Here is a 142708-nt window from a genome sequence, read left to right as displayed (position 1 = left end):
ATGGGACATGACCCCCAGAGGTGTGAATCCCCCTGGCAACATGGGAAATGACTCCTGGGGATGAGCCTGGACCCAACACTGTGGGATTGAGAAAATCTTCTTGACCAAAAGGGGGAAGAGCGATGAAACCAAATAAGGTTCCAGTGGCTGAGAGATTTCAAATGGAGTCGAGAGGTCACTCTGGAGGGTTTTCTTATGCTCTATATAGATGTTACTTCTCAGTTTTTGGTGTGCTGGAATGGTTAGAGGAATATACCAGAACTGCAACCCAGTGAACTTGATTCTTGAAGATGATTGTATAACTATGTAGATTGCACAGTGTGACTGTGTGATTGTGAAAATCTTGTGGCTCACACTCCCTTTATCCAGTGTATGGACAGATGAGTGGGAAAATGGGACCAAAAATTATGTGGAGAGTAGGGGGGTGTGCCAGTTTGAATGTATTATGTCCTCCAAAACACCACTATCTTTGATGTGATCTTGTGTAGGCAGACATTTTAGTGTTGATTTGATTGTAATTCTTTGAGTGTTTCCATGGAGATGTGACCCACCCAACTGTAGGTGAAAACTCTGGATAATTTCCATGGAGGTGTGGCCCCGCCCATTCAGCTGTGGGCCTTGATGAGTTTACTGGAGCACTATATAAGCTCAGACAGAAGGAGCAAGCTTGCTACCGCCAAGAAGGACACTTTGAAGAACACACGGAAGCTGAGAGTGTAGCTGCAGATGAGAGACAGTTTGAAGACGGCCGTTGAAAGCAGACTTTTGCTCCGGAGAAGCTAAGAGAGGACAAACACCCCAAGAGCAACCGAGAGTGACATTTTGAAGAGGTGCTGTGGCCTAGAGAGGAACGTCCTGGGAGAAAGCCATTTTGAAACCAGAACTTTGGAGCAGACGCCAGCCACGTGCCTTCCCAGCTAACAGAGGTTTTCTGGACACCCTTGACCATCCTCCAGTGAAGGAACCCGATTGCTGATGTGTTACCTTGGACACTTTATGGCCTTCAGATTGTAACTTTGTAACCAAATAAACCCCTTTTATAAAAGCCAATCCATTTCTGGTGTTTTGCATTCTGGCAGCATTAGCAAACTGAAACAGGTGGGGATGGAGGGGGTGGAACAATTTGGGTGTTCTTTTTTGCTTTTATTTTTATTTTGGAGTGAGGAAAAGGTACAAAAATTGATTCTGGTGTTGAACGCACAACTGTATGATGGTGCTGTGAATAATTGTACACTGTGGATGGCTGTAGGGTGTGTGAATGTATCTCAATAAAACTGTATTAAAAAAAAGTAAAAGAACAGTGAGGGGGAGGGGGAATGGGATGTTCTGGATGTTCTTTTAATTTTAATTCTAATTTTAATTCTATTTTTTGGAGTAATGAAAATGTTCAAAGATTGATTGTGGTGATGAATGCACAACTATATGATGATACTGTGAACAAGTGATTGTACACTTTGGAGGGTTATATGTTTTGTGACTATATCTCAATAAAATTGCATTAAAAAATATTAATTCCTGTTGACCCAGGTGATAGTCCTCTTCTGATATCCTTTTCCTTCTCCCATCTCACCATCCTGAAAACAGCGAAGTGGTGTTGCCATTGTGGTCAAGAATTCTGTTGTGTGATTAGGTCATTTGGTACAGTGCTCTAGTGGAGTCAGATTTGCATTGGGTGTTCAGAAATTTCAGTTAGCAAAGTGCCAGATAACACACTTTCCTGTATATGGATAATTTATCGGACAGGTCAGTCAAGATCTCTTACAATTTAATAATCTGTAATGCTCCATTCTGCAAAGAATTTTCATAACTGTTAGGACTTAAAAATGAGGCAGTAAGATTTTTTTATTAGCTTCATAAATACGCATATCCCCTCTAGTAGTCTGGCCAAAATACAGGTTTGGTTATTGATATTCATTTATAGCTGGTAATTTTCCACTTTTCTCTAACCACTATAATTTTTACACTATCACTGAAGTGCCTGCCCAGCACTGTGTATTAAAGACAGTCTCTCACAAACACTAGAAAAAGGACTGCCATCATTTTGGGTGCAATATTAATGGGGAAAAACATGAGTTTATTCTTTCTTTTGTAGGAACATTGCAAGTTTGTTTTTTCTTGGATCCATTGTCACCTAAAATTCAACTGGTAACTTATTCTATTCTTACTTCTCTTTATTTCCATTTCTATAATTCCTTTATCTCCACTGATGTTTTATGATAGTTTACTAAGACAAATTTAACCAATCATGATTTATTTCCTAGAGTATTTGAACAATGTATGTATGACATAGAACCCAATCTTATAATTAAATATGTAATCTGGGCACAAAAAAAGGGATAAAGTTTAGTTAGTCAAGTGGAAAGTATGACAGATAGCTCAAGACATAGAAAATAGGAGATAAAGATAAGAAAATTAAAGAATTTAGAGGTCCAACATCATTTTAATAGGATGTTTAGAGAGAAAGAAAAAAAACAAAACAGAGGGGTAGAAATTATTAAAGTAATAATTTGAAAATGTATCAGAAATAAAATAAATGAGTTTTCAAAGTGAAGGACCCACAAAATGTCAAGCAAAATGTGCGAGCAAAGATCCACATCAATTCACGTGGTTGGAAAATTTTAGAAGCTGGAGAACAAAGAGGAAACTTTTGATGGTTAAGTGCATGTGTCAACTTGGGTAGATTTTGATGTCTAGTTGTTTGGTTAAGCAAGCACTGGCCTGATTTTTACGGAGGGTATTTCTATTTTGAGAAAATGTAAGAGAGCTATGTTATCTTCCATATTAGGAAGTTGATAGATAATATCTAAAGCCAAAAATTGAAAATAAAATTGTAGACTTTCAGTTGACCAAGATGAATAGCTTCAGAGTGTCAGGCTCCCTCAAAATTTTGAACAACCAGGAAAAACTGGAAAGCCATGTTCCTCAAAACTCCAGAAAACAGTTAAAGGGTAGTAACTTGCAAATACATGGAAACCACATTCCGATAAGGGTTTAATATCTAGAATATATAAAGAAACCCCACAACTCAACAACAAAAAGACAAAGAACTCATTTTTTTTTAAATGGGCAAAAATCTTGAATAGATATTTCTCTATAGAAGACATACAAATGGCTAATAAACACAAGAAAAGATGCCCAACATCATTAGCCATTAGGGAAATGCAAATCAAAACCATGAGATTCCATTTCACAGACATTAAAATGCTACTATTAATAAAAACAGAAAATATTAAATGTTGAAGAGTATGTAGAGAAATAAGGACAGTAGTTCATTGCTGGTGAGAATCTGAATAAGGTGCAGCCATTGTAGAAAACATTTTGGCAGTTCCTCAGTTATGTGTAGATTTACCATAAGACTTGGCAATTCCACTTCTTGATGTATACTGAAAAGAATTAAAAGCAGGGACTCGGATATTTGGACACTGATGTTCACAGTAGCATTATTCACAATTGCCAAAGGATGGATTCAACCAAAGTGTCCATCAACAGAAGAATGGATTAACAAAATGTGGCATATACATACATGTAATATTTTTCAGCCATAAAAATGAATGAAGTTCTGATAAATGCAACAACATAGATGAACCTTGAGGGCATAATATTGAGTGAAATAAACCAGATGCAAAATGACAAATATTGTATGAGCTCACTGATGGGAAATAATTAGAGGAGGCAAACTCATAGAGTCAGAAAGTAGAATATAGTTTAGCAGGGGCCATGGTGGGGATATGGAATGGGGTATTAATAATGCTTACTTGGTGCAGAGTTTCTATTGGGGGTAATGAAAAAGTTTTGGTAATAGATGGTGGTGGTGGTAGCACAACATTGTGAATGTAATTAACTTCATCTAACTGTATTATCAAATGTGGTTAAAAGGGGAAATTTTAGGTTGTATATATGTTACTAAAATAAAAAATTTGTTAAAAACTATAGGAATTTGTAATACAAAGAGTGGACTCTAATGTAAGCTCTGGACTTCAGTTAGTGAGCATAATTATAATAATATTATCTCATCAATTGCAACAAAAGTAGCACACTAATGCAAAATGTTAATAATAGGGAAAAGTGTGTGTGTGAAGGAGATATATGAGAATGCTGTATTTTCTGCATGGCTTTTCTGTAACCTATAACTTCTCTAATAAAAAATTTAAATTTTAAATATATTATTGAAAAATAGGAAGCTAAATAACAGAGGAAACAGCTAAAAGACTTAAAAGCCATTTCAAGAGGCTGCTTTCTGAAATGGGAATCACAGTTGGAAAGGGAAGGAGAAAGAGACTATTAGTTTTCATTTAAAGCTTTATAGAACTGTTTGACCATTTAAACAATTTACATGGATAACTTTGATGCTATATACCAAAGTTAAATTTAAGTTTAAAAAAATTACAAAATATATTAGCTACAACTCATTGGTATATATATATATATATGAGCTCTAGTCTATTCATAATCCCCATTATCAAATACTTCAATCCAATAACTTCCTGATTCATGTGTGGTTCTGCTTTAAGTCAGGGGATGAACATCTTAATATCTTACGGACTCTACTAGTTTCTGGGATGTCTGGCACAACATAAGCTCCTGATAAACTTATTAAACTAATGAATTAAAGGTTGTTTTAGAAATAATTGTCATTCAGATATGTGATTTCTAACTATTTAAATGCACAGAAATGCAGAATTATGTTTGGCAGGAATATAAATACTAAGGCAAGGATCCTGCTTGTCTTGTTTTCTGCTGTGTCCCATTAGTCTAGCACACCACCCAACATGCAAATAGCTCTAAGTAGATCTCTGTAAAATGAACGTGTCATATGATAGCTCAATAATTCAGAATCAACATCGTTCTCATGATCTCACAACTGCAGTTTCAGCACCAGAGGGAAAGCAGGTTACCAAGGACGAGGATTTCGACCCAGAAGCTGGGGCTACACAGACACGCCTCTCTTCCTAAGGCATGACATGAAGGGTTCCTGGGATCCCTTATTCCCAGAATGTGCAATTTAGGCTTACTGACCAAAATGGTTACATCTCCCAGAGGAGCTCAGCAGGCAGCTCTGACCTGCTCCGTAGGACTGCCAAAGCATTATTTCCTTTCAATTGCTTTCTGAAGCCATGACAAGTCCTAGTTTATTCCTCTTCAGCTGCCTGAGAACTTGCTGCGAGTAGCCTCCTGGAGCGGGAATTCTGCACTGCTTTATCCTGCTAAATTGTGGCCATCAGGACGGCCTGGCCGCATACAGTCTGTTTCAGGTCCAGCCATGCCTCGGGCTACGGCAGCTCTGTCCCCCACCCCCACATACCTTGTTGCTGCACTTGGGTTGATTTCCCCCCCCGGCTTATGATTTTAATTATGATCATTATTATCATTGTGCCTCTTGAAAAGGACAGGATCTCACAATAATTAAAATAGCTTCTTGCATTGCCTGTATTATAGAGCTTGTCTTGTCATTTTCCAGGCACATTTGAGCTCAGTGGTGGTTCCCAGAATGCCAATGGCCTTGCCTCAGCAAAATTGTAAAGAAAGAATAGCTTAATTAGAAGTGACTCTAAAATTTATATGAAAATGCAAAGCATCCAGAGTAGCCAAGACACAATACGCGCAATTTTTATAAAACTTCATAATTAAGACAGTGTGGCACTGGCATAAAGATAGACACATAGGTTGATGGAACAAGACAGAATGAAGAAAAAGACCTATACATACACAGACTTCTGATTTACACAAAGGCACCACTATAATTCACTGTAATTTAGGAAGAAAAGATAGGAATTTTCAATAGCTATTACTGACCTAATTGGATATCCATTTGGGGGGAATTGAAACTTGGCCCTTACCTTATAACATATACAAAAGTTACTGAGACATGGATCATAGATTTTAAAGTACAAAAGGAAAAAAATAAAGCTTCTAGAAGGAAACAGAATAATATATGAATTTGGGACAGGAAAACTTCTCAAGCAGGACACACAAAAAAGCACTAATCATGAAACAAAAGATTGATAAATTTCATGAAAATTAAGATCTTCTATTGATCAAAAGATACTGGTAGGGCAGAGAAAAGACAAGACACAGACTAAGAGAAAATATTTTGGAATATATATATATATATATATATATATATATATCTGACAAAGGACTTGTATTTAGAATATATTAAGAACTCCTACAAATCAATAATAAAAGACAGAAAACTAAAATTAAATAATGAGCAAAAAAAACTTGAATAGGAACTTCACAAGTAGAACTCCAAATGATCAAATAAGCATACAGAAAAAAAAATGGACTTCATTTGTCATTAGGGAAATACAAATTAAAACCAGATACATCATTTGGTATCTGGTTAGATATATCATTAGCCCCCCACCAAAATGGCTAAAATTTAAAAAACAGATAATAGCAGATGTTGACAATATGAAACAACTGAAACCCTCATATGTTGCTAAGGGATGTTTAAATTGTAGAACCAATTGTAATCACTCAATTCAACAAACTTTTTCTAAAAGTGTAAATTACTGTTAGTTTAATATGTTCTTTCTGGGTTGCTTGCATTTTAAACAGCAATTCCTAGAGACACTCTTTTCACACAAAGAAATAAATTTCTAGTTAATCTTTAATTAACGGTGACCCTACCCAAGGCTGTAGGTGGAGACTTTATTTGTCTCTCTCAGATCACATTATGGAGGAGTAAAGTGTGATACCTAGACCACATCAGCTTCAGTAAGACCAAAATTATAGACATATGAAGAACCAGGTAGCTCCAGAATAATCTTTTAAACATCCTTACAATAAAGAAATTAGGCATTCTACAGAATAGGGAGCTAGAAATAGCCTTTCTTCCAATGCTACTCCAGTCCTGCTCAATTATATCTCTCATAACAGTTAACATTTTAACATTATATCCACATTTTTTCTCTTTAAGGAGCCTCTGAACTCCATAAAACAAATCTGAATCAAGTAAACCTGGGTGGCGGAGAAAAGAACAGAAATGCTTTGAACCAAGTTCCACAGGGAAGACCTTTATCTTTTGCCTGAATTCATCAGCTTTGACATGGGATAGTCCCAGCTTGACTCCAAGGTCTGTACTACTAGCTCATCTTTGTGGCAATTAGTTATGCTCTCACAGCCTCAGTTTCTCACCTGTAAAACAGTGATTGCAACTGCATGATGGCAGGGTAGGAAGATTGAATGAGCTGACATGTGCAAAGCAGGTAGGACAGAGCCTGGCACATGGGAGATGTTCAGCAAAACCTCACTTCTCTCCTTTGATTAAGACTACTTGAATACCACACTCTACATTTTCCCTCCTCACTTCACTGGATTACTTACATCTCAGGGAACTAGGAGATTTCCTTCGATAAGAGACCACCCCATGGTGAGGAGTGGAGGGGACAAAAAGACTTCCAAGAATTAGAAACACTCAGTGGACTCATTAGAACTAAGATGGAAATAGACCTTGACATTTCTTTTGATGTCTTGATCATTAATGTTCTTAAATGCATTATCCTCCCTGGAGTATTTGCATTTTACATAAAGATTCCAGAAGATAATACAAAGGTATTAGTCTCCAATTGAATTTTAATCAATCATGTGATTCTCTTCCCTTAACCTGCCCCAGAAAATACCTGCCTTTGTGCAACACAGACAAACTCCGCTGGGGATTGTCCACAGAATTCACGTTCTCTAGCTTCTTGACTCAGAATCTGCTCCTTCAAACAAGGATGGAATGTGGTAACATCATTCCTACAAGGACAACAAAGATTAGATGAAAGGAACACAGTGCCGAGACTGCTTGGAGCCTTGTGAAAATGAGACTGCTATGTTTTTTTATGGATGAGAATATAAAAATCATTCTCTGTGAAAATGCATCTACCTTTAGGTGCATTAGCCCTACCTACCACAGGGTGAATCCGGTCAGAGTTAAGTGCCTTTCCAAGGAGTGAAAGCGCTGAGATTTGCTGATCACATCTAGGATATGGCAGATTTTTAAATGCTGGCCTTGTGCTTTTATATCATAATAAATAATATCTCCCTTCTGTCTCCCTGGATGACTACTGGAGGGTAAACAGCTGTTTAAATGAACCAATGTTATAACCGTCTGCCATTCATGGATCCTAATATTCTTTCCCCAAGATAAACTAAACTCCCAATTCTCAGGGTTATATTTGCACCACAGAGCCAGTATTTTCTCTTCGTCATAAGAAAGCAGGACTGTTTCTTATTCATTAATGTATGCTGTTTCATGGAAACCTCGTGTAGAATAGTGTTGACTACCTGCTGATACAAATGCTGTCGCCTTATAGTAAAACAGCAAGTTAAAGATGCACACTCTCCCTTTACAAAATGATTACTAACATGATGGTTTAATAATTTGCATTTTAAAATTTGCTGTACAACAGGAACTATGTGGTAGTAACAAAAAAGAATTATGGAGACCCTTGACATTCTTAAGAAATACGACCTGAGATATTTACAAATTCCCCAAATCAGATTCCATTCTAGCATAGAATTTCTCCTATAAAATGCAGTCGTGTCACTAAAATTTTTTAATTGACCCCTTGAGACCTTAATAATTCTATAAATAGATGACTGGAGTCATTTATAAAGCTAATGATGTAAATTCTGTCTGGAAAATTTGTTGGAACAGTTTGTGAATTGCCTTTTCTATTTCCTTCTAGAACACATGGTAAAAGCATTCGTAGCATGGATTGGAGCCACTGCCAAAGTGGCATTCCCACTCCCTAATTTACTCCAAGCTCCAATTTTTCTTTTATTAGTATCACCTATTTATTAGGATTCTTAACTTTTTCTTCACTTGCAGGCCAACACTTCTCACTGGTTGGTTTTAGTTGTTTTGCTTTTGGTGTTGATTTCTTCATTTAGTAGGGCCATGTCCCATAAGATCCAGGACCTTTATTGCTTTACAAAAGGTGCAGGGATGAGAAGGTAAGCTAAGAACCGTAAAGCCAGGCAGAACGAGGGTACTTGGCATTGGAGAGACTCCACTCCAGAGAAATGACTCACTCCTGCAAACCAGCCTCCTCACAGCAGGGAGAATTCAAATGTGCACCTTGGCAAAAATACACATTATTACTTTAGGTAGGCCATTGGAGTTACTTAGCAAAAGTCACAACTGCAGGCGTTAATTCTCTAGCGGCCAATGGTCTTATCACAATTTTCTTAAATTCTAATATAATTTGTAACTATACAGTCTTTTGGAGAGAGGGAAAAAGTGAGGGGGACTAAATTAGAGAGCCTTATTGTGAGTAAGAAATGGGGTACATGCTTTATGCTGTAGAGACATGAAGTCACTGAATTCTCCCAGCAACTTTATGAGGTAGATATATTATTCTCATTTTTACAAGAAACTAGACTTTGGAGAAGATTTAAACTTTTCCAGAATTGCACAACTAGTAATTGGCTGGGAAATAATGCCAAGCCAGCAGGTTATTTTCATGGGAACCTTCCTACTCAAAATGTCCTCAGACCACAGCATTAGTTTCAGTGAGAAGGTGGCTGGAAATGCAGCCTTTCTGAGGAGCGTAAACCAGTTTATAGATATGTATAGATCGAGGTCTATCAAATCTTAGAACTGCTCTAGAAAAGGATGTGTAACAGAGAACCCAAGGCACAGAGGGACTAAAATGCTCAACGGAGTTGGAGTCATTGTTTAATTAAAAAGGTTATCTAGGCTTTGAATCTGTTGGATTCTTTTGAGAACTTATATCCCACGCTTGGATGGCTTTAGATTCTCTGCCTCCAAACATACTCCTTTCCCATTCCTTCTATCCCAATGAATGGTATCACCCAACTGCTCAGGCCAAACCTGGGGCACCATCCATTATTCTCTTCCCTTGTCCCATGTGCAATCCTTCACAATTTCTTTTGAGTTCACTTCCAAAATAAATACCAAAGGTCAATCACATCTTCACCAGCAGTACCTTAATCCAAAATACCCCCGTATCTCTCCTGGGCTATTGCAAAAATAAAAACTAATTGTTCTCTAATTTCTACTCTTCCACTCCTACAATTCATCCACCACATAGAACTCAAAGGGATCTTTATAATTACCAGCTGCTTAATACCTGCTCATAATTCCTTATTATAGTTAAAACAAAGTTTAAACTCCATAAGCTCACCACTCTTTCTACCAGCCTCTTTCTCATTTACCATGCTCAAGTTACATTGACCTTGTTTCTTCTCCTGGAACATGTCAAGCTCAGAGTCTTCGCACTTTCCTGTGTCAGCAATGCTACTTCCCCAGATCTTTTTGTGCCTCTTTCTCATCATTCCCATTTCAGCTCAAATATCAACTCCTCAGATGATCTGCTGTTGACCATCTTAACTAGGGCAGCCCCTCCTGATATTCTATTCCATTACTCTTTTACTTTTCTCATCATAACACTGTTGCAGTTTGGGTTTCCCAGGAACCAGACACTTAGGTGGAGTTTGGCACATAGGAATTTGTCAGAGTTGCTCCTGATCAACACCTATGGAAGGGAAGTGACAGAAGAGCGTTGGGTAAAGTCTCAACAAAGGACTCAGCCTACACCATAGCAAGTTCTGAGGCTAGAATGGCCCTTCCGAAATATCCTCAGCTGCATCAAGGACAGGACTTTTTACCCCCATGTCAACCAGTTACTGCCCCAAGGAAGCACATCAGTGCTCTTCAATCAAGGCAATTTCCAAGAGGCTGACAGCTAAAGCAATAACCCAGCCACTGGGGGCATAAGTCTTTTCTTACTAGGTGTTTTAATTTCCTAGGCTGCTCAAGCAAATACCATGAAATGGATCAGGTTAAATAATGGGAATTTATTTGCTTATGGTTTTGAGGCTAAAAGAAAGTCCAAATCAAAGCATCATCAAGGTGATGCTTTCTCCCCAAAGACTGTGGCATTCTGGGGCTGACTGCTGGTGATTCTTGTCCTTAGCTATATACTGTCATATAGCAATGTACATGGCTGCTTTTTCAGGCCTCTCTGTCCTCTTCTGGGTTTTGTTGATTTCAGCTTCTTACTCCTTGTGTCTTTCTCTCTATGTCTCTGAATTTCACCCCCCTTATAAAGGACTCCAGTAATAAGATTAAGATCCATCCTGATTTAGGTGGGCCACACTTTCTTAACTGAAGTAGCCTCATCAACAGTTTCAATTTATAATGGGTCCACACCCACAGGAATGGGTTAAATTTAAGAACATGCTTTTCTGGAGTACATACAGCTTCAAACCACCCCACTAGGGGAATCTGGGTAGCACATAACAGAGCAACACTGAGTCCATCGTTTTGATCCACAGCTTTGTATAAATTCTGGAAGCAGCTTTGCTAGGATTATGGTGAACCTCTTTCTCAGGCAAAACTTAATAAAATTATTGGAATCAAATACACTCCTAGCCTAAGCAGCCAGTCTTGGGATCACATCTGAAACTCATTGTCTTCCTCCTTGTGCCAGTTTGGACATATTATGTCCCCACACACAAAAAAAAACCATATTCTTTAATGCAATCTTGTGGGGGCAGACATATTAGTATTGATTAGGTTGGAAACTTTTGATTGTTTCCATGGAGATGTGACTCACCCAACTGTGGATAATACCTTTGACTGGATTATTCTCATGGAGGTGTTACTCTGCCTATTCAGGGTGGGTCTTGGTTAAATCACTGGAGTCCTTTAAAAAGAGCACAGACTCAGACACTTGCTAACACTGACGCTTAGATGTGCTTGGAGATAGGACAGAAGGACATTTAGCTAAGAGATGAAGCCCAGAGTTTGCCCCTGGATATGTTAAGACAGGACCCCCAGGCACTTAGAGGGAAACATTCTGGGAGAAAGAACCAAGAGCTGAGAGAGGAGCTGGAACACAACCCAGGATGAGCAGATGCCAGCCACGTGCCCTCCCAGCTAACAGATTTCCCGGACACCATCGGCCATCCTTCAGTGAAGGATCTTGTTGATGCCTTAGTTTGGACACTTTTATTGCCTTAGAATTGTAAATTTGTAACGTAATAAATCTCCTTTTTAAAAGCCAATCCATTTCTGGTATTTTGCTAATGGCAGCTTTAGCAAACCGGAACACTCCTCTACCATCCATTCTATATCACCTTCCCCTCACCTAGCTCCTCTGCAGGCCTAAGTGTCTTAACTGCTGGTGTGACCCAAGACTGCCATCCCTGAGAAGTCTGAGCCCCTGGTCACCATGTCTTTCTCTGACTATGGCTGATGCGTTTACTACTGTGAAAACTGGGCAAAGGGATACAAAGAAACACCTAAGTTAATCACCTGGGAGCCAACTATATTCTTCCTTGCCCTCATTTTGTAACAGCAGCCTGACCTTTTCCTGATGCTGGGATGTGACTCCTCTTCTTGCCTGCTGGTTTCTTGGCACAAGGAGCTCAAGGTGCCCAGGAGTCAGCTGTAGCTTAGAGTTTAAGAGGATTTTTGCTGTGTCCTTTGGTGGAAGCATTCCTACTTTGGAGACAAGGGCTTCTAGACCCACAGAATCCAGAGTTACAAGGAGAAGAAAAATTCCCCAAGCAGGTAACTGGGAGTGATGGTAAGCAGGGGCACTCTTGCCTCCACCCCTTGATTCCTGGACCCATAAAGTCTACCTTCCAGAGACACAGCACCATATAAATTTCATCGACTTAAAGTATGTACTGCACCATGGTTGATGGCTCCCCATCCTTGTAAGTTATAACCTCAAAGCTGTGTCTTGAATGTACTATCCCATCTCTCTGCCAGGCTGATAGCCTCTGGTGTTGCAGTGTGTGATCTGGCCAGTGGATCCCAAGGTCATGTACCCACCTTGCTCCCTCTTTGCTTTAAAGTATGTCCCTAACTCTGATGCTGTGTATGAGGGATCCCAAGCCCATGGACCAAATAGTGGTACGAACTGAAGCCCTGTGGGAAGAAAAGGCCAAACCCAAACCCAGAATGTATTTCTAAGCTTGTTGAACCACTATGGCTTCTAGGTCTAATGTGCTCAACTTGCCACCAAGTAACCAGTTGGTATCTTTGAGGGTTGGGGCTATGTTGGGGCCTCAGCAGTGGTATCCCTGCTGGCACATTGGACTTCTGTTGGGTCCATGCATAGCCTGCATCCCTACCACCAGTGATGGAGTCTTTATTGCTAACTAGGTAGCAGGTAATCCAGATCCCAAATCATAAATCAGTGTCTGTTTCTTGGTTCCCTGCTGCTACTAATTGCTGCTGATTAGCGCTCCCAAAATGCAGGCTGAAACAGAGATTAGCAAGCAGGAATTTTATTTGGGAGTGTTCTTGGTTCCTTACCTGTGAGAGGAAAGGAAACAGGACTGGGCAAAGAGAGATGCTGGGCTGTAGGGGCTGAGAGACATTCTCCTTGAGGGCTTCAGCTGACCCTACAGAAAGCTGGAATGGACCTTCAAATTGGCCAAGTTGGGGTGGGGCCATCCATCCTTTATACCTCTATGTTGACCAGTTCTTGGGTATGGACTATTCAAAAAGGGAAATAGGCAAGGGAACGCTCTTCAGCTAAGGTAATTCCCAAAGGGAGCTGAGAGTTGAGAGCCATCTATCGGCAACAATCCCAGCAGGCAGGGAAAATAAGAACTTCAGACTTGAAGGGGTATCTGGGAAAGTCATCACAGAGTTCATTATAAGCATGTCATCATCGGAAATAATTTTACTTTAAGAAAATTTTCTCTCATTTATTAAATATCTCCCCCAACTAACACTAACCATCATGAGGAAAGATACTTTGTTTACCCAGTTCTCAACAAATTTTTGCTGAATTTTGAATAAATGAATGTTTAAAACTGATTATAACCTCGATTAAAACAACCAAAGATAATCTATAGAATATTATTTGTGGGAGCAATTTCACTGTAAGATTGGGTTTTTTGTTTGCTTGCTTTTCATTTACTTTTTATTTTCTTTCCTTTCCTTTTCTTTCTTTCCTTCTTCTCCTCTTCCCCCTCCCACCTCCCCCAGGTCCACCCACTCTTCCTTCTTCTCTTTTTCTCTTTCTTTTGTAATTCAAAATCAGGACATAAGGGTCTAGAGAAGTCATCACCAGGTATTTCAGATATTTCAAGGTCATTCATTTTTTGGATGCTATCTGGAGAACAGGAGATATTTGAAAAGGAAACGAAAAGAATAGAATCTTGGGAATAAGTTTGCCCACTGTTGGAGGAATTAATATTTAGAGGTAGTGGTGTGAAGAGAAGTACATGTAAGATGAGGAAAAGTAAGTTGACTTGGAGTATTTGGGCATGCACCTATGTGGCAGAAACTTGCGGGAGCTAGTTACTTCCAGCAGCCCCTGTGGTGGGGACTGACCACAACCATCCAGAGACAACACCAAAGCCCTCAGCTTTGTGAGGTGGGAGCGGGTACAGGGCTGTCACCAGACAGGGCCCACTCAGGGTAAGTTCTTCCTTCAGGGACAATATTGCCAGTACAAACTGGCAACCCTCTTAGGGACACCACTAGCTTTAGAATCTGATGGATGAGTGAAAAAAGTCAGATTTTAGTGACTGGGGTTTCTAGAGTGGTGCAGACACAAAGGGCTGTGGTTCCGGGCAGCTAGGGCTCAACATATTTAAAATTTATGGAAGATTCTGGGCCTCGGTTGACATTTATTCTGTTTTTACTCCAAGGCCAAATTTCATTTTAAAGAAAGCAAAAGGAAAACATTATATTCTTTAAGCTCATTTATTTAGTTATGTGCATTTGCCAATTAGATGACAAACCAACTTATTACCAAAAACAAGTGGAACTGAGGTTAATGTTCAACTATGGTAACCAAAAGAAAACCTCATATAAATATAATTAATGTTTTATGTAGATAACTATCTCTATATACTTTTGTACATTACATTTATAGATATACAAGGATATATCAGATGCCAGCTGATTTCCAGATAGTGGAGTTTGTAGCAACCTACTGAAAATAATACTCATCAAAAGCATTTTTTTTAAACTTGTTTGCTAGGACCAGTTTATCCAAAACACACTGACTTTTTTTAATGTAATTTTATTGAGATATATTGACATAACATACAATCATCTAAAGTGTACAATCAGTTGTTCACAGTATCATCATATAGTTGTGCATTCATCATCACAATCGTTAAACATTTTCATTACTCCAAAAAATAAAATAAAAATTAAAACCAAAAAAGAACATCCAAAACATCCCATTCCCCTCTTCCTCTCATTGTTCATTCACTTTTTAAAATATGGTTTTATTGAGATATATTCACACACCCTACAGTCATCCACATTGTACAATTATTCACAGCACCATCCTACAGTTGTGCATTCATCACCAGAATCAATTTTTGAACCATTTCCTTACTTCAAAATAAAAATAAAAGCAAAAAATAACACCCAAAACTTTCCACCCCCTCCATCCCACCCTATTCTTCATCTAATTTTTGTCCCCATTTTCCACTCATCTTTCCAAACACTGGATAGAGAGAGTGTGAGCCTCAAGGCCAAACACACTCACTTTTAATAACAGCAAAAAATATGTGGGAAATAAGAGGAAGAAAAATCTATGAAAACAGCCAATGCCAAAATTGCACTGAAAAATCAAGGAAATGCCAAAGTCTAAAAAAGTTTATTATAGACTCTTAATAAAAGTCTGTGTGTACACCAGTAAACTAAAGTGATGATCAGCCAGACTCCATGAAACCTCTGTCAGTTCAGCTGCAAGTTCCCCTATAGTATTTTCCTTATCAATCCTTTCTTTCTTCCTTGACTTCTGCAAGAACCTAAATAAAGACATTGTCTTTCTGGAGGGGTGCGTCCATCATCGGGTGTGGATCGGGTTATTGGCTTCAGGGAGGAGCGGCATATTGAAATTGGCAGTAGAAATCGTGGCAGACACTTCCTGAGAGCCACGGCTTGTTTGCTCAGGGAGGGGAGCCAGCTTCAGGAAGGGGAACCTGCCTTCTTTCACGGCTGAATCTCAGTGAGCAGAATCAGTCAATAGTCAGGACACGGGGAGTCCTGACAGGCTCCAGGATTTGAGCCTGACACAGAACTTGCTCCATTTAATATTAAACAAACACGAAGCAAGAGCAGATCCCCAAGAGGCTCTTCCTCCCGGATACCAAGGAGTGGAAGTTGTGGCTGCAGAGCCTGCTTTTTCCTGACCTCTTATCTGCATCTTCTTCTGAAGAGAGTTACATAAACAATGCATAATGATTGCGAGCCACACATTTTACTAACACAATTAGCACATGAATGCCACAGGTTTATATACTGTGAGCGCATGAATTTAGAATCTCATTTTGTCTTTCAAGTTCGCATCTTTAAAACTCGAAAGCTCAGTACATTCAGCTGCCGGGATCAATGAACTCATCATTTTCCCGATGGGCAGGAGAGCAGGTTTGATCCTGCTACAGTCAACAGGCGTGCTGAATTCAAGTGTTCACCACAGATCCTGGTCTATTTCTGGTTTTCTCTAGTTTTGCATTGGTGGGTAAATTTTTAAGATGCCTCATGATTCATCTCACTGAAAAAGAGCAGGTTTTCAATCTGTCAGCATCACTGAACCAATGGAAAGAAAGGAGAACAAAAATGGATCCTATTCCTTGTGAATTATTAAAGCAAGTTGTCAGCAGCTATAAATCTTTATAACTGAAGACAGCTTCAGAAGTGGAGAGAACATAGCCCAATCTGTAGAGGCTCATGGAAAAAGAGAAAAATAAAGTCACTTCTTTCTAAATCCTTATTTAATCTAAATCCCCTTTTAAATTAAGAATATGGATTTGGGGAAGACCTTCATAATTGTCCCAAATCAAAACCAACCAAGGAGTCCTGTTTTCAATGGCTGGTTAAAGTTTTATACTATTTATTTTGTTGTTGTTTCCTTAATATCCTACATGGGTGGGACCAAAGTCAACCAGAATCATTTTAATAGTAGGTTTCAGAGGAAAAGCCTGTGGGCACTCAATATAGATAACTATATCTGTAAATAGCACAGGAAATGAACCCGCCAGATGAAACTAAAATAAAGAATACTGAATACTTTCATGGAGTTCATCTGAGCCTTATTTGTCCTTCCCACAGTTCTAATTTAATATCTATTCATTCAGCCAGTCTTCGCCAGGGTCTCGCAGTAACTTCCTCTTTGTGCTTTTTGAAGCCAATACTCACACAAAGGCATTGAGATATTTCATTGCCAGCCAAAGGATGTGGAAAAAATGTATTTACAATGGTGTTAACCAAAATTATCTGTTTCATCAACTTAGTGGGGTTTTTTTTCCATCCATCCTATATTAATAAATGCCAGGGGGTAGCTAAATATTTTATTTCATTTCAAGGAACATTATGAAATCCTCAACTCTTGTATTCACAAGAGATCCATGGCCCAATGCCATAGAGATGCAGAGATGGCCAGGGGTTGGATCCAATGCTACGGCCTTGGGTGAGAGGGTGGGAGGGTCCCTGAGTGTCAGTGACCCGGTACTCCTATGGCCCCAAGATTGAAAGCCTCCTTAAGTTTTGCACCCTGTGCCAGTTTGAATGTATTATGTCCCCCAAACGCCATTATCTTTGATGTAATCTTGTATGGGCAGACGTTATCAGGGTTGATCGGACTGTAATTCTTTGAGTGCTTCCATGGAATGCGCCCCACCCAGCTGTGGGTGATGACTCTGATGGGATAATTTCCATGGAGGTGTTGCTCCACCCATCCAGGGTGGGTTTAAGTTGATCAGTGGAGCCATATAAATGAGCTGACATAACAGAAGGAACTCAGTGCAGCTGTGAGTGACATTTTGAAGAGGAGCAAGCTTGCTAGAGAGGAACATCCTGGGAGAAAGCCATTTTGAAACCAGAACTTTGGAGCAGACGCCAGCCACGTGCCTTCCCAGCTAACAGAGGTTTTCCGGATGCCATTGGCCATCCTCCAGTGAAGGCACCTGATTACTGATGTGTTACCTTGGACACTTTGTGGCCTTAAGACTGTAACTGCGTAGCCAAATAAACCCCCTTTTTATAAAAGCCAATCCATCTCTGGTGTTTTGCGTTCCGCAGCATTAGCAAACTAGAACACACCCCAAGTGCTTCACTTGCCTTCCCTAGGCCCCACCCTGCCTCAATGTCACCACTTTGGTGAGTTGTATGAGGCCAGAGACACCGGGAGTCTGAATAATCTTCCTTATTCCATCCTGTGTTGGAGTGGGATGGTGAAAATTTAAACAGCTCACCCCGACTCCCATATTTATCACACCTCAGAGCTCAGCCACAGTGCCTGCTTTCCAAAGGGGCTCCCCCAAAGTCGGGCAAGGAAGCACTGTTGCACCGGGATTGGGCCTGAGGGAAGTTTCCGAATGCTGACCCTGGACATTCTTGTTCAGTGCTCATTGCTTCTGTGGTGCCTGCCCTGTGCTGTGGTCTGAGCTTTAACTCTGAATTTGGGCTCTGGTTCCTTTGGGGATTTTGCCTCCTGGGTTCCACTGTGTCTTGGGAGCAGAACCTCCAACTCTGACCATCAGCTGTGTCTGGAGCTGGCTCCTTGGGTGCATTCCGGTTTGACCCCAGAGGGCTCCTGCTCTCTTTTGCCTCAGTCCTGGGCTGGGAAGTCCTGATACCATTTTGAAAGCTGCAGTGGCTCATGGTATGTCCTCAAATGGCAGGAGCAGACCAGAAAAGCATGTCTCCGAATGTTCTTTTCCTACCATGAAAAACAGAATTAAAAATATATATTTTGCCCTTCCAGGCTGCAGTGGTATGTTATAAAGATTAATGTCCATGAAGCCTGCGTGAATTCATGTGAAAAGCAGCCATGTAGAAGGCTGCCAAATGATTGCCTTGGCAACGTCTCCACATTAGGAAGAAACCTATAACGCAAGCTGTAATTATAAGGGAGGGAGGCTGTTTTGTTATTATCAAACACACCAAAGCTCTGTACATCCCAGGTGCCTCTTGTCCCCTTCAAATTAGCCATTGTGGGAAATCATCACTTACTTATTTCATCTAATTCAACAATAAATCCCTGCTCAAAACATTGTTTGGAATAGCCTTTTGGCATTTCCTTTAGAGCTGGAGGCATGCTTTTTTTTTCTCCAAACATCCTTAATGACGAAAAAAGGCTTTATCCTTTTAGAATAGCCCTGACTTTAAAAAGGCAAATCTGGGGAAAAGTTGGTCATTAAGCTGGGAAATATTAGAAAGAGAGAGGAAGAGAGAGAGAGAGAGAAAGAGAGGATGGGGGAAGGTATTACTCCTATAACTATTTAAAATTAAGATCTGATTCTAAAGTAATAAAGGTGTGTGTGTGTGTGTGAGAGAGAGAGAGAGAGAGACAGACAGAGAGACACAGAGAGACAGAGAGAGGGAATAGCATAGGTATTCCAATTTGTTGCTGGAATAGTGATATATCTCTCACTGAACAAAGAAAGCAAATCCAATAGGCTATGCATGCTTTGACTTCCACTCCTGTCAGGAAAATTTCTGGCTTGAGTCTTGATTGGAGGCAGGAATTTTTTGAAACACAGACGAAGCTGTCAGCTGGAAAGCAGAAGGTCCAGTGGGACCCACCATGAAAATGTCTTTCGTCCATCCAAGGACACAGCCTTGTCATCATCTCTGATCTCTGCTGCTGCAGAAGGGCTGCCAACGGGGCTGGATGTGTGAATGCTTTCAGCAGGATTTTCGAGGGAAAGGTTACTTTGCAAACTGGTCGATTGTGCCCCTGAGCTGCAAGCTCTCCCCTCCCCCCTTGGCTCTTTCTCCCCTTCTCTATTTCACTTATCCCCTCCCCCATGCTTCTCTCTGTCTCCATAAAGATAAGCAATTATTTTCAGCTTCAAACTGGATGCTGCCCCTTAGGGGATCTCCAAAGCCAATACGTCTAGGAAAAGCTGTATGATTTACAGATGAACCAATAACTGTGGGATACTTACTCCTCGAGACCCAGGGACTGGTAAGCATATTTTTATTAGCCATTGAAAAATTTGTAAATAAAGAGGAATCAAAGCTTCTCTGTCTCCTCTTGAAGAATCTAGTTGCTGCTTTCTTTCTCAACAGCAGACAAGTCTGTTTTTAAGTGCCTACAAAAAAAACAGAAATATTCTGGCTTTATAATTCTGGTATTTCCTAACTCAGGCTGTGTGTGATTCCCAGCCAACATTAGCAATGGACTGAATTCCCTGAGTGTGCTGTACTCCCAGGGTGCCCAGGGGTTCCACCTGTCACTGTCCGCTGAGGACCACTCCAGGCTTACATGGGCAGACACATTGAACCTGTGCTGATGCTCTTAATTCCCAGACGTAAAGTTCACCTTCTCCCCTGTAACTGGCCTCCTTGCCTTTCCAACTTGGCAGGACTGCCATGTGCCATGTTTTAGGAGCAGCTATTGTGTATAACGGAGTATGCTGAGGTTGCGTGTTCCTGTTTTTTCCTATTTTAATTCCTCTGGTAGATTCCTGCAATGCTCCTGAGTGGATTCATTGGGTCCCTTTGCTCTGTTTAATAACACTGTCCCCTAAATTCAATTCAGGTTAGCAGGCATTTATTGAATCCTTGCTAAGAATAGATATAAAAAAGCTGTGGAAGTTACATGAAGTGTTAAGGCATAGTTCACAATCTCATTGGGTAGATGACTCGAGCACAAAAAGGAATGTAATACAAGGCAGAATAAAAAAAGGATTCTTGGGACCCCCCCCCAAAAATCATTCATTACTACTTTAGTGTTATATATTTGCCATGAGGAATGGAATCCTGATAGCGTAAAGGGTAAGTAGCCAAAAGCATCTAAACCATCTCCACGGAAGTCTCACATGGTTGGAGACAGATATGGTGACCGCTCCTCTCGTTGCCCATCTTACCCTCCACACACTTCTTTTCAGCAGCTAAACACCTCTGATTCCCTCAGTAGGATCCCCTGCAGTCCTTTCATTTTCTCAGAATGTAAAACTAATAAATGACTATTGTAGAAAATACATCAAAGTATAAAGAAGCAACTCAAGAAGCTTATTGAGGAGAAAAACAAGAGACAGAGATACTGTGGGTGGCAGTGACACTGAGCCAACTGATGAAGGATGAGTAGAAAGAGAAGAAGCGGAGTCAGAGAAGATGTTCCAGACAGATAACAGGGTTTGGGTCATAGCCCAGAAGTAGGACTGTGCGTGACATATTTAGAGAACTTCAGGAGCACAGTTTGTCAAATAGTTTGTATGAGGGAATGGTAGAAGAGGCAACTAGGGAGGTGGTTGGAAACCAGATCATGAAGGATCATACATGTTAAGCAAAGAAATTTTAATTTTACCCTAAAAGCTATGGGGATACATGCCATTAATGTTTGTTTGTTTGTTTGTTTGTTTGTTTTTTTTAAAGGGCACAATAAGATCAGGTTCTCATATCAGGGTGGGGATGAATCAAAAGGAGCAAGCTAGGATCAAGAAGAGTCCAGTTAGGAAACTACTGCAGAGAGAAAAGAGTGGCAGTGGTGACAGTGGCTGTGGGAAGAAAGCAAGGAAGTTAGGGGTGCAAAAAAAGAAAGGATCCAGGAGTTGTTGAATGCATGACAATTTGAAGAACTGAAAGATTTTCAATATGTCTAGAGTAGAGTTCCTTTCAGGGGAGTGGTAAGAAATGACATTGGTTATAGGCCCTAGAAAGAGGGGTAAAGGAATTTGAACTTTTTCCAGGACAATTTGAAGGTGTGGAAGAGTGGTCAGCAGAGGAGTATCCTAGCTCAGCATTGCATTTTCACAAAGCCTATCAGCCTGCAGTGTGGAGAACGGACGGGAGGGGAGAGGGATGAGAGGGCACATCAAGAGAGAAGTTCAAGGCTATTGCAATCATTGACACAAGAGATCACATATCCTGGCTGAGGGTAGTAGGACTGGAGAGTGGTGGATTTGAAATATTGGGGAGGGATTCCAACAGGATTGAGTTGTGGCTTTGATGATGATGTCAAAACATGGCACCTAACGTCTAGTGTAGGTCTACCATGTGCCTGCCACTGTGCGCAGCAGTTAGGGGTGCACCGTCAAAGAAAGGGGAACAATGGATCCCACCTTGGTCAACACAGGAGGTAAAGGCATATTGCCAGGGAAGGTGAGAGGTTCAACTTGAAGTAGGACTATCACCAAACAGTTGAATATATGAATATATATGTCTGAAGCTCAAGAGAAGGACTGGGCTGGAGATTTAGATTCAGAAGCTATTAAGCATACAGGTGGTCAATGAGTGGATGGGAGTGGATGAGATTCCAGGGAGAATGTGTAGGGTGAGAAGGGACCCAGGCTTAGAAACACCCTGGGAGAACAAGCAAAGATGCACAGGAGCTGAGAGACAGAAGCTAAGAGAGACAGAAGCCAAGATACAATTTGGAGAAAGCCATTTTGAAACCAGAACCCAGTGGCAAAGGACCAGCAAATGCCAGCTACTTGCCTTCCCAGCTGACAGAGGTGTTCCAGAAGCCATTGGCCTTCCCTCAGTGAAGGTGTCCTCTTGTTGATTCCTTGGTCTGGACACTTTTATGGCCTTAGAACTATGACTTTGTAACCTAATAAATCCTCTTTATAAAAGCCAATCCATTTCTGGTATTTTGCATAACAGCAGCTCTAGCAAACCAGAATACTACCCCTCAGCATGTCAATCCACGCAGAATAGCGATGACAGTGCATAGCCAGGGACGTGCAGTGATAGTAACATTGCACTTGGCTCTGGAAATACATGGGTAGCAAGGAAATAAGGTATGAAATATTCGGAGCCAGAAATTTCTCCAAATCTATGAAAATTCCTTACAAATCTTAGAAAGCATATATGAAAGAAACTTGATTGAGGTTTTCCCAAATTTAACAATAATCCTAAAAATGTATATGACCATTACCATAATGAGTTGGGAAACTGAAACCGTTCTAAACATTATCAATAATAAAACAAAATTTTATTAACCACACTAGGAGACAGACAGAATTGTTTTTCTATTATTTCTACAGAAAATATTATAATGGTCATTGTCTTATGAAAAATTGATCAAAGAATAAAAGGATATACTTTCAGAAATATATTTTTAAAATATTACAGAGGTCTGCTAGGAGTTAGGAAGTTATCTAATGAAAACATCACTTTCCTGATTTTCTTGATGTTTGTGTTACTTAGTTTTCTAAATTATTGTTTTTTTGTGTGTTTTTGAATAAAAACAAATAGAAAAATTGTAAATTTAAACCCTAAAATATCACTAATTATGTGAAATGTAATTGGTTTAAACACATTAAGTAAAAAGCTTAGATCAGCAGATTACATGAGATATCAAAAAACATCTATATACTGTCTATAAGAGACCCACTTTAAATATAAAAATGCAGATAGGTTAAAAGCAAAAAGATGAAATAATATACACCATGCTAGTGCTGATTAAAAGAAACCTGGAATGGCTATATTAATATCAGACAATGTAAATTTCAAAGGAAAGAATATTAGCAGGGATACAGAGGGTCATTTTATAGTGATAAAGGAGGCAATTCATCAAGAGGACATAGCAATCCTAAATGTTTTTGCACCTATTAACAGAGTTTTAAAATAACAAAAGCAAGAACTGATAAAACTGAAAAAAGAAATAGACAAAACCATCATGGCAGCTGGAGATTTCAACACCCCTCTCTCAATAACTGATAGAAAAAGTAAGCAGAAAATCATTAAGTGTATAGAAGATATCCACATACTTGACCTAATTAACACTTCATCTAACAATAGCTGAACACACATTCTTTGTAAATGCCCATGGAACATTTACTAGGATATTCCATATTCTGGGCCATAAAACAAGTCTTAATAAATTTAAAAGGATTGAAATAATAAAAAGTATGTTCTCTGACCACAATGGAATTAAATTAAAAATTAATAACTAACATATATTTAGAAAATCTCCAAATATTTGGAAAACAACACACTTCTAAATAACCCATGGGTCAAAGAACAAATCATGAGTGAAATCAGGAAATCAGAAATTGAGCAGAACGAAAATGAAAATACTACATATTACAATTTGTGGCATCCGGCTAAAGAAGTGCTTAGGGGCATCATAAGCTCGTATTAAGTGCTTGTAGCATCATTTGTTTATATTACGGAATTGGTAGGTTTCAAAATGAATTGGCTGAGTTTCTACCTCAGGAAAATTAAAAAACAGAAGAGCAAAAGGAAGCCAAAATAAGCATTTAAAAAGGAATTAAAATAGATAAGAATAGAAATCAGTGAAATAGAACTCAGAAAAGCAATAGAGAAAATCAACGAACAAAAAACTAGCTCTTTGAAAAAAATCAATAAAATTGATCAACTTTAGCCAAACTGATCAGAAAGCAAAGAGAAAACACATGCATCACCAATATCAGGAATGAGAGAGGGAATATCACTACAGATGCTGCAATCAATAAAAGGAAAATTAGGAACAACTTTATGCCAATAAATTTGACAACTTAGGTTGAAATGAGCAAATTCCTTGAAAGAAATACAAAGAAAGCTAATTAAAATGATAATAGCACAAGAGCTATACAAAGAAACTAGGAGAGAAAGAAGGAAAGGAAAACGAAAATCATCCCAAATGTTTGTCAAAGAACACTGTGGAGAAAACCAAGCATTAAAGCAAATGAAATCTATGATCAAAATTTGGCCCCAACTCACTAAAGTTAATGAAGTCCTCACTTCTTTAAAGAGGAGACAAATGTAGAGATCCCAGGGGGCTCTACAACAGATGGGACTGGAATGGAGGTGGCTGAACCCAGAAAAGAAGAGCAACAATTATGAAGATGGTTTCCTATGGGAGAAGGACATGCGATGAAGATGCAGAGGTGCTACTTACTTAACAATGAATTCTAGAACTGTTTGTACCTTTAAACTACAGGCATGTATAACTCGATTTAAAAGTAAATGTTCCAGAAATAAAATAGCTTCTATCCGAATCCCGGACATGCTTGAGTCCCCTTTAGCTTGTTCTGGGGAGGAACACAACCCCCTGGCTGGGGAACCCATACAACCCATTCAATTCCAATTCACCCAACAAGAATTAGAAAGCCTAAATTACCCCTATGTCTTTAAAGAAATTGAATTTGTAAATTTCCAAACACATACAGCTTTTTAACATTACCTTTTGAGATATATATATATGTATTTTTTTTTCTCTAGTTGTTTAAAAAATCTCTTTATCTTTCGTGTTCTGCAGTCTGACTATAAGGTTGTCTAGTTGCTTTTCTGCATGGGATCTGTTGTATTTCCTGACTCTGAGGATTCGCAGTTTTCATCATTTACGGAAAATTCTCCTCCTTACTTTCAGAAGTGGAACCTCCACCATTCTCTCTTTACTTGAACACTGTTAGGTTCCTTTTTAGTCTACAACTGCAGACTGTTCAGTTGCACAGCTCCTACCTATCTCAAATAGAAATTCTCCTAGGCACTCAATTATCCTGACTCTTCTAAATTTAGATACCCTTTTTATAAGCCCCCAATGTTCTTCTCTAACTTTAATGGGTGTTCAGCTTTTCTACTGGAAAACTCTAATACTGAAGTTGACACATTTTGGAGGCTCTGCCGAATCCGTGCCCTTTCTTTGTAATTGTTCCCTTACCCTCCATCCCTGCTGCTATATTTGTGCCATATAACTTCTTTTCCCTTGATCAAGCTTATTGAAACAGAGATGCACACCAAACTGAGTTCTGGCTCTTAGAATTTCAGAATGGGGACACATGAGATTGAGTCAGTTTATGGAAAGAAGAAAGAGAAAGGGACTAAAAAATTGCAGCAAGGCCTTTTGAAGAAAGAACACTCAAGTGCGACCAGAAATTCCAACTAATAACACCTCCAGAATTGACACTCTCTTCCTAGAAGTATTAGACTTCACTGGATTTGAATGCCCACCAAACTACTCGGGTCACTTAAGATAGGTACTGTGGGGGCAATATTCTGGCTGAACCAGAAAATCAGTATCTCCACAGCAGATGGATGGCTGTCCAATTTTCCAGTTGTTATAGGCCTGAATCTTTGAGTCTGGCAGGAGGAAAGAAATAAAGTAAATTCTTTCTTTCAGAGTAGTAGGTTTGCCATGTTTTAGGTGGCACAGTGTCAATCACCAATTAGAATTCTAAATTCAGTCCCCATAGATAGATTATTTAGAGGAATTTCTCACTAGATATTGGTAACAAATTGACCATTGTTTTAGCTGCTGATGTATTCTTGTCAATTCTTCTTTTTATTGACGTTGTAGCAGAAAGTAAGGAATGGTTCAAAGGGACAGTGCTTTCTTGGCCTTTTCACCATAACTCCAATGTTCACTTTTTTTTAAGCAAAGCTATTGATAACACTTTCCGGTTATATGAATGCCAACATTTCCACTGCCATAAATAAACTTTTGCAAAATATATTTATTTTTAGCAAAAAATTTCCAGCTTCACAGACTTGGAGAACATTCCTCCAAACCTATACACAGTCCCCAAGTTTTTAATTCTCTTTTAACTCATTCACTAATGACGTGATTAGATGTTTCCAAGCAGTTCTGCTATCTAGGCTTTTCATTATATCTTTATGACAAAATTTGGCTCCATCTCCCAGCCTAAATGCCCCTGTGGAAGTCTCACATATAGCCTAGTACTTGCAGATATGAATGTGTGACTAGCAAAGACTATAAGCTATTAGAAACACTCACTCAGAATTCAACTACAGATCAGCACTGCATACCAGGACCACAATAGGGAATAAGGAGAAGGCAAAGAAAAGATAAGACCCTGGTACAGGTATTGCTAACCTCAAAGAATATTCTTAAAGCAGATTATAGTGAGTATAAGCAGATATTATTCCTGCACATACCTGATTCCATCATTCCTCATACCCACTTCCATCATCCACATAAATGGTGATATTCAAAAGAAAAGTAACTTAATTACTTTGTTTCTTAGAAAGGAAAAAATATAAGAAGCTGAGCTCATCCCATTTTAGGTTAATAGCAAATAATTATTAAATTTTACTCAATACATAAAATGATTTCTATAAATCACCTGTTATTCACAAGTTTGGTCAATTAAGGGGAAAAGGGAGAAAAGAAAAGGGGGAGAAGGCAGTAAAAGAGGAAGTAGTAAATAGAGAAGAAGAATAAAAGGTAGAAAGGGAGAAAAGGTGGGAGGAAAAGAGCTAGGAAAAGGCAGTCAGATGTACCAATAAAAATGAAAGGGGGACATTTGGAATGAGAACTGATCATTTCTTTTTTGGTAAAAACTGAAATAATTATAAAATACCCCTCCCATCCCTTACTTTCCTTTTATTTCTTTATTGAATTTGTGATGATGACCTTTTAATTTAAAAATTGATAATAGGGAACACTCATAAACACTTGACTTTTTTAATGTTTTAATTTTAAGTTTTAAAGAATTTAATATATATAGTTTCCTAGAGTTTTTCAAATTCTAACAGTGTCGTTCACAAAAATGCACTAACTCTACTCTTGCACTACTTTGAAAGGCATCGTAATTTAACATTGCTTGTAGAGTTGAAATATAGAAAGAAATGGGAAAAACTTGTACCCTTTTTTTTTTTCACTTTCAAAGTTCACATATATTTTTCACCAGAAAATGGGACATTAAACTTGTATCAAACGATATGTCCCTGGTTGTCTTTCTGAAACAAAGAAAAGAAAATGCCTGTTAGTTAAAATAAAATGAAGCTTTTCATTATTTTGGCAGAAAGGCCAAATAGTCAGCCAATACTTCCAATCTGTTTCTGTCAAATTAGTCTGTCAAAATGTTGAATCCAGTGAATGGGCCTGATGAAAAAGTTGCTGGCTATTCCTTACGAAACCCTCACAGGAGTAATACGACTCTAAAGGAAGTTTGAAATCATCAAGTAACAGCCATAGCAAAGTCCCCTACTGTACCAGGATCCCGTCCGGGAACTGCTCCAAATGGTTCAACTATTTACATTTTCATTTCTTAATAGGTCAGAATTTCCAGTTCTTATATTTGTATTAACAAAACATGAAATACTTATTTCATTGCTGCATGGAAACTCTAATGTACATGCAGTGCTGAGGTATTCTGCCTTTCAAAATAGGACAACCAGAGCATCCCCTGGTACAGATGGGAGCTCCCCAGGTCAAGTTTAGAAGAGACACTGATTAATACTCTATGTCCTAGATTAATATGCCTCAAATGTAAATAAATTATGAACTTCTTTTAAAGAGAAATTCTTTAAAATGATCTAACATATTATTTACTTTGTTTTAACAAAAACAAAAAAGCTAGGCAAAAACTCTTTACAGTTAAACACATACAACTATGAAACCAAAAGAACTTTATAATTATAAAGATTAGAAAAATTCAAATTTGCAACATTAATTCAATGAAATGGATGATGTTGGTTTGCTAAAGTAGATCTCTGATGTAGAAAAGATGGAAACTCAGATCCACTTGTAAAATATACTCTTTCCACTCATGATTAAGAGTCTCCATTGTATACAGAATAAAGTCTAACTCCTCGGCTTGGCATTCAAAATGCTCCATATAGTGGGACCCCTTTCTGGCCTCATTTCCCTCTACATCCCACTAAACCTTCACTCCACTTCCAACCATACTACCTGCATTCACCTAGAAAAACTCAGTCCTTGCTCATACCTTAGCATTTGTATGCCATCTTCTCAGACTCTTCTCTGCTTAGCAACATTCTAATTTTGCTCTAAAATTCAGCTCCAATGCCATCTGCTTCATAAAGCTATCTTCCATTTCCTTGGACTTAACAACTGCACCTTCTCCTGAGTTTCCAAAGTGTATTACTCATGCCTGTTTTCATGTTGCCCAGTACTATGTTAGCTGTTTATAGATCTATCTTCCTTACTATACTGCTGACCTTTTTACTTTTTTAAATAATAGCTTTATTGTCATACAATTCATATACTATAAATTCATCCATTTAAAGTGTGCAATTCAATGGTTTTTAGTATATTCACAGTTGTGCAAACATCATCACAATCAATTCTAGAACATTTTCATCACCTCAAAAGAAACCACATACTGATCACTGCCCTCTTTCAACCCCCTCCTCTCCTGGCCCTAGGCAACCACTAATCTACTTTCTGCCTCTGTAGATTTGCCTATTTTGGACATTTCATGTAAATGGAATCCTACAGCACGCACTCTTTTGGGTACACTGTAAACCTTTTTAAGGACCAAGACCAAGTCCTATTCATAGAGGGAAGAGTTAATGACTAGCATATGTGATTAAATGAAAAAGAGCGTGGATTTGGAATCCAACACACCTGCTATACAATCCCAATTTAACCATTTACTTGTGCAACTTCAGGCAAGTCACTTCATCTTTCTGAGCTTCAGTTTACCCATCTGTAAAAGAAGATAACAATACCTCTTTTGAAAGATGGATGTGAGAATTAGAATGAGGATATGAAAAGTTCATAGATAAGGGCATGCTCAGCAAATGGACGCTATTATTTGTACTTATCTCTGCGTACCTGCATATCTGGTATTATAGATAGCAAAAAATGTTGATTTATTGATTAATGGATGACTGGTGAAGAATTCTGTTGTCTTTTCTTCAGAGTATCAAAGGCCTTTCAACAACTTCAGGGAAGGAGCTAGAACTCCAAGGGCTAAATCTGTCCTGGAATATCCAAATGAGTTTCCTTTTGTTTCTCTGCCATTGTTCTCTTTCAGAATAAAATAAACCTGGTCAATGGAGAGAAACAACAGAGCCAATAAACAAATATAGGATCTGAAATCAGAGGGAAGGCAGTTGGGTTCCGGCCCTAATGGGCACTTAGAAAAATCAGCTCATCCATCTCAACTTTTAGTTTTGATTTGTATGTACTTCAGCTAATAGTCATGTTTGGCTTTCCTCTTCAGGGCAAAAGAAGCCAGAATCACTTATGAACAATGTTTGAATTCTCCTTAAGATAAAAGAGCAATGCCATCTGAATCATGAATAGGAAAAGGCACAGAATTGGATAGACACAGAATAAGTGTCTATCCAAAGAAAGGAAAAATCCGACTATCATAAAGCAATTTTTATCTAGAGTCATACAAATAAGTTAGGAACCTTCACCATAAAAACAACAAGGCTCTCTCACAAGAGAGAAAGTCACAAGCATTCCAATCCGATTCCCCAAAATAAAGGGAAGAAGGAGGAAAAAAAGTCATAATAATTTTAGCTCAGTCAGACTTACAATAGAGGAAGTAATGATTAAATCAACAGCCTGAAAGAAATTGAATAGTCTGCCTTAAAATACAAAGTGTACACAAATAATATAATCTCTATGGGAGAGAAAAATGGCAGAATTTTTAAAGAAGAAAGGATCTATTTTCCCAAAAAAAAAAAAAGTTAATTCAAGTTACATGAGTTTTCTGTTGGACTTACATTTTTAAAAAGCCACAACCTTGGAAACCATGGGACTGATGAAGGAAACAATCATTTAATTTGAATAGATCACCTGGAAATTGACTGTTGAAGCAGTTTAGTCTTACCAAAAGAAAGAAAAAAATGGAAATGATCCTGGAAACCTTTGCCATTTCAACATCTTTTATAAAAAGCCAGACAAATTGCCTTCTAGCTAGAAGAAACTGTGTGAAATTCTGATGGAGAAATATAAAACTAAGTGCCATGGACATGCTTGAATTGATAAATTCCAGCCCTTCTGGACGGCCTGAGGTGGAATCCATTATTGGCATAGAAATATTCTGAGTGTTCCCATTTGCTGTAACTCTTTAATTCAGTCTTTCCCAAATAATTTATCCCAGAGAAAATGTTTACCTTCTGATCCAAAGGAAGAAGGCCAATAAGTTTTTCCATCCATTTATTCCTTTAAAAATAAGACAAAAAAGAAACATAACAGAAAGAAAATACATCAATTGCTAATAGATCTAGTTCCTTATGCTAAAGATCCATTTCATGTTGGAACTCTATGGCACACTAATAAAATATTGATATAGAACAATATATCATCTGCTCAGGTATGCTCATAGATAAGTCATTCTAAATCCTCATGCCATCACCTCACCCCCTTTTGTATAAACAATACCTCTCAGAAGACAGAAACAGCCAGGAGACCCTGTTTCTACATTAAAAGCACACAAGTGGAAACAGCTCCAAAAGCTCTTTTAAGGATATCGTCTATTATGAATAAGATACTCATTCTCTGGGAATCTAAACCTGAAGTGAAGAGTGATTGTTTTTCTTGTCATTATTTTCTATATTCCATGAGATTCTGTAGTCCTGCTTGCCCATCCATGGAAGGCTATTTGAGAAGCAGAACCAGCTCAGCTCCAATGCTCAGTCACCAAGGAGGGGAAGTAACATCTGCAATTTAGACTGAACTTCTGCTTGTGTAAGAAGCTCTCAAGATTGACATAACCTTTCAAAACTAAGAAGAGGTTCTTCCGGTGCTGATGAACTTGGGAACCAGGAAAGGAGAGGGAAAATTGAAGGGACAAAATATTGATATAACATAATTACTCTAACCATAACTGAAGTGAAACAAAATCCAGACCCCAAACAACCAACATGGAACTCACTGTAAGAAATGAGCAGAACACAAATATCTTCCAGTATAAAATGATGGCACAGAAAATTGTGACTGACCAAGCTTTCCGAGACTTCCTAATATTTATAATCATCCTGGTTCTCATCCCAGCATTAAATGTGCTCATTCAAGTTCTCCCTGACAGTCCACACAAAATTAAGCCTTAGTGTCTGGGGGGTGTTTTTGTTCTCTTAACCTTGCCCAAGAGTTTTATTTCAAGAACCAAAGTCTACTACTACTCAGGCTTGGACTCTTCCAGTGACTAGCTACTTTACCCAAGTGAAGTGCATAGTTTTTTGTTTCTCCAGTTTCTCTTTCTTAACAAAGGAACAATAATATGTACCTATCATTTGCCTTAACAGGACAATGGTGAATGTTCTTCAAACATTAGCTCATTTGTATTCTTCTAAACAAATATGAAGAGCTATTTCATGTTGGAACTGTATGGCACACACTAATAAAATATTGATATAGAACATTACTGTAGTAGCGTCACAGTGGTTAACAGAGCTGAAAGTCATGATTATTCATATACTCCAGCCGTTGAGATACCTGATTACTGCCCACAATCCTTTTACTTCTCTGGAATGGAGGACCCAATGGCCCACTCAATTTATTCCCTTGTCTTTAAAACGGTTTATATTAACAAAAATTCAAGCTACTGAAAGTCTATGACTTGTGACTCAGATATTTTAAAAAACAACCAAATTATCCTCCAGCATCTCAGGTCTCTATTCACCCCTGAGAGTCATGCAAATCTGACTTACTACTTACTATTATGAAGTCTGGTTTGATGGACAATCTAAGTCAACTGGAGAAGCAGGCAGAATTATGGAGCAGGGGAAAGCATATGCAAACCTTTCTACATCTACGTATATGGTTAAGTAATCTATTCTATGACTGAGCTACCGTGAACTCAATTTACAAAGATGTTGCCTTTTTGCTGCCTTGAAGATGGAATAATTCCAGCATCAGGTAAGGTATTGGACTGATCACTTTCTGAGGAAGAGTTTAGAATTTGAGCTCTCACCCTTCAAATAAAAAAAGAGATTGTGTAATATTGAACAAATAATTTAATGCTTCTGAACCTCAGTTTCTTATCTGCAAAATGAGAATAATAATACAACCTTAGAAAGTTGGAAATGCTTTTGTTGCTTTCATCACACAAAACTTTAACTTGTTTACAGTTCTGTCTCTGAGTGTCTTAAGGACAGGGACTGTGTCTTAGTCATCTCTATATCTAGAACACTAATACAGTGCCCAGCTAATAAAAGACTTTCAATAAACATTCAATTATATTAAAGCAGCCGATTTTACTACTGCAACTCTTTGATAACAACCTACTGAATAAATAATATATTTGTAAAGAAGAAAACAGTTTAAAATTCAGATGGTGTGGTAGATTAGATCATTCATTTTTCAGCAAATATTCACTGTTGTCCCCCCATGCTCTCCCTCAATGAGAAGAATATCTCCTTGAGTACCTATTGAATTTAGACTTGACCATGTGGCTTGCTTTGACTAACAAGATGTTGGTGAACATGATATGAGCAGAGGCTTGAGCTGTGCTTGCACATTGGATTTTCTCTCTTGAGCTCCTGCCTTTCACCATGAAAAGCCAATAGTCTAAGAAGGATGGGAAACACTTGGTGCTAAGCCCTCCCAAAGCCAGGCCAAATCTCAATTGATTTCTAGATGGTGTTCCCGTTTGCTAATGCTGCCAGGATGCAAAATACCAGAAATGGATCAGCTTTTATAAAGGGGGTTCATTTGGTTACATGATTACAGTCTTAAGGCCATAAAGTATCCAAGGTAACACATCAATAGTTGGGTACCTTCACTGAAGGATGGCCAATGGTGTCCGGAAAACCTCTGTTAGCTGGGAAGGCACGTGGCTGGCATCTGCTCCAAGTTCTGGTTTCAAAATGGCTTTCTCCCAGGACGTTCCTCTCTAGGCCACAGCACCTCTTCAAAATGTCATTCTCGGTTGCTCTTGGGGTGTTTGTCCTCTCTTAGCTTCTCTGGAGCAAGAGTCTGCTTTCAACGGCCATCTTCAAACTGTCTCTCATCTGCAGCTACACTCTCAGCTTCCGTGCGTTCTTCATAGTGTCCTTCTTGGCTGTAGCAAGCTTGCTCCTTCTGTCTGAGCTTGTATAGTGCTCCAGTAAACTAATCAAGGCCCATGCTGAATGGGTGGGGCCACACCTCCATGGAAATTATCCAATCAGAGTTATCACCCACAGTTGGGTGGGGCGCATCTCCATGGAAACAGCCTAATCCAAATGTTCCAACTTAATCAACACTAATATGTCTGCCCCCACAAGACTGCATCAAAGAACATGGCTTTTTCTGGGGGACATAATACATACAAACTGGTACAAATGGGTAAGCAAGAAATACTTATTACTCTATGCCGTTAAGTTTTTGGTAATTTTCTAGACAGTTATTGTGCTATAGCTTATTAATCTAGATAACATTCACTTATAGAATGTGCATCATTTGCTATGTTATTAATTCTCAAAGTAGACTGTACTTTTAAGCTATTGAGTCAATTTTTCAATTGAATTCTGAATGGATTGCCTGCTAATATAATTGCCTATTCATGTAAATTATTTGTGCCTGATGTTTTGACGGTATAATGATTAAAACTGAGGATCCAAAAGCAATTTCATGAAACAAGGGAATTATTTTTCCAGGCAAAGTAGACTATAAGATCTATTGTTTGAAGTTTTTTCTCTCAAATGGGAAGATTTTCCTTTTCCACTGTCATTCCATTTCCTGAATGCCTGGTGCCAGCATATTGGGCAGAACCATCTATAAACCAAGACCATTGTTTTTTCTCCTGAGACAACAGGTCATGGAGAATTCCCCACGGAGCCATGGTGGTGTGAATCTGGCTACCTGCTCATGAGTCTCCACTACCTTTAGGTGCTGCTCAGGCTCAAGGCCATATATATATCACCTTAATTTGACAATGCGGCACCTCTAGGTACGTCCAACTTTATGATGCAATGCATCAGAAAACAACAAACTCTAACTGGAAAGTGGTCATAAGTTTGCTTGCAGATCTGTGATCAGGCATTCACTTCTACCAGGACCCAGAAGAGAGCCACAGTCTATTTTCAAAAGGAGAACAGTGGCTTGAATTCTTAGTTTTGCATTAAAATCCTCAGGATTCACCCTTTGATTCATTTATCCAGGTTTTCCACAAGCTCCATTCAGAGTCCTTATTTGCCACAGACACATAAAGAAACTTATGATCCATTGGTTTAATAGAGCTGAAATTGCTAAGTATGTTATATGGAAGCCTGGCGAGCTGGGGAATTGTTTTTGCACTGGGCTCCAATGAAAACTGGAGATCTTTTTTGTCACTGAATAAATGAGTCAGAACAGGACAATCAAATGCTATATATGTTGCCTCAAAACTCCAAACATGCCCACTAAACATTCTGCCTCTTTTTAATTGGTGGGGGCACAAAGGTGCACAGTGTTTACCTTTGGAAAGGATATCAACATGATCCACATCACTGAGATGTAGGCACCAAAATTTTCATGAATTTTATCTCCCAGCTACTGGCATACACATGTCTTATAAGTCATCTGGGGTATCTGTTACTTTCTGCTCTCCAAGACTTACCAATGTGATATCATCAATATAGGGGATTAACATGGTATCCTATGGAATGTTAAAAATTAAGGCCCTTGTGGGCCTAATTTTGGCGCAGAGCTAGAGTCGACATAAGCCTTAGGCAAGATTGTTTTTGGAATAGTGGGGAAAATGGCCAGTTTAACTACCTATTAGTTGCCAGAAACTGTGTTGATTTGCTTCAGTAAAAAAAGCTACTTCTGAAAAAGCAGCTTCAACTGGCTTAACTATTGGTTATATTTATGATAATTCATTATCTTTCACCACGATCCAAACTGAAGAGTTACGTGTTCCAGTCAAACTGGTAAGTTACATGGGAATAGGATAGGGATCTTCAAAAAAAACAGTTTCTAAATGTTTGATAGTGGCAATGATCCTGTGAGTCCTTTAGGAGTCAGTATTGCTTTTGGTTTACCATTTTGGTAGTATGAGGGAGGAGTTCCAGAAGCTTCTACTTGGCCTCTGTAATAGGCTTTATTCTAAAGCAGTGGTTCTCAGACTTTGATGGCATCAGAATCTAAAACACAGACTACTGGAACCCAATCCTCAGAGTTCCTGAGTCTGGTTGGGGCCTGAGAATTTGCATTTTTAACAATTTTCAGGAGATACTGATACCAATGTCCATTGTGCCTGCTGCAGAGTGAATAAATGAACATGAATGCTTAAAAGAAACTTATCCACCTTAAGCATTCAATATGGAATGGCATCAGTCAGTGTGTTTAACTGAGAAGGAAATGGAGATAATTGGTTAACTTGGTAAGTGGCAGTTGGTTAGAACTCCTGCTTTCCACCTCATATCGTTACTGTAAATTTTAAATGAGCTTATGACTGTAAAGTGGTCAGCACAGTGCTTGGCATATGGAAACACTCAATAAATGTTATAAGTATCATTATTACTATCATTATTATTTTATTTTTAAATCAATTTTATAACCCAGTGCGCTGGTTTGAATCTATTATATCCCCCACAGAAGCCATGTTCTTTAATGCAATCTTGTGGGGGCACTCTTACTAGTCTTTTGATTAGGGTGGGCCATTTAATTAGATTGTTTCCATGGAGAGGTGACCCACCCATTTCCATGAAGGTGTGATCCCAGCCATCCAATAATTAGTTCGCTGGAGTACTTTAAGAGACATCACAGAGAGGAGAAGCTCAGAGAAGGTGAGAGAGACATTTTGGAGAGAAACTAAGATATGTAATTCAGAGTTTGCCCTGGGAGAACAAGCAAAGATGCACAGGAACTAAGAGATGAAGCCCAGAGTTTGTCCCAAAGAAGCTAAGAGAAGACTCCCAGATGCTTAGAGAGAAACACCCCAGGAGAACCAAGCAGAGAGCTGAGAGACCTAAGAGAGACAGAAGCCCAGGGACATTTTGGAGAAAGCCATTTTGAAACACGACCCAGGAGCAAAGGATCAGCAGAAGCCAGCCATGTGCCTTCCCAGCTGACAGGGGTGTTCAGGACGCCATTGGCCATTCTTCAGTGAAGGTATCCTCATGTTGATGCCTTAGTTTGGCACTTTTATGCACAATTGTGAACTAATAAAGCCTCTTTATAAAAAGCAATCCATTTCTGGTATTTTGCATAACTGTAGCACCAGTGGTTTCTGCATCTCTGTATATATTAGTTAACCACTTGGGCACTGAGTTTGTTCGTCTATAAAATGAAATGGTTGGAACAGATGATCTTTACTATCTCTTCTAGATTTAAATATCTCCAGTTTTCTATTAACAAGGCATCTATCACATCTGTCTTAAAGTTTTGTACTGCCTGAGGGCGCGCCCTCTTTCTGTCCACTGCTCTGATGTTCTGAAATTCTTGTTTCTCATTTATCGTATCTCAATTTTTCATCACATGTAATACTTTTTTTTTTTGGTAAAAAGTAGATTGGACATTTTAGGTCCATTTATCTCTCTATTTATGCCTGGGAATTTAGAACTGAGGTACTATAAAGAGGAACACCCAAACAGGAAAGGTTGTATTTTTTGTCATAAGGTCATACTTTTCCCATTTTGGTCTTTTCAGAGGCTTTACTGGAAAGAACTAAAACCCGTCAGCAGAAGCACCACAAAGACAGAAAAGAAGCTGCTATTGTTTTACTTATAAGCTCTAATTACAATAATGTGATAGATTATTTACCAAATCCAAAGAGTGTAAATTTCAAGTTGTTCTAGGATTAGAAATTGCAAATAATTCATTAAGAAACCATTGACTCCAGTGAAGGGTCATTGTCAAAAATTCCCCATAATGGCATTCTTATTATCAGTGTAACTTCATTTATATCATGAACAGCAACTTACCTTAATGATGAGAAAGTGATACAGATCAGAAATGAAATGCACACTTGCCAAAATGGTTAGCTCACCATTTACTATCTTTTTGCTTTCTTTTGAAATGCTCTGACTAAATCTTTAACTAAAAGTTACATTTTTTTTTCCAGGAGGGAATATGTTCTTTGTGCACACTGAATCCCACTCCTCTTGGCTATTCAATAACCTCTCTCTGACAGCATTAGTTTTTCTTTCTCCTGGATCTGTTTTTTCCATACACACACATGCTATTATTTGTCCCATCTTAGCAAAATAAAAGCATCTCTTGGTCCCACTGCCCCCTCCAGAGACTGCCCATTTTCTTCTTCCTTCTCTAGCAAGGCACCTCAAAGGTGCACACTCACTCCTCCTACTTCCTCTTCTCCAGTTCTCTCTCCAACCCACACCTATCAGGCTTCATCTCCTCCATTCCAACGAAACCGCTCTTGCACTGATCACCATTATCTTCCATGTCACCAAATCCAATGGTCAGCTCTTGGTCTTAGTTGATTGCCCCTCCTTTTAAAAATGCTTTCTCAATTTGTCTTCCAGAATACTACACTGTCTTACTTTCCCTCCTACCACAACTGGCTGCTACTCCTTAAATTTCTTTCCTGAATCCCCTCCCCACCACCACCACCCTCTTTCCTACCTCTAAAGGCTGGAATGCCCCAGGGCTCAGTCTTCAGACATCTTTTCACTAATTACACTTGTTCTCTAGATGATCTAGCTCATCCCGTGGCTTTAAATATCATTGACATAAAAGGTGACTCAAAAAAAATGTCTCTATCTCCAGTGCTAACGTGAACTCTGGATTCACATGTCTAACAGCTGACTCAGCAAGTCCACTAAAAGGCCAGATAGTCATCTTAAACTTTCATCCGAAATTGAACTCTTGATCTGTTCCTCCCAGGTCTTCTCTTCTCCCAGCCCTCCCCCTCCCCTGGTCTCAGTAAATGATTCTCCTTTCACTCCCATACTCAGGCTGGAAACATAGGAGTCACTTTTAGCTCTTTCTCTCACACCCCCATAGCCAGTCCACCAGAAAATTCCATTAGTTCTACCTTGAAAACATATCCAGAATCTCACCACTTCTTACAACTTCTACCACTACACCCCAGCTCAAGACACCATCACTTCTCATATGGCCTCTTGCAGAAACCTCCAAACTGATTTTCCTTTTCATATCCTGCATCCCTATAGTCAGTTCTCTACTCAACAGCCAGAATTATTCTTAAGTATGTCAGATCATGGCATTCCCCTGTTCAAATCCTTCCAAAGCCTTTCCTTCACATCTAGAATATAAATCCATATCCATTCAGTGTTCTACAGGACCCTCCCCTTGGCTGGCTACTTGTCTCATCTCCTACCAATCTCACACTCACTGCAGATACTCATCCTCCTTGATGTTCCTCAAACCATCATGAGGGCTTGGAGTTTGGTACCTCAGGACAACATGTTCACATGGGTGTGAATCCATTTTTAGATAGGACCTTTGGGTGAGGGTATTCACTGAAGATATGGCCCAACTGAACCATGACAGATCTTAATTCCATTATTAGAGTCCTTTATAAGCAGATTGAAATTCAGATGTACAGAGAGAAAGACATAGGAAGAAACCAGAAGTCAACAGAGCCTAGAGAAGCCAGGAGAAGCCGCCATATGCATTGCCACGTGACAGAAAAGCCAAGGACCAGGGATTGCTGGCAGCCAGCCCCAGAGTGTCATAGTCTTCCTAGAGAAAGCATCACCTTGATTTTGGACTTCTCCTACCCTCAAAACCATGAGTCAATCCATTGCATGGTATTTATTTTAGCATCAGGAAACTAAAACACCCTGTAAGCACACTCCCATCCTAGGGTATTTGCCTCTGGGTTTCCCGCTCTTGGAACTTTTCTCCCCCAGAAATGAGCATTTTTCCTTTCCCCATTTTATTTGGTCTCTGCCAAAAGGTCACCTCCTCAGGGAGGCCTTCCTTGACCATCCTTTCTAAAATAGCACACCTTTTGTCATTCACTATTTCCTTTCCCTGCTTTATCTTTCTTTACAACATTTACTTCTTAGCAGTGACTTTACATTCAACATGTGTGGGTATCTATCTGTCTATCTATCTATCTATCTATCTATCTATCTATCTATATTCAATTATTAGTTTACTGTGTCTCTCTCTGACTTTCTAGTAAACTCCATGAGGGTAGGGACTTGGTTTTGTCCCTGCTGCATCTCCAGCACTCAGTAGTGCCTGGCATATAACAGGTACTCAGCAAATACTTGTCAAGTGACTAATTAATGGCTAAATTCCTTCTTTCAAATGATTCAACACCCATGCATTTTGAGTCACACAGTCCCAGGCAAGCAATAGCCTTAGCTCTCACCTGCCAGGGTGAAGGAGGATTGAGGTAAGGGGTGAAAAGGAGGGGAGGAGAGGGAAGTTGCAACAACTCTTATTTGTGTCCAAACAGGGAGTGGCAAATCCAGTCCAGTTTGAAGCAGTCCTTGAAATTGGGGTGGATCGCAATGAGGTGGGAGGGGCCTCCGCAAAGGGGCATGCAGCATAACAATAAGGTGGAGAGCAGAGACAGTGGGACTCCAAGTTCCACATAAGGCTCTCAGGGGAACTGTCAGATGTCCTTTGGTCAACCAAAATTTGCAAAGCCCCCGGGAGTCCCAATACCCTTGATCTCAGTGCAGGATTGTGGCTGCCCACTGATGGCTTGATGCTCAATGCAGTGTCAGTTGTGGGGGTAGAACTGGAGCAGGTAGTCTGGGGAATGAAAAAATAAAATAAAACATAATCTTTTATTTCAAAACACCTGTAGAACTACAGGAGATGATATGACACAGACGAGAGAAGAAAGAGCATCACATAACATGCAACTTGCTCAGCAAAGCCAGGGAATCAGAGCAAGTTATATCTGTAAAGGAAGCTATTTATGGATCACGTTTAAATATAGAACTAGCCTCTTGGGTACAAGAAAAAGAAGCACTCAGCAGTCACATATATCTTCATCTGCAAAATGTAGGGTTTAGATAGGATTTTTTTTTTTAGGTTTCTTCCTGTTCTAAATTTTTATGATTCTTAAATCACAATGATATAACTCTATATAAATACTCATATAGACATAATAACAAAATCTCATTAATTTGGACTTTGCAAATATGAAATCTACAATTAACCATCAAAGTCAGGTTTGTTGAACTTTAATTTTGCTCAATCTGTGACATTAGTAACTTGTTTAGCAAATAGAATAAACAACTTGTAAAAGGAATGCTAACCAACTTTAAATAACAAACTGTTTTCAAAGCCTTTAGAATTCCTGTTTGTAAACATATAGTTGCAGCAGACATCAGCCACTTTGATTTGTGTTTTGTCATGCTTTGCACAGATCCCTGAGCTAGGGCCCTCTGGAGAGGAGGGAGTTGACACAGCAGATCCCTGACTTTCAGGGCACCCTAGAGCCCCAGGCAACGAGCCCCAGGCAACAAGGCCCAGGCAGCAGAGCCCCATTTGACTGTAGGAGAAGTCAGAGGAAATCATCCACAAAAGCATCACGGACTAGCGGACTATGCACTGAGCCTCCTGTGTGTTTCTTGTTCTGGCAATTAAAAATGCCCAGTGCAAAGGACGTAGCAAAGAAGATGCATTCTCCCTTATTAATAGATTACTATGCAAAAATCATTCATTTCAAAATATTTACCAAATGCCATTTTTGCATTAGGCACTACAAGATATCCTTGCTACCTTTTGGATTTTCGGTGCTTTATTTTCAGTGTTTTCCTCATCCACAGCTCTTGAGAATATGCTATGAGTGTCTCATTATTTTACAGTTAACTCTAATGGAGTTTCAATTACACTGTCTGAAAATGAAAAGGCTGCACACAGACGTTACAGGCAAATACGGATGTTATTTTAATAAAAGAAAAGAAAACAAAAGAAACTAAGGTAGATTAGGAAATACTAAAATTTAGCAAAAACTTTTAGGCCTAAGGTCAGAAAAGCTAAAATTCAGAATGAGATGCAAAACGAAAAAAGCCAGAAAAGGAATGGAAAAGCAGTTTTTAAGCACATTAAGGAAATGGGGAAAGCCAAAGGCAAGAGTTTTCACATGATTAAATTAGGTGAAAATGAAAATAGGCAAGAGTTGCATCCCTGCTGTGCTTCCAACTTTGGTAACATGGACAAGATGCCGCCCACAGCTGAATAGTGAAGAACCATGTGGAATTGGGCATCAGCTTATTCATTCATTCATTTATTCATTCATTCATTCCTCTACTCATTTATTAAAACTTATGTGTTGAACATTTGCTTTCATCATGCACACTGTAAGTTCCTAGAATTGTGCAAGACATCACTTTACCACCATTGAGTTCAACAGCTAATAGGGGAGACAGACAGATAACTTATTACAAAATATGTTAAATAGCCTGAACAAAGTTTAACTCGAGCATAGACGTTATGACAACTAATTGCCTGAGGAAATCAGTGATGACATTCAAACTGAGTCTTGAAAGGGTTAGAATTTACCAAATAAAGAAGGAAAGAACATGCATTACAGGCTAAGCACAATTTGTGTGAAAGAGATCACTAGTTCTATACTACTAACAGTGGTGTGACCCTAGTAAAGTCTCCTGGGTCTCAGTTGTGGTGTATGTAGAATCTCTAAGGCACATCCAGCTCTAATATTACTGACTCTATTTTGGGGCTTTGGTTTGCTCATCTGAGGAAAAAAAAAAAAATGAGGCAGTCGAACAATATGTAAAATATCTTAAAGTTATATTATTTGATTTTTTGAATATTCATAGAAAACACAGTTTTACTGGAAAATTATTAGAGGACTTACAGCTCCTTGGAGGGTTATAGCATAAGAGGGGATGTCAGAGATGACATGCAAAGTTCTGGCAGTTGGTGAACTCATAGCTGAGGAAACTTTCACGTTCTGACCTAGGATCCCCCTGACTACGTCATCATCTCCTCAGCTAGATGCTTCTAAAAATGGCTTTCCAGGTGTCATTCCTCCTGGCGTGACCCAGGCCCGGAATCCTTCCTACAGCACACTTCACCCTTCCACCGAGTCAGGGCATACTCATGGGTGGGAACTGGAGAGTGAAATACAGATTTTATTCTTCCTAGCCTAACACTAGGCTTATTAAATTGGAGTAAGATTTTATGTGTGTTTGTCTAACTTTCTCAGCTAGAATGCAAGACCTGGCTAAAAAGAAACTTTTAAAAAAAGTATTCCTAACACAAGGTCTTGAATGCAAGAGGCACTCTGAACTTTTTATTACAGATTTTTCTAATGAAGAGTTAAGAAGAATGCACCAGTTCTAGGACTAGAGCAAGGAATATACAAGATGAACCTATAGTGCCAGAAAGTAAGGAGGTGCACAAAACACACACACACACACACACACACACACACACAATGATGGGGGTTTGTCAAAGGGACACAGGAGCCAACCGAAAGAGCTTCCAATGGCCAGAGCTAGAACAATTTGAGCAAGAAAATGAAGTCAAGTAGATGATAATCCAAAGTATAAATGAAATATCCAAAAATTCATACTGATATAAATAAATCATTGGATAAAGAAATAAATGTGGGAGAGTAGACAAATCTCCTATATAGAAGAATTCCAAAAGATTTCTGTAGATACTCTGCCCTCAGGAAGTGGAGCATAATTCACCACTCATTAAGTGGGACTGTACATAATGACTTCCTTCCAGAGAGTACAGTATGGAAAGGAAGTAAAAAGAGCAGACAGTAGAGAACCTGACAAATATTACCTCAGCCAGATGAACCACAGTGCTAAATCATGCTGGTAGGTATGTAGCATTGATATGATGCAATGAGAATGGCACTTTACCTCTGTGGTCTTTCCCCCCCAAACCCATAATTCCAGTATAATCATGAGGAAAACATAGACAAATTCCAGCAGAAAACAGTATACCTGTTTTAGTTTCCTGTCCACTAAAACAAATACCAAACAATGGTATTTGGTTTAAGAACAGGCATTTATTAGCTTACAATTTCAGAGGTTAGAAGGCTTGCTTCCTCCCCAGTCACTATGTTCTGGCTGGCGTGCGATCTTTGGGGTTCCTTGGCTTTTCCATTACATGGCAACGCACAGGGCGATGTCTTCTCCTTTCCCTTCTGGGTTTCCGTTGACTTCCGGCTTCCGGCTGGTCTCCGTGGTTTCCGTCTCTGCCTGGTTTTCACTCTGTGTACAAAGGGCTCCAGTCATCCAGATTAAAGCCCAACCTGATTCAGCGAGGCCACACCTTAACTGAAGTTACATCTTGAAGAGATCTTATTTTACAATGGATTCACACCCACCAGGATGCAGGCCAAGACCAAGAACATGTCCAGACTGGGGTGCACAGTTCAATCCACCACTGTACCCCACCAGGACTCCTCAAAACTGTCAGTCATCAAAAAACAAGGAAGGTCAGAGCCAAGAAGAGCCTTAAGGACACATGACAACTAAATGTAATGTGATGTCATGGATGGGATCCTGGAATATAAAAAGGACATTAGTGAAAGCTAAGGAAATTGGAATCAAGTAGTGACTTTAGTTTAAAACAATGTAGCAATATTGGTTAATTAATTATAACAGATGTACTAAACTAATGTAAGATGTTAGTACTAGAAGAAACTGTGTGTGTGATAGATGAGAACTCTCTCTACTATATTTGCAATTTTCTGTAAATCTAAAACTATTCTAAAGTAGCTTACTTAATTTTTTATAAAGTATGAGCCAAACCTCCCACCACACTCAACAGTAACCAAAGCCATATGGAGATTTAAGGAAAATGTCAAAACATTATTAAATACCTAATGGAAAATTAGATGGCAGAAGAATAGTAAAGAACTGGGAATTTTTCAGTCTAAGAAGGAGAAAGATAGAAGGTGTTTTAAGATCAGTTAAATATATATTTTCTTCATTTGAAAAAGTATAGTTCATTAAAAACGAGAAAAAATGCCAAAAATAGCAGAAAGGGGAAACAAAAAACTTCACAATCCCACTACTCTTGTTAATACTTTATTTTCAATTTTTAAAATATGGATATAATTTTGTGGGCTTTCTTCATTGTGGAGTCATACTTAATAAACAATTTACTTTCTTGGAAGTTTTACCTCTCTTAATGGAAGATAAATCTTACATAGAACAAGTTGATTCATCTTGGACAGAATGAATTTAAATGAACTTGAAACATATGACTTTCCAAGATTGTATGGATATCCAAAACCTGCTCTATTTATCTAGGATGAAGAACAAAACCAAAGAGAATGTTTGTGGTATTATGCCGGAGCTTAATGATCTATCTTTTGATTTCACTGTGGTGGAGATATGACATTTAAGAAGCAAAATGGAAAAGGGGAAAAGTCCATTTTCGGGGAAAAGTCCATTTTCAGGGAAAAGCCACAGAAATACGAATTAGGATACCAAGAGTATTGGAGTTGGAAAATGATTTATTGGGATTTCGGAAGGGCATTCGTGTGTTTAGGGAGTGAAGTACAAAAAACTATAAAATGGTGAAGAATGAGATTATGAAGGATAATCTATTTTGCAAATGCATACTGCCCGAACTTGTTAAGAGGGGAGAGATTGTGGTTGAGATTATCATCAAGGGTAGGAAGGATCAACATTATTAAAATCTCTATAGCCATCTTCTAGGTAAGAACTTACATTCAGACAATATTTCTTAAGAACTGATACAATGACTATTTTCATGATAGAAAAGTTTGACGTCTTAAAATTCAATTTGATTAAAGGAACTAGAAACGGTAAAATACTTGAGCACATATTGCCACCCAGTGGATGAATCCATATAATGCACAAAGTATTTGCAAAGAAAAGGACAAAGGAAGACATTGAGATTATGATTTTGATGCTTGTGGTAGAGCTTCGTTTATGTTCAGTAAAGGCCAGATATCCTATGTGATCCAAAACTGAATCACACCACTCATTCAGGACATGTATACTTTTAACATACATTCTCAAAGTATCCTGATTAACATTACCAGAGGCTTTCAGAAATGAAACATGAGAGAAATACTGAGAGGTGAGCTTGCCTAATTAGATGCTAACTTCTCATTAACATTAATAAACTTGTGTCTATGAATTTCCACGAAGACTAGTCAGAGATACTTAAGTTGTAATAGGCCAGAAAGAGGGCTGTCATATTCAAATCTTTTGTGTGTATGTGTGGAAATGAATTTTATTTGTCATGGTTGATGCTGACTAGGATTTTTATTTTAAAGTAGTTTAATTACCACCCCATGCAATCCATCCAATATGTACAATCAACGGCTCTCAGTATCATCACTGAGTTGTGCTTCAGGTTCAAATCTTGACTCCCCGGGGAGCTAAGAGTCCTGACTTGAAGTCTGGGATGAATTACATTTTTGGCATAATAATCTTGAGTTTCCCTTCATATGAAATCAAATAAACATTTATTAGAGGGGGGATTTATAAAGGCAATGGATGAATGGTTCATCTAAATATGAATTAAGGCCATGCTCTTGTAGGGATTTCTTAGGGTTCACCTTGGAGGAGGACAGCATTCTCTTTCTGTCTTTTGTAACCAAGTTCAAATCTATTTACTGTTTCCTAAAAAAGAATAATAGAATTATGGGTTTGGAATATCATTGAAAGTCCAAGTAAAACTAATCTGAGGCTTTAGTGTTTGCTAGGTTGAAACAGCATACTTACCAAGAGATTCATCCATCCACTTTTGAACACTTCTGAATAGGGAATCCCCTAGCTAATGTGCTTCTCCACTGTTGGATCAGGAAGGAATTTATTGATCTCACCCTCTTTACAAGCTAGTAAGTTAGCCTGATACTGTTCCATGGATGTTGGCAGAAGACATGAGACTTCTGGGCCAGAGACAAAAGACTATCACTCACATTCAGCCAGCAGCATGAACATCACGTTTGAATTGGTTCCCCTTGGCCCCCAAATCCCATGGGGACAACACGAGGGCTCTAGGTAGATGCTGTGTACACTCTAGATGGGTATCTTAACTTAGGAACAGTGGAGAATTCACCACTTTTATAATCAGTGGTAAGCAAGCCTGCTCTGTTTCCCAGAGGGAGACCCTAACTCATCCCTGAGGTTACTCGCTGCAAACATAATCATGAGAAATGGTGTAGAAAAGGAGCAGTCAGGGCCTTGGGTTCTTGCTATGCCCAGCAAGAATGTGCTGGGATGTTCAGGGCCCATAGCAGATTGCCTTTCTCCAATAATTCCCACTGAAAAACATGACTTTTACTATAAACTGCTTTTAAGTCATATACTTCTATTCTACACTTATGCCAGTGAATGGAGGCTCCTCCAAGAATAACTCCATGCAGTCTTCTTTTAAGGAAACTTCATACCAACTAGGTTCTATTTAATCCAACAGAAAGCCTCAGAGTAAGCTTCTTTTTAAAATAGTTGTTATTTAGCAGTTCAGGCAGAAAAGTGCTTCTCTATATAGTGTTCTATTTTGTGAATTATGGACCTCCTCTATACAAAACATTTGTTCCCTTTTTTTAATTAATATATATGACATGTGACTCTTATATTTTGTTTAAATAAGCAATTCACCTGTCAGGAGTTTTTGCTTTTTTGTTTTTTCCCCTGTATGGATATAGAAGAATATGAAATTTTTAATGTTCCTCTTTTATTTTAACAAGGAAAACTGACAAGTGCATAATACTTTTTCAAAACAGAGATGCTAACTTAAATATTATTACAAGGGCAATAGATTAAATTTTTAAGTATGGATAAATTTCAAACACACAGAAAAGTAGAGAAAATAGGACAATAAACTCCCAGGTACCTACCATTCAGATTTTAAAATTATCAAGATTTTGCCACATTACATCTGTCCTCTTCTGTTTCTTTTTTTATTATTATAATTACTAATAATATTACTGAAATATTTTCTAGCAACTCCCAGCACATCATTTCACCCCTTCATAATTCAATATGGCTCTCTAAAAACATGTTGCTGTTTTATTTTTACTTAACTACAAAACCATTTCAGGTTTTCAAAATATATTGCATAGAATTATACAAAGTAATCTCATTTTTAAAAATTTTCTCTGCCAAAGATTATTTCCTCTGTGTTATTTTTTTTTTTAATCTTCATTTTATTGAGATATATTCACATACCAAGCAGTCATACAAAACAAATCGTACTTTCGATTGTTTACAGTACCATTACATAGTGGTACATTCATCACCCAAATCAATCCCTGACACCTTCATTAGCACACACACAAAAATAACAAGAATAATAATTAGAGTGAAAAAGAGCAATTGAAGTAAAAAAGAACACTGGGTACCTTTGTCTGTTTTGTTTCCTTCCCCTATTTTTCTACTCATCCATCCCTAAACTAGACAAAGTGGAGTGTGGTCCTTATGGCTTTCCCAATCCCATTGTCACCCCTCATAAGCTACATTTTTATACAACTGTCTTCGAGATTCATGGGTTCTGGGTTGTAGTTTGATAGTTTCAGGTATCCACCACCAGCTACCCCAATTCTTTAGAACCTAAAAAGGGTTGTCTAAAGTGTGCATAAGAGTGCCCACCAGAGTGACCTCTCGGCTCCTTTTGGAATCTCTCTGCCACTGAAGCTTATTTCATTTCCTTTCACATCCCCCTTTTGGTCAAGAAGATGTTCTCCGTCCCACGATGCCAGTTCTACATTCCTCCCCGGGAGTCGTATTCCACGTTGCCAGGGAGATTCACTCCCCTGGGTGTCTGATCCCACATAGGGGGGAGGGCAGTGATTTCACCTTTCAAGTTGGCTTAGCTAGAGAGACAGGGCCACATCTGAGCAACAAAGAGGCATTCGGGAGGAGGCTCTTAGGCACAACCATAGGGAGGCCTAGCCTCTCCTTTGCAGCAACCATCTTCCCAAGGGTAAAACCTGTGGTAGAGGGCTCAACCCATCAAACCACCAGTCCCCTATGTCTGTGCTCATGTTAGCAACCATGGAGGTGGGGTAGGCGAATACCCCTGCATTCTCCACAGGCTCCTCAAGGGGGCACTACATCTTTTTTTTTCCTTGTTTTTCTTTCTTTTTTTTTTTTTTTTTAACTTTCCCTTCTTTTTTAAATCAACTGTATGAAAAAAAAAGTTAAAAAGAAAACAAACATACAATAAAAGAACATTTCAAAGAGACCATAACAAGGGAGTAAGAAAAAGACAACTAACCTAAGATAACTGCTTAACTTCCAACATGTTCCTACTTTACCCCAAGAAAGTTACCTAATATAGCAACATTTCTGTGAACTTGCTCCTACTATATCCATCAGAAATTAACAGACCATAGTCATTCCTGGGCATCCCCAGAACGTTAAATAGCTTATCTGTTCTTCTTGGATTATTGTTCCCCCTTCCTTAATTGCTCTCTATTGCTAGTTCCCCTACATTCTACATTATAAACCATTTGTTTTACATTTTTCAAAGTTCACATTAGTGGTAGCATATAATATTTCTCTTTTTGTGCCTGGCTTATTTCGCTCAGCATTATGTCTTCAAGGTTCATCCATGTTGTCATATGTTTCACGAGATCGTTCCTTCTTACTGCCGCGTAGTATTCCATCGTGTGTATATACCACATTTTATTTATCCACTCATCTGTTGAAGGACATTTGGGTTGTTTCCATCTCTTGGCAATTGTGAATAATGATGCTATGAACATTGGCGTGCAGATATCTGTTCGTGTCACTGCTTTCCGACCTTCCAGGTATATACCGAGAAGTGCAATCGCTGGATCAAATGGTAACTCTATATCTAGTTTTCTAAGGAACTGCCAGACTGACTTCCAGAGTGGCTGAACCATTATACAGTCCCACCAACAATGAATAAGAGTTCCAATTTCTCCACATCCCCTCCAGCATTTGTAGTTTCCTGTTTGTTTAATGGCAGCCATTCTAACCGGTGTTAGATGGTGTCCTAGTTTGCTAATGCTGGAGAATGCAAAACACCAGAGATGGATAGGCTTTTATAAAACGGGGGTTTATTTCACTTAATAATTAAAGTCTTAAGGCCACAAAGCATCCAAGGTAACACCTCAGCAATTGGGTACCTTCACCGGAGGACGGCCAGTGGTGTCCAGAAAACCTCTGTTAGCTAGGAAGGCAGCTGGCGTCTGCTCCAAAGCTCCGGCCTCAAAACGGCTTTCTCCCAGGACGTTCCTTTCTAGCAAGCTTGCTTCGCTTCAAAACATCACTCCCAGCTGCACTCTCTTTCTTCCCCCCAAGTCAGCTCATTTATATAGCTCCACCGATCAAGGCCCACCCTGAATGGGCGGGGCCACGCCTCCATGGGAACATCTCATCAAAATTATCTCCCACAGCTGGGTGGGGCACACTCCAAGCAAATCTAACCAACACCAAAACTTCTGCCCCACACAAGACTATAAAGATAATGGCATTTGGGGGACACAATACACTCAAACTGGCACAGATGGTATCTCATTGTGGTCTTAATTTGCATCTCTCCAATAGCTAGTGAAGCTGAACATTTTTTCATGTGTTTCTTGGCCATTTGTATTTCCTCTTCAGAGAACCGTCTTTTCATATCTTTTGCCCATTTTATAATTGGGCCGACTGTACTATTGTCATTGAGTTGTAGGATTTCTTTATATATGCAAGATATCAGTCTTTTGTCAGATACATGGTTTCCAAAAATTTTTTCCCATTGAGTTGGCTGCCTCTTTACCTTTTTGAGAAATTCCTTTGAGGTGCAGAAACTTCTAAGCTGGAGGAGTTCCCATTTATCTATTTTCTCTTTTGTTGCTTGTGCTTTGGGTGTAAAGTCTAGGAAGTGGCCGCCTAATACAAGGTCTTGAAGATGTTTTCCTACATTATCTTCTAGGAGTTTTATGGTACTTTCTTTTATATTGAGATCTTTGGTCCATTTTGAGTTAATTTTTGTGTAAGGGGTGAGGTAGGGGTCCTCTTTCATTCTTTTGGATATGGATATCCAACTCTCCCAGCCCCATTTGTTGAAAAGACCATTATGACTCAGTTCAGTGACTTTGGGGGCCTTATCAAAGATCAGTCGGCCATAGATCTGAGGGTCTATCTCCGAATTCTCAATTCAATTCCATTGATCTATATGTCTATCTTTGTGCCAGTACCATGCTGTTTTGGCAACTGTGGCTTTATAATAAGCTTCAAAGTCAGGGAGTGTAAGTCCTCCCACTTCGTTTTTCTTTTTTAGAGTGTCTTTAGCAATTCGAGCCATCTTCCCTTTCCAAATAAATTTGATAACTAGCTTTTCCAAGTCTGCAAAGTAGGTTGTTGGAATTTTGATTGGGATTGCATTGAATCTGTAGATGAGTTTGGGTAGAATTGACATCTTAATGACATTTAGCCTTCCTATCCATGAACATGGAATATTTTTCCATCTTTTAAGGTCCCCTTCTATTTCTTTTAGTAGAGTTATGTAGTTTTCTTTGTATAGGTCTTTTACATCTTTGGTTGATTCCTAGGTACTTGATTTTTTTAGTTGCTATTGAAAATGGTATCTTTTTCTTGAGTGTCTCTTCAGTTTGTTCATTTCTAGCATCTAGAAACATTACTGACTTATGTGCATTAACCTTGTATCCTGCTACTTTGCTAAATTTGTTTATTAGCTCTAGTAGCTGTATCGTCGATTTCTCAGGGTTTTCTAGATATAAGATCATATCATCTGCAAACAATGACAGTTTTACTTCTTCTTTTCCAATTTGGATGCCTTTTATTTCTTTGTCTTGCCGGATTGCCCTGGCTAGCACTTCCAGCACAATGTTGAATAACAGTGGTGACAGCGGGCATCCTTGTCTTGTTCCTGATCTTGGAGGGAAGGCTTTCAGTCTCTCACCATTGAGTACTATGCTGGCTGTGGGTTTTTCATATATGCTCTTTATCATGTTGAGGAAGTTTCCTTCAATTCCTACCTTTTGAAGTGTTTTTATCAAAAAGGGATGTTGGATTTTGTCAAATGCTTTTTCAGCATCTATTGAGATGATCAATTGATTTTTCCCTTTTGACTTGTTAATGTGTTGTAATACATTGATTGATTTTCTTATGTTGAACCATCCTTGCATGCCTGGAATAAACCCCACTTGGTCATGGTGTATGATTTTTTTAATGTGTCTTTGGATTCGATTTGCACGTATTTTGTTGAGGATTTTGGCATCTATATTCATTAGGGAGATTGGCCGGTAGTTTTCCTTTTTTGTAGCATCTTTGCCTGGTTTTGGTATTAGATTGATGTTAGCTTCATAAAATAAGTTAGGTAATGTTCCATTTTCTTCAATGTTTTGAAAGAGTTTGAGTAAGATTGGTGTCAGTTCTTTCTGGAAAGTTTGGTAGAATTCCCCTGTGAAGCCATCTGGCCCTGGGCATTTATTTGTGGGAAGATTTTTGATGACTGATTGGATCTCTTTGCTTGTGATGGGTTGGTTGAGGTCTTCTATTTCTTATCTGGTCAGTCTAGGTTGTTCATATGTTTCCAGGAAATTGTCCATTTCCTCTACATTCTCCAGTTTGTTGCCATACAGTTGTTCATAATATCCTCTTATAATTTTTTTAATTTCTTCAGGATCTGCAGTTATGTCACCTTTTTCATTCATTATTTTGTTTATATGGGTCTTCTCTCTTTTTGATTTTGTCAGTCTAGCTAGGGGCTTGTCAATCTTGTTGATCTTCTCAAAGAACCAACTTTTAGTGATATTTATCCTCTCTATTGTTTTTTTGTTCTCTATGTCATTTATTTCTGCTTTAATCCTTGTTATTTCTTTTCTTCTACTTGGTTTAGGATTGGTTTGCTGTTCATTTTCTAGCTTCTTCAGTTGATCCATTAGTTCTTTGATTTTGGCTCTTTCTTCCTTTTTAATGTATGTGTTTAGTGCTATAAATTTCCCCCTTAGCACTGCTTTTGCTGCATCCCATAGGTTTTGGTATGTTGTGTTCTCATTTTCATTCGTCTCTATATATTTAGCAATTTCTCTTGCTATTTCTTCTTTAAGCCACTGATTGTTTAGGAGTGTGTTGTTTAACCTCCAGGTATTTGTGAATTTTCTAAGTCTCTGATGGTTATTGACTTCTAATTGTATTCCATTGTGGTCAGAGAATGTGCTTTGAATAATTTCAATCTTTTTAAATTTATTGAGGCTTGTTTTATGTCCCAGCATATGATCTATTCTGGAGAAAGTTCCATGAGCACTAGAAAAGTATGTGTATCCTGGTGATTTGGGATGTAATGTCCTGTATATGTCTGTTAAATCTAATTCATTTATCAGATTGTTTAGGTTTTCAATTTCCTTATTGGTCTTCTGTCTGGTTGATCTATCTATAGGAGAGAGTGATGTGTTGAAGTCTCCCACAATTATTGTGGAAACATCAATTGCTTCCTTTAGTTTTGCCAGTGTTTCTCTCATGTATTTTGTGGCACCTTGATTGGGTGCATAGACATTTACGATTGTTATTTCTTCTTGTTGAATTGCCCCTTTATTAGTACGTAGTGGCCTTCTTTGTCTCTCAAAACATCCCTGCATTTGAAGTCTATTTTATCTGAGATTAATATTGCTACACCTGCTTTCTTTTGGCTGTAGCTTGCATGAAATATTTTTTTCCATCCTTTCCCTTTCAGTTTCTTTGTGTCCCTGTGTCTAAGATGAGTCTCTTGTATGCAACATATTGATGGTTCATTTTTTTTGATCCATTCTGCGAATCTATATCTTTTAATTGGGGAGTTTAATCCATTTACATTCAACGTTATAACCGTGAAGGCATTTCTTGAATCAGCCATCTTATCCTTTGGTTTATGTTTGTCATATTTTTCCCCTCTGTCTATTAATATCCTTTATTGTACCCATACCGAATCTCTTTAGTACTGAACCTTTCTCCAAGTCTCTCTGTCCTTTCTTTGTTTCTCTGTCTGTAGGGCTCCCTTTAGTATCTCTAGTAGGGCAGGTCTCTTGTTAGCAAATTCTCTCAGCATTTGTTTGTCTGAAAAATTTAAGCTCTCCATCAAATTTGAAGGAGAACTTTGCTGGATAAAGTATTCTTGGCTGGAAATTTTTCTCACTCAGAATTTTAAATATATCGTGCCACTGCCTTCTTGCCTCCATGGTGGCTGCTGAGTAGTCACTACACAGTCTTATGCTGTTTCCTTTGTATGTGGTGAATTGCTTTTCTCTTGCTGCTTTCAGAACTTGCTCCTTCTCTTCTGTGTTTGACAGTGTGATCAGTATATGTCTCGGAGTGGGTTTATTTGGATTTATTCTATTTGGGGTTCACTGAGCATTTATGATTTGTGTATTTATGTTGTTTAGAAGATTTGGGAAGTTTTCCCCAACAATTTCTTTGAATACTCTTCCTAGACCTTTACCCTTTTCTTCCCCTTCTGGGACACCAATGAGTCTTATATTTGGACGTTTCATATTATCTATCATATCCCTGAGGTCCATTTCGATTTTTTCAATTTTTTTCCCCATTCTTTCTTTTATGCTTTCATTTTCCATTCTGTCATCTTCGAGGTCACTGATTCGTTGTTCAACTTCCTCTAGTCTTGTACTATGAGTGTCCAGAATCTTTTTAATTTGGTCAACAGTTTCTTTAATTTCCATAAGATCATCCATTTTTTTATTTAGTCTTGCAATGTCTTCTTTATGCTCTTCTAGGGTCTTCTTGATTCCCTTTGTCTCCCGTACTATGGTCTCATTGTTCATCTTTAGTTCTTTGAGTAGCTGCTCTAGGTGCTGTGTCTCTTCTGACCTTTTGATTTGGGTTCTTGGGCTTGGGTTATCCATATCGTCTGTTTTTTTCATATGCTTTATAATTTTCTGTTGTTTTTGGCCTCGTGGCATTTGCTGAACTTGATAGGGTTCTTTTAGGGTTTGTAGACCTATTGAAGTCCTTATCTCTAATTTATCAGATGTACAGCTTCGTGGAGTACACTTTCTCTAACTAACCAGCAGGTGGCGTCCACGAGCCACCTGTTCTCCACAAGCCAGTTCTCCCCTGCTTAGCCTTTTTGGTGAGTGGGGGAGTGAGTCTTGTGGGGTCCAATTGGTGTACCAAGCTTGCGTGTGTAGTTGGTGTTGCTGCCCTGTATATGGGGCGTGTTTCTGGGCAGTCAGGGAGGGGGGGTTGGCTCTAACAATCAAGTCTCCCTGGTGATCCTAGAGTTTTAAGGCTGCTGCAATAGTCTAATCCTTCAGTCCAGTCCTGCCACAGTTTGTCTCTGCCACTGACCCACAAGTCTTTGGTATTGGCGTATGGCTCCTGAGACTTGCAAGTGGGCCCCTCTTCCAGGCTGTGCACCCCGGGTCCTCTGTTGAGGGATGACTGTGCTATGTCACAGGTGAGTGCCGTCCCCCCAGGGCAGTTCTGGGCTGCTGGGCTGTGTAGGGAGGCTCCCAGTCTGCTGAAATGATGGCTGAATGGGGCTTTGTTAATTCACACTGCTCCACCTTCAATCAGCTGAGGTTGCAGGGAAGGCTAATGTCCACGCCCAGTTTTGTGGTGTGTGCCTGTTATTTGAAGCACTTCCGTCACACTGGGTTGTCTGGGGCAGTTCTGGGCTGTGGGGCTGGCGATGGGCGGGAGTGTTTCCTGTCCACCAGGATGATGGCTGTGAGCAGACACCCCCCTTTTCTTGGGAAGTTGTGGTGTTTAGTGAATTTTCTCAGCCACTGGATTATTGCGTTTTGTCTCAGAGCTCTCCTAGTTCTGCTCTTGACTTGACCTGCCCAAATTGCAGGTCTTTGAAGCTTTCTGTATTGGGCTTCTTAGAGTAATTGTTTTAGAAAAAGAAAAAAGGATTAAAAAAAAAAAAAAAAAGGGCCCTCCTCAGAGATCTAATGGGTTATTGAAATGCTAAGAGACAAAGCAACCAGGGCCATTAAGGAAAGGTCCACAGGGCAGAGAGATCAGCTTTTCTTCGGGATTTGCATATGCGCCTCAGGGCCTGAGCTTGGGCCTGAGCTCTGCCCTTCCCCCTTCCAGGCTCACCAGAACTCCAAAAATCCTCCGCTTTTATTTTGGAGTTTTTCGTGTTGTTTTTTTTCTATGCCTGTCTCCGCTCTGCTGGGCTGGCTGCTCTCAGATTCTCTGGTGTCTGGTCTCCGTCTATCTATGGTTGGAGTTTGGATCAGCAGAATGGGTTTCCGATAAGGGCTGCCACTGCAGTTCTCCCTTCTCCTTCCCAGAGCTGACAGCCCCTCCTCCCACGGGACAGAGCCTGGCAGGGAGGGGCGCGGGTCCCCTGGCCGCAAAAACTTACAGATTTCGCTGATCTCAGCAGTTCCACATTTTCATGAGTGTTGTATGAAGTATGCCCAAAGGCAGATTGCTCTGTGGTGTCCAGTCCATGCAGTTCCTGGCTTTCTACCTCCTTTCCTGGAGGAGTAACTAAAACATACAGCTCACCAGTCTGCCATCTTGCCCCGCCCCCCCTCTGTGTTATTTTGTATTTTTTGAACTTGTCTACTTTTATTAATTCCTATATCAGTTTATTCTTTAATCAGCTTTTTTGTTTTTCTTTTATAACTCATTTTCTGCTTTTATTTTTATTAAATCCTTCTGCTTAATTTGAGTTTGCATTCTTTTTCTTTTTAAATTCCTTTGTGTTGAAAATTTAATTCACTTATTTTTATTTTTGTTGATATAGGTATATAATGAATTTTTCCAGAACACTGGTTTAGCTATATCCCATGTGTACTAGTTTGGATGTATTATGGCCCCCAAAATGCCATTATCTTTGATGCAGTCTTGTGGAAGCAGATGTATTAGTGTTGATTAAGTTGGAATCTTTGATTGTTTCCATGGAGATGTGACTCAATCAACTGTGGGTGAGACCTTTGATTGTATAATTTCCATGGAGGTATTACACTACCCATTCAGGGAGGGTCTTAACTGAATCACTGGAGTCCTATAAAAAGAGTTCACAGACAGAAGAACTCAGAGCAAGTGAGAGTGGCAGTTTGGAGAGAGCTGCAGCTAAGAGAAGTCAAAATGCCCCAAGAGCAACATTTTGGAGAAAGACATTTTGAAACGCCATCTGGGAGCAAGCGGACACCAGCCACATGCCTTCTGAGCTAACAGAGGTTTTCTGGATGCCAATGGTCATCCTTCAGTGAAGGTACCTGATTGTTGATGCCTTGCCTTGGACACTTTATGGCCTTAAGACTGTAACTGTGTAACCAAATAAACTCCCTTTATAAGATCTAATCCTTTTCTTTTATTTTGCATTCTGGCAGTATTAGCAAACCAGAAAACCATGAATTCTGGCATATTTATATTATTGTTTTCTAGAAATTAGCAGTTTCGTTTTGCGATCCCTTTCATTTTTAGCAACTCTTGTCATCTGGCTGCTCCTCTTGCTGAGGTCCTGCTGCAGCTGGTGATTTAGCCACAGTCACTCATATTCCAGGATTTTGAGGCTTTGGTTGAAGATGCCATCTGTGTGGTTTTTTCGTTCTGCTATCTTGCTAGTCTGTTTGGTTTCTAGTAGGAGTTTTGAAGTGATGATGCAAAACCTCTACTATGCCCACAAATCTGGAAGTTCTCCCACCAAATTATTTAGGAAGGCACCCATCAGAATTGCAGATTTAAAAAAAGAGATTAAAAGTTATTGTCATAGAACATACCAACAATTTCTGAAATCTGTGTGCCTTTACAAGGGCTTCTTGTTAGAAATACTTGAAAAGGCAATTTTAAAATTCAGATTATCTTTTTCTGCAACTAGAGAGAAAGAAGGAATATTTTATTTCCTTATGTTTTCTTTTTGTTTATTTTGCCTATAGTTTCAGAGTCAAGCAAAGAAATCCCATTTTCAATGAGAGAGAAAAGCAGGGCCGAGAAGCTCAAAACTTACAAGAAGGAAAATAAAGGATAGAATGAAATCTGTGCCTATACTGCTTCAATTATATCTTAAGCTAAGCCCATATTTTGGAAGGGAATCATAGGGTTGAGGAGAGATGCCAACTCAGCCATTCTAATAAGTAAGATCTGCAATTAACTGTTTAGTATTATCACAGGCAAATTTTCTTCCCGTACTTTAAATATATGTGATCATTAGAGGGTTACAAATTAAAATTTACCTAAATAAAATAACATGGATAAAGGAAAAAAAATAAAATAATACGGATAAAAGGAGGGAGAAGAAAAGATAAAGCAGACATAGATTCCCTCTATATGTCTCCTTTATTTCTTCTAGAGTAGACTGAGACATTGAACAGTGATTTTTCATATGTCATAATGGATTATAAAATGGGACTTTTCCTGTTGTGGAGTCTTTGTTGAGGGATCACAGCTAAAATCAATGGTTGTCAAATGTTCTCACATTCTAGAGAAGAAATAGGTTCAAAAAGCAAAAAGCAGTACTAGGCAAGAGGTGGCCCCTACAAGAACTCCTGGGACCCCTAATCTATCATCTACCCAGAGAGATTTAGGTTCGGGGGGGAAGTTAGTGAGAATTTCTTTAAAGAGCATTGTTGGAGTCTTTCCCCTTCCCTGCTTTAAAGGAGAACCCCTGCCATCTGCAGGAAACTAAACCCATGGCCACCAAAGTTTGGAGGTTGAGTGCAGTGTGACCTGTGCCTAAATCTCCCCTGTTAAATTTAAAGAAAAGAGGCTGGCCAGTGGCTGAAGCTGCCTGGGATAGCAGAGAAAAGAGAGGGGTGCATTGGAAGTGGTCTGAAAATGCAGAATTTGATGGGGAAAAATGCCAAGTTTCCTGTAGGCTGAACTAAACGGTTTTTAAAAGATTCTTCCCAAGACAAGAGAAGGAGGGTCTGTAGGATGTACCATCAAAGCAGGAGCCGAAAGGGAATAGTAAATGGTCAGCTGGAGAGTACTTTGTCTGAGAATTGTAGAATACAAATCGGAGTCAGGTTTGGAGACTACAGCATTTTATTTGGGACACCAAAGTTTTGCTGCAGCAAAAGAAGCCAGAACAGAAGTAGCTTTGAGGTTCTAGGGATGGCAAGCAATTTTTATAGACATAAAAAGGAAGTTGGCTTGACTGCTGTTGATGGGATGAGGGTTTGTCCCTCTCATAGGAGTGGGTTTAGGGTAGGTGGGCTTTATTTTCTGTTAGGTCAAAGGTAACAAACTAGGGACTTGATTGGCTATCTGGGTCAGCTGCTTTGGTGGGGATTTCAAATTTCAAACTATAAAAAGGAAACTCAAAAACAGAAAAAAAAAAGGAAACTCAAGAGGGCATGGTTTTTCGTTTTATTTTGTTTTTCTGTTTTTCTGTTTTTTAGCTCTAAAGGTGTCCCAGGACTTTTTCTGTACATTTTTATTAATTTCCCCCCTTTTGGTCATCCCCTCAGTTAAAAGGGCTTGACCAAAGGTGTTGTTAGTCTCTCATTCACCACTAAAATTCTCTCATGTTTCATTGCCAATTTCACAGGTTAGCTGAAGTTCAGGATTTCCATTGTCCTATTCACATCGGATTTGTATCCCCAGTTATATTTGTTGAGTTAGTGGCTGCATAGTAGCATTTAAGAGCAGAGAGACCTGACAACAACTGAGAAATATTATGAATATGACTAAGAGGATATATTAGGACATCTTTGAGTCAAGGTCCCCATGACCCCAGAAGCCAACCAAAAATACTCATATCAGTCAGATTCAACAGGTGTGTAAGTTGTCTGCTTCTCTGGCAGGGACTCTGTGCTAGTTTGAAGCTGTTATGTACCCCAGAAAAGGCCATGTTCTTTTAATCCATTCCTGTGGGTGCAGACATATGGGTGTGTTCTTTTAATCCATTCCTGTGGGTGCAGACATATGGGTGTGTTCTTTTAATCCATTCCTGTGGGTAGGCCCTCTTAATTAGGTTGCTTTAATTGAGATGTGATCCACCCAGTTCAGGGTGGGCCTTAATCCTTTACTGGAGTCCTTTATGGGAGGATAAAAGGCAGAGAAAGCCAAGAGAGCTCAGAGAGAATCACCTAGAGAAGTTTGGAGAGAGCTCAGAGATAAAAGCCCCAGAGATGCTGAGAGAGGACCTACAGAAGCTCAGAGAGGAGACCACTGGAACCAGGAGCTAAAAGCAATGAAACCTGGGAACAAAGGACGAGCAGACACCGGCCATGTGCCTTGCTATTTGACAGAAGAACCCCAGATGCCAGCAGCCTTTCTTCAGAGAAGGTGTCATCCTATTGATACCTATCTCAGTTAGATATTTTCATGGCCTTAGAACTGTAAATTTGTAAACCAATAAATGCCCATTGTAAAAACCAACCCATTTCTGGTATATTGCATTCTGGCAGCTTTAGCAAACCCAAATAGTCTTCTGCTGCCATTACCTCTTGGTAAACATCCTCTTGAGTGTCATTTACAAATACACAGCATTGAGTCCCCATTAGTGCACACACCTCCTTGGGAAGCCAGAATATAATCCAATGCCAATCAATTTTGTAGAGTCATCTTGCAAAGTTCCCTACTTGGTCAGCTAGTGAGCTGATGGCCTGCCCTAGGTGGGAGACAGATTTCTCTAATCAAAGCCACCTTTTCTAATACCACCTGTAATCTTGTAGTGCATCTTCCAACACAGGCAATTCCTGCCTCAAAGGCAAGGGGAACACTACCAAGATCGGAACACCCCAAGAATTCAGCCTGGGTTATGGGTTTTTCCATGATCCATTTAGAGCTGTCTCTAGTGTGGCAATAGTCTCTTCATAAGTTTTTATATTATGGAAAGAGGTCATAAGCCCTTATGTTTCTAATTTTCCCTTTTAGAAGCTTATCATAAATAGTCATTTGGGGAACAGCATAAACTAAATAATACAACTAACCCAATTTATGTGTAGTACTGTGTGTCTTGTGTCCACAAGGAAATATTTTCCTTGAAGAGCTTAATAAGGGTATCTATTACATTTAAGGAATGGGATATTGGCTTATAGAGCTAATTGGGTGTAAACTCCAAAAGGAGAATCATAACCACCACCACCTTCACTGTTACCTGATATCTTAGTCCCATTTACCCAAGCACTTTCAGAGAAACATCAGAGAAAATCAATGTAACTGACAGAAAAATTTGGTTGTTTTGTGGCATGTAGCATTTTTTTTTAAGAATAACTAAAATTATGACTAACAACCCTATACTGTTGTCTAATATCATGCAGGTCAGTATCAGAACATATCATGGACAGCGAGAACATTGTCGAATCTCTAGGAATTCATATAATCTCTAAACACTTGTATGAATAACATTTTACCCACACAAATTTAACCAAGAGAAGGTTAGAAAATCCCTTTAATTTGACAACCCTTCCCATGCAACTCATAACATATCAAATGAACCTATTTCTAGCACCTCTCTTTATAAGGTAAAAGAACAAATCTTTTGCTATTTTCCAGGGGCCCTCTAGAAAATCCCAAAGATAGTTTGAAACAAAAAGATATCCTTTAGGGTTTGATTTTGAGAAGGTAAAATGTCAAGGAGCTGTTGGGAAGTTTGAACACTTGGCTAAATAGGAACATAAGTTACTGATAAACAATAGTTGGTTACCTACTAAACCGAAGTAACAATAAAAGATTTTAAAAGTAAATATAAAATATAGGAGGTAAAATGATAGAAAAGGAAAGGAAACAAAAACCTAGTTCTTTTAAAAGTGAGAAGACTTGTTCTCTTAATAAAAGATGATAAGGTCAATATAAATACAATGAGGACACTAGTCTGATACGACATAGAATCTTTGTCCTCTAGGCAGATTGAAGACTAGTAATCTAAGAGAAATTCATCATTTTAACAGAGAGAAAATCAAATTCTAGTTTTGTATGAAATACTGTTTGGTATGAAAACTCATAACAGAATCTTATAAATAAACCTATCAAATCCCAGCCTCCCAAGGGTATAAATCTCCCTGGCAATGCAGGACACAACCTCCAGGGATGAGCCTGGACCTGGCATCATGGGATTGAGAAAATCTTCTTGACCAAAGGGGAAAGCGAAATGAAACAAAATAAAGTTTCAGTGGCTGAGAGATTTCAAATGGAGTCGAGAGGTCACTCTGGAGGGCATTCTATGCACTATATAGATAACCCTTTTTAGTCTTTAGTGTATTGAAATAGCTGGAAGGAAATACCCGAAACTGTCAAACTGCAACCCAGTAGACTTGATTCTTGAAGACGATTGCATAACTATGTAGCTTACATGGTGTGACTGTGTGATTGTGAAAACCCTGTGGCTCACACTCCCTTTATCCAGTGTATGGACAAATGAGTAGAAAAATGGGGACCAAAACTAAATGAAAAATAGGGTGGAATGGGAGGGATGGAATGCTTTGGGTGTACTTTTTGACTTTTTTTTTTTTTGTTATTTTTATTCTTTTCGGAAAAAGGAAAATGTTCAAAAATTGATTAGGGTGATGATTGCACAACTATAGCAGGGTACTGTGAACAGCTGATTGTACACCATGCATGATTGTATGGTATGTGAATATATCTCAATGAAACTGAATTTAAAAATAAAAAAAATAAAAAATAAAAATCTCAGTCAGCATTAACCATGGCAAATAAAATTCATTTTCACAAACGTTCTACAACTTTCTGTAACCATTTAGGTTTTATCCTACACTTTCCTGTTTCTCATTCTGCAACACCCAACTTAACTTTAGGGCAAAACTACTATTTTTCCTTAATAAAAATGCATCCTGCATACTTTACATACTTAAGTTCCCAAAAAGATCTTGGAAATTGTTTTTGAGCTGACATCCTATAAAAAACAGTAACTCTTGAAAATGAAGTTTGTCAGCATAATAATTAAATTTAATCAAACACAAATTTAGACATTTTAAACATCCTGTAGATATAATGCTAGCATATTTGTTTGATCAGTAAATCTGTATAAAATTAGGAAGAACATACCCAAGTAGAATAAAATTGTATGCTTGTATTGTACTTAACATTGTGAACTCAGAATACATACCTGTTTTTATTCAAAAATATTAAACCTATTCCCGATTGCCAAAGGTTTTCCTAGCTTATGTCCACTTGAAATTTTAAAACATTTGGATTTAATTTCATGAATACTCTTTTTACAATGGAAGTATTAGAAATTCAGTTTTCTTAAATTTCTGGGACTTAGGAGTATTTATTTATTTATATATAAATGCATATTTATCTTTAAGCGATTTGAATAGAGCTCTTTTAAGGATTTTTATATGTTAATGTGGTATTACCATCCAGAGGTAGGAAAATACACATAAAAAAGACAGACACAGAGAGCTTATAGCTTCAATTAAAATTTTTTCAGCCAAGAGACAGATATAAAAACACAAAAATAGAAAACACTTATATAAAGGAGCTGGTTTTCTCTCCTCACTCCACTCATATTTTTATCAGACTTTTTGTTCTTGGCAGATGGAACAAGTTGAGGTTATTTATTATGAGGGCTAAAGTTTTCCCATCATAATTTGTGAAGGAGGCTTTTAAGATTTTCTTTGCCCTGAAGTGTAATCTTACAGAAACTTTGCCCTATTTCTCAAGTTTTTTTTGACTCTTAGATTGATTGTGGGAAGAGAAATCTTTGAAGGCCCTTTCTGGGTTAGTCCAACCAGCTTTTGCCATCCAGGATCTAGCATCTTAGGTTTTGACCAACCTGTGTACAAGCTAATACAGGTCAGGTAGCCTTGGATCACATGTACCCAACAAAATTCTAAGTTCTTTTGTGAATATTTGCTGGTCTTATTTAGGGAAATCTTTAATTATAGCTCTTAATTCAGTTCAGGTCCAAGATTTAAATTCTGCCCTAGTGGGAAGCCAGTTTCCTTAGAAGACTTAATCTTTAAAGGAGCCTGGACCAGATCATTTTCCCTCAAGAGGAACCGGTTAGGGCTGCTGGGGGGAAATGCTGGGTAAAGGAAGATGTGGGAGCTATACGTTTGGTTTTAAGTTCTTTTCCCTTTGTTCTATTTTTGGACCTTTCTTTTTCTAATGAAACTTTAAGTGAAACTACTGTAGAGGCAGATTGTCCTCTGGCAGCCTCCAATTACCAAATCTTGGATCTTACACCCCTTTTATTTTAAGGCACCTCTGAAGTGCACAGTTTTGTTCCCATAAAGTTTCCCAAACAGGCCACTACAAAGACAAATCATCCTTCACCAGATCCACCCATGAACAGAAAGTCACAGGTCCATAGTAAGAGTACACATAACAAGCAGGAGATTTAGCAGGAGGAGGAGAGGGAGATTTAGAGCAGGAAGAGCCCATTATCCTATGGTCAGATGAAATGTCCTCAGGCTTCAGAGCTTTTTGGCTCAGCCACTGGGATACCTCTCTCATCTTAGCAGGATCCCTCGATGAATGGAAGGTCCATATGGGTGTCGGGAACTGAACACAGACAGTGTAATGGGTAGAAAAGGAGGCTCATCACACAGGAATGAGAGGACTGCCAAACCCTTTGCCAACTGACCCAGGGTGGGCATTTGTTTAGCAGGCCTCATGGATTCCCAAGCCCCATTTATTAGAGAGCTGGAGGGAGAAAAGAAATTAAACCAAATGGAAGGTCTGATGATAGACCCGAAACCAAACCCAACTTAAGGTTCTTAAACCAATGCAAATTGCAGAGTTCTGATATTGGACGGGGCTACCTGGGGGATGTGGAGTCTTGGCAACTGGATAGCAGGCACAAAAGGGTCTTTTTGCAGGCTCCTCACCTGGCCAGTTGCTGGAGCCTACAGCCCCAGAGGGCACTTTCTATAATTCCGTGGGGCCTCCAAACTTGTGAAAGACAAACTGGAGTCAAGTTTGCAGACTATGGCATCTTATTCAGGGAACCAAAGTTTTGCTGCAGCAAAGGAAGCCAGAACAGAAGTAGCTTTGGGGTTCTAGGGATGGCAAACCATTTTCATAGACCTGAAAAGGAAGTTGGCTTGACTATTGATTGGACGATGGTTTGTCCATTTAATAGGGGTGGGTTTAGGGCAGGTGGGTTTTATTTTCTATTGGGTCAAAGGTAATGAGCTAGGGGCTTGATTGGCTATCTGGATCAGCTGCCTTGGCGGGCATTTCAAATTTTTAAAGAGAAAGAGAAAGCTCAAGAGGGCATGGTTGGTTTGTCTGTTTTTGGTCCTGAAGGTGTCCCCAAGGCTTTCTCTATACAATTTTATCAGAGTGTTTGGTGCGATGAGGAGAAGTTGAAGAGGTCTCCCACTAACCCAGCCTATTATCCATCTCATGGTCAAAAACCTGGCATCAATAGGTAGAAAAGAAGATACACAAGACAGGGGAAATGAAGAAATAGATCATTGTTTAGTCTCCAGTGCTTGTCAGGACCAAGTTGGGGGAAGGGGAGAAGCAATAAAAATTAGATCAGATTGGACTTGTTAATATCTAAAATTTACTGTCCTTAAATCTGAAAGTGATCTGAAAATATATAAGATCTCCCTGAGATATCACCCAGGGACTAAGAGGGAGACCTAACACAGACAGTTTAAAGACAACAGGGAGAGAAATAAAAAGCTGCTTCCTACTTGCCCCCTACCAGGTCCAGCTTCTTTAGCAGTTTTGGTTAAATGGAATATAGCATGAAATACCATCTAGGGCAATGCTTCTCAAACTTTAATAAGTACATGAGTCATGAAGGGATATTGTTATTCAGATTCTGATTCAATAGAGGTGTGAACTCAAGATTCTGCATTTAAATGAATACTTTTCAATCAATAGGAAAAGAGCAAGGAGAGTAAAATAAGTAAATAGCAGTAAAAGTAAGAAGACAACTTTTCACCGTATTCTTTGGCACAGATGGTCCAAAATCAGAGCTATAATAAAAAATAATTTTTATTTGGTTTTGGAATGTTTTGATATAAAAAGTGAAATATGGCTACCCAACCCTATAAATTTGCAAACTTCAAATAAAATAAAGCACAGTGAAGAACTGGAAAATTATCAACTTTTCTCAATGTTTGAAATTATTCCTTAATCTTCTTTGTATCATTAAACAAGAGGATTCTGCATGAGTTTGAAATTGTCATCTAATGCCTTTTTTGGAGTAGCTGTAAAAGGTAAAATCAGATAATGTATATGAAAGTCCTTTGCAAAAACAACAGTTATTTGCTGTTATACTATTACATATGCATGCAAGAAATACATGTATGAGATAAAAAAATCTTTTTAGGATGCAATATGACAACCCACATTAAAAATATATACCACATATACCAGTGATTGTTTCCCAAATGAAAAATAATGTATCTCCTCTCTTCAGCCTACAAAACATATTCAAAACTAATCATACTAAAACCTCCCCTTCCTTCAAGATAGAGTCCCCAGCTCTTTATTTTTTCTAGTAAACAATGTCAAAGAGTATACACCTATGCATCCTATTTCTCGTTGCACTTAAATCGGTCTCAGCCACCACTCCCCCTAGAATGACTTCACCAGGGCTAATCCACCGTCAAAAGCCTATACGTCTTTCGAGCCCATATCAAATGTCATTTTCTCAATGATAACTTGTCTATCCTGCCTTTCAGACAGAATTAATCCTTCCTTCTTCTGTACTCCTCTACTACTATTAAAATTACACTTAAGTTGTAGAAGTGTTTATCACCTCCACTGCATTAGCCTCAAAGGGAAAAAGTCTTATTCACCTTGATTCATCTATGTTTAACACAAGCCTGAAAAACTGAGGGTACCCAATAAATAGTGAATTGAACATACCTATTACTGTTCTACATTAACAAGGAAAGCAAACCTTATGACTAATAACCCTCATCTGTATGACATATTAGTTAGATCATACAGACTTGTTGTCAGGTATTATCAGAATCAAATGATAATCATTTGGCTTTGGATAATAGTGAAAATATATCCTGAAGATAAATTATCTATTGTTATCATCTTGGTTTTAAGTAAATCAATCAGCTAAAATTCTCTCTTGTAGTCAGCTTGGAAGGCAGGCAGGAAACGTTTATGCAAAAATCCAGTCAGGTATCTGTAAAATACAAAGAAATCAAATATGAGATCCTTACTAGTGCTATTAGAATACCAAGCCAAGAATCATAAAGTTTATCAAAGTCTTTTTGTATGTTAAAGAGTTAAAGCAACTGTAAAGACTAAAACTAATTTGAGTCTTCAGTTAAAAGTAACCAAAGGAAAATCAGATATATGCTTAAAGGGAAGAGATACATTGCTGTCATGAAATATTTTTATATAACTCTAAGAAACCATCTCTAATAAATAATAATTTAATGAAATTGCATTCAATCTTGCTATATGGCTGTAGATCAGGGATCAGCAAACTACAGCCTGTGAACCAAATCTGCCCCCTCATCTGATTTTTGTAAATAAAATTTTATTGGAACACAGTCACACTTACTCAGTTTTGTATTGTGGGTCTCTGCTTTTGTTCTAGAGCAGCAGAGCTGAGTAGTTGCGACAAAGAATGTATGGCCTGCAAAGCCTAAAATATTCACTATCTGGCCCTTTACAGAAAAAAAAAATTGGCCACCCACTGCCATAGACTCTCAGTTTGAAATCTAGTTGAAAACTAAGCCAGTTTGTATATGTGAAGATTTCTCATTATTATAGAATTTAGAATTTTGTTTATAAAAATCAGTCACAATATGTCATATCTATTGATCTCACTTTTAATGCATAAAAAGTTGTCTTTAAAATTTTACAACTGACATTTAAAAGATGCTGTGATAAGAGGACATTGTAAAAAAAAAAAAAAAAGAATGGACACACATATGATTCTGGTCTAAACCAGCAGAGAAGCTCCCATTCCTATTCTTAGTGTCATACTTGCTCTTTTGACCCTCCTGCAATTGCCCATCTGGTTCCATTTAGCAGTATAAAATTACTTTGTTAAACATTAACTAATATGTAGATTACACAAATGAACCAATAGGGTCAGAATACCGTACTATTTAGAATCCTGCCTTCTCCTTTGGCAGGAGGGTAAGAACAGAAATGTGTAGAAGATAAAAATCAGAGTTCCATGTCAGATTCATAGAGCTCAATTAAGTAATCAAAGTTGGCCAAGGACTTAGAGATCATCTAAATGCCTTCACTGATATTGCAGATGGGGGTCCAGACCAAAATCATCAAGTGACCTTCTTGTACACATTCTACAGATCGCCAGTAATGGAGCCGGAACAGGCCCTAGATCCAGGACCCTTGTCAAAGTTCTCATTTTTCCTTACAGTATATGAAAGAGTTCTGCAATAGAGTATGCCATTGAAAATGAACTTTTCTATCATGATTGCTTCACTAAAAAGTAGAAACTTGAATTATTCCTTTAGGAAGGAAAGAGTAAAGTTAAATATAATTAATTACTAGGTTAGCATGAGTGGACCCTTAAAATTCTCTAAACAATTATTTGAAAAACTAAGTGGGGGAAGGCTGAAAGAGAGAGAGGAGAGAAAATCTACAGTACCTCATTCTCTAACTGATATGAAGCCCATCTGTGTACCAAAATTGAGGCCATCTCGAACATGAGAGAAGAACTTGTCAGGATGGCAGGATGTACAGAGGCTGAGATCACGGTGCTGATCCTGAATATTCTGTGGAAGAACTCCTCCCTGTTCTAGAAGAATCCTTAGAATAAAGAGTTTTTAAAAAGATAGCAAGAGTTTACTTCACCAATAGCCAGAACAATATGAAAAATATAGAGACATTGATATGAAAGAGTTCTGGGAAAAATATGCTCCGGGCAATGCAAATTGCTATTCTGTTACAGAACATGAACTAGTCAGGAAATGGTAGCTTTTTTTTTAACACCATCTATCACTGGATTTCATACATGAACTGTACAGCCTTCTATATTATCCTGCAGGCATGATCTGGTTACAAAATTTTATAATCAAAATCAAGTACTTATTTAAAGTAGAAACTTCTAAATTTGCAGACAAGACTTACTTGATTCAGACATAGCATGCATCTTAGTCACCTGACCCTCTCACCTCTTTTCTTCCTAGTAACTGGATGTGTTACAGAAAACTTGTTTCTCCATTAACACTTGATGATATGAAATAGGACTACAAATCAATGATACTTGTTCCACAGGTTACATTTAAAAATAAATTTCAATCTTTTATACTTATATTCTAAAGGAGGTAGAATCTGGGTAGGGTTTTGCTAACCAGGATAGAAACCCTATTCATATCTGATACCTATTTTCCTTGGCAGAAATGACAAATTTTTTTTCAACAGATATAACAGCAAAACTTCATAAATTCAAAAATACAAGGTGCTATAATCAACTTGAAAGTGACTATTTATACTACCTAATATTTTTTTTCTAAGAAATCATTTAAAACTACCAGCTTCCTGATAGTTCATTAAATTTAGGTGAATTTAGCTGAGGAATGGCTGTGAAGTAGTGTACATATTAATTTTTCTATGTGAAGTTTAAGCAGATCTCATAGAACTATATGCCAGTTGTTTCTTCCTTCACTTTTAAAACAATAAAATATAAGACAGAAATTTCTGTTATTCTAATTTAAATCAGAATAGATTTCATATTTCAAATGAATTTCGCATACAGGTGTGTGAGCTACTTAAATGTCTAACACCTGAATTTTTCTTGTTCTCTGAAACGATTTTCATTTTAGAAGCAATAAGCAATAACCAAACCTACGATTCCAGAATGAAAGCAAACATACCTGGTGGCTTTGCGTATGTCAACATTAGGATTTGGTGAGTCAAACAGTCGTACGCATTTGGGATCAAGATTATGAAATGCCTTTGCTGATTCCCTTGGAAGAGTGAAACAGCAAGGCCCTATTGAAGGTCCCAGTACAACAACGATGTCTTCCACACTACAGCCATATTCTGTTATCATAGCATTCACTGTCGCCATAGCAACACCTAACAAAGTACCTTTCCAACCTGGTAAACAGAAAGGAGAAAGAGGAAAGGAAAGGTTAAACAACACAATTTCACATTAGTTCACGTCTAAGTCAAAAATGAACAGAGTTAGTTTATTTGTTCAGTCCAGAAAAGAGTAAATGAATCACAAAATTATTACCTTATGGTACTGGTTTATAAATGGGATACCCTATACAAAGCACCTGACAAAGGAGAGACATTTAATGGAAGTTCCCTTCTACTTCCTTTAAACAATGTTCTATGCTTTAAGTTTTCTCTGGGATTACACCCTCTTAGTCCTTTCTCTCTGCCCCCTCACTTTTTACACTAAAATAAACCTGTTCCATTTCAAATACAGTCACTTTCACATCTTTCCCCAGCAAATCATCCCTATACCAGCTTTCCTTCTCTTCTTCTCCAGAGGATCCCACGGTTGTTCTGAGATCAAGCCATTTTCTTGGCTCATGTTCTCATACTTGCCAAAGACATAAACCTAGGAATAGGGCATTTTTCCTTCATTCCCTGTATGTGAGTTAGAGCCAGTTGTTCTGGTTGCCTAACAAGGAGTCCCCCTCCTCCATCTGTAAACTCTCCTAAAGGTGGGCACTCAAGAGATCAGTCTTTTCTGATGAAGACAGGAGATGATGGAAACAAGAGATACTTAGGAGACAGGTTCAACCCCCACCATTACCCATTGTATATGTGATTATGAGAAGGAAACAGAAGCAAAATGTCAGGCTTCTACCTGGGTCACTAAGTGGATAGGATATCAATAACCAAGATAGGAAACCAGGTGGAAGAGAATGCTTGGGGGAAAAAAAATACTGAGTTTTTAACATGATGATTTTGAGGTCCCTATGGATATGGTGTCCAGGGGGAAGTAACTGGATATAGGGCATTTTGAGCTAAGGAGAGATACTGTCAGGGATTTTCTAGAGATAAGAACAGCTCTCTTTCTCAGAGACCTTCCTCTTTCCTCTAATTCAACCACTCCCTCTTGAGTTGATCTTTTCCCAAAGTCTATGTTCATATACACATGGATAAAAGATTTTTATTGAGTTAAACCAATAAAAGGATTTTACACTTTCAGATATCATATAAAATAACAATTATGCACTATTTCAAGGTCAATTTATTAATGACTTGGAAATTCAAGTTTATAATTTCATTCTGACTTTTTTTAATCTTGGATATTTTACAACTTAATGTTTCCATATCTAAGGAGTAACAACTAATATTCCCATTTTATATCCAGAAACTGAGACTCAAATTTAAAAAACTTTTGACAGTGCCATATAGGAAACCTTAATTCCAGTCATCTAATTCCATTACCTTACCTAGGTCAAAAAAAAAAAACAAATAAAAACAAACCAGTTTCTTATTTCTCTGTCATCAAAAGACCTCCAGAAAACCAAATTCTACAATCATAACACAATATAGCTTCTAAAAATTATTCTTTGCTTTTATCATCAGTGAATAGTTAGAGCCACCTGACTACAGCTATACTAAACTAAATGAGGTTTTCAAAGCATATCCTGTTTTTTCTTACCTCCATGCCTTTATACATGCCACTGCACCTGCCTGGTCATCTTTCTGTAACATGCCTAACATTCCTATTCCTTGTTGCCTAGACTTCAAGGGTTCTCAACCAGAGGCAGTACCGCTTCCGCAGAAAGTGTTATGAAAAACATAGAAGTTTTTGTTTTGTTTTGTTTTGTTTTGTTTTGTTTTTTTGGTTATTGCAATGAATGGATGGTGCTACTGGCTTTTAGAATTTTGGGGGCCAAGGAGGTTTAGTCTGCAATGGAGAGTATCCTTCCAAAACATAAATAGCACCCCGCCACACAGGCACCTAGCCAAATCTTACTAATTCCTCAGGAATCAGCCTAGGTACCACCTCCTTTGGAAGTTCTACAGTGATTCATATAATTTGATTTAGGTGCTCCTTTTTTCTTCTCCTATAGTAAGCTTATGCTGCCTTACCCCTATCATTACACTTATCATAATGAAAGGTAATTAACTAGTCATTTGTCTACCATGCCCAACAGAAAGAAACTATAATTTTTCCTACACTATAAAAATTCATAAAATCTTAAATGATTAATTAAGTATACTTACCAGCGTGAGCAACTCCACATGCTTTTTTGACAGGATCTGCAAAAACTATTGGTATACAGTCAGCACCAAGAGCCGCTATTGTGACACCTTTTTGATTTGTGGTTATGCCATCATAAGATTCAGGCTCCTTTCTTCCCCAAATCCAGATGTCACTGGCATGATCAGTCTATTACCAAAGGTGTACAATAAAAAATTTTGAAAATGGGATTTATTATAACATAGGCTTTTCTGAAAGTAAGGCTTTTCTGAAAGTACTCATTTCAATGCAAAATTACATAACCAGTTTAAGATTACAAACATTTATTCAATACACCATCCTACATGTGGTAAATTGCGAAACTTACTTATTATTTAATTTTTTAAGTTTTTGCATATTTTATTCGAAGGAAAGAAGAATTTAACATTTAGAAATTCAATAGAGTCTATCATGAACACATCTCACTAGCAACAGGGTAAATCTCTACTTGCAACTTTCCACAAAGTACTACTTTAGCAAAGGGAATTAAAAGTGTTATCAAATCAGTGGTATTTTTCTATTCCTGTACTAAACTAAAGCTAGAATTCTGTAAGGAACAAGGCATTATCTCATCAGTCATATCCCCAGTTTCTCCTAATATTGAGTTAGAAAAACAATGGCCTTTCTTTTCCCACCATTCAGAAACCTTCCTTCTAAATCAAAAAGGGCAGTGGCACCACACTTTCTGAGAATAAAGTGTAATTTTAGAATTGCAGAACTCCAGGTGAAAAAATATACATCATAGAACTAATCTTTAAGCTATGGCATACAGATCTAAGAAAACCACAAGCATTCTTCTAAAATGGTAGATGAAACACCAGATGCAAAGATTAAAATTTTGTTTCAAGTCCACGTACTCACTGGCAGAGTTGAGAATGTACTTTAGCTCTTCCAAAATATGAAGGAAAAATTTACCTTTATTCGGTAAAATTTCTCAGCGTTAAATCCTGCAACATTCGCCAACCTACGCAGATTTTCTTGAATAACCACCTTGGGATCTCTCCGTTTGGAACTACTGAAGAGATTGAATGAGCTGAGAGTTGGTACGTAAGATATCCCTCCTGTTCTTGTAGTAAATCCATGTATGAAAATATCTATTGAAGACAGGTAATGAACATTAAAAAGAGACACTATACAATGGACTGTAAAGCATTACAAAACCTACTCTCTCAACAAGACATTCTCTGCTCACTTTAACCTGCACTTGTTTATCTGGCTTCTAATTTCTACAACACTTTTTCCTCAATGTGCTCTTATTACATACTGCTTTCTGTTTGTCTTACTTTCCCTATGGGATTATTGCACTTTGAAAAGTTATCTTCTGTCTCATCTGTCTTTGTATACCCAACAGCATATAGCTCAGAGTAAACCTCTTTTAACCAAAAAGTAAGACCAACTGCTTTAAATTTCAGTCTTCCATGAAGGTGCCAATGAGTTGAGATTTAATTTCTAAACAGAAGATACTCAGGGTCATAAATCTCATTTTAAAGGAGTGCCAGGGGGATTTGTTTTAAAGCTGAATTTGCATAAGGCAAATTTATTTATTTATTTATTTAGGGTAGCTTTAAAGTCTCCCATCCTTGACACCCCCGCGTTGCAACTCACACTAATGAGCACATAAGCCCCAAACAGTCAATCAAAGAAAGAAAGAATAAAAGAGGTGAATGACCTCTAAAGGAAAAGTGGGTTTTCAAGTACACAGTAAAAATATCAGGTAGTGTTTAATATACCTGGAATCAGAGAAGATGTGATAACAGTTAATTCTCCTTTTAGTGCTGGCAGACTTCTCAAATATGTTTCTATTTCATTCTGGATTTCTTCTAATTCTTGAGCTGTAATCATGTTCATTTCAGTGGGTTGTTTCAAAAGACCTCCCCTCAAAGGCATCTGTAAATCTTCAAACTCAAAAGTGTACAGATCGGTGAAGAGGTGATCAATAAACGCCTTCACGAAGGCCTTCCTGTGCGCTGGTAGAATTACTTTAATGCTGGTCAGGTCCTTTTCATCAATTCTTTGTTTAATGGTATACAAAGATGCAGCCATGCTGGAACTGCTAACCATCTCAAACTCTCTCAAGACAGTCGCTAATTCACTGCTTGTTTCTAAATCACAATTATCATGGGCACCATCCTCTTCACATTTGATGTTACTGCAACCCAGTATGCAAAGGAACTTGGCCTTGGCAGCATGGTGGCACCTGACTGCATTCAATGTCTTCAGTAATGTCAGAGGACAGTTTTTCTGAGAGTTCAATTTCAAACCAGAGAGGTCAATCAACACTGCCTCCGCCATCCTCCAATACTGTATAAACTTCTTCAAAGAAGACTTCTGTGCCAAATAAGTCACCTGTAAAGAAAAAAAATTAGTATAAGTAAGAGTGTCAAATTATATCAACTTTCCTATGGGGGGAGGGGGTCAGAAAAGCAATTACATTGATCTAAGAATGTAACCAGGTAAAGAATAAATTCTACCCTCCAAAAGCTAGCCCACTATTTATCATAAGAGAACCGTGACAATGAAAGCAAAGCCATCTCTTAATTCGTTTTGTAAAAGCTTATGTATATCTTTCCGGCAGGACAACAGTCCCTAGGTATTGTGTATTTCCTATAGCACATTTTAAGCAGGGAAATGAATGTGCTTTTTAAATTACAGGGTGGCGATCTATGGGATATGTCACTAATCTTGACGCGGCTGTCATGTTAGGCTACACCCCTTCCTATGAAATTCCGGAGCCTGAAGTTGACTAGATTACGCGGAGCTGCACCTGCAAATCGCGTTTTACAGAGAGAAAAACTGAGATGACTGACTCGGCTTAAACGTGTTCCCTAACTAGTTTCCTTTCATTCTCCCCACGCAGATTTTCCCACTGCAGTCCCCCACCCCCGCTCTCCCACCCCAGGCTGCTGGCCTCCCTTCGGGGACCCCCACTGTCCCCCACGGTGTTCTCTCGCGGCCACGCTAACTCCACCCCACTCCGTACAAAGCAACTGCTGAAGTTTCTGTCCACAGCTTTGGAAACTACAGACAAGCCCTGGGCATTTCGAGTGTCCACAGCTGGCGCCTTCGGTTTGCTCTGGTCGCGCCCGGGTCGGTGGGCGCAGGACGCGGGTCGCCCCTGCCCCCGCGCCTCCGCCGACGGCTCGCTCACCGCCCCCGGGGGACACGTTCCGACGCTGACCCCTCGGCCGGCCCTTGTCCCGCTCGCCACGTTTTCTCGCACACGCCGTCGGTGGTACGCTGGGTGAAGGTTTCGGGGAAGCCCCCAGCTTTCTGCCCTGAGACGAACCGGGAGCCTGCGTGTCACGCACCTGAGGCCGGCGGCGACGCCCCCGCCTCACCCACGCGCCTCCTCGCGGACCGAGCGCCCCCCGCCCGGCGGCGGCCCGGCTCCCTGGGGAAACCCGACGGTCAGGGGCTCCCGCACGCGGCGAGCGCCTGCAGTGGGCAGGAAGGACTTCCCCCCGACCGCGCGCCACGCCGAGCCGAGCCCGGGGACTCCCGGGATGAGCCAAGCGCCTCCCGCCCGCCGCGGGCCCAGCAGTTCCGGGTCAGAGCGGCCCGCGGGCCCTGGTCCCGAGGCGGGGAGAGAGGGGAGCGGCCTCCCGAGCGCGGAAGGCCCCTCTGGCCAGGGCAAGACGGGTCAGCGAGGCGGCGGACCGCGTGTGGGGCGCGGGGAGGCGGGCGCGACCTCGGGATAACCCCCAGCCTGCCTTCTGCGAATGGAAGCCCTTTCCCGCGCTGGCTGGAAGTCTGGTCCCCCAGACGCTGCCGGAATTTTCGCTGACCCTGCAGTGCGGTCAGGCCGCTTGGTTTAAGGACGGGAGCGCAGGCCTGAGAACCTCATCACGTTAGCACTTGGCCGCCGGCCCCATCCGGGTTTGAGGACAGGGCCTCCCTGGGGGAATTTTTAACTTTTTTTTTTTTTTATAAGGGTTTGTTTGTTTGTTTCCTCAGAAACGAGTTGCTTCTTGTTTGCCTTTTTGCTGATTTGGCCTTTCTTGCTGGGAGGCCCAGCCCTCTATTCCACTCCTTCAGTTGTTTTAACAGACTTCCTGTATTGCCTTTTTAAATATGTGCCACTAGTAGGAGAGTAGAAGGCACTAAGCCTTAGCATTGTGGTAGAGATGCAAATTAGCATCCTTTCTCTGTCCTCAGAGAGTACAGCGTTCACTTATTTAAAAGTATTGAGCAGCTACTACAGGGAAGGAAAGTGCTATGGTAAAGGGAAAAAATATCCAACTTCCAAAGTGTAGGGGAAAACGTGCTCCCTGTAGAACCGGTTATGGTGGAAGGAGAGGAGGTGTCTTTTATCTTTATTGTTGCTGGAATGATAAGCATCGGAGAACCTTCACCTGAAGGAGAAAGATTCTGAGAGATCTGGGAGTTTTTAAAAGAGCACTTGGAGGTGGGCAAGTGACTCCACTTGACTAGGGAGTGGGATCACCAACTCATCCTTCAATATCCCTGGCAGATGTTTTGCTCGAGATTTGTATTTTCATTATTTTTGAGGCACATTTAACAACCCTGAATAGCAAGGTGACCTTTGCTTGTTTTATGTTAAATATACGTCAAGTCAAATGAGGTCTGGTTAAGTAGGTTTAAAACGCTTCTTGTTTTTAGATGCAATTGTGGGGATTCATTTTTTTTTATGCAACAGTAGTGGTAGTAAAAAAAAAAACTGATAAATATTTCAAAATATGAAGCTGTCAAGGAAAAGAGATTTTATTGATGGGTGTATTTAGAAACTATTTCCTGTCACCATGCGGTCCTAGCCCGCTGTCTAGTCTCATCTGCTAATACTCTGTTCCATCTCCACTCACCATACTCCAGGGCACCTCAATCCTGGTTGTAAATCAGGATTACTAGTGGAGCTTTTGGGAAAAAAAAAAAAATGCAGAGCCTCACTTCAGATGTACATCTAACCAGATTATCTGGGATTTGGGCTTGGGCATGTCTGAACTCTACAGATGATTCAGATGCATAATTAGGTTTGAAAAAAAATCACTTCCCTATTCACAAGCCACATAAACCAAGCTTTTCTTGGACAGTCACACAATTTCATCCTTTACTACACTATTCCTTCTACTTAGAATGCCTTCACTTTCTATGCCTGTTTAACTGCTACTTATTGGTCAAGACTGTTCAGGCTCAAGTATAACCTTGTAGGAATGCTCTGAATCCCCATCCACTTCCCAAGCAGAATTAATTAACATCTTTAGCATTTTGTTTATACAGAAGCAGCCTTTTCATAGATGCAGTCTGGATCCATAGAAAATCATTAAATTGGAAAAGTCGGTTAAAGATTAATTGTATGATACATAAATTTTTCTAAAGATAGGTGGCTTTTATTATTTTTTTAAAATTTTTATTGTGGTAAAATGTATACAACATAAAATTTCCCATTTTAACCACTTTCAAGTATACAATTCAGTAGTATTAATTTCCCAATTTTTATCACTGTCACCGTCCATTACCAAAACTTTTCCATCACCCCAAACAGGAACTCTGTACCCATTAAGCATTAACTCTACCCCCAAATCCCTGATAACCAGTAACGTGCTTTCTATCTCTATAAATTTGCATATTCTAATGTTTATAAGTGAAATCATTTGATAGTTTTCCTTCTGTGACTGGCTTATTTCACTCAGCGTGATGTCTTCAAGGTTCATCCATGTTGTCGTATGTACCAGAACATCATTCTTCTCTAATGCTGAATAATATTCCATTGTATTTAGATACATTTTGTTATCCATTCATCTGTTGATGGACACTGAGTTTACCTCCACCTTTTGGCTAGTGTGAATCATGCTGCTATGAATATTGATGTATATGGTCAATTGATTTTTTTTTTTTTTTACTATTAACCATAGTCCATTTTTATTTTTCAAATAGTTTAAATATTGTTAGATGTAACTCGAATTAAACAAAAGCTCATTGGGTTCCTCAATAATGCTTTTTTATGTTTTATCTTTTAATTTTAAATATTATTCTAGGAACATATATATGACCTAAAATTCCCCTTAAAATTTTACATATGTAATTCAGTGCTGTTAATTGTACTCAAAATGTTGTGATACCATCACTAACATCCATTTCCAAAACTTTACAATCCACCCAAATAGAAATTCTGTACAAATGAAGCATAACTCCCCATTCTCTACCCCCAACCCAGCCTCTGGTAACCTATATTCTAGATTCTAACTCTGAAATTGTTTATTCTGATTATTTCGTATCAGTGATAACATATAATATTAGTCCTTTTGTGTGTGGCTTGTTTCAATCAGCATAATGCCTTCAAGATTCATCCATGTTTGCGCATGAACCAGAACTTCATTCTTCTTTAATGCTGAATAATATTCTGTCGTATGCATATGTCACATTTTGTTTAGCTGTACATCAGTTGATGGACGCTTGGGTTGCTTCTATCTTTTAGCAGTTGTGAATAATCCTGCAATGAACGTCATTGTGCAAGTATCTGTTCAAGTCCCTGCTTTCAATTCTTTTGAGTATGTACCTAGTTGAGAGATTTCCAGGTTATATGGTAATTCTATGCTTAGCTTTCTGAGAAACTACCAAACTGTCTTCCACAGTGGCTGCACATTCCACCTTTTACATTCCCACCAGCAATGAATGAGTGTTCCTGTTTCTCTACATCCTCTCCAACATTTGTGATTTTCTGTTTTTTTTAATAGTAGCCATTCTAATGGGTGTGAAATGATACTTTATTGTGGTTTTGATTTACATTTCCCTAATAGCCAATGATGTTGAGCATATTTTCATGTGCTTTTTAGCCATTTGTATATTATCTTTGGAGAAATATCTGTCTATTCAGGTATTTTGCCCATTTTAAAATTGGGTTTTGTCTTTTTATTGTTAAGTTGTGGGATTTCTTTATATATTCTGAATATTAAACCCTTATTGGATATGTGATTTCCAAATGTTTTTCCCTTTTGAGTAAGTTATATTTTTACTTTCACAAGATCCTGAAGATGCTTCCCTACATTTTCTTCTAGGAGTTTATAGTCCTGATTCTTACATTTAGGTCTTTGGTCCCTTTTGAGTTAATTTTTGCATATGGTGTCAGACAGAGGTCTTCTTTCATTCTTTTGTATATGGAAATCCAGTTCTTCAAGCACTGGAAGGGACTATTCCTTCCTAATTGAGTGGACTTGGCAGTTTTGTCAAAAAGCATTTGGCCATAGATGTGAGGTTCTGTTTTTGAACTCTGTTTGATTCCATTGGTCTATATATCTATCCTTGTGCTAGTACCATGCTGTTTTGACCACTGTAGCTTTGTAATCAGCTTTGAAGTCAGCAATTGTGAGTCCTTCAACTTTGTTCTTTTTTCAAGGTTTTTTTTGGCTATTTGGAGCCCTTTACTCTTCTAAATAAATTTGATAATTGGCTTTTCCATTTCTGCAAAGTAGGCTGTTGGAATTTGATGATGGTTGCATTGAATCTGAAAATCATTTTGGGTATAATTGACATCTTAGCAATATTTAGTCTTCAAGTCCGTTAGTATGGAATATCCTTCCATTTATTTAGTTCTTCTTTTGTTTCTTTAAGCAAAGTTTTGTAGATTTCCATGTATAAGTCTTTTATATCCTTGGTTAAATTTAGTCCTAGATAGTTGGTTCTTTTAGCTGTAATTGTAAATGGAAGTTTTCTTGATTTCTTCCTCAGATTGCTCATTACCAGTGTACAGAAACAATACTGATTTTTACTTGTTGATCTTGTACCATGCCACTTTGCTGAATTTGTTTGCTAGCTCTAGTAGCTTTGTTGTAGATTTTTCAGGACTTTCTTTATGTAGGATCATGTCACCTACAAATAGGAAAAGTTTTGCTTCTCCCTTTCTAATTTGGTTACCTTTTATTTCTTTCTCTTGCCTGACTCTGGGTAGAACTTCCATTACAATGTGGAAAAACAGTGGTGACAGCATCCTTCTCTTGTTCCAGATCATAGAGGGAAAGCATTCAGTCTTTCACCATTGAGTATCATACTAGTGTGATAGTAGTATGGGTTTTTCATAATTGCCCTTTATCATGTCTAAGAAGTTTCCTTCTATTCCTGTTTTTCCTAAATGTTTTTATCAAGAAACAATCCTGGATTTTGTCAAATGCCTTTTCTACATCAATTGAGATGATCATGTGGGTTTTTTTGCCTTTGTTTTGTTAATGTGTTGTATTACATTAATTGATTTTCTTATGTTGAATCACCCTTGCATATCTGGGATAAAACCCACTTGATCATGGTGTATAATTCTTTTATTGTGCTGTTGGATTCAATTTCCAAGTATTTTGTTGAGAATTTTTGCATCTATAATTATAAGGGAAGCTGGTAACAATTTTCTTTTCTTGTAGTATTTTTATCAGGCTTTAGTACTAGGATGATGTTTGTCTCATAGAATGAGTTGGGTAGTGTTCGCTGCTGTTCCATTTTTGTGGAAGAGGTTGCACAGAATTGGTATTAGTTGTTCTTGGAATGATTGGTAGATTTCACCCGTGATGCCATAGGTTTTTGATGACTGACTCAATCTCTTTACTTGTAAATGGTCTGCTGAGATCTTTTATTTATTCTAGAATCAATGAAGATTGTTAGTATGTTTCTAGGAATTTAACCATTTCATCCAGGTTGTTTAATTTGTTGGCATACAGTTGTTCATAGTATCCTCTTCTGATTGTTTTTATTTCTGTGGGGTCAGTAGTAATGTCCCCCCTCTCATTTCTGATTTTATTTATTTGCGTCTTCTCTCCTTTTTTCTTTATCAGTCTAGTTAAGGTTTTGTCAGATTTTCTGATCTTTTCAAAGAACCAACTTTTTGTTTCGTTAGTGCTCTCCATTGTTTTTTAATTCTCTATTTCATTTATTTCTGCTCTAATTTTTGTTATTTATTTCCTTCCTGATTGCTTTTGATATAGTGTGCTATTCTATTTCTAGCTGCTGCAGGGGGCGCAGATAGGTCTTTGATTTTAGCTCTTTCTTCTTTTTTGATGTAATCATTTAGGGCTATAAATTTACCTTTCAGCACTGCCTTCGCTACATCTGATAAATTTTGATATGTTGTATTCTTGTTTTCATTCATCTCAAGATATTTACTGATTTCTCTTGCAGTTTCTTCTTTGACCCATTGATTAAGAGTGTGTTATTTAACTTCCATGTATTTGTGGATTTTACAGTTCTCTGCCTATTATTGATTTACAATTGCATCCCATTATGTTCAGAGAAGATACTATGTATAATTTTAATTCTTAAAAAATTTTTGAGACTTGTGGTCTACCCTGGATAGTGACCCATGTGTACCTGACAAGAATATATATCCTGCTATTGTGGAGTGTAATGTTCTGTATATGTCTGTTAGGTCTAGTTCATTATCACATTATTCAAGTTCTCTGTTTCCTTAATCATCTTCTGTCTAAATGTTCTCTCTGTTGATGACAGTGGTGTATTGAAGTCTCCAACTATTCTTGTAGAGCTGTCTATTTCTCCCTTTGATTTTGCCAGTGTTTGCCTCATGCATTTTGGGGCATCATAGTTAGATGCATAAATATTTATGATTGTTATTTCTTCTTGGTGGAATATCCATTTTATTAATATATAGTGTCCTTCTTTGTCTCTTGTAACAGCTTTTGACTTGAAGTCTACTTTGCCCAATATTCATATAGCGCCCCCCCCCCCAGCAATTTTTTGGTTACTATTTGCATAGAATATCTTTTTCCATCCTTTCACTTTCAACCTATTTGTGTCTTTGGGTCTAAGGTGAGTCTCTTATAAATAACATATAGTTAGATAATGCTTTTTTATCCTTTCTGCCAATCTGTGGCTCTTGATTGGAGAGTTTAATCCATTAACGTTCAGTGTCATTACACTAAAGGCAGTACTTACATCAACCATTTTGTCCTTTAGTTTTTATATGTCATGTCTTTTTTTGTCTCTCTTTTCCTTTATTGCTACCTCATTTTCAGTATAGTAACTCTTTTGAATGTACCTGACTGATCCATTTATTTTTTCTGTTTCTGTATGTATTTTTAAATACTTTATTTCTGGTTACCCTGGGGTTTGTATTACACAACCTACATCTATTACCTACTTATTTGAAAAGACACCAACTTTAGCTTCAATAGCCTAGACGCTCTCTGCTTTAATATCCCTCTGTTTCCACTCTTTATGTTATTGTTGTCCCATGTTACCTTTTTATATTGTGCATGTCCATTATTAGGAAATACGCCTTTTTCTTGTTCAATTGTATTCTGATTCTTACAGAAATTAGAGTAGATTTGTATATTGAGGATACAGTACTCTTGGGTTTTGCATTTATCCTTTTAGTTACCTTTATTAAAGATCTTCATTTCTTCACATTACACCAAGCCACTCTCTTCTGTCTTTTCCTTTCAACCTGCAGAATTCCCTTTAGTAATTCCCTTGCAGGACAAGCCTCTTGTTGACAAAATCTCTCAGTTTCTGTTTATCTGTGAATATTTTAAAATCTCCCTGTTTTTTGAAGGACAGTTTTGTTGGTTAAAGAATTTTTGACTGGCAGTTTTTCTTTTTCATTGCCTTAAATATATCATACCACTGCCTTCTCACCTCCATGGTTTCTGATGAGAAATTGGCACTTAGTCTTATTTAGGATTCCTTGTGACAAATCACTTTTCTCTTGCAGCTTTCAGAATTCTCTCTTTATCTTTGGCCTTTGACATCCTGATTATTATGTGTCTCAGAGTAGGTCTATTAGGATTTATTCTGTTTGGAGTTAGTTGTGCTTCTTGGACCCATATATTTATGTCTTTCATAAGAGTTGGGAAATTTTCAGCCATTATTTCCTCAAATCTTCTTTCTGCCTCTTCCCCTTCTCTTCTTCTTGGACACTCATGACACATATGTTTATGCTCTTCATGCTGTCACTCAAATTCCTGACACCTCACTCAATTTTTCCTAGTCTTTTCTCTATCTGTTCTTCTGACTGGAAGATTTCAATTGTCCTGTCTACTAGTTTGCTGATTCTTTCTTCTCCCTGTTCACATCTGCTGTTTTATGCCTTTAGTGTCTTTTTAAATTCAATTTTATTGAAATATTTGCTAACAATACAGTCATCTACAGTGTACAGTCATTTGTTCACAGTACCATTATATAGTTGTGCATTCATCACCAGAATCCATTTTTGAACATTTTCATTACTACACAAAAAAAGAATAAGAATAAAAATTATAGTAAAAAAGAATACCCAAAACATCTCATACCCCTATCCCTCCCTATTATTCATTTACTTTTTGTCCTCATTTTTCTACTCCTCTGTCCATAGCCTGGATAAAGGGAGTGTGGGTCACGAGCTTTTCACAATCACATGGTCACACTGTATAAGCTCTATAGTTATACAGTCATCTTCAAGAATCAAAGCTACTGGGTTGCAGTTCAACAGTTTTAGGTATTTCCTTCTAACTATTTCAATACACTAAAAACTAAAAAGGGATAGGGATATCTATATAAAGCATAAGAATAACCCCCAGAATGACCTCTCAACTATATTTTAAATCTCTCAGCCACTGAAACTTTGTTTCGCTTCATTTCTTTTCCCCCCATTGGTCCAGGAAGGCTTTCTCAAACCCACGATGCCAGGGCCAAGCTCATTCCCACAAGTCATGTCCCACATTGCCAGAGAGAGTTACACCCCTGGGAGTTATGTCCCATGTAGGAGGGAGGGCAGTGAGTTTACCTGAAGAATTGGCTTAGAGACAGAAGCCACATCTGAGCAACAAAAGAGGTTCTCTGGGGGAGACTCTTAGGCACAATTTTAGGTAGGCTTAGCCTCTCCTTTGCAGTAACAAACTTTATAAGGGCAAGCCCCAAGATTGAGGGCTCGGCCGTCTAAATTGGTAATCCCCAATGCTTGTGAGAATATCAGTAATTCCCCAGGTGGGGAAATTTAATATTTCCACATTTTCCCCAAGTCCCTCAAGGGGGCTTTTCAAATACATCTTTATTCTCTGCCCAAATTACTCTGGGATATACTGGGGCTCCACACTAACCTGTACAAACCAACCAGATTTCACTCCCTATTCAAGGTGCCATGTAATTATGGTGTTTGAATAAACTGACCATACAAGTTAAATTATGTAGTGTGTTACAAAAAATACAGATTTTGCACCTAAACATGTCTTCCTTTGGTCTCACACAGAATAAACATATCTTCCTTTGGTCTCACACAGAAGTTGAAGTTTTAAAAACACTGTCAATATCATCCTTTACCCTAGTCTTATTTGTCCTACTCCTAACCAAGTCCATTTTGTTCATATTGTTAATTGAAGTCTGATCTCTTTTTTCAGACCTTTTAACATTTGCTGATGCTGACATTCACAGCTGCCAGACTCTGGCTCTGAGGCTCAGGTCCCACACAGATACCAGTTCTAAGGACAGACCAGGTTATACACACAGAGCTCAGCATCTCAGAATTTAGCAATAGCCTTTACAACTCAGGAATAGATGTGACTGCTGTAAGAGCTTACAATCTAGGAACCTTTACAATAAGCCTTCCCCTGATAACTTATGCTCTCAGACTCAATTCTCAGAATTTGCACATTATAGTTAGTCCATATTAGTGAGGCATTCCAATGTTTGTCTTTTCATTTCTGGTTTATTTCACTCAACATACTGTCTTCAATGTCCATTCACATCACAACTTCACTCCTTCTTGTAGCAGCTCAATATTCCATTGTATGTTTATACCACATTTTGCCATTCCATTTATCAGCCAATGTACCCTTAGGCCACCTCTATCCACTGCAAATCATGAATACTGACACCATAAACTCCACTGTGCAAATGTCCATTTGTGTCCCTCTTTTCAGTTCTTCTAAGTATATATCCAATAACCAAGTTGCAGTACAATATGGCAACCCCATGCTTAGCTTCCTGTGGAACCACCACACTGCCCTGCAGATGGGCTTCACCATTCTACTTCCCCACAAATGGTGATTAGGTACATCCATCTGTCTACATTTTCTTCATCACTTGTATTCCTCTGTTTATTTTTTAGACGGTTCTATTCACACACCATACATTCCCTCCTACGTAAATAGTCAGTGAGTCTCTGTATAATCACATAGTTATGCATTCATCACCGCTATTTATATGAGGACATTTCCATTTCTTCCACACAGAGAGAGGAAGAGGTGAAAAAAGATAAAAAGAAACAGAAAGAACCAAATGACAACTGCTATTTCTTCTCTTTCTTCAATTCAGCATCTGCAGTGTCCTCCTCCAGTCTATATCCTCCTCTAGAGTTTCACACAGTTCAGAATTGTCCTTTTTTTCATTGAATCTTGGGAGAAGAGTTTTCAGTAGCTATTATGTCAACATGTTGATGATGTCACTTGGGCTCTAGTGTATTTTTAATCTCTTCTATTATGCCTTTCATCCCCATAATTTCTGTTGTTTCTTTTTAAATTTTCAAAGTCTTCTTTATGCCCACACATCATCTTCTTAATATCAATATCTTTTTGATTTACCTTCACCTCCTGAATTGCTTTAGGAGATTTGTTTGAACTTCTTTGATTAGTTATTCCAAATTCTATGTCTTTGAAGTTTTAATTTGTTCCCTTGACCAAGCCATATCTTCCTAGCATGTTGAAATTTTTGCTGATGTCTGGGCATCTGATTATTTTGATGTGTTAAATCTACAGGTAGGTGTCTCCCTCTTGTCTAGGGTTTTATTATTACTGGCTTTGTGTTAAAGCTCTTCTTTGATGCTTGTTCTGACTTAGTCTGAACCTTAAAGTAACCCCTGTTTAACTGTTCAGATTTTCTCAGCTCTTCTTCATCTGATTCTTGCCCTCAATATGGGTACAAATTTTAAGACTACATTGTTTGTGCAATTGTTTCAGCTCCAAGAGAAAACTTCTTTTCCTCTGTTCCTTCTGGAATCTTGATCTGTTCTGTTTATTTTTGTGCAGAATTTTCTTCACAGCTGCTATGATTTGTTTAAATTATCTCCCTCACTCAGTGCCCCCTTTTCCCTATACTTTTCAGTTCTGGGTCCCATCCTGTCTTACAGGATTTCTGTCCTCTTATCCTCTATTTTTTCTCTGTGAGGATTTTATGCCTCCCATTTCTTCCCCATTAGGTTATCCTGTCCTGGGGACCTAGACGGGGTCAATCCAGAAAGGTGGGTCAATACAGAAAAGTCTGTTTTGCATTTATGTGGTCCAACAGAGATGGGATTGAATGTGTACCCTTCTTGCCCACAGTTCTGCCATGATCTCTTTTTCCTCTGGGGGCATTTTTGTATGTGACAATCCTCAGCTTGCAGACTTGGGTCTCTGTGCCTGGATATGCATGGGGTTCTAACTCACTTCTGTGAGTGGCTCTATAGTCTGCATCCATGGCAGGGGGGCCCCAGGCTGTGCTGTCTCTGTGTAACTCCCAAACTGCATGAGACCGAGTGAGAGGAGGGGTCTGGACTGGCAGGTCCAGGACAGAAATCTACCTGATCTTGGAGATTATTTTTACTTTTTATTTGATGTGTTTGTGGATTACAAGCAAATGGGATTTGTCCTTTGATTAATTGATTCTGAGGGGAGACTTTTCCAGGGGATGTCTCACAATTCCATGTTGATGACATCATCTCATAAAAATGGCTTTTAAAAAAATACATTGAAAGATCATTTAAACCAGAGAATCATGAAAAATTGTAACATAAGCATTTTACTGTAACCTAAAACAAATAACTCTACACTCGATTGTCAATCTGTTGAGAAAGGCCAAGCCATTTTCTTTGCACATGGGTCTGCTGATTAGAGTTCTGAATTGTCTCTCTTATATAAACCATACCTCTAAACCATCATCCAAGATTTCCTTAGATTTTGTTTCTTTAAGAGGAAAATAACTTAGAGGCACTTGTGAAGCAATCTGAATGCAAATTTATCCTTTTTAATCTTTTACAGTTGTCTCCCATATACAGAAACAACTCACTTTTACTGGATCCTTCCTAAATATTAGAAATAGTATTTCAAGGAACAACAAACTTTATTTTAACACTATTTCATTGGATTGCATAATATTTCATTAGCTTATGAAAGCACCATAACAAGTACAAATGGAATAAAAAATTTGGGAACAAACACAAGTAATTAATTATGGAATTCACAATCTTAGGAGCAGAAGTGGGCAGACTGGTTAGAGAGTGGCTTACTAGCACTGGACAATCAGAATGATACAGACTTACCCACTTAAGATTTACAAAAGAAATAGAAGGGTTAATTGATGAGCGATTAAATGGAGATAGGCTAAGAGAACGTCAATTGTACCTCTACATTTAAATTATTTGGCTATGTGTCAATTTCCTCCATAGAGACAAAAAGCATTTTGAGGTGTAAAATTTCCCCATTGGGGAAATTCCAAGATGTTCTTACATCACCATGTAAATCTATTTCTTCTCTTTATGAAAACAGGAATTTGAAAATACTGTGAACCGTTTTTCTATGCTGTTTTCACTAAGGTTTATGGCTCCTTCCAGAAAAGGACAAGTAACATATGCAAATGTCCTTAAGAGTTCTTGGTTTTGAAATCATGCCTACTCGTTTAGAGAATAGAGAATAACTTGCCTGTTAGTGTCCTGAGTGAGACAAGGAGGTTACGACTAGATTTCATCAGAGGTGTGTAATTTCTATCCCAGTGGTGGGAACCTTTTTGAAACAGTCTCCTAGCCATCCCTTAAAGCTTGTTTTGAGCTGCAGAACAATTCCTATGTCTACACCCCCAAACAAAACATTTGGTAGTCCAGTGCTGTCTGCACATTCAAAGAAATTCTACAGTCAGTAGAAAACTGTACTCCGTAGCCTGGCAGGTCCATACAGAAGTTTTTTTCATTCAGAATGAAGAATAGAGCTATGTGACATGCATGCCTGTATATAATTGTCTCCCTTCAACTCTCTGACCCAAAAGCTTTCAAAAATCCCGGCAGAGTTTAATAGCCTTACTTTATTTTGCTCATCTACTTGGATGGAGGTATAAGATAGAGTTTCTGAAATCTGGAACCATGGCATTTTTTAATTATTTTTTTTATTAGAGAAGTTGCACATGTATCAAAAATCATGCAGAAATACACAGAATTCCCATATACCCCATCCACACACACACAGTGTTCCCCATTATTAACACTTTGCATTAGTTTGGTACCATTGCTCAATTGCTGAAACAATATTATTAAAATTATACTATTAACAGTTCATAGTTTACATTAAGGTTCACTGTGTTGTACAGTCCTATGGTTTTTAAAAATTTTATTCTACATATATATATGTAGGTGTGTATATATATATATGTATGTGTGTGTGCGTATATATATATATATACATATACATATATATATACAATCTAAAATTTCCCCTATTAACCACAGTCAAATATATAATTCAGTGGAGCTAATTACATTCACAATGTTGTGCTACTGTCATTACCATCTATTACCAAAACTTTTCTATCATCTCAAACAGAAACTGTATCAATTAAGCAGTAATTCCCCATTCCACTCTGGCCCCTGGTAACCCAATTCTACTTTCTTACTCTATGAATTTGCTTATTATTTCATATCAGTGAGAGCATACAATGTATATCCTTTTGTGTCTAGCCTATTTCATGCAACATGATGTCTTCAGGGTCCATCCATGTTGTTGCATATATCAGAACTTCGTTCTTTTTATGACTGAATAATATTCCATTATAGGTATATACCACATTTTATCTATTTATTTGTTGATGGACACTTGGGTTGCTACCATCTTTTGGCAATTGTGAATAAAACTGCTGTGAACATCAGTGTAGAGATCTCTGTTAGAGTCTCTGCTTTCAATTCTTTTCTTTATATAAGTAGAATTCATATGGTAATTCCATGCTTAACTTTCTGGGGAAACACCAAACTGCCTTCCACAGTGACTGTACCATTTCACATACCCACCAGCAATGAATGACGTTCCTATTTCTTCACCTTCTCTCCCAACACTTATGTATTTTCCCTTTTTTAAGATAGAAGCCATTTAAGTGAGTATGAAATATTATCTCTTTGTGGGTTTTTTTAAATCATATTTTTTATTGCAGAATATGACATATATACATAGAAGAGATAACTTTCCAAGTGCAATTTAACAAGTAGTTAGCAAATTTCAAAGAATGTTATGGGTTACTGTTCCACATTTTCAGTTATTTCCTTATTGTGAAATATAACAAATATACAGAAAAATAATATCTTACATAGTATGATTTAACAAGTAGTTATATAGGAAATTTCCAAAAATGTTGAGTTACAGCACCATAGTTTCAGTTATTTCCTTATTGTGAAATATATATACAAAAAAGTGATAACTTTCAAATTATAATTTAACAAGTAGCTATAGAACAGATTTCAAAGGATGCTATGAGTTACAACTCCACCATTTCAATTCTTTCCTTCTAGCTATTCTAATACCCTAGCAACAAATAAAAAGAAAATTATATAGAGATTCAGTATTCATAATCCTTTGTTAAATTACATCTTGTCTGTTGCTACCCCTTCCTCTAGTTTAACCACTTTCCTGACTTCAGGGATGTCTAGACAGTGGCAACCCTAACTTGTTTATGTTGAAAAGGGGTGTCAACTTTATGCAAAAAGGGGACATATTTGGACTTAGCTGTCATAAGAGTTCTCTGAAGGATTTAAGTTTCTGAAGAGTAAACTTAGTGAGTGAAACTTTTATAGAGTCTCAGATAGGAATCCAGGTATTATTTAGGGATTTTGGGACTACTGTTGACTTGTGCTTATCATACTGTGGTCATTTGGCATAGCTATGTGAAGTTTGCATAGGAGTAACGTCCAGGACAGCCTCTTGACTCTATTTGAATTCTCTGAGCCACTGAAACCTTATTTTGTTGCTTTTCTTTTTCTCCTTTTGGTCAAAAAGGCATTCTCAACCCTGTGATGCCAGGATCAGGCTCATTCAGAAGCCATGACCCACATCGCCAGGGAGACTCACTCACCTTGGTGGTGGTGCGGGGGGTCCTGTCCCATGTTGTGGGGAGAGTGATGAATTTATTTGCAGAGTTGGGCTTAGAGAAAGTCCACATCTGAGCAACAAAAGAGGTTCTCTGGAGGTGACTCCTAGGCATAATTATAGGTGGGCTTAGCCTCCCCTTTACAACTATAAATTTCACCAGAGCAAGCCTCATAATCATGGGCTTGACTTATAAAGTAGGAGTTTCCTAAGTTCACATAGCATATGTTATGTCCACGATAATCCATCCAAATCTAACATTATCATCACTTAGTTGAACAATCCTTATCACTCTCCACTTTAAACAATTCTTATGAACGAAAACACCTTGTAGCTCTTTTCAGCCTGTAATTAATTGTTCCTAGTATTTGTGTGGTACTAGTATTCTATTCCTGTTAATTATGGTCCCTAGCATACGACAGGTAAATTTTTTCTCATATACCCTTCTGTTGTCAACTTTCTGTGCCATTGTCATACCTTTGAAGTATATCATGCAAGCACCTGTCTATAGTCTTGCAAGCACCTGTCTATACTCATTGTGGTTTTGATTGCATTTCTCTAATGATTAATGATAGTGAGCATTGTTTCATGTGCTTACTGAATATTTATATATCTTTTTGGGGGAAGTGTCTATTCAAATCTTTTACCCATCTTTTAATTGGACTCTTTGTCTTTTTGTTGTTGATTTCTTTATATATTCTGGATAGTAAACCTTGATTGGATATGTGGTTTGCAAATATTTGCCTCCATTTTGTAGGTTGTCTTTTTATTTCATGATGACATCCTTTGCTGCACAAAGTTTTCAATTTGATGAAGTCCTGTTTACCTATTTTATTCTTTTGTTTCTCATGCTTTCAATGTAAAGTCTAAGAAACCATTGTCTAACACAGGTCCTGATGAGGCTTCCCTATGTTTTCTTCTAGAAGTTTTATAGTTGGGTTCTTATATTTAGGTTTTTGATTTATTTGAGTTAATTTTTGTATATGGTGTGAAGCATGGGTCCACCTTCATTCTTTTGCATATGGAACTCCAGTGTTCCCAGAACTTGTTGAAAAGACTATTCTTTCCCCATTGAGTGGACTTGGCACCCTTGTAAAAACTCAATTGGCAGTAGATATGAGGATTCATTTCCAAACCCTCAATTCAATTCCATTGGTCTCTGTGTCTGTCCTTGTGTGAATACCATGCTTTGATTATGGTAGCCTTGTAATATGTTTTAAAATCAAGAAGTGTGTGTCCTCCAACTTCATTCTCCTTTTTAAAGATGATTTTGGCTATTTGGAGCTCCTTACCCTTCCATATAAATTTGATGATTGACTTTTCCATTTCAGCAAGGAAAACTGTAGGAATTTGGATTTGGATTGTGTTGAGTCTGTAAATTGCTTTGGTTAGAATTAACATCTTAATAGTATGTAGTTTTCCATTCCATGAATGCAGAATATCCTTCCTTTTATTTATGTCTTCTTAGATTTCTTTTAGCAATGTTTTATAGTTTTCTGTGTATAAATCTTTTGCATCCTTGGTTAAATTTATTCCTCAATAAGTGATTCTTTTAATTGCTATTTTAAATGGATTTTTTCTTGATTTCTTCTTCAGATTGTTCATTATTAGTGTATAAAACACTACTGAGTTTTGCCTGTTAATCTTGTAACCTGCCACTTTTGTAGAATTCATTTGTTAGCTCTAGGAGCTTTGTTGTGGATATTTTTTTTTCATGTGGCAATATATAGGATCATGACATCTGCAAATAGGGAAAGTTTTGCTTCTTTTCCAATTTGGATACCTTTTATTTCTTCACGTGGCCTAACTGCTCTGGATAGAATTTCCAGTGTGGAATAACAGTAGTGACAGTGGGTATCCCTGTCTTGTTTCTGATCTTAGATAGAAAGCTATCAGTCTTTCACCATTCAGTAAGGTATTATCTTGGGGTTTTTCATTTATGCCCTTTATCATGTTGAGGAAGTTTCCTTCTATTCCTAGTTTTCTCAGTGCTTTTATTAAGAAGTTATGCTGGATTTTGTCAAATGACTTTTCTGTGTCAATTGCAATGATCATGTGTTTTTTCCTTTGTTTTATTAATGTAGTTTATTACATTAGTTTATTTTCTTATATTGATCTGGGCCTGCATGCCTCTGATATATCTCACTAAAGCATGGTGTATAATTCTTTTAATATGCTGTTGGATTTGGTTTGCTAGTCTTCAGTTGAGGTTTTTTGCATCTGTTTTGATAAGGGATATTGGTCTCTAATTTTCTTTTCTTTTGGTATCTTTATCTGGGTTTGGTATTAATGTGATGTTGGTCTCATAGAATGAGTTAGGAAGTGTTTCCTCCTGTTAAGGTTTTTGGAAGAGTTTGAGCAGAGTTGGTATTAATTCCTCTTGGAATATTTGGTAAAATTCACCAGTGAAGCCATCAGGTCCTGGACTTTTTTTGTTGAGTAGTTTTTGCTTACTGATTCAGTCTCTTTACTTTTTCTTGGTCTTCTGAGATCTTCTATTTCTTCTTGAGTCTGTGTAGGGTCATTTAGTTCATACCCCCACAATGCCTTGCATAATAAAATATGTATCAATATATGTGGTTTGAAAGAGTGATTGATACTGCCTAGTCTATAGTCTTTTTTCTTTGACTTATGCAATTCTAATGAATTATCAGTAGATGGCAGTAGCTATTTTCATTTTTATCTTTTCCACAAATAGATTCTACAAATAGATCTGGAAAAAACTAAAACCTTGATTTTACAGCAGATATCCTTCCATAAAGAGTTGGTCTAAATACGTATCATCCAAAAGTGTATTGTTTATATTGCCTCAGAAATAGAAATCAAGAAATACCAATTACTTTAATTTTTATTATATAAATCTAATTTTCTTCATTCTTTAGATTATTTCAGCATATATTTTAGGGAATGCAAAACTGAGTAAGACAGTATATTTTCTTTTCTGGAGCTTATAGTCTAATGGGGAAAGATAAGTATAAAATAATGAAAATAATAAGAATGGAAATGTGTTAAGTTTGCATTAGGTGGCAGGAATTTGCTAAGAGCTTTACATGCATTATTTTATTTAATCCTCACAATATCCCTAATGAGGCAGGTATTACTATTATTCTCATTTTATATATAAGGAATCTGAGGCACAGATTGGAAAGAATTTACCGAGTAAGCTAGTGAGTACCCCAATCTAGATTCAAAACTAGCTCTATCTATCTCTAGGACTTATACTGTTGCCCACCATGGTATAATAGAGGTAAGAAACAACAGTATTAAAGTGTGAGAGATCACATCTGATCAAAAGATTAAGAAAGACTTGTTAAAGGAGATGCCATCAAATATGGATTTAGAAGATTGGCTACATTATTGAGATGATCAGAACTGTGAACTAGGGTCATTACTCTGTCAGCAGGAGAGGGAGAATTGGAGTGGAGATAGATTAGTTAGATACCTATTGTGTGTCAGACACCGTTCTAGGTTGCTGCTCTCATTGAGCTTACGTTAGTGGAAGGAGATAGAAAAGAAACAAATATGTAAGATGTGTGTTGATAAAATCTATTAAGAAAAATGAGGCAGGGTAAGGAAATGGAGGATGAAGGAGAGAGGTCATGCTTTAGAGAAGGTTATTAGGGAAGGCCTCTTTGCTAAGGCAGCATTGTTAGTGGTAAGAAGTGATTGAATTCCAATATTATTTAAAGGTATAACAAATGGGTTTTGCCAAAAGGATTGTTTGCAGTCTGTAAGACAAAGAGGAGAGTCAAATTCTGGCTCTTCTGGGTAGGACAATTGGAGAGCACCTCTAGGCCTCATACTTGGTAGGTGTCTTTAAGGATATTCCAAAAGGCCTATGAAACATCAACAATGATCTCTCCTTTATGATTAAGTTGGGTAAGTCTGGCTGAACTTCCCTGGGCTCTACACCCTCTAGAGACTACCTTGCTAAGGTTTTTGGCCTGAAAAACAGGAAAAATATTCTTATAATTTGCTGAGGTGGAAGAGGCTGTGAAGGAGGTTTAGTGGTAGTGAGTGAATGGGTGCAGGAATAAAGAATTCAGTTTGGAACATATTAAGTTGAAATGCCTATTAGAAATCCAAGTGGAGGTGTCAAGTAGGCAACTCAGTATGAGTCTGGAGTTTAAAAGAAATATTCAGGCTAGATATGTAAATTTGGGACTTATTAATCTATAGCGGATTTTAAAGCATGAAAGTAGATGACATCACCTTGGGAGTTTGTTTAGAGAAAAGAAGAGGACTGAGCCCTAGGACACTCTAACATTTACAAGTGAGAAAGATGAGGAGGAACTGGCAAAAAAACAAAAACAAAACCAGAAGTGTGGTATTTCGAGAAGAAGAGTATGATCAAATATGTCAAAGGATGCTTATAGATAAAATGAGAGTAAGGCTGAAATTGACCATTGAACATGGCAACATGGAGGTCATAGGTGCTTTGGCAAGAGCTGTAAGGATGGAATGGTGAAAGTTTGATTTTAATAGATTCATGACGAGTGAGAGGAGAAGAAGAGGACAGCAGGATATTTGGCTATAAAGGGGAGCAAGGAAATGTGTCGATAGCTGAATGGAATTATAGTGTCAAGGGAGGGTTATTGTGGTTGATTTTATGGTGGGTTGTTTAGGATAATATGTTTTATCAAGTAAAGGGAAATTCTGTTGAGGGACACTGAAAGAAGTAAAGTCTTTCAGTAGGGCAGACAGGAGTAAAATGTAAAGGGATGGCCTTAGGAACAGGGACACTTTAATCATTGCAAGAAAAGGATAGGTTACTATATAGGTACATATGCAGAAAGAGTGGTAGATTTATCACCCCCTCTGGGTTTTTTCTCTACTTTCTCAATTAAATAAGAAGCTAGATTATCAACTAAAAGAGGAGGGGTGAAGAGACATGGGAAGTTTGAAGACAGAGGAGGAGTGAAATAGTTATCTTAGAAAATTGGGGAATTCTATGGGCCTACCTTCAAGGGTCCACTTGACAAAAATTGTCTTGAATTTAAACTGAGAACACAGCATAGGTATGTATCTTTCTTCAGGCATATTCAGCTACTCAAATATAAGCAGAGTAACTGGTTGGAATTTTTCCAGGGAAGCAGCACAGGGTGAGAGCTGTAATGGAGGTGATGGTGAATGCAAAGGAATCCAAGCCAGGTAAGGAGGGCAGTGAATACACGAGGGAGAAAGGGGTCATGGAAATGTAGAAGAACCAATGGTTTAGAAGTTTTCGTGTAGTTGAAGAGCTCAGAGTCAATGTACTAGGAAGAATGAGCTATAAAAGATGGTTTGAATCTGGAATTACGGATGAAGTACAATTGTAATCTTGGGAGTAGGTGGCTGGAGAGGGTGGATGACTGGAGACATCAAGGAACTGAGAGGTCAGGCTATTAGAAGTGTCATCTGTATGGCTGTGGAAATCCCAGTAGTAGAGAAACAGCAAGTCACATGCTAACATCTAGGAGTGAGGCAGAGATCGGGAGGTCAGCAGATAACAAGGAGGGATAAAATGTAAATATTATACTCTGCGGCAATGAACTTCAAAGAGATGGGGAGACTGGGGAGAAAAGGAAAGGGTAAAAGCCTGGCAGTGGTAATAGGAAACAGGAAAATCAGCTCATCTCCAGACCTAGTGATTTGAGGGTGGTGTAGGGAGAAGCAGTATCTTTGGATTTCACTTAGAGCAAAAGGTTAAGGAAAAGTTCATTGAAAGGTTGAAGATAGAGAGGGTTTGGCTGAGGACAAAGAAGATTTTGCTCTTCAGTTCCAGCGGTTACAATGGAAGGACGTAAAGGGTCGTGGAGTGGGTGACGTCACATCAAATTTGGGTCTTGCTGAGCTGAATAAGATTGAGACTCGGTACGGAGATAGGACCTGGGAGTCTTAGGCTTCTCCTGTATTCTGAGGTTAACAGGAGTGTAGGGCATTCTTGGAATAGTGTCCACAGACCCTTAGGCAGGTTGCGGTGAATAACTCTGTGATTTGAGGGGAAGGAGGGGAAGATTTACCGGAAGCATGAAGAACTCACTGGGTCTCCTCTCCAGTCATGCAACTTGTGGTGTCGAAGCCCCTGGAGACCTGTTTGGAACTGAGGCGGCTCTGTCAATGGCCCTTACTGAAATAGTTACCCTGAGGGATAATGGGGAAATGGAAAGGAAGGGTATGGGGGGGGGGGGTGTCAATTAAAGTGATATTTTAGCAATACAGGAATCCAAAAGTAATTGGATTCTGGGCTGGTACACAAAGGCATGGTTGTTCCCTAAGAGCATAAGCTTGTAGTATAGCTGTGGAGCCAGACTACTTGCATTCAAATCATCTCTCTGATCCTTAATAACTGTCTGACATTGGATAAGTTTCTGGACTTCTCCATGCCTGGTTTTACTTCCCTGTAAAATGGGAATTATAATAATAGTATCTATCTTTGAGGGTTAAATGAGTTAATATCTGTAAAGCTCTTAGAGTATCACCTGACACAGAATAAACACTATATAAATATTTGTTGCTATTTTAAATCTAAAGCTCTTAGAACTGTGTGGTACAAAGTAAGTACATGTAAGTGTTTGCCATTGTAATCAAGTGAAGGAACAAACAAAACAAAACAAAACAAAGTGAGGGTGTGCATGTCCAAAGAAGCAGGTAGAATTGAGAGTGAAATCTGGGACCGTGAAATGTACATAGAAGAGCTAGAGAGAAAATCAGACCTGGGCTCATCCCAGTGCCTGAAAGCATCTGGACTAATCCTGGACAGCTGTGTATGTAAAGCAGAAAGGACCAACTGTGATGACCTGAACAGAGTGAATGGGTTCAGCATCAGGAAGGCTCTGGTAAGGAGAGAAGTTGGAGCTGAGGTTTATGACAGTCTTTTAAATCAGCTGGGTAAAGTGCTCAGGATTTCTTTAGACTGTCGAGATATTTCTTGATAGATTTGAGGTCTCCTGATTTAAGAAGCAATTTAACTTTGTTTTTCTTTGCTTTTGCTTATATATAGCAGGTTTCAATCCAGTAAAATTTAGTTTCAGAAAACAAATGTAGCTAATGCACACGTACTTTGTATTAACCAAAGTTGAGGAAAGATAGAGTGATTTTTTTTTTCAGACTTCCTTGTAGAAGCTTCCTTACACATGCCTTGCTGTTATTATAATATTTCTCTTCTTTTGACTTAGAAAGTTTATCATGACTTTAGTATGATTTGGAAAGTCATCAGTTCTATAAAAATCAACTAAGATTTTTTTTTAAGAAAGGATCTAAATAGAAAAAAATCCATAGGTACAAATGTTAAATGGGAGTTGACCATTTCCAGTTTCAGAATTAACAACATTGAACTACTTTTATTAATCATGCAACTTTTCTGGTTTTCCTTTGTGTAGGAATGGACAGGCAAATTCAAATACCCTTTATCCTAAAGCTGGTAATGCCACTAACTGCCGACTCACCGCTCATTTGTTATGTTGATAGAGGAAGGGACTCTTTCTCCTTCTCTTTCAAGGGAAAAAATATCTACCCCTTCATCTTATCAATCACTCCCAGATACAGAAGACACTGAAACAAGATTTTAAATCTGCATAGATCTTATACTGGACAGAATAGCACTGGATAGAAGTGCTGTATTCCCTACATCTTATACCAATGGCAGAAACTGCTAACCCATCTTAGTTCTGTTTCTTAGATTCTGGCTATAGTCTCAGAAGCTATTTTATGAGAGTACTGGAAGCACTTGCTAAATATAGGCTACTGTCCGAAGCATGTTGTATGTATTGCTTTAATTATTACCACAGCTCTAGGAGGTGTTAAGGTGAGGACACCGGGTATCAAAGAAGTTAAGAACTCACTCAAGGTCATAACAGCTGAAAAGGAGTACAACCAAGATTCATATAGATAGTTCCACTTTGCTCCATAAATCTCATGCTTAAACATTGTATTTTGATTCTCAGCACTAATGACAAAATGATGTTGCCATTCCTGTGAGGTATTAGACAATTAAGTTAACTTTCAGGATCACCAATACATGAGGAAGAAACAAGGAAAAGTGAGCTATTATCAATGTAGGTTATTTTTTAGAAGTAAAGAAGGTGAACCAAAAAAGGGAGAAAGGAGATTATAGACCCAGAATAATGTCAGACAACAGAGAAAGAAAGGCTAGGATATTCTAAAGAAGGTAATGAGTCAATCTTGTGAAACAAATAATTAAAAGACCAGCAACAACACAAAAATTGTATTATAGGATAATTGTGTTAAAATTGATAGCAAATTAGTATAGAGGGAAGCTGTAAAATATGACCGGGAAGAAAAAGGCATAACAATCTGAAAATTACAGGCCTATGATGAAAATTCATCAACTGTAATTGCTATGTGGTTTTTACGGTAGATTATAATTATAGTATATGTGCAAGTGGTCTGGAAAAACAATTAGGACAATCAAAATATTTATACTGTTTCATAATGGAACAGGTATAACATTGTATGGCAACTTTGAATTGTCTGTTATTATTTCCTTTGAGTTTGATTTGTTGAGAGTCAGAAAGGGAAGATTACCATCCTAAATTTAGTTTATTTATGAAAAAAGAGCTTCAAATTTTTCAGGATATTTTATATAGAAACATAGCTTTCTTAGAATGTTCTGCACTTTAATTTTTTATGTACTTTTTTCTTTTGTCTATTTATGGCTGAACAAGGCATGTCTTCACTAACTGATGTTGTAGAGCAAGTTGCAAAGCAACAACAATCACAAACATCAGAGATAGAAAAAAACAAAAAAGTTCTGTTCCATTTGCAGGTAACTTATTTTATACAGTCTTCAATGTTTCTTCAAAACCATATTAAATTAGTGCCAGGGAAATTACTAAGGATACTTAATTTGGGGAAGCAATTTTAAATTCCTATTTTTCATATTTACTCTCAATTATTTTGTTATCCCTAAGTAAAGTCTATATGAATATTCTAGTTTCATGGAACATTTTATGTTCCCAGTTACAACAATTTAACTGTGACATTGTAATTGTAGTATAAGCATATAAATCTCAAGGTATCAGAATAATTTTAAATTCACTTCTATTTGGTAGTTTTTTCCCCCTAAAATGCTGAATTGAGGGCAAGTTACATTTTTACACCAGTGTTTTTAAAGCTATGGCTTGTGAGTTACTAGTTGTCAGTGAACATTTCAAGTAGTCTTCCTCTGCGTTTCTTACATTTCATAATACACGTGTAATTCCACTAATGAAATCTGGAAGTCATATTTGGTCTTTCCCTGCAGCATGATTAGATCTAACTATACTCTGACTATGGCTGAAGAAACCAAAATGAAAACATTAACTTTATTATGTGTTTCATGAAAGTTGTTATGAAATATATTATAGTAATTAAAAGAATAGGCTCTGAAGCCAAACTGCCTAGTTTCAAAGACAAGTTTTGCTACTTGTAGTTTCATGATTTAATTGCTTTGGGACTCTGTTTCCTCATTTATAAAATGGAGATAATAATAGGACCTGCCTATAGAATTTGTATCAGGATTAAATTCATTAATTCCTGTAAGTGTAGGTAAGGCACCCTTACTGAGCCCCGGTGGACAGCAGAGGGCTTGACTTTGGCATTGGTTTAGATGTCGATGCATCAACAGAGGTATGCTAACACTAATACTACCATGGATTTTTAAATACATATTTGCATTACCTTAGTCACTTCCATAAAAGAATGCATTTATTCAATAGAGCATAATACAAAAATTATATCTTGGATTTCTATACAGAAATTTCCACAAACTTATCTTTCTTCAAAGGATTTCACAGACTTTATCTCACTTATATTGAGGAACTTCTTTCTACTTTAGCATTTTGCTAAACATTGTCCTTACCTTACACTGCTTACCTTTGTTTCCCTCTATTAGGGAGGGAGACAAGGAAGTAGACAAGTAATTATATACAGAGCAGTGTCAATGAATGAGGCATTAAAAGAACACAAATTTATCACTGAAGAAAGAGTGATCACAAAGGAAGTGATGTTTCAGTGGAGTTCTGAAGGTTAGCTGGAGTTCACTTGAATGATAGGGTATCTGGGGGTATCTAGAGGGAGAAGAGGAGAATGTTCCAGACAAAAAGAACTTGAGGCAGTTCCCACAGGACTGAAATAGCATTGGGACATTCATAGGTAAGAAGTATCTGTTGATGGTATAGCTTGGGGTATGTGTTGAGAAGTGGTGGGGGATGTATACCATAAGAAACTTGGACCTTATTGTAAAGGTGATGGGAAGTCTTTGATAGGTTTTAAGTAGATGTGTAAATGATTGCATTCTTGTTTTAGAAAAAAAACCTAGATACATAAAAAGCACTTGACAAAATCCAACATCCATTCTTGATATAAATTCTTGGCAAATTCAGAATAGTAGGGAACTTCCTCAGTATGAAACAGGGCATCTATATAAATCCTACAGCCAATCTCACACCTAATGGTGAAAAACTGAACAGTTTCTCCCCCTAAGATCAGGAACAAGGCAAGGAAGTCTGCTCTTACTACTTCTGTTCAAAATGGCACTGGATGCTCTAGCCAGCGCAATCATGCAAGAAAAAGAAATAAAAGGCATCCAGATTAGAAAGGATCAGTGGTTGCCTGGGAATGGGGAAGTGGGGAGGGAGGGATGAATTAACAAAGCAAGAGGAGGAAACTTTCATGGACGATGAAATTTTTTTATCTTAATTGTAGTGATAGACTCAAGAGCATATAAGTATGTCCAAACTCATCAAATTGGAAAGTTACAATATGTGCAGTTTATTTATATTAATTATATCTCAAAAAAATCTATTGAAAAAGGAGAGAGGAGGAGAAAGAAGAACAAGGAGGAGAAGGCAGAGGAGAAAGATAATTCTAGGTAAAGGTGGAAATAGACGGAAGGAAGAAGACTTTATAAAGCCAGGGAGAAAACAGTCTATTACATTAATCGAGGAAAGAGGAAAGTTGATGACCAAATCAGTGGAAATGTCATCTTTCCCCACACTGGTCAATAGAATTGATACCCTGATCCAGCTCTCAGGGCATGTGTTTCTTCCTGACTATTCCGTGTGCATCACTCATTCGATCATTTAATAAATATTTACTGAGCACCTACTTTGTGCCAGGTATTATTTTAAGATTGGGCATTTAATTATAAATAAGATAGAACAGTTTCTTGAGCCAGTAATCATACTTTCTAGTCAGGGAGGCAAGCAGTAAATAAACAAAAAGAAGATAATTTCAGAGATTGATATGATAAAAAGAAAATACAATAAGGTAAAGTAATAGTAACTGAGGTGGGTGGTTAATCTATGTTGTGATTAAGAGAAGACTCTTCTGAGGAGTAGTAATAAAGCTGAATTGTGAAAGTCAAAGACCCAACAGATAATAGGGGTAGAGAATTTTAAGGTGGCCGGAATAACAATTTCAAATGCCCTTAGATGGGGAAGGATCGAGGCACATGTAACAGAAAGGAGGCTGGAAGAGGGGAGAGTGGTAGAAGATGAGAAGGCTGGCAAAGTCAATAGGGATTAGAACGTATTTGCCTTCTAAACCATATTAAGGAATTTGAATTTTATTTTAAGTGCAATGGGAAGCCATTGAAGGATTTTAAACAAGGAAGCAACAAGAGTTATGTTTTAAAAGATTCTTCTGTCTAATATATGGAGATTAGTTGGGGAAAGGTGAAGGAATTAAAACAGGGAGATTAGTTAGAAGCTAGGCCATGCTAAAAAGATTGCTCTAAGTAGATTTGGGATTTTATTTTGGAGGCACAACCATAAGGATTTGCTGTTAAATAGGTTGTGAGAGGTAAAGGAAAGGGAGGAATCAATAATGACCTCTAGGTTTTTGAGCATCTAGTTGAAAGTGGTACCATTTATTGAAATCAGGAAGGTGGGGAATAATAGGTTTGGGGTGTAAATTAAATGTTCTTTTCTGAACATATTTAACTGAAATACCCATTAGACATCCAAATAGAAATGTCAAGTGGGCATTTGAAATATCAAAGCTGGAGATAAAAAATGAGGTTCTTCATGATGTTGTACTTATCAGTATACTTGACACTTGTTTCTGCCAGGAAAGGGATAGACTGGATCTGCCTGTCTAGCATTGTGTCTCCCTCCCCAGTCATAAATTTATTTAAAGAGGATGACCATACTAGATATAAAAAAGAAGGATGGAGGATCTATAGAATTTGATGAACAGTTAGGAAAAGATAACAAAGACATGGGAGGAATTAATGATGGCTTCCAAAGTAGAACCATTACCTCTGTTTGGGAATCTAGGGGTGTAGTAATTTGCATGTTTGGTCCCAATTCTTCATCTCTCTGTATGTCCACACCCTTTGCCATGTATCTTGGCAATGCCTTTCCATAATATGCAGGCATACTTCTCCATCCCTTGACTCTGAGTTTGCTCATGTGACTAGCTGGGATGTCAGCAGATGTGATTCAAACAGAAGCCTGGAAAAGCTCTTGTATGATTGGGCTTCCTCCCTTCTGCATCTGCCATCATCATGAGAATTGACTGGCCCAATCAAGATTCATATGAAGCAAAGCCAAGACACCTTAGTCAGCCCAGTTGGAGTCAATTTCATCTGACAGCCAGGCAATTCGCAGACATTTGACAGCATAGCTGACCAAGATCAGCAGAACAACCTAGCCATCCCAAGCCAGTCCTACTTATATATTTGATGTGTCTGAGGTTTTGCTACTATAACAATGGTAACTGATAGAAGTCAGAACAGGTTGGAGGGAGGGGCAGGGAAGTAGTCTGATTTTTTGACATGATGAATTTGAGATACTCAGTGGCAGCTGGGTCTAGAACTCCATAGCTACTTATATTTTGTGAATCATTGGAAGATACATAGCTCAGGATGTAGGTATGGATGAGATTACCCATGGAGCATATATAAAGTGAGAAAAGGAGGGCCTATATTTGAAAGAACCATTGCGATTGAGAAGGAATGCTCAGAGATATCTGAGAACCAGAGAAGAGTGGAGGTGTGAAACCCAGGTATTGATGAAAAAGCACCAGTTAGTTAGCAATGTCAGACGCCAGACAGGCATGGTGGGTATCTTTATACCCATTTTACAAATGCAGAAAGTGAGATTTGGTAAACTGGCATGATCATACCAACCAGTAAATAGCAGTAAGGAAACTAGAACCTAGGTCTTTTGATTCTTAACCTAGGGCTTTAACATTTATATCATAGTGTCTTTCTTCATTGTGTATATCTGATGCCCATAAATATATTATTAAAATGATTGTAAAATATCTTTTACATATAAAATGCTGAGCCAAAATATAAAAATTTAATATTTAGAATTTAGATGCACATTAAAAAAAACAAATATATAGCTCTGGGTTCCCCTTGAGATTATAAAATAATTTTGTTACTTTATTGCATGTTTCTTTCTATTGTGCACCAATTTTTCTATATTTATAAATACATATTTTTTATGTTAAGTGATTTTCCTACATGCATTATGAATCAAAACAGGGACTTTCCTCTCATGTTGAATATCATGAATTAATAATCATACTGTTGAAATATATTACAGAATGAACTTCAGGATCTTGAAAAACAGATAGCATCTGTCTCTGCAGAAAATAAAGAAACAGAAAAGCAAATTTATCAGCAAGATGCTGTCATAGAAAATACCCAGCATCAGTGTGGAAGCCTGGAAACTCAAATCAAAGCCTTACATACAGAAAATGTAAAGCTTAAATTTGACATAGAAGCAACCCAAGAAGATTTTGAGGAACAAATGATAAGACATAATGCATATTATGCAAAAATAAAAGCATATAAAGATAGTTTGGGGGAAATAGAAAGCAAATGGTCATTCATGACTGAACTCCAGGAAAAACGAGCTCTTGTTACAAAACTGAAGACAATAAAAGAAGAACTTACGCAAGATCTCCAAAATCCAGAAGGAAACCAGATAAAACAAGTGCAGGTATAAAATATCATTTATCAACATTTTTATATTACTTCTTTTTTTGAAATCTACATATTAAATAAGAAATTTATCCTTCAATTCATAAAATACCCATTGCTGCTCTAACTAGATTCAGGAACTATCACAATTTTTAAAAACTTGAACAAATGCATGAGTTATGTAACAACTGCCAAATGTGCAAATGCATAAAGGAAACCTCCCTAAAGTCCCCTGTGGATTTCTAAAAATATGTAGTCAAACAGAATCACAGTGAACAATTTGTCCTTTTGTTGCAGAAAGCATGACTCCCCAAAATGTTGGAGCCCTAGCTTCTAGGTTAATGGATCCAGGCCAATTTAAATCAATTTTGTATGCCTAATACTTTTATGCAAACAATATGAATTAATAATTGCACCTTAAGTGTCTTTCTATTTCTCTTACTATTCTTTGACAACAGTGGGAAATACAAATTTAAGATGTCTATAATTCCTTGCTAGAGAATTAAACAGTATCCTTTACAGTGTTGCTGGGCAATTGCCACCATGACTACCACTTTCCTTTATGTCTTATTTTCGTTAGGGTTTTATTTCTAAGCTTTCAGATCTAAGGTTGGCTTGTTTAATGACAATTCTTTATTCTGTACACCTAAAAATAGAAGTAATATGCTAATTCTATTTATCAAAATTAAATGTGACAATTCTCTTAAATTATAGAAACACTAAAATTCTTGGGTTTATATTGACCATTGTTTGTTTGTCTTGTATGTTTTAAATTTTATAACTATACAGGAAGACATTATGAAGCTAAAGGATAAAATTTTAACTGTAAACGAATCTATCAGGGAAAAAACTTGTTTTCTTGAGGAAGAAAAAAAGTCACATGAAAAATTAAGAAAAGAAATAGAGGTAAGTTTTAATTATCTATATTTCAGTGTTTTAGGGGACTTTTTTGTGATCTTTTACTATATTTGTATTCCCATAGTTTACTCTGAATTCTCAAAATAGCTAAAGGGCAAAAAAGAACTTCAAAAAGTAATAAAGTCCAGTTTATTAATAGATAATTAGAGAAAAAAACCCTCATTTGAATATATTCAAATATATTAATGTATTCAAAAAGCAAAGTACACACTCTTATTTAAATCTGGCCTAGAAATTCTTCCAGGTCTCGTTCCATCAATAACTTGGTACCTGATTAGTGACTGGAAAGCAAGGCAATACAAAAAAGGATGGCATTCCTAGCTAGACATCAGAGACTCCTTATAATAGAGTAAAAGACACTGGGAGTTTTTGCTATTCTAATCCTCTCTGACTTTGTATTTGCAATTATCAAATGTCAAGTTAAAAATCTGATATGCAAGTTGAAAGTGAGACTAAATTTTTGAAGTGTTGTGATACCACTAGTAGACTTCTGTCATTGTTTAGATGAATGGAGGAAAAAAATGGAAAAGAATTTTCAGTTAAGCACAAAAAAAAGAGAAAGACACACCTTTAAGATATTAATTTGGAAAATAAAAAGATGCATGTTTTAACTTGTTTTTGACTATTCAACAACAACAACAAAAAGAAAAGCTTCCAAAGAATTGAAAGATAAAATCCCTCACCTTTATATAACATTATCCTTAGGAAATACCATGACTTCATATTTTACTAGGAATCAAAATAAACGAGTATTTTTTTGCCCTTCCAGACATCAAGGTTTACTGTAGAACTGTAAATGGTAAGACAGTTTGTAATTGGCACAGAAATAGGAAAAAAATGATTAATGAAACAGAAAAAAAGCTTCCAGAAATAACCCATGCACAAATGGTGCAAACAAAATAGGTTAACCATATGGAAAAAGAAATTTTTAAATAAAAGAAAATTGGATTCCTTCTTCATAATACCCACACATACCTCTCCCCCCCCCACACACATACACACAACACAAAGTATTACAGAGGACTGAAGAAAATGTAGAAGAAAAACTTATCCATTGAGTCAGATAACCGTTTATTTACAAAAACTTCAAGGAAAAAACCCCCCACACAAACCACATGATCAGGATATTTTTACCTTCAGCATATCATAAGTTTCTAGCTTGCCCAAGTGCACCCTATCAATAGAGAAGACAAGACTGTTAAAGAAAAGATATTTGTAACTCATGTAAGTGATGAAGAGATAAGAAAATAACCAAACAAGCCAGTAGGACATTGGTTAAACAGTATAAAAAGCATTAATTTTTGAAATATGAATTCCATAAAAACTGGAAAAATGACTAACCTCATTAATAAGGGATTGCTTATTAAAACAATAATGAAGTCCTGTATTAAGCCCATCAGATTAACAATATCCCAGTTGGTAAGATGTGGAGCAGTCAAATTCCCTGTTGGTGTAAGTGTAAGTTAGTAAAAGATATTGGAAAGGAATTTGAGGTCACCTAGTGATTTTTTTATGCTAACATAATTTATCAAGGCATAATTTTCAAAATTTTAAATGCACAGATTTTAAGTGTTATTAGGTGTTTAACTTGATGAATTTTGACTAATATAGGCATATACTTGTGTTACTATCACCTAAGTCAAGATGTAGAACTTTTCTATCACCCCCAGAAACTTCTCTTGTGCCTCTTTCCTCAGAAAACCACTATTTTGAGTTTTTAAATCAGCTTTATTGAGATATAATCCACATACTATACAGTTCACTCATTTATAGTATAAAATTCATTGGTTTTTAGTACATTCACAGATATATGCAGCAGTCACCATAGTCAATTGTAGAACATTTTCTTCACCTTAAAAAGAAACCCCTACTCTTTAGGTATCACCCTTTTAACCTCCTACCCCACCCCTAGCTCTAAGCCGCCATTAATCTACATTCCATCTCTATAGATTTCCCTATTCTAGACTTTCATATGAATGGAATCATATAATATGTGGTCTTTTGTGAGGGGCTTTTTTCACTTAGCATAATGTTTTCAAGTTCATCCATGTTGTAGCATACATTTTATCAGTACTTCATTACTTTTATGGCCAAATAATATTCCAATGTATGGAAATACCACATTTTGTTGATCTGTTTATCAGTTCATAGAAATCCAGTTTGTTTAACCATTTAGTTATTATTTATAGTGTTGCTATGAATATTCATGTACAGGTTTTTGTGTTGACATGTTTTTATTTCTCTTTGTTTTGTTTTGTTTTGTTTTGTTTTTCTCTTGGGTTTATACTAAGGAATGGGATCCTATAGTAACATTGTTTAATCATTTGGGGAATGGCCAGGCTGTTTTCCAAATGACTGCATTACTTTACATTCCTATGAGCAGTGTATGAGGATTGCAGTGTATCCACATCCTTGTCAACACTTGTTATAATTTGATTTTTTTTTTTAGTTTTTAAAATTATGGTAATATATATTACCTGAAATTTCCCATTTTAAAGTGTGCATTTTTAGGTGTACACTTCAGTGGTATCAATTACATTCACAGTATTGGGCTACCATCACTACTGTCCATTACCAAGACTTTTTTATGGCCTCAAACAGAAGCTCTATCGCCAATAAAGCAATGCCTCCCATCCCCCCTTCTTCCCAGTCCCTGAGTAACCTCTAATCTATTTTCTGCCTCTATGAAATTGCTTATTCTAGATATTTCATATAAGTGGAACCATATACCCTTTGTCATTTTGTGTCTGGCTTATTTCATTCAACATATTTGCTTTCAAGGTTCATCCATGTTGTAGCATGTATCACCACTTCATTCCTTTTTAATGGATGAGTAATATTCCATTCTATATATATACTACATTTTTAAAAAATCCATTCATCTGTTGATGGAGACTTTTGTTGTTTCTATTGTTGGCTATTGTGAATAATGTTGTTATGAACACTTGTGTACATATATCTGTGTGAGTACCACATAGAAGTGGGATTGCTAGGTCATATGTTAGTTCTCTGCTTAACTTTTGGAGGAGACACCAAATGGTTTTCCACAGTGGCTACACCATTTTACAATCCCGCCAAGTATGTACAATGGTTCTAGTTTCTCCACATCCTAGGCAGCAGTTACTATTTTCCATTTAAAAAATAATAGCCACCCTTAACATGACCACAGACATAGGGGACTGGTGGTTTGATGGGTTGAGCCCTCTACCATAAGTTTTACCCTTGGGAAGACGGTTGCTGCAAAGGAGAGGCTAGGCCTCCCTGTATTTGTGCCTAAGAGTCTCCTCCTGAATGCCTCTTTGTTGCTCAGATGTGGCCCTCTCTCTCTGGCTAAGCCAACTTGAAAGGTGAAATCACTGCCCTCCCCCCTACGTGGGATCAGACACCCAGGGAAGTGAATCTCCCTGGCAACGTGGAATATGACTCCCGGGGAGGAATGTAGACCCGGCATCGTGGGATGGAGAACATCTTCTTGACCAAAAGGGGGATGTGAAAGGAAATGAAATAAGCTTCAGTGGCAGAGAGATTCCAAAACGAGCCGAGAGATCACTCTGGTGGGCACTCTTACGCACACTTTAGACAACCTTTTTTACGTTCTAAAGAATTGGGGTAGCTGGTGGTGGATACCTGAAACTATTAAACTACAACCCAGAACCCATGAATCTCGAAGACAGTTGTATAAAAATGTAGCTTATGAGGGGTGACAGTGGGATTGGGAAAGCCATAAGGACCAAACTCCACTTTGTCTAGTTTATGGATGGATGTGTAGAAAAGTAGGGGAAGGAAACAAACAGACAAAGGTACCCAGTGTTCTTTTTTACTTCAATTGCTCTTTTTCACTCTAATTATTATTCTTGTTATTTTTGTGTGTGTGCTAATGAAGGTGTCAGGGATTGATTTAGGTGATGAATGTACAACTATGTAATGGTACTGTAAACAATCGAAAGTACAATTTGTTTTGTATGACTGAGTGGTATGTGAATATATCTCAATAAAATGATGATTAAAAAAAAAAAAATAATAGCCACCCTAATGGGTGCAAAATGGTATTTCATTGTGGTTTTGATTTCCATTTCTCTGATGAATAATGATATTGAGCACATTTTCAAATGGTTATTGGCCATTTGTCTGTCTTCCTTGGAGAAATGTCTATTCAGATCCTTTGTCCATTTTTATTTGGGTTGTCTTTATTACTGAGTTTTAAGAGCTGTTTCTATATTCTAGATACAAGTTCCTTATCAGGTATTTGATATGAAAATATTTCCTCCCATTTTGTGAAATGTCTTTTCAGTTTCTTCATGGTGTCCTTTAATTTTGATGATGCCCATTTTATCTATTTTTTCCTTTTGTTGCACCTGCTTTTCATGTCATATCTAAGAATCCTTTGACAAATCCAAAGTCCTATGTTTTCTTCTAAGAGTTTTATAGTTTTAGCCCTTACATTTATGTCTTTGATTCATTTTGAGTTCACTATTTTTATTCTTATCAACATAGTTTTGCCTGTTCTTGAAGATGAAATCATATTCATGTACCCACTTGTGTCTTACATTTATTGCTCAATATGTTTTTGACATTTATCAAAGAGGATGTATATGTGGGTAATTTGTTCTTTTTATTGCTAAGTAGTATTCCACAGTAGTGAATAAACTTCAGTTGGGTTAGCCATTTTCCTTTTGATGAACATTTGAATTGTAGCCAGTTTAATGGCTATCTGAATAAAGCTGCTATGAATTCTACTCTTAGTATATGCCTTAAGTAAGCTAATGTTATCTTATAAAAAGTCATGTTAATAGAAGATTGTGTTATCTACATGAAATGAGAACAGTTTCATAGTGTCCATTGATGGGAGGATGTTTGGAATAAATAAGAGAAAATACTATCAGCAGTGAAAATAAATGACACTAAGTAAGAGGATGGATATTGTAAAAACGGAGAAGTAGAAGTTGAGAATGACTGTGATTTTTAAGCCTCGGATACAAAGAGAGTAATGGTATCATTTAGTTTGTTTCCATTTTGGTCAGAGAACATATTCTGTATGATTTCATTTTTTTTTTAATTGGTTAAGGTTTGTTTTATGGCCCAGGATGTGGTCTGTCTTAATATGTGTTCCTTGGGTGCTTGAAAAGAATACATATTCTATTGTTGTTGGGTTCAGTGTTCTTTTTCTATAAATGTTGATTAGATCCTGTTCATTGATGGTGTTTTAAATTCTTCTATATCCTTGCTGATTTTCTGTCTAATTGTTTTATTAATCGCTGAGAGATAAATATTAAAGTCTTTAACTATAATTGTGGATTTCTATATTTCTCCTTTCTGTTTCACCAGTTTTTGCTTTACATTTTTGTCATCTCTGTTGTGTATATATTTGGGATTGTTATGTCTTCTTGACAGATTGACCATTTTATCATTATTGTATTATCCCTTTATGTTCCTGGTAGTTTTTTTTGCTCTGAAGTTTACTTTACCTAATATTAGTATAGCCATTCCTACTTTCTTTTTTTTTTTTTAATTAATTAATTAATTTTTTTAATTTTCATTTTTATTGAGATTGTTCAGATACCATACAATTATCCAAAGATCCAAAATGTACAATCACTTGCCCCTGGGTACCCTCATACAGCTGTGCATCCATCACACTTAATTTTTGTTCAATTTTTAGAAACTCTTCACTACTCCAGACAAGAAACAAAGTGAAAGATGAAAAAAGAAAAAAAGAAAAGGAAACTCTAATCCTCCCCTATCCCCAACCAATCCCCCTCAATTGTTGACTCGTAGTATTGGTATAGTACATTTGTTACTGTTTATGAAAAAATGTTGAAATACTACTAACTGTAGTATATAGTTTGCAACAGGTATATAGTTCTTCCCCACATGCCCCTCTATTATTAACCTTTAATTGTATTGTCATACATTTGTTCTGGTTCATGGAAGCGATTTCTAGTATTTGTATAGTTGATCATGGACATTGCCCACCACAGGATTCAGTTTTATACATTCCCATCTTTCGACCTCCAACTCTCCTTTTGGTGACATATATGACTCTGAGCTTCCCCTTTCCACCTCACTCACACACCATTCGGCACTGTTAGTTATTCTCACATCTTGCTACCAACACCCCTGTTCATTTCCAAACATCTAAGTTCATCCTATTTGAACATTCCGCCCATATCAAGCAACCACTCCCCATTCTTAAGCCTTGTCCCATATCTTGGTACCTCATATTTCATGTCCATGAGTCCACACACCATAACCAGTTCCTACCAGTGAGACCCTGCAATAACTGTCCCCATGTGTCTGGCTTATTTTACCCAGTATATTGCCCTCGAGGTTTTGTCATCAACCCATTTTTTTTTTAATATGGTTTTGTTCACTCACCATACATTCCATCCCAAGTAAATAATTGATGGTTCTCCACATGGTCATAAATTTATGTGTTCGCCACCTTCACCACTATCTATATAAGGGCATCTACATTTCTTCCACAAGGCAGAAGGGAGAGTCAAAGAAGGTAGAGAGGCAAAAGAAAGAGGAAAAAAAATGACAGGTAGGAAGCAGCAAAAGGAAAAATAACCTTAAATCAAAGTAGAATAAAGAATCAGACAATCCCACCAATGTCAAGTGTCTAACATGCCTCCCCTATCCCCCCCTCTTATCTGCATTTACTTTGGTATATCACCTTTGTTATATTAAAGGAAGCACAATACAATGGTTCTATTAGTTACAGTCTCTAGTTTATGCTCATTGCATCCCTCCCCCAATGCCTCCCCATTTTTATCACCTTGCAAGGTTGACATTTGCTTGTTCTCCCTCGTAAAAGAACATATTTGTACATTTTATCACAATTGTTGAATACTCTAGATTTCACCAAGTTACACAGTCCCAGTCTTTATCTTTCCTCCTTTCTTGTGGTGTCTCACATGCTCCCCACCTTCCTCTCTCATCCGTATTCATAGTTACCTTTGTCCAGTGTACTTACATTGTTGTGCTACCATCTCCCCAAATTGTGTTCCAAACCACACACTCCTGTCTTCTATCACCCTGTAGTGCTCCCTTTAGTATTTCCTGTAGGGCAGGTGTCTTGTTCACAAAGTCTCTCATTGTCTGTTTGTCAGAAAATATTTTGAGCTCTCCCTCATATTTGAAGGACAGCTTTGCTGGATATAGGATTCTTGGTTGGTGGTTTTTCTCTTTCAGTATCTTAAATATATCACACCACTTCCTTCTTGCCTCCATGGTTTCTGCTGAGAGATCTGCACATAGTCTTATTAAGCTTCCTTTGTAGGTAATGGATCGCTTTTTTCTTGCTGCTTTCAGGATTCTCTCTTTGTCTTTGACATTTGATAATCTGATTATTAAGTGTCTTGGCGTAGGCCTATTCAGATCTCTTCTGTTTGGAGTACGCTGCGCTTCTTGAATCTGTAATTTTATGTCTTTCATAAGAGATGGGAAATTTTCATTAATTATTTCCTGTATTATTGCTTCTGCCCCCTTTCCCTTCTCTTCTCCTTCTGGGACATCAATGATATGTACATTATTATACTTTGTTTCATCCTTGAGTTCCCAGAGACGTTGCTCATATTTTTTCATTCTTTTCTCCATCTGCTCCTTTGCGTGTAGGCTTTCAGGTGTTTTGTTCTTCAGTTCCTGAGTGTTTTCTTTTGCCTCTTGAGATCTGCTGTTGTATGTTTCCATTGTGTCTTTCATCTCTTGTGTTGTGCCTTTCATTTCCATAGATTCTACTAGTTGTTTTTTTGAACTTTTGATTTCTGCCATATATATGCCCAGTGTTTCCTTTACAGCCTCTATCTCTTTTGCAATGTCTTCTCTAAACTTTTTGAATTGATTTAGCATTAGTTGTTTAAATTCCTGTATCTTTGTTGAAGTGTACGTTTGTTCCTTTGACTGGGCCATAACTTTGTTTTTCTTAGTGTAGGTTGTAATTTTCTGTTGTCTAGGCATGGTTTCCTTGGTTATCCAAATCAGGTTTTCCCAGACCAGAACAGGCTCAGGTCCCAGAGGGAAGAAATATTCAGTATCTGGTTTCCCTGAGGGTGTCTCTTAGAAAATTGCTCCACCCTTTGATGCCTCAGGTCACTGTGCTTTTCTGTCCAGCAGGTGATGCCTGTTAGCCTGTAATTCTTGACTGGTGTGAGGAGGTGTGGCCGTGTTCCCCCAGGCTCTGGGGTCTGGTTCTCTCCTAGAGAAGACAGACCCCCAGGTGGACGTCATTAGCATTTCAGTAGTCTCGCTCTCTGCTTGTGCTGTCTCCACCCTTCCCCGAGTCACAGCCCTGGAAATTGAAAATGACTGGGGCTTTCTCCACTGAGCTGAAAAAGAAACAGATAGTGACCTTCAGACCCAGTCCAAGGTGACCCTCTGGCTCTCCAAGGTCAGTCATCACCCAAAGCCTCTGTTTTTTGGGGATGCGTACCTGTAGTGAGCAGTTCACACTCGCTACTTAAAACCCCAGTTGGAGCTCAGCTGAGCTATATTCGCTTGCTGGGAGAGAGCTTCTCTCTGGCACCACGCGGCTTTGCAGCTCCGGCTATGGGGGAGGGGGTCTCGCGACTTGGATCCGCAGGTTTTACTTACAGATTTTATGCTGTGTTCTCGGGCATTCCTCCCAATTCAGGTTGGTGTATGATGAGTGGATGGTCTTGTTTGTCCCCCCGCAGTTATTCTGGATTATTTACTAGTTGTTTCTGGTTTTTTGTAGTTGTTCCAGGGGGACTACTTAGCTTCCACTCCTCTCTATGCCGCCATCTTGCCCCCGATACTGTTTCCATTTCTGTTTTCTTTTGAGTAAAGTTTTCATAGTATATCTTTTTCCATCCATTAAATATCAACCTATGTTATCATTATATTGTAATTTTTTAAATCCACTGTCAATCTCTCTTTCAACTGGTATACTTAGACTGTTTACACTTAACATAGTTTTTGATATGTTAATGCTTAAGTCTGCCATTATATTTTTTGTTTTCTGTTTGTTCTAGCCTTATTTTATTTCTTGATTTTCTTTTACCACCCTTCTTGTGGATTACTTGAGTATTTGTTTAGAACGTTGTTTTGATTTATCTATAGTGTTTTTTTGAGTGTATTTCTTTGTATAGCTTTTTCATAGGTCACTCTAGATATTTCATTATTGATATATATATATATATATAACTAGTATCTTTGTTTTACCCATTTGAGTGAATTTCAGTGAAACCTTACCTCCCCTTACATCTCTTTACCCTCCCCCTACATCTCTTTACCCTCCCCCATTTATAATGTAATCATCTTAAATGTTTCTTCAATATACACTGATTAACTGTATTAGTGTTATAATTTTTGCTTCAACTATCAAACATAATTTATAAAATTCAAGAAAATGGGGAAAGTCTGTTGTACTTACTCATATTTTTTCTCTTACCATGTGTTTTCTTCCTACCTAATATTACAAGATTCCTAATTTTGGCATTTCTTTTCTGTTTAGAAAACTTCTAAGGCCATTGTTTTAGGGTAAATCTGCTGGTAACAAATTCTCTTAGTTTTCCATCATTGGAAAATATACTGATTTCCTTTTCATTCCTGATGTATATTTTTGCTGGATAAGAATTCTGAGTTGAGAGTTCTTTCCACAGTTGAAAAATGTTTTGCCACTTCCTTCTGACCTCCACGGTTTCTGAAGAGAAATCCACTATCATTTGAATTGTTTTTCCCCCTTTTGCTGCTTTGAAGATTTTTCTCTGTATTTAGTTTTTAGAAGTTTTACTAAGATATGTTTAGGAATGAATTTCTTTAGATTTATCCTATTTGGGGTTCTGTTGACTTCTTGATTCTATAAATTTATGTTTTTGACCAAATTTGGAAATTTTTTAGCTGTTATTTATTTGAGTAACAGTCCCACTCTTTCTCCTCTCTTTCTAGGACTGAGGAGTCAAATGTTAGATCTTTTGTTATAGTACCTGGGGCACTCTTCATTTTTTTAAGTCCATTTTCTCTGTGTTGTTCAGATTAGGTAATTTCCAATGTTCTCTCTTCCAGTTTACTGATTCTTTCCTCTGTCCTCCATTTTGCTGTTGATCCCATCCATTGAGTTTTTAATTTCAGTTATTTTATCTTTTAATTCTTAAATTTCCATTTGGTTCTCCTTTATACCTTGTATTCCTTTGATGGTACTGAACATGTTCATAACTGCTCAATGAAGCATTTTATGATAGCTGCTTTAAAATCCTTGTCAGATAATTCTTACATTTGTGTTATCCTGTTGTTGGTGTCTGTTGATTATCTTTTCTCATTGAGATTGAGATCTTCCTGGTTCTTGTTATGACAAATTGTTTTTGATTGAAATCTAGACATTTTCCTTATTATGCTTTAAGATTCTGGATCTTCATTACTGCCAGGTGGTAAAGTCCAGGTTCTCCACTAAGTGTCCCTTGATATCCAGGGAGGGGGAAAGGTACCTCATTACTTCTTGGCAGGAGTTGGAATTCCAGCTGATATCACCATGGCTGGGAGGGGGAGATACTCCTCATTTTGGATTCCCTTGTGGCCTCCACTGACACAGTAGGGGACTGCCTTGTTAGTGCTGAGTGATGATGAAAGTCTTGACTCTCCTCTGGACCTCATCTGACCTACCCCAAGCAAGGAGGAGGAAGGGTACATCATTATCACTGGATGGAGGTGGAAGTTCAGGCTTGGTAAATGGTCTCTACTGACACCCTGGAGTGATACTTGCTTCTGCCTGGTACAAATGGAAGTCCTGGCTCTCCACTTGCCTTCTCTGACACCAACCCAGCAGGGGCTTGGGGCACCCCATTATAGTCTACCAATGGTGCAAATTTAGGCTGTCCACTCAGCCTTTGCTGGTGTGGATAGTAGTGGGCTGTAGTTTTATCTGTGGTGTTTGGCTTGAGTAGAACAGTTACTGCCTAAAAGATTTTTATCCTGCTTAGTTGCCCTTTTCCAGCCCTTTAGCTAGAGAGAACAGGATTTTCTTGGGTCTTTTTGGCTGTGCTTACTGGTGTTTCCAGATTGATGGCTTCTCCAATATCCAGTCTGAAATATATGAGGCAAAAAGAAAACTCAGGGAACTCACCACCATATTGTTCCTGGGTTCCCGGGAGTCCTAGCCAGTTTGCCTTCTCTCTACCTTTCAGAATCTTCTTATGCTTGCTTTGGGTTTTTAGTTGTCCTTAGCAGGAAAAAATAGGGAAAAACTACATCTGCTCCATCTTGCCAGAAGCAGAAGTATGATCGGGTATTTTTAATGGTGAAGAGTGATGTAAATGGCCTCTAATGATTAGATTTAGATGAAATGTCACTGTATTCTAATGTTTTCATCATAAAAATTCTTGTCCTGAAATTTAATAAACAATTTTCAAGCTTTAATAATAGGGACAACTCTGTTAAGTTTCTTTTGTACTTTTAAATTTTAGTTCTATTACTTCTAATACATTTAAAAAGTCTTCAATTCCATTACAGTATCATAGTTGAAACAAATGAAAATTTAAGAAACTAGAGATATTATATGATATACACTACTAAGTTATAAAACTGAAGGACAAACACAGCCACACCGTTGGAGTGAGAATATTGTATTTTTTCAACAATTGAACTTATCCCTTGATGAGTATTAATATTGATATAAATAGCCTCCTTCTCAAAATAACCAGCCTTTAAAAGAGGATAAATTCAAATACCAGAAAATTTTTATTACTTATCTCATCTTTTGAGCCTTTTTTTTCTACCCCTACTGCATGTCTCTAGCTATGGCCTTGGTACATAAAGTTCATGGTCACCTTTTATGTGAACTACAGCGTTCTTTTAATCTACTCTTTAATGCTTTCAAACATTTTGGGCTTTATATGTTTTAGTTTTTATATTAATGCTGCTTTTTACATTTGTTGGTTCAGAAAAGATAGTTTTTTAATTTCACATGTTTTTCTGTCAAATAATTTTTGGTATAGTGTAGGCCATATCCGAATGAGACAAGCATTTCCAACTAGATATACCAGAACACTTGCCCTGTGTCTATTGTCTGTCTTTATATACATTTTGAAAGAAGGGAATTAAAGATAAGAGAGAGGAGAATGTAGGTAAACTATGAGTCAGTAAGCAAAATACAAAGCATACAAACACAAAGTTTCAAATACAAAGTATTAAGCAACATCAGTGATTGTGAGTTCAAGGCAAAAAAACCCTCAGTTTGCAAATCCAAGAATTTTCAGGCAAGAGAGACTAGAGCGGCTAAGAAATGTTTAGCAATATTTTGTGATAACAGACACTTCACAAAGCATTTTGAGATTCATTGATGGCTTATTCTTGCCTAAACTTTGTACAATCCACACTCCAAATTTAAAAGGATAGAGAAAAAATTGCACTGGTTTCAGAGCTACTAGGGGTCAGGTACAAAATATATTTGACTTGGACAATACAATAGGCAGCTACACAAATAACAGATGTATTCATTTACTGAGGTCAGCATCAGAAATGATTATACAACTAGAAAGCCAGTCCTGTGAGGAAAAACGCATAGAAACAAAGGTAAAAAAGGTGACGACATAAAGTTAAGATGAGAGTTATTCAGATGGATTGCCATTTAACATGGTAACAAATTATTCTGTACTATAGAAAGAACAAGAAGAAATGCTCAGTGTTGCTAGTCCTATTATTACTTATTGAGTGCCTGGTGGTTTTCAAACACTTTACATAGGCTATCCCATTTAAATTCTCATAATATAATAATAAATTCTCATTTTACAGAATTTCAGAAAATTTAAATAACTTGTACAAGATTATACAGCTAATGATAATTGATGGAGTTAGTTATGAATCCAGGTCTGTCAGACTGTATTTCTCCCAATCTTTAAAAAATGGTTTCCATTTCTATGGGAATATATTCTCCTTGAAAAAAAAGATTAAAATATTAGAGGAAAGGCTATTTAGTTCCTTTCACTACAACTTCCCATCCCATTGCTCTCTCTCTATTCTCACCTCTCATTAAGGGCCACCAGTATTTGGTGACTCTCTTTCAAGTCTTTTCACACACACACACACTCACACACACACACACATATATAACATGAACACCTTTGGGTGGGGAAAGATTATAAAAATATACTTTCGCAGCTGCTTTATTTACTCAACAACCTGTTCCATAAATTTCTGATATTAGTGGATATATGTAGATGGACCTATCTCATTCTTTTAAACTGCTGTATAATATCCCACAGTATGGCTATACCTTAATTTATTTAACCATGCCACAACCAATGAACATTTAAATGTTTCCCAGTATTTCACTATTTAATGTAATGCTTTAGTGAACATCATTGTACATACTGCCATTGCAGCGAGTAGTAAAATTACTGATCATAAGATAAAGTCCACAGTCTTCTGTTCTGTTAATACTCTCTGTTAATGAATAAAAACACAATAATATCATCTTATATTTGAAAAATCACTATATACACTTTATGGATTCTTATCACCCTTCCCATAAGGATTGTTGGGCAAATACAAAGCTATGACCTTATTGGGAGCCCCAAACTTGCATATTAACTCCCTTCAAATCCTTGAGTGTAACCTGAACTGTATGTGCATGGGAGGTAAGACTCCAAGGAATGCAGTGAAAAACAATGGCTATCAACATCTTCCCACTAAGGGGGAAACAGAGTTTGGTCTTTGAGCCCTGTCAGGTCAGAGGGGCTTGACAAACCTTCTGACCATGTGGGGTTTCCATTGGAACCCCAAAAGGGCCACACCTTAAGAGTAAAGATCACATTCAGAACTTAGAATTAAGATAAAACACTACTAAAGACTAAGACCTAGATCTAAGGGAAAAACTGAAATAGGCCCAGTCTAACAAAAGTGGAAAACAAAATCTCACAAGTTCAATATGAGCCAACAGTAGTTTAACTAAAAGAACAAACTTGACACTCTTCAGATGAAGATATCAGAATCTAGCGTCTATATTATATGCACCATGTTCAGTTAATAATAAAATATTAATAATGTGAACAAACAGAAACTGTTACCCATACTGAGAGAACAATTAAGCAATAAAACTGAACCACACTTGACTCTGAAGTTGTTAGACCAGGACTAAAACTATGATAACTATGTTAAGGTTTCTACAGAAAAGATGGAGGTAATGATGGATATAATGGGTAAAGAGAGGGAATTTTAATCATATAAAAGAACTAAATGTAAATCTTAAACTGAAAAAAGTAAAATATTAAAATAATATATATTGGGTGAAATTAACAGCAGATTAGATACAATAAAAGGAAGGATATTTCTTGAACTTGAAGATAGATAAGAAGTCATCCAAAGAAGCACATAGAGAAAAAGAAGAAAACATCTGAAAAACATTGCATAGAGCTCCAGTGACTTGTGGGAACATTAAGCCATCTAACACATGAGTAATGGATTCCCAGAAAGAGGGGTGAAAGAGAGAAGAGGGAACAGAAAAATATTTGAAGGAATTATTGGCCCCAAACTTTTCCAAACCTGAGTAAAAAAATGACTTACAGATTCAAGAAACTCAGCACACTCCAAGCAGGTTAAATACAGAGAAAACCATGTATAGGAATAGTATAGGCAGGATTCTGAAAGCCAAATACAAAGAAAAAAATCTTAAAAGCAGCCAGGAAAAATATGTATACACAAAAACAGTGATAAAAATGCTAGTTGTTTTTTTATTCGAAACAATGGAGGTCTGTAAAAAATGGAAGACCTCATGAAAGTGCTCAAGAAAAAAGTTTTTGAGCAAGAATTCTATATCTAGTGAAAATATCTTTCAAAAATGAAGGTGAAATATTTCAAATAAACAAAAGCATATGGAATATTTTCCAGTAGACTTGCACTATAAGAAATGTAAAGAAAGTTCTTAAAGCTGATAGGAAATGATACTAGGAAGGAATAAAAGCACTCAAAATGGGAACTATGTAAGTAAATATTTTTATTTTCTTCAATTATTTAAAGTCAATTGACACTTTAAAACAAAAACAGTAAAGTATTTGTGTTTTTATAACCTGTAGAAGTAAAATATATTTCAGTAATAGCATTTTGTTATAGGTTCGTACATTTTACCTGAAGTGGGATAACAGTAATTCAAGATAGATTTTGGTAAGTTAAGGATACATACTGAAATTCTTAGAGACACTAATTTTAAAACTACAAGTAAATATAGCTAGAAAGACAAAGGAGGAAATCAAATAGAACAGTAAAAAAACACTTAACCCAAAAGAAGATGGGAAAGGAGGAAGAAAGAAAAGTAACAAAAGAGACTAATTGAATATAAGTATTAATTACATCTAATGCAATTATTAAACACAAGCATATCAATAATTACATTAAATGTAAGTGGGCTAAACACTCCAATTAAATGGGAGAAATTATCAGATTGAATAAAATAAACAAATTGTAAGCATAACGTCTTCACAAGAAATGTACTTTTAGTATAAAGACACAATTAGTTGAAAGTAAAAAAGATAAACTAGTAAGTCACAAATTGTAAGAAAGCTGGTTTTGGCTGTATTAACATCAGATAAAGAATATTTTAAGATATGGACTATTGACAAAAGTTAAAAGAGCGTCAATTAATTCACTAAGAAGGAATAAGAATCCTAAATGTGTATGTACCTAATAACACAGCTTTAAATTACTTAAGTAAGAATTTACAGAACTAAGGAAATAAAGAGACCAAATCCCTAACCCTAATGGAAATCTTGACATTTTTTGAATAACTGATAGAACAATACAGAAAATCAGTAAGCATATAGAAGATTTGAAGAACGTACCTACCAAATTAACCTAGTTAACACTTACAGAACACTCCACCTAACAATTAATGATTACACTGTATTTTCAAGAGCACCTAGAACATTCACCAAGATAGACAATATACTAGCTGAAAATTTTCAAATAATTTGAAATTCTCTGATCATAGTAAATTCTAATTAGAAACCAATAACAATAAGATAGCTAGGAAATATGGAAATATTTGGAAATAAGGCATTTTAATTCTAAACAGCCCATGAGTAAAAGAAAAAATCACAAGAATAATCAGAAAATATTTGAAACTGAATGATAATAAATACAAAATATGAAAAATTGTAGGGTGTAGCTAACCAATATTTAGAGGAAAATTTACAGCTTTAAATGCCTGTAGTAGAAAAGAAAAAAGGTTTAAAATCAATGATCTAAGCTTCCACTTTCAGATAAGAATAAATTCAGTGAAAATTAAATAGAAGAAATAAAATAGTAAAGATAATAGCAGAAATCAATGAAATAGAGAACAGAAAATCAACAAAGCCAAAGACTGGAAAGACTAATAAAATTGATAAACTCATAGCAATACTGATCAAGCAAAGAGACAGAGAATACCAGGGACATCACTTCAGGTGCATAGACCTAAAAGGGTGATAAGGGCCTCTTATGAACAGATTTGTTTCAAGGAATTTGACAACTTAGATGATATGGAAGAATTTCTTGAAAAACACACATGCCATATGAACACAAGAAGAAATTACTTTTATTTTGGGCCTATAATTCATTTCAAATTAAGCTTTATGAATGGTGTGTGGTAGAAATCGGTGAAATTGATTTCATAAATAAAACTTTCCCCATAAGGAAAGCCCCAGAGTGACTTGACTTCACTGGTGAATTCTATCATACATTTAGGGAAGAAATACCAATCCTGTACAGATCTTTTCAGACAATGGAGGAGGGAACTCTTTACAGCTCGTTTTAGGAGGCCAGTATAACCCTGATTTAAAAAAAAAAAAAAAGCAAAAAACAAAAAACTGACCAAACATTACCAGAAAAGAGATTACAGACCAATGTTTCTTGTGAACATAAATGAAAAAATCTGTAACAAAATATTTGCAAATTGAGTTCAGCAATAAATTAAAAGGCTAATACATCATGATCAAATGGGGTTTATCCTAGGAATGCAAAGTTGGTTCAACTTCCAAAAACCAAAACATATAGTTTAAAAAAATGGAGATAAAAATATATAAGTAACTTAGTTGCAGAAACAGCATTAAACAAATTTCAACATTCATAACAACAGCTCAAAGCAAATTAATAATAGAAGGAAAGTCATAAACCTGATAAAGGGCATCAATAAAAACTCAGCTAACAGCATTATGTTTACTAGTAAAATGTTCAATGCTTTCCACTTAAGATTGGGGACAAGGTAAAGATGTTTGAACTCACCTCTGTGTAACATTGTACTGGAGGTCCTGATTAGTGCTGTAAGGCAAGAAAAATTAATAAAGTATAAATATTGGAAAGGAAAAACAAAACTTTCTTTATTCACATATAATTCTTTATGTAGAAGAAAATTAAGGAATCTACAAAAAGACAGCACTATTAAATGTATACACTAAGATCACAGAATAATAGGCCAAAATAAAAAAATCAATTTTATATCTATACGGTTTCTAAATAGTAACAATAAAAGCTGAAAAGTGAAATAAATAAATGAAAACCCTTTTCATTAGCACCAAAGAACATAAAATACTTGCTGAAGTGGATTGAATTCTGTACCCCAGTTTGGACATGTTCTTGGTCTTTGACTGCATTCTGGTGGGTGTGGACCCATTGTAAATAATAACTCTTCAAGATGTTACTTCAGTTAAGTTGTGGCCCAAATAAATTAGGTTGAGCTCTAATCCAGATTACTGGAGTCCTTTATAAGCACAGTGAAAATCAGATGGAGAGAGAAGCCACAGGGAGCAGGCAGAAGCTAGAAGTCAACAAAACCCTAAGGAGAAAGAATACATTGCCAGGTACATTGTCATGCAATGAAACAGCCAGAAAACCCCCCAAATTGTCTGCCAGCCAGAAGATACAGAACCCAGGACGAAACAAGCCTTCTAGAAGGCTTCTGAAACTGTGAGCCAATAAATACCTGTTGTTAAGCCACCCCATTCTATGGTATTTGTCTTAGCCAGGGAACTAAAACACTTGGTGAAAGAATATATACATAGATCAACTGACCAGATGAATTCAGAAATCAATCACGTTTTGTCAGTTTGGCAAGGTATCAAGGTAATTCAATAAAGAAAGGAAAGTCTTAATCAACAATTGCTGCTGGACCAACTGGATAGCTGTATGGAAACAATACACCACCATCCCTACCTTTTTAGCGAACACAAAATTTCATTTGAAATAAGTCGTGGGTTAAATGTAAGTTAAAACTATAAAATTTCTAGAGGATACCATAGAGAATATCTTCATTATGTTGGGTTCAGCAAAGATTACTTAGGACACAAAATCCAATAACTATAAAGGAAAACAGTTAATATGTTAGGCTTCAAATTTGAAACTTCTGTTCTTCAAAAGACACCATTAAAGAATATGAAAAGGCAAAATCAGAGAAGGTGTAAAAAATATCTGCAATACACATATCTGACAAAGGGCTTTTATCTAGAATATATAAGGAATTCCTACAACTCAATAATAAAAGACATATAACCATTTTTTTAAAAAAAGGTAAAAGACTTGGACAAAAACTTCACAGTAAGTATAGGATAACCAATATGCACATGAAAAGATGCTCAACATCCACAACCATCAGGGAAATACAAATTAAAACAACAATGAGATAATATTTTATACCCAATAGAATGGCTAAAGTTACAATGAATGCTACTATCAATCACTGCCAAAGGCGTAGAGCAGCTGGAAATCTCATGCATGCTGGTGAGATTATAAAATGGTGCAACTACTTTGGAAAGCTTTATGATGGTTTCTTAAAAAGTTAGCATTCCTCAATTTGGGGGCTTGCTCTCATGAAACTTATTCCTGCAAAGGAGAAGCTCAACCTACTTAAATTATGCCTAAGAGTCATCCACAGAAAACCTCCTTTATTGCCAAGATGTGGCCTCTTTCTCTCAACCAACTTGGCAGGTAAACTTACTACCCTCACCCCTACGTGGGATATGACTCCCAGGGGGTATGTCTCCCTGGCAACATGGAACATGACTCCAGGAATGAGCCTGGCCCTGGCATTGTGAGATTGAAAATGCCTTCTTGAGCCAAAGGAGGAAAAGAAATGAAACAAAATATAGTTTCAGTGGCTGAGAGATTCCAAATAGTGTCGAGAGGTCATTCTGGAGGTTATTCTTATGCATTATATAAACATTCCTTTTTAATTTCTAGTGTATTGGAATAGCTAGAAGGAAATACTTGAATCTGTTGAACTGTAATCCAGTAGATTTGTTTCTTGATGATAATTGTGTAACTATATAGCTTTTATCATGTGACCAGGTGATTGTGGAAACCTTGTGACTGACATTCCCTTTACCCAGTGTATGGGCAGATGAATAATAAAATAATGATGAAAAATAAATAATAATGGGAAATAAGGAGCATGGGATGGGTTGGGTGTTCTTTTTTAATTTTAATTTTTATTTTTTTCTTTATTTTGGAGTAATAAAAATATTCTAAAATTGATTATGACAATGAATGCACAACTATATGATGATACTGTGAGCCACTGATTGTATACTTTGGATGGATTATATACTATGTGAATATATCTCAGTAAAATTGCATTTTAAAAAAAGGAAGTTAAAAAAGTTAGCCTACATCCAACCTATGTCTCAGCAATTCTACCTTGCGGCATTTACTCAAGAAAAATGGGAACATATGTCTTCAATAAAATTTGTTGATGAATATTCATAGCAGCTTACTCATAATAGCCCCAGTCTAGAAACATTCCAAATTCCCTCAAAAGGAGAATGGATAAACCAATGGTAGTATATTCATATAAAGTAATTGAATTCAGTGAGAAAAAAATGAACTACTGACACATACAATATGGTTGTATAAATTTGTCAAAAGTCATCAAACTGCACACTTAGAAATCTGTGATTTTTTAACTCCATAAAAATATTTGACCATACTTTTTAGATTATACAACTGAAGCAAAGAGAAATTAAATGACATGTTCAAATGCCAGCAAATGGGCTCCAAGTCTTTTAAGTGCAGTTTTTTTTTTTTAATGGTAAAACAATGACATTCAAGTGAGAGTTTGTTAGATATATGGTGAAATTCTGAAGAATACAGGATTTAGTAATATATTTTATATAACATTTTCAAAACAAGGTAGCATTTCAATTAACTGTCTTAGAGCAGTGTAATTCCAAGCTGCTTGATTACAAAAACTCTCTTTTTATTCATTTATTTATTAATTCATTCAGCACATTTATTGAGTGCCTATCATGTGCCAATTACTCTTCTAGGCACTGACCATGGAGTAGTTAACAAAATAGAAGGGTAAAATTCCTGTCCTTATAGAAATTATGTTCTAGATAAGGAGACAAACATAAACAAGATATATAAGGTATATGGCATGTTAGATAAAAATAAGGGTTAAGGAAAAACAATGGAGCAGAGAAGGAGATTATATAATATTGTGGGTGGTGTGGAAAAAGAGAAGACGAAGTATTAGATCCTGTTGCCAAGAAAGGCTTCATTGAAACGGCTTCTTTTGGGAAAAGCCTGAAAGAAGTGAAGGAGCTAGGAGAAACAGATGCAAGGGGCTTCCAATGAGAACATGTCTAGGTTTAGGAAGTAGGAAGTACAGTATGTCTGAGTGGAGGGAATGAAGAGAAAGTAGTAGGAAGTGAGGTCAGAGTGGTATGTAGATTACATAGGGCCTTGCTCACTTTTTGTCACTGTGTTTTCTGGGTACCACCCCTGCTTCTCTATTGTTTTTGTTTCTGCCTAGCTAGCAACAGAGTATTAGTCAAGGTTCTCCAGGGAAATAGAACTGACAGGATTTATATATATTTAAAATATGTATTCTATATATAATATAAATATTATATTTATTATGGGAATTGGCTCATGTAACTTTGGGGATTGGCAAGTCCAAATTCTGTAGGGCTGGCTGCAAGTTGGGAACTCCAATAAAGCTTTCTATGAATTCCCAGGGAGAAGCTTTTTGGCTTCTGTCTGCTGAGATCATCAGTTCGCCCTTTAAAGCCTTCAGCTGATTAGATGAGACTTCTTTGATTGCTGAAGGCAATCTCCCTTATTGATTGTACATGTAATCAGCCACAGATGCAATCAACTGACTGACGATTTAAATGCCTGAAATATCCTCACAGTAACAATCAGGCCAGTGCTTGTTTGACCAAACAACTGGACACCATAACGCAGCCAATTTGACACATGACCTTAAACATCACAGATAGTAACCCATCCATTTCCTAGAAGCAAAAAAGCTGTATTCTCTACAGAACCACTACACCCTTAGCTGCTTAATGGGATTTGAGTTTGAATATTAAAATATGTCAAAGTCTGAAGGTTACCAGAAGAAACTAAACAAATGACTGGCCTTCAAGAAGGCTCATAAAATGACCTTTGCTTTCATGAAGTCACTTATGACCCCAAACTGTCTTTGAGCTTTGTGAGCTTAGAAACCTAATCATGTTAGTGTCCCAGAGTTGTGTAGACATGGAGAGATGTTAGCACAGCTCATAAGAAATTGACGTAAAAAACTCAAATGCCAGTTTATTAATTTACAACAATAAATGAAACTCTCAAGGAAATCAGACAAGTTATTATCAGTCATTGCTTTTCTCCCTATAGTGAAACTACATTGGAAGCCAAATTATCACAATGTTGATCAGTGAGAATGGAAACAAAGTCTGTCATCTGAACTTCACTGGTCTTGACTTCAGCCTCTGGGCACTGAAGGAATCTCTGTAAGAAGGTTATATTTGTCAAGTAGATAGTACCAGGATGGGAACGGCCAACCCATGCCTCCTTCACTTGCCAATTTTTGTGCTGCATTCTTTGCAAAATCCCTTGTGATTATATATTCTTTCTTTAGGTATATTAATACCTTCTGGACACCTTGCTGTGGCTGGTGACCTAGAGTTCCAGTAAGGGGACTTTGTACATCTCTACTCAGATCCATTGTGTATTCATAGCTTAACTATTCGAAGAATAATTTTAGAAGCTAGCCAGTTTTCAATTGGCCAAATTTATTGATTAACAGAAAACAAGTTCTATTTCTTCTGTTCTTATGAATATATTCTATGGACCTGAATATAAGCATATTCAGTGATTATATTTTCATTATGTATATATTTTACTGGATATTTTCAATGGATATGTATCAATGGAATGTTGATATATTTTACTCAATGTTCTTTTGAATAGTTTCATCATTTAATATGAGAATATTTCAGTTTATACTAACTTATTTCTAATCATTTTCTGTTTTGCCAACATATCAACCTTTTAGGCCTCATTCACCAATTTGAATGATTATCTGAACTTACAGATTAACAAAATGTAGAACTTTAAAAGATATATAAAGCTTATAGCAATTTATATGAGGTTTTTGGTTGACAAATTTTCCACTTTGTTTTTCTAATAACATTTTGGAATGCTTAGATTTTCTCCATCCTGGTCCCCCTGCCACTGCTGAAGAACTGTTTCAATATAGTTGGTTTCCGTGTAATCCTGTAGACTTTGCTTTAGGCATTTAAAAACATTATTCTTAGAAGGAGTCCATAGCTTCCCCAAACTGCCAAAGGGTTCATGTCCATAACAAAGGTGAAGAATTCCTGAGCTAAGGGAGTGTGTTAGTCAGAAACCAACAGAAGACATCTGTAAATGTGAGATTTTATAAAAGTGTCTCATGCAACTGTGGGGATGTACGAGTCCAAATTCTGTAAGGAAGACCACAACTCTTACAAAGGTCTTCAATGAACTCCTCGGGAGAGGCTGGCTGGCTGAAAGAGAGAAATTCTGTAGGGTAGGCTGCAAGCTGGCACTTCGATGAGGGTCTTCAGTCAGTTCCCCAGGGGAGGCAGGCTGACTGAAGAAGAAATGAAAGTTCTCTCTCTTCTCCCTTAAAAATCTTCAGCTGATTGGATTAAATCCAGCTGATTGAATTCTCTCATTGCAGAAGACACTCCCTCTGTTGATATAATCAGCCACAGATGCAATCAATTGACTGATGATTTTATAAACCAGCCTTCTGGTTTATTAACAAATGTCCTTGTAGTAACAGGCCAGTGCTTGCTTGACCAGACACCTGGACACCATCACCTGGCCAAGTTGACACATGAACCCAACCATCACAGGGAGGAACTAGGAAAGAGAAGAGAACCCCTGCTCCGGGAAAGGCAGGGAGATTTTGCATACAGCATAACTTGGGTCCCAGTGAAAAGGAAAGCTGAGTGATAGAGAAAAGGGAAGGCAAATGAGGCAGAGAATCTTGCCCCAGAAATTCAGAGTCCTGACTCCCTACAGTCCCCTGAGGCTGTAAACTTATTTTTGGCAAATTGGATACTTTGATCAATTTGGTGAATTGGTGTTTTGACAAATTGGTTCTTCTTTGAATTGACCTAGAACCACTTTCTGACTTGCTAAAGCGCTCCCTAAAATAAATATAAGACTTAATGGGTAACTCTCCCAGACCTATTATTCTTTTTTCAGTTCATTTAAGAGTGGTTATTCTACAACAATGATATACCACCTCACACCACTAGGATGGCTACAATAAAAAAATTCAGAAAATAGTAGGTATTGTCAAGGATGCAAAGAAATTGGAACTCTCACACATTACTGGTGGGAATGTAAAATGATGCAGCCACTTTGGAAAACAATCCAGCAGTCCTTCAAGCATTTAAACATAAAGTTACCATGTGACACAGTAATTCCACTCCTAGTTATTTACTCAAGAGAAATAAAAACACATGTCCACAGAAAAACTTGTACACAAATGTTTATATAAGCACTGTTTGTAATAGCCAAAAGGTAGAACCAACCCAGAGGTCTACCAAGTGATGAATAAATAAAGTGTGTTGTATCATACAATGGAATATTTGACAATAAAAAGGAAATGAAGTACTGATACGTGCAACAATGTGTAAGAAGCTTGAAAACATGCTGAGTTGAAAAAGCCAGTCATAAAAGACCACATATTGCATGACTCTGTTTATAAGAAATGTAAGGAATAGAAAAATTTATAAAGAAAGAAATTAGATTAAAGTGGTTGCCTAGAGCTGGGAGAAGGGCATGGGGGTGGGGAGTGACTGCTAAGAGTACCGTGTTTCCTTTTGGAGTGATGACAATGTTCCAAAATTGATTATGGTGATGAGTCATAATTCCTTGACTATACTGAGAACTATTGAATTGTACATTTTAAAGGGTGAATTGTATGGTATGTTAACTATATTTCAATAAAGCTGTTTCGAAAAGAAGAGTAGGTATTCTTAGTATAGCCAAAACTAACATCAGGGAATTTTTACTTTTTTACTTTATTGTGGTCTGACGCCAAAACCCTTGCTCCTTCCACTGTGTGTCATTGCCTTCAAGTGTAAATTTTCTGGTTCAGCGTAAATACTGATCCACTTCATGGCAGGGGAATTAACTATATGATATCCTCAGATTTTTTAGACCTGTGGATCTTCGTTTCAGTGAAGTACTGGGTACAGGAATAAAGCCATTTCTAATAATTTATAACTGCTTGGATGTATAGAAGGCACTCCCATCAGAGCTTCACTTGGGTTAGAATTCCAGACACCATGGAGATAATAATACCCATATCATAAGGTGTTAGGAGAATTTAATTATATGTAAAAAATTCCCAGCATAGTATCTCACATGTAGTAAGGGTTGAGTAAATTAGTTATCATATAATTACTGTTTAGTTTTATCATCATTATTTACAGTGAGTAATTTCTACTCAAGTGCTTTCCTGTTTAGAGTAGTCAAAATATCCTTCATGGTCGTTTATTATTTATCCTTCACAAGCCCTATTGAATGTGTACTCTTCTTATAGGTACAACATAAGAGATATGATGCAATTCTTAAGCGTTTGCGTTGTCAGGTGAACAAGCTTCAAGCAAATAGAAGACAATGGCAATGGAACATTGAACAACTGGAAAAAACTGCAGCTGAACTAAGAAAATGCATTGGAATGCAAGAATAATAAAATCAGAGGGCAAAGTGGAGCACAGATCCTGCCACTCAAATTATGGGGCAGAATATTGAGAAAATCCTTTGGATTCTTAAAAACCAGCCTCCACTATCAGAAACCTGTCTTGATGATGGATACATTTTCTCTTTTTTAGAATCAGTTATCAGTTTATTAAAGTTCATACCAATCCTACAACTGATTAGCAGTAGACAGGCAATAGGAATACTTACTGGAGTGGGTACAATATATTGTACTTAGGAGTGCCTGTTTATAACCTTGTCCCATTCACTGCCATATGGTGTAAAAACTTTAGAAGAAGAGGAAAACTTGATTTTTGTCATGATTTAAATTGTCAAGATAAAAAGTTTGTCTATTTCAAACTTTTTATTAGAACTTGTTTTTTTAGAACCATCACATGAGCCCATAAATATTGATATTTACAAAAATGTTGTTCTTTGTTCCATGCTTCAGATATTTAACTCACTTTTGTCTTTTATCCAGAAGGCAGCAATAATATTTTCTTTATTTGATAATATATTTTTCCATTGTTGCAATGCATAAATTCTTTTGTTCATTTTTCTGTCTATAAATTCTTTATTTCTATTCTGTGACCAAATTAAAGTAATACTGTCATGTAAGGCAGACATACAAATGCTTAAAAGAAGATTGTTAATCAGGATAGAATAACATATAAGCTGTCTTAAAAGGGAAATGCTGTGTGTCAGGGAAACAAAACAAATTTTAAAATGTTCCTTTTAAGATAAAAGTGCTCCCTCACCTAGTTTCAATGAGTCAAATACTTAGGAGCAGGAACAAAAAATTAATTATTGAAGATACAGTTAATTTTTTTTATTTAGAGCTGTTGTAGGTTTACTGAAAAATTGTGCAGAAAGCACAGAGTTCCCATATACCCCACCACACATGTAGAGTTTTCCCTATTATTTAACACTTTGCATTAGTGTGGTACGTTTGTAACAATTGATGAAACAGTATTATTATAATTATTTTAACTATAGCCCATAGTTTATACCAGGGTTCAGTCTTTGTGTTATGTTTTCCTTTTTAAATATTTACTCTGGTAACATATATGACCTAAAATTTCCCATTTTAACCACTTTCAAGTGTACAGTTCAGTGGGTTTAATTACATTCACAGTGCTGTGCAACCACCACCACCACCCATTATCAAAAGTTTCCCATCACCTCAAACAGAAACTCTGTACTAATTAAACATTAATACCCTGTTACCCACCCCCACCCCATAACCTGTATTCTAATTTCTGACTCTATGAATTTGCATATTCTAATTATTTCAGATAGGCAAAGTTGTATAATATTTGTCCTTTTGTGTCTAGCTTATTTCAGTCAACATGTGTTCAGAGTTCATCCATGTTGTTGCATGTATCAGAATTTCATTCTTTTTATGGCTGTATATACCACATTTTGTTTTTCCATTTGAAGATGCAGTTTTAAAATCTTTGCTTTTAGGATTTAATGATTTCAAAGCAACAGCATCAAAAAAATTTCTCAAGACTATTTTATCTCCACCCGTCTATATGTCTGAGATTTATTGTAACAGCATAAATGATATAAAACCTGAAATTAATAATCTTATTGTGTCTAGCATTAATTGTATTAGTATGGCTTAGAACAGCTTAGTATGGCTAACATTTCAAATGGCTTATACTGTAACACAACTAGCTTTGGCCAATGACTTAAAAACACAACTGGGAATAAAAATGGTAAACCTACAGAGGGTGGTGAGTACCACCATGCTCAGCTGAAGACAAGGGTGAACCAAAAGTTGATGGCACAAAAATATTTTCATGGAATTTGCATTAAAGGTTCTTCTTGTATTTATACTTCATAATTTTATTTACAGATTATAGAGGAAAAATCCTAGTCTTCTAAATACCTTTTAAAAGTATATAAAGAAACCATGATTGTGGCTTTCAAAATATTTCTACACAATAACTAACAGCTTAAGTTATACTTTTGAAAGTTTGCTTTTAAGTTAAGATATAAAGAAAATAGGTTGAATGTGCTTTAGGATAATGTGCCCCATTTTAGAAAGTAATTTTCAATGCAGTTCCAACATACCCATGGTAATAATACATGTACCTATTTAAAATTTCATGACAATTGAAAGAATTATTTGAAAGAGAAGACTTTTTTTTCTTCTTGCTCTTTCTGAAGAATGTTTTCAAAATGGTGGAAATTTTCAGATTAACCAAGAAGAACTGAAATACTGTCACAAAATTGAAAGTTAGAAAATAAAAGTAATTTTGTTTTTATTTCTCCAGAACTGAACCCAGCTTAGAATTTGAGGTCTTCTGCTAGTGCCTTTCTCACACATACTTCTAGTTTAAAATTTGTTCTCTTTTAGGTAGCCACTCCTCAATCACCTTTTTTTCTCCTCAGAAATAATCTAATTTCCTGGGAGACTTGCATCATTTTGCCATCAGAAGAAAGGCCAAGTGCCATTCTCTGACCTGCCTGGCTTCTGCAGAGATGCAATCCATGCTTCCTTGTCTTGACCATCATCTTCTGTCCCTGTGGCATCTGCAGTTGTTATCTCTGGTCAGTGCAGTCTATTTTGTCCTCCCCCAATCACATGGCCTCTTCTGGTCCAATTCTAATTCTCTTTCTGGATGCTGGCCAAATTTTATCTCTTTAGGGCCAAGAAATTGTTGTTCTATCCACATTCTTCTCCACTTCTTTGAATTCTGCTATAAATTGAGTTTTCCAAGCCTCAAGTTCAGTGGGTTTAATTACATTCACAGTGCTGTGCAACCACCACCACCTGGGGATCAGCAGAATATTTTTTCCTCTCAAAATGTCAAGCTTTCTGCAAAGCTGTGACTTCAAGAGTATTGTTTCTATTGGGCTTAAAAAAAATCTACTCTGAAGCTCAAAGCTGATGAATGACTTTTTAATTCCCAGTACTGTCTGTCTGGACCCTCGTCTTCCATGTGCTATTACCTAAATGATCAGGGAAATTCAGCTAGTACAAGGAAGCAGCAAAAGAAAAAACCCTACAGTTAATATCTGAAAACATTACCTACTATATCTGCAGTATCTGGGCAAGTTATAATTGAACAATGTAAAGAAATTGCTACCCATTTTTAAGCCATGGTTTAATAATCATGGAACTCACCGTATTGTATACATTCAAGCCAGTCTGCCATCTTGGACACTGTTATGGCCAATACAAGTGATGTACACATTACCTGCTGGCCATGTCCCTTCTGGTCAATTCAGTAATAATGCCTATTTCCTGAAACACTAGAGATATAAGATAACACTAATAACACCAGTACTGTACTGAGCAACTATACTGTGTCTTGTTGGCAATTTGTTTACATTATTTCATTTGATTATCCAAATAATGGTATATTTTATTATCCCTGATTTGCAGATGGGACTCTGAGACTTAGGGTAAGTAACTGCCTAAGATCTCATTACACATGAGCATAGATGAAACTCAAAATCCTCATTCTTTTAGCTACATGGCACTGCTAGAAAATAATTGCAAGGGTAAACTTCAACTTTACCATGAATAAGTAATTAGTTATTATTAATTAAATAAGTATTAACCTACCTAAAGATTACAAAGCACAGAATGAGTTTAACAATAAAGATTGCATTTCATGGTAAAAAAAAAAAAATAGTACTCAAATCCATAGGTTTGACCCTACATGAGGGTCAGTCACCTACATGAGGCAAAGGAAGATGAAATCCTGTTTATAAAATGGCTTTGGAAACTTTTATAATTCATAAAGGAGATTGCAATTAAAATTCTAATTTCCTATATCATTCAATACAGGACACGGAATCCATGGATTCATCCATAAAAATCATTAAGGGCTGTATTAAAACTACAGAGATTTGGGACTATTTCAGGAGGGGGAATTCAGTAGATTCAGAAAAAGTTGTGGTTTTGTAACTAAAATTTGCACTTGATTCACTAGTTGCTCATATTTCAGGTGCTCATATTTTTAAATAACATAAATATTTTATTTCTCATTAGCTAAGCTAATGATTACTAAAGCTAATGGTTCAGAAGCTGAAAGTTATATGCCTGTCAAAAATAACCTATGCTGTAATTGTTTATTTGAATTTATAATGTGTTTCTAAGGAAAGGGTTTTTTTCCCTTGGCTGATAAACTTGGCAATGTAAGGAATGGGTCTTCTATATCACATTAGTTACCATACAGGACTTTCTATTGAATGTTACTGAACTGTGACCAAAACCAGGAAAAATAAATTGAAACAGATCCTAATAGCAGAATAGATTTATTCAGTACATAGCTAAGGATGGATGCTCCAAATTGCTTTTTCTTTTCTGTTCCATTTAAATGATGCCTGTGAGATCTAGATCTTTAGAAAAGTAAAAATAGCCAATGATTTGGTAATGACAGACTTGCTGTTTTCATAATCTAGTGAAGACAGACATGAAACTTCAGTCTCTTAATGGATGAGATGATGTATTCCAAGAGCCAAACTGGAGTTCATTTGATAAATAGTTTTAAAGGCTTCTTATCCCTAAAATTTTCTGGCATAAAATTCATGTCAAAATTGGAATAAAAAACTTAAATGTTTGCCAGTATTTCTGAGGTACCAGCATGGGGTAATTCAGAGGTAACGATAATAACACACTGCCACTCAAAGATAAAGTACAAGTATTTTTTGTCCAAACTATTTAAGTCAAGACACATCATCCACCTCATCTGCTATTGTTTATTGCTTTCCCTGACATTATTTTACATAGAATAGATTTATGTAATCCCTGTGTTTGTAGTGGATAAGTTTTTTCAAAGTGCTTTCCAAATTATTGCTCCCTGAATCCAGGGTGCATCTTTGTGTACATGATGTGCAAAAAAACAAAACAAATATATAACAACAAACCCCAGTGACCTAGTGTTAACTAGTTCTTGTACAGTGAACCAGCCAGATGTCAGCACATCTACTTGTCTGAAAATGTTATGTGTCTTTTCATCCACCTTGTCCACAGAGGCTCTGTACAGCTACTCTCAAGTGTCTGTAATTCCTTAAATTGAGACCAGTCTGAGAAACTTCTCTCTCTTCATGTAATATTGACCTTGCCTGGCAGCTTAATAACATTGGTATTATCTTAATTTTTGGTTCTGATTTGGATAAAACAGTTATCATAACGGTCCATTCTGTTTCCAGCCATTCACTAGTCAACAGCCCTTAATTGTACAAATTTAGATTATTCATTTTCTAAGCCTTTCAGTCTCAATTAATCTTTCAATGAATTTACCCATGCACAGTTTCCTAGCAATTAGTGAATCCCCTAATTTTTCTTTCTTCTCTTTCCAACAAAAAATGCCACTTCCTGATTCAGACCTTCCTTTTTTCAGTATTTGCCCAGCCATCAGTTGCCTCATCTACAGGCTCCAATTTTCATTTTTGTTGTAACTCCAAAGTTTAAGACACCCACCTAAGTTTAGAAGTCAAATAGTGAAAACAATCTCTTCATTTGTAACTGGCTTATGCAGGGGACACCATCTTATTCTTTACTTTGAAATGTTTCACCAAGACTTTCTAAGAAATATCAGCCAAGGCTCCACCCAGATCCTCTCAGATCTTTTTTTTTTTTTTTTTGTACCTTTTTTGGGCACCTTCCTCCCAACTTAGATGTGCTTTTGCCACCGATAGCTCTGACCAAATACTCTTGGGGAGGTTTACTATCCTCAAAAGGAAAGGACTTCATCTGATATTATAGCCTTGCTTGGCTATTTCTCCTTCTTGGTCTTGCTTCCCTTACCTCAGTAACAAGTCACGCACTCAAGAATCCTCATCTTAGAGTCAGCTTCTGGGAATCCCAATCTAAGTAAACTTTGCAAAAAGAATCACGTCTTGGAAATCTCTATCTTCCAGAGATGCCTATTACTCTCTTTCCTATTCCTTATCCCAGATCAATTCCATTCTCAGCAGAAAAAAAAGACTCTTAGTACCTTTGAAATCTTGTCAACTGTCCCATTTGGTGTAATTTTGATTTCTTGTCTTTAAATAAAAAAGCAAGCCAAATGACATAAACTTTATTCCATGTATTTAGAATAACAGTAAAAGTACATTATTAGCTTTAAAAAATCACTATTTTATATTATTCATCTTTTTATGTTACTGTCCTTAGGAACCACTGTGTTGCTATATCCAATAAATTTCACAAATAAATCTTGATTCTGAAAGCTCAATTTAGAAATTTAGGACATCTTGTCAACTGCATTAGAGGTCATGTGATTTTAGACAGATTGATTTGAAACCAGACAAAAAAAGGTGACATTTGAAGAAAACATTTTGGTTGCTCTCATTCCTGCTAGATGACAAAGACAGTACAGGGATAGCAGTAAATAATGTGTGCACATCCACACAACTGTGGCCTCATAAAATCGCCTGGTTCCCTCAAACCATACTTTTTCCTCTTTTCCATCTTTTAAAATTAGCAATTCTCCCTTCCAATCATTCAGTGATCCCACCTACAGCTCAAGAGCACTAGAATAACGGTCTGATACCGATTAAGAATAATTAATATTCAGAAAACTGCAAAGGCATGTGGATCCATAAGATAGAACATTGTAAAATGTCAAAGTCGTAGCATCTGTCATCATGGTTTCAGAAATTTTACATTAACTTCAATAGAATACTATCTTTATGTTCTTATTATATCAGCATTTAATATAGTAAAATAATAATTATCAAAACCAGTTATTGATGCTGTGAAAATGATTTTATCCTATGCTGAATATAACCTTTTTTGCTCTTGACCTAAAGCACTTATAAACATTCATGTTGTTAGTCCTCAAAACCTCTAGCTGATGTATGAATAATTTAAAATAGCTTATGGAAGTATGCCTGGCAATAGGTGAAAAACTTGAATATTGACTTTTATTTTGTTATATAACCCAAAAAAACAGAAGCTGAATGGTATGAGTTAGAGCCAAAAACAGTGAACCAATGGCAAAGAATTCTAAGCAATTTTCATGTTATACCTTCTGTGTGTTGTGTAACTGCAAATATAAATCTATGATTCCTTACAACAGGAGATCAACTTAGTTAACAAGAGAGACACACATATTGGGCTCAAATACAATGTAAAATATTCTGTTATAGAAGCATAAACCAAGCCCTTTGGAAACAAAATAAGGAGGAATAATTCCAACTAGAGAGTAGGACAGGGAAGATTTAAAAGAAGAGGGGTTATTTGAAGTGGGTCTGAAGCATTTATAAGTTTTCATGATTGTCTCTACTCATCAGACTGAAAGTTCCTTTTTTATTTCTTTTTGCATCTCTACCAGCTAGCACATATCTGGCACATAATTGGTGCTCCGATGTACATTGAATGAATTAATGAAATCATCAATCAATCAATTGATATCTCCTGACATTCTTATATTAATTAATGAAATCATCAATCATATCAATTGATATCTCCTGACATTCTTATATTCAGTCTCTCCTAATTCTAATCTTATTGTTTATATTATTGTTTGAGTTGTCATTTTTGAATAAACACTGATCAAAGAACTCCTCCTAAACAACAAAAACAGCTCTCCATGGATACAACATCCTTTTCATTACTCAAAAGTAAGTACTTCAAAATCTGTCCCAACCTGCTTGTCCACCTTCCTTTTCCCCCATTCTATATAACAAATAAACCCTACACTCCAGCCAAACCAAAATTCTAACTCTTCTGTAAGCATGAGTTTTTGCACATTATTCCCTCTGCCTCAAAGTTCCCTCTTTTACGTCCGGGAGTCATCGCCAACTTGTCTACAGGTTGCTACTATAAAGCTCAACTACACTTAACAAGCCTCAATTTCTTTGCAACACCACAGTTTAGAGGTACTAAGAAGTCTATAGCATGATTTCTGAATGAAAATGAATATTGGCTTACAACTTAGTGGAGTTACATTGTTTGAAATGGGCTAAAATAATTTTAAGCTTTTAAATATTGCACTTTGATGGTCTGGCTTAAAATTATTTGATTGACAAAGGATGATATCAAATAAAAGATAATTCATTCATCATTTATAAAAGATCACAAAAATTACTTGCTCCATGACTACTTCCAAAATCTATTTCTATGATTTTAAATCAAAATGTATGAACATTGATAAAGAGCAGACTTTAAAAATTGCTTCTCTAGAAAATGAAATACTTGTAGGTAGCTCTAATGAAAGTAAACATGCTTAACAAGCCACAAGAAATATGCTTTTGTGTTCTTCCATTATAAACACTTTGATTGAAGTATGCTTCTAAAGAGTTTTACATGCTGAAAAATTATATAAAATGTTCCATCCTTTAAAAAAGAAAGCTGTTGTACAGCTAAAGTGGTACTATAAGAACAGAAAGGAAAATTCTTACTAAAATGAAAATTGTAACAATTATCAGAATAGAATATTGTACAATAATCATAAATTTAATGCATATTTAAGGTAATTTTGGGCAATTTCATATTGTTTTTATTGTTTCTATATGGTTATTCATGATTATGGAGTTTATGATTCTAATATAATTTTTTTCCCAGCAACATACTTTGTATCTCTCTTAATTACACCTGCAGCAAAATCATTTTCAGAAAGCCAACTTTCTATGTCTAGTATATTATTCTTTGCACCACAGAAAATAGCCTCTTTTTTAATCACTTTCAAATGTTCTTTACTTTTTTCCCCCTAGAATTAAAATCTTCCATTTGCTGATGGCACAGGGGCTTTGAGTACTTTTCAGAGTTTTGGCATCAGCAATATCTTTAACCTGCTTATTAGGCCTTAGAGAGTGCTAATTTTCTCGTGCAAAGGGAGTTTTGAGCTTTCATTAGGATGCTTCCCAGATGCTTTAATTTTCAGATACAGTTTAGTACAATTATGGCTGCTTTAGCCAGGGAAATTTGAAAAATAATGTATACACAGCAAAATGGGAAAGCACTGGGTAGCCTATAAATAAATCACCATAGAAATGTGGTTTAATATCCCATATAACAAAGGGAAAATGTGTATTTTATGATATTAACTATCATAATTGCTAATACCTTATGACTTAGGAAAATACATTTAAGAATATCAAAATCCCTGAAATTGTACACATTCTTTGAATCTAAATTTAAAATGCAAGACCATTTAATATGGTGGGCACCAGACTTAAGTGAATAGAAAATGAAAGGCCAGACATACATTATTAAATAATGGGAAAAAAGAGTTTATTAATATGAGTATTACCATACAAATTCATTGAATGATTTAAGAGAAAAAGCAGATTATAAGACATTATGAACAATATACTAATTATATTTTTAACAAGTGACTATGAGTTGTTTTTGAAAGAACTGACAATACCCAGCCCAGGTACTCTACTGTGGGTTAAATATTACCAGTCCATTTCTGACAACTCATATGACATACGTTTGAGTCCCTTCAGCATCCTAGTCATATCCCTTTAGATATACTCTGCCTTGACATTGTCCTCTGAAAGTGTATTATAATACAAAATAATATTTAAGGTATAGTCTGATCAGACACTTTTAGAAAGAGGCCTATTTCGCCCCCTCTTTGGGAGCCAGTTTTCTAAGAATGCAACCTACATTTACAAGGGCTTGTATGGTAGTCATTTCATACTGTTCACTCATGTTTAACTCATCGCCAAAATCGAAGAGTTTGTGTTGGTATACAAAGGGTCAAACTCCTTGCCTGACCAAGGGCCTTGTTTCTTATCACTTAAAAAATGTTTCTTACTGGCTCATCCTGGATCTTATGGAATAGCATGTAATATGATGTTTAAGAATAAAATTTGGTTTAGAATAGTGAATATTGTGAGCCAAAATCAAACATTGTTCTAAGTAAGTGTTCCAGTTTGCTAAAGTTGCTGTTATGCGAAATACCAGAAATTGAGTGGCTTTTATAAAGGGGATTTATTAGGTTACAAATTTACAGTTCTAAGGCCATAAAAGTGTCCAAACTAAGGCATCAATAAGAGGATGCCTTCACTGAAGAAGGGCCGATGGCATCCAGAGCACCTTTGTCAGCTGGGAAGGCACGTGGCTGGCGTCTGCTGGTTCTTTGCTCCTGTGTTCTGGTTTCAAAATGGCTTTCTCCAAAATGTCTCTTTCTTACCTTCTCTGTCTCAGCTCCTGTGCATTCTTGCGTGTTCTCCCAGGGCATTTCTCTCCAGTCATCTTGGGGTCCTCTCTTAGCTTCTCCAGGACATACTCTGGGCTTTATCTCTTAACTTAGCATCTCCAAATTTTCTCTCTGTCTGCATCGCCAAGCATCTCAGTCTGTGTCAGCTCTTAGCTTCTCCTGGGAGCAAACTCTGGATTACATATCTTAACTTCTCTCCAAAATGTCTCTCTGAGCTTCTCGAAGCTCCTTCTCTCCATGAACTCTCTTAAAGGACTCCAGTGATCTAATTAAGACCCACCCTGAGTGGACAGGTTCATACCTCCATGGAAATAATATATTCAGAGTTCCCACCCACAATTGTGTGGGTCATATCTCCATGGAAACAACCTAATCAAAAGTTTCTACCCAACAATATTGGATTAAAAGATCATGGCTCTTCTGGTCCATAGCAGTTTCAAACCAACACATTAGGGAAATAAATTTAAAGAACATTCTCGGCAAAGCCCTGACCAAGATGGTACAGAAGTTTTGGACAACTAGCAATAACTGGCAGAAACATCTTTCTCAAATATCCAGAATACAGGTAAAGGACTGAAGTAACACGGTGAGCACAAAATTAAAAAAAGGCCACTTAAAAGCAGTAGGATCTCACGGTGGGTGGCCTGGCAGGTTCTCCCCATCCCCTCACAGCTTGGCGGGTGCCAGCCCACATTCCCCATTGTGCATCCCTGGTCCCGGCTGTGGAGGGAGCAGAGTAACCTTTGTGCACATACTGGGAGCATATATGTCTGTTCTGTCTGTAATGTCTTCAAAGAGAGAAATGATACAAGCTAACATTTAGTGAGCCTTTAATGTGAGCCACAGTAATCCTATGTAATAGATGACAAATGTTTCCATTTTAGAGATCAGAAAACAAATTTGTTTCCTGTGATTATTATATAAAGAAGAATTTTGCTCCATCAAGTCTTTGGTTACCCAGAAATGTGGTTCAAATAAGAAAGGCAGGATTGATGCTAAATTCTCTCACTTTAACTTTCCAGTTTCAGAATAGAGTCAATATCCTAACTACCTCTAAAAGGAATAATCTGGATTTTTTAAAGCATTATAATGGCCTTTTGGATTTTTATATATTTTATGTGTTTTAATCAAGCACAGTTATTCTTTTTGATAATCAAATTGCCCCATCTTTGAGCAGAGGGTTTTGTTCACGTTGGTTTCTATGTTATTTTGCCATAACTGCAGAAATTTTTCATAGCTCCCTCACTTTCAGAAGTCACTAGTTGTCCTAGATTTATCTTCTATGTTTCCAGTCTCTGATCTGAAACCTCTCATGTTACCAAGGAGCTCTTGTTTCTTAATAAGAAATGGTATTTAGAGTCCACAATCTGGGTTCTAAGGGTGTTTATTTTAACTGGGTGTCATTGTTCCTAGGGCTTTTCACCAGACAGGGGTAAGAGGTAAGAAGATTGTGGACACACAAAAAAATAATGAGTTTATATTGCATTTTTTGGCTGAAATGAATTTTACATGGAGTTTTACTTAACATCATCAATTTTGTAGTACTATTTTTTCTTTTATGCTAAAAACTTATTCCTAATGATATTACTACAAATGCTTATTGTTTCAAAATAACTATAGCAATTATTATATACAAAATAACTATAGTAGTTAACAATAAGACAACTAAAGTTTTTTATGTTTTTTTTTTGTCCTTAGAATATTCTACTAGCAATGAACTGATAAAAATACTTTATTTTAATATATCTTAAAACAATTCTTCTGTGTGGTAGTGCCACCAATTTGATATATGGTGAAATTCATTTGTTTCTCTTTTATGTTTTTAGGAATTGCAATCTTTATTTTTATTTTTTTTAACTGTGAATATTCACATTTCAAAATACAAAACTATATTCAGAGAGGTCTACGTTCCATTCCTGTTCCCTCTTCCTGTTCCTTCCTGCCCCTATATCTATTTTTATCAATTTTAATTCATTCCTTCATCATTTCCTTTTAATTTATTGAATTCTTCCTTTAGACAAAATGTAGCATATTATACACTTTCTTTGAACTTCATTTTTTACTTAATATATCCTGGAGATCTCTCCATAGATATACATTTCTTTCTTTCTTTCTTTTCTTTTTCATTCTTCCTCCTTCCTTCCCTCCCTCCCTCCTTCTTTCCTTCCTTCCTTCCTTCCTTCCTTCCCTCCCTCCTTCCTAGCTTTTCAATGTAATGCAAGTGCCACAGCTTATTCAACTCTGAATGGACATCTGGGTTGTCTCTAATCCTTTTCTATTACAAGTAGCACTTTAATAAATGCCTCCTCTTGTGAAATGTTATTGTCATTTTTTTCCAGTGTATCTTTGGAATAGACTCCTAGATGTTGCGAGGATACATGCATATATAATTCTGCTAGATATTACCAAATTCTCCTTCATAGGTGTGGTGCCATTTTGTATCCCCACCAACAATGTAAGAGACTCCTTGCGTCTCCAAATACTTGTCTTTAGAGAACATTGTCAAGCTTTTGGATTTTTGCCCATATGATAAATAAAAGAACTATATTTAAGTTTATTTTAACTATGCACTTCTTTTATAAATTATGTTGAGTATCCTTCAAATGTTTAAAGACTAGAAGCATTTCTTTTTCTGTACACAATCTGTTTGTATCTCTTTTGTCCATTTAAAAATTAGATTGATGTGTTTTTTTCTTCTCAATTTTTTAGAAGTCCTTTTTATTTAAGCAATAATAATCTTTAGTTTGTGGTACATTCCCTGTTTGTCATTTCTCTTTTCACTTTGCTTATGGTACTTAATTTTACCATGCAAAGTTATTTTATTTTTATGTGATTAAATTTATCAATATTTTTCCTCATTGCTTCTGTATTTTATGTCATAATTAGGAAAGTTTTCCCCATACCCAAGTTATAAAGGAATTTGCTCATATTTTCTTCTTGTACTTGGATAACACCATATAAATTTATATAGTAATTATTCTGTTCAATTTTACTCTGAATTGTTCAGAGAAAAAGAGAGATCAGATCTTTTAAGCAAATCCATGAAAATAAACTAACTTGGAAAAAAAAAATTGAAACAACTGTTGGCCTAGTTAGAATATAAATTTTTGTTTAATAGTAATGATGATGAGATGATGATGATGGTGATGATGATGATGGCCATTCCTATCTAATGACTTCATACTCTGTATTTAGCACTGTAGGAGGTCTTTGCATGCAATAAATATAGGGGAAGAGAAGCGCAGTTTTTGAGAGCTTGAACATGGACTTAGGTAAACTTGCATTCTAGTACATGTTTACTAGGTTTGATTCCAAACTCTACCACTTAATGGT

At 37.1% G+C, this 142708-nt stretch overlaps 2 protein-coding genes and 1 long non-coding RNA gene across 8 annotated transcripts; 1 reads left to right on the top strand and 2 right to left on the bottom strand.

The window, feature by feature from the left end:
- Nucleotides 1-27520: 27520 nt before the first annotated feature.
- On the bottom strand, nt 27521-29652 carry LOC119506640. Its single transcript, XR_005211043.1, has 3 exons — nt 29445-29652; nt 29235-29316; nt 27521-27601 (listed from the first exon to the last, which is right to left on the bottom strand). It is a non-coding gene; the product is annotated as an uncharacterized LOC119506640 (long non-coding RNA).
- Nucleotides 29653-65235: 35583 nt separating this feature from the next.
- Nucleotides 65236-75239, bottom strand: LACC1 (laccase domain containing 1). 3 transcript variants are annotated; one of them, XM_037799845.1, is made up of 7 exons: nt 75125-75239; nt 73145-73760; nt 72330-72508; nt 71399-71564; nt 69076-69301; nt 67848-68008; nt 65236-66401 (listed from the first exon to the last, which is right to left on the bottom strand). In XM_037799845.1, exons 2-6 carry the CDS (start codon nt 73704-73706, stop codon nt 67849-67851), a joined length of 1293 nt encoding a protein of 430 aa, XP_037655773.1. In that variant the 5' UTR covers nt 73707-73760; nt 75125-75239; the 3' UTR covers nt 65236-66401; nt 67848. The 3 variants fall into 3 exon arrangements, with proteins under 3 accessions (XP_037655773.1, XP_037655771.1, XP_037655772.1); XM_037799843.1 differs by having other exon boundaries at nt 74563-75230; XM_037799844.1 differs by having other exon boundaries at nt 74723-75230.
- On the top strand, nt 74587-131053 carry CCDC122 (coiled-coil domain containing 122). Of its 4 annotated transcripts, none has more exons than XM_037799847.1 (4): nt 74587-74646; nt 102973-103371; nt 104142-104258; nt 129079-131053. In XM_037799847.1, exons 2-4 carry the CDS (start codon nt 103180-103182, stop codon nt 129226-129228), a joined length of 459 nt encoding a protein of 152 aa, XP_037655775.1. In that variant the 5' UTR covers nt 74587-74646; nt 102973-103179; the 3' UTR covers nt 129229-131053. The 4 variants fall into 4 exon arrangements, with proteins under 4 accessions (XP_037655775.1, XP_037655776.1, XP_037655778.1 ...); XM_037799848.1 differs by lacking the exon at nt 74587-74646 and adding an exon at nt 74980-75053; XM_037799850.1 differs by lacking the exon at nt 74587-74646 and adding an exon at nt 75796-75819.
- Nucleotides 131054-142708: the final 11655 nt, after the last annotated feature.

Source organism: Choloepus didactylus, chromosome 12, assembly GCF_015220235.1.
Source record: "Choloepus didactylus isolate mChoDid1 chromosome 12, mChoDid1.pri, whole genome shotgun sequence".
Classification (NCBI taxonomy): Eukaryota; Metazoa; Chordata; class Mammalia; order Pilosa; family Megalonychidae; genus Choloepus; species Choloepus didactylus.
This window is presented reverse-complemented; position numbering and strand designations above follow the sequence as displayed.

Coding starts and splice junctions, on each gene's coding strand:
- LACC1 (XM_037799845.1), bottom strand. CDS start 73,706: ATGGCGGAGGCAGTGTTGATTGACCTCTCTGGTTTGAAATTGAACTCT. Junction 72,509..73,144: donor CACATCTTCTCTGATTCCAG/GTATATTAAACA, acceptor TGTCTTCAATAG/ATATTTTCATACATGGATTT. Junction 68,009..69,075: donor GACATACGCAAAGCCACCAG/GTATGTTTGCTT, acceptor CTTTATTCTAAG/GATTCTTCTAGAACAGGGAG.
- CCDC122 (XM_037799846.1), top strand. CDS start 98,103: ATGTCTTCACTAACTGATGTTGTAGAGCAAGTTGCAAAGCAACAACAA. Junction 103,372..104,141: donor ACCAGATAAAACAAGTGCAG/GTATAAAATATC, acceptor ATAACTATACAG/GAAGACATTATGAAGCTAAA. Junction 104,259..129,078: donor AATTAAGAAAAGAAATAGAG/GTAAGTTTTAAT, acceptor CTCTTCTTATAG/GTACAACATAAGAGATATGA.